Raw genomic sequence first — 142,196 nt, forward strand, 5'->3', positions numbered from 1 at the left:
GCCTCTTGTGTTGGCGGGAGTTCGGGCGGGGGGCCCTGCCTGCAGCCTCCCCTTGCAGGCCTGGGGGTCCGTTCCGAGCAGGGCCGCCCACGAGGAGCGGTGGGCTGGGCTGCAGCAGGCGCCCCCGGGTCCCCAGTTGTTGAAGCCGCAGCTGTGTGCTTGTCTGAGCGTCGGCCATGCTTGTTCGTGCACGTGCAACGCGGAGGCAAGGGATCTGTCGTCACACCTGGCAAGTGTGCGGGTGTGCCAGCTCCTCACCTGCCACCTGCCTCACTGCTCCGGGAGCGGAAGGGCCTCTGAGGTGGGGCCGCTGCCTCCCCGACCGTCTAGGAAGCAGCTGACCTTTCCGGGAGCGGAAGGGCTTCTGAGGTGGGGCCGCTGCCTCCCCGACCATCTAGGAAGCAGCTGACCTTTCCGGGAGCAGAAGGGCCTCTGAGGTGGGGCCGCTGCCTCCCCGACCGTCTAGGAAGCAGCTGACCTTTCCAGGTTTCCCGAAAGGTGGAGACTGGGGGACAAGCAGACCCCTGGACCCGAGGGCCACCGCCCCCAGATCCGTGGGGCCCGGGGTCAGCGTGTGGATGTGCAGGGGGCCCGGGCCAGCCCTGGTGCGGAGGTGCTGCGTTGGGGGTCTTTTGAACGAACACCCACAGGAGGTGAGGCTTGGAGGGGGCTCCGGGCCACCCGCCCTCCGTGGCGGGCCTGGCTGTGCATGGATGCGGGGTCAGGCCTGCCCTCCAGGTCGCGTGGCCCCAGGCAGCACCCCTCAGTCTCCTCACGGTGAATCGGGGCATCTCCTCCCATCAAGCCCCCGACCCCGTCCCGGCTCCCGGCGCCCTGCGCCCCCGCCCCTCGGAGGTTCTGGGGGGCCTCTACGTACAAAGGGCGCCCCTTCGGCAGCCCTAGCACCCTATCCCTGCAAGCGCAGCCTCAGGTCCTCAAGTTGCTCTAAGACGTTTGCTGGGAAGGTGCAGACAGTCGTTTTCTTCGGACTCACGGGTCTCGGGGCTCAGAACCATCACCTCGGGTTTCCAGCCGTGAAAACTGCAGCTGGGGTGGCTGAGGGAGGCCACGGCCGGGGGTCAGTGAGCCGTGGAGGTGGCTCTGCCCAACTCAGACGGGGCCTTGGCGCTGCAGAAGGCCCACGCGTCTTCCAGGTGAGAAGACAGTCTCTGATGCGCACATCCTGAGATCAGCCCGCCCTGGAGAGCACCTCATGCTGGAACAGGTGCATTAGGAGGAGCCCACGGTCTAGGCAGGAAGGCCCCGCCACACCTGGGGCAGGTCAGGGAGGGGTGCACCCGCTCAGGGCCCCTTCACTCCCCCGGCGGGAGGCGCTCACACTCGGAGACACGGCCGAGTGGCCGGACGTGTTCTGTGACAGTGACCTCCCGCCTATGTGCTGGCCCGCAGGGTCGCATCCCCACCGGGGAAGTGGGCCCCGCGTGCTTGGGTTGGCAGATCCCGCTGAAATGACCCTAGGGGACCAGCGAGCTCTGTCATCATCCCAAGTGTCTGCAGAGGTGACCCTGGCCTGTGTGCGGAGACCTATTTTCAAAGCTTTCTTAAAAGCTTACTTGAGCTCTTGACCCAAACACCTTATAATTGAAGCACGTAATCCCCTTCCACGATGACATCTCGGACCTCTTACAGACGGCAGACTAGCACTGTGGGGTTTCACATTTTAGCATAAATTGGTTTTCCGTGAGGGGGGCTGTAAGGCACCTCAGGATTGCTTGGCCACAGAACTGCTAATTCATCCCGGGTGCCAGGGTCTCAGCCCAGCGCCCCTGCAGCCAGGGCCACGTCCAGAAGTGGCTGTCACCCCCCCACCACTGCCTGGTCACGCCCCACCCCCTTCTCTGCATGGGCCATGGCTGCTCCCTTCTCTGTGTCCCCAGCAGACCATGAGCTGCCCGAGGGCAGGCGCAGGCCTTGTGGTCCCGCCAGCCCCGGTCCCTCTTTCGGGGCTCCCGTACATCCATGTGATAAATTGATTAATGGGTTAGCAGAGCCCAGACCCCAGGCACATGCTGACGTTTGCATCTCCTAGATCACCTCTTTTCAAAGTGCAGGTCGTCACCCCATTAGTGGGTCGTGAAATTAATTTAGTGGCTCACGATCAGCGTTTTAAAGAAAGAGGAAGAAACAGAATAAAAACATCCAGGAGCATCTGTGTCTTGAGGGCAAAAGCTGCTTCGTGAAACGCACACAGGGTCACAGGTGAGGTCACACGGGTACCAGGACAGGTTGCAGTGAAGAGCTGGGGACCCGGCATCCCGGAGGTACTCAGGGCGGCGGGGGGGACCTGGCGTCTGTGGCTCCCGCGATCCCTGTTCCGAGGGCTGCCTGTGACGTCGGTCGGCGCCGGGCAAGTGGAGCAGGTGGACATCACAGGCCCTCCCCAAGGTCGCAAACAGCATCCCCTCCTTGGCCCTCTCGCGGCCCCTTAGAGCAGAGCTGACCGGGCAGGCAGAGGGGAAGGAAAAGGCCAGGCCCCAGGTAGGCGTGAGGCCCCCGCGAGCGGAGCGCCGTCCTGCCCACCCTCGGCTTCTGTCCAGATGTGAGCAGCTGGGGCGGCGCCCGGGCTTTTGTGGCACTCAGGACAGTCGGATACACGCTCCATCTGCCACGTACAGTGCTTCTGTGTTAAAGATGGTCCACGTAGCTGCTATAATGAATACCTCCTGGACCAGAACAAACCACCTGGGTGAATCCGTCTCTCAGATGCACAATTAAGTCCTACGTTTTAATTCTGTGCTGCCTGGACACAGCACCGTGGGGGGCAAGGAGCCCCCTTGGGGGGTGTCTGTACAATCTACTCCAGGACCTTGGATGTCATGGAAATTCATGACAAGAGAAGCACTTTCCCAGGAGCTGCCTCTGATCACCTTTGCCCCAGGAAGTCCGAATTCTGCCCAGGCCCAGGTGTCCTGGACCTGGGAGTGCACAGCAGCGAGGTGCGGACGGGCCCCCGGGGGGCTCCCTTAGGCCCCGGAGGGACGGAGGAGTGCCCAGCTCCGCCTGAAGCCTGGAGGCCTGCGGCTCATCACCCCTGCCTCCCGCATCTTGTCGTGAACTGGCCGTGCTTGGGCCGGGCAGCCCGGCACTTAGGCCAGCGTGCGCTGCGCACACTGACCCACTGACCCACGTCCAGGCCCAGGCGGCTCTTACTATCGCTCCTCCGTGCCGAGTGTCCATCCTCCACGTGGCTGGTCCAGGATTGAAGAGCCAGCCCGGTACGGGGCAGGGGTGGGGAGGGAGCAGTGCCCCTTCTGGTCGTCGGTCCTCACCGTCCCAGGGCCGGCCGGCCTCACCCGGGCTGCCCCCGCAGACCCAGTGCCGCCCCACCCAGGAAGCTTGGAGCTTCCGGAGGGAGGAGTCCTAGGTCCGACCTGGAGGCCTCTGCGTTCCCGGATTCAAAATGTACTACCCGAGGGCCTCGTGTGTGTCCAGTGTGGGCCCCTCCCACCGAGATTCCTGAGAAAGGCTGTCCGGGGCCTTCTGTCCAAGGAGCTCACCCAGCACGTGGCCCAGGCCTCCACGCTTCAGCCAGGGTCCTTGTGCCACGTGCCCACCCAGGGCTGGACACACAGAAGGAGAAGCCTCGGGGGCCCCGAGCTTGGACCCCTCACGCTGGGGCTCACGTTCTCGAAGGGCAGTCAGGGGCACTTTGCAGGTGCTTGTACCAGGCTCCCAGGTGTAAAGAACAGAATACACGCTTCCCACTTCTGCCCGCTGGAAACCCCTGGAGGTGGGGGGGACGTGCGGGGAATGAACGGAAGAGGAGGCGACAGCGAAGCCAAATGGGAGAGGCAGCTGCACTCGGCAGGTCACGGGGAGCTGAACCCCAGAGGAGCGGCAGGGTCACGCTCAGACCCCAGGACTCAGGAGTCGGGGCGCAGGCCCCCTGCGTGTGGAGTGGAGGTGGAGCTGACAGGGGGCCGGTGGAAAGGCTGCAGGAGGGCTCCCAGGTCCTCCCTACCCGGACCGTGGCTGTGGCCCCCTGTGTGCCCCGCAGGAGCCCGGAGCCCCCAGAGGCTCACGCCGGGGAGGAATCACACCTTCACAACTCTGGACCCCATAAGGCCAACGCCAAGTGCAGGGGAACTTCCTGAAAACCCGGAGACGGAGAGAAACCCAAGTCCCGAGATGTGAGACCCACCCACTCCCAGAGGGTGCGGTCAGGACACGGGGGGTTCTTTACCGAGAAACTTAGGCTCTGAGCTTCCCACGGCTGCTGTAGCAAGTGACCACACACTGGGTGACTTCCAGGAACAAAAATCACCCCCTCGCAGTGTGGAGGCCAGAGGTCCAGAGGGGTCAGTGCGGCCGTGCTCCCTCTGCATCCTCGGGGAGGGTCCTTCCTGACTCTTCCAGCCTCTGGGGTTTGCCTGCCGTCCTGGGGCCTCCTGGACTGTGGCCATGTCCCACCAGGCTCGGCCTCCGGCTTCCTCCCCGGGCATCTGAACTTCCCTCTTTCCTCTTACAGAGATGCCAGCATCTCATTTAGGGCCCGCCCTACATGAGGGATGATTTCATCTCAAGGTCCTTAACTAATTACATCTTCAAAGACCCAATTCCGAAGAAGGTCATATTCTGAGGTTTCGGGTGGACAAGAGTTTGGGGGGAGGGTATCCCGCTAGCCTACCAACCACGCCTGATGCAGAACCTGGGCGCTGTGAGCTGGGGTCTGAGGCCCCTCTGGGAAGCCCCCCATCCCCCCGCCGGGCTTCTAGCATCAGGATCCTCGTCTGGTGGGAAGAGAGAGATGACAAACAAACACAAACCTAAGGAAAGGGGTTAGGAGCTTAGAGGGGACAGACAGCAGAGGCAGCAGAGAGGAGGTGGTGCAGACACGGAGATGCACGGCGAGCCCGCCAGGCTCGCTGCCCAAGGTCACCTTCACCCCCAGCTCCCACCCAGAGTCGGGGCTGCTTGTCTCAAGGCAGTAGCTTCCTTGAAGGAAGACTTATTTCAAGAGCTGTAAGAAGACAAGAACGCGCTTCTGGAAATTACACACGTGCACACACACGTGATGTGTGTATATGTTTTCGCAGACTTAATATGTACCTGTATGAGTGTGTGTGTGTGTGTGACAGAATTTGTTAAAACTCCAGCAAACGTTTGGGATATAAAATTGAGGAAATCTCAAAAAGCCAGGAGCAGAACTTAAAAAAAGAAGTAGGAAGAGTAGGAAAGGAAAAGAAGAAACAGATTAGAAGACCGATTCAGGAGGTCTAAAGAATATACGATCCAAAAATAGAGACCAATGAAGAAGGAATTATCAAAGACATATTTTCTAAAGAAATTCCCAGGACTCAAAGCCCGGGTTTCCTGTGTGCCAGGACTCACCGCGGGCCAGAAATGAAGGAAGAAAGACCCATCCTGAGGCGTATCAGCATGAAATTTCAGGCCACTGGAGATGAAAACAACATTGTAAAAACTCAGAGGGAAAAAATAGGTCACGTACAAAGCCTCAGACATCAGAGTGTATCTGGCTTCTCAGCGGAAGCGCTCCAAGCCAGAAAGCAGCCGAGTTGGGATGCGTTGGAATTCCACGCCGCGGCCCAGCAGCCCGTGGGGGTAGGGGTCCTCCAGCCTGAAGTCAGTAACTGGGACGGCCCTCCCGGGGTCAGGCAGCCGTGGCCCTGCTCCCCACTCTGGGCGCCCCATCCTCAGGAGGCTGTGCGTGCAGTGGTCCAGCCCCCGGCACGGCCCCCGCTGGCAGGACGGGCTCCTCGAGGGAGGGGCACTGGATGGACATGCTCCCCGAAAGTTGTGGGCAACCCCCAAATGCAGAGGAGTCAGGCAGTGGGATGCCCTGAGCTTCCCCAGGAACACAAAAAGGGAAATCATCCAGGATGCTCCAGGGAATGTCTGGGAGCCTCGGGTCTGACGCAGCCCTGCAGGTGTATCGAGATCTCACGCCCTGTCACCTGTTGGGCACCGCGGCTGCCCTCGGGGAGGTCAGGCCCCTCGCGCGATGGACACACACGCTTCCTCGCAGAGCTCACGTCGGTCGTCGACACCACTTCCCAGGGAGCTGACCTAGCCGGAAGTCAGGACCTGTCTGCGGCCAGCTCCCCAGGCGCCGGCCCTTGGAGTTCAGGGGACCAGGCATCACCAGCAGCGTGTGAGGCGGGACCCAGGGGCCGTACGAGGTGTGAGTCCATCCTGAGCGGCTTCCGAGGGACTCTCGAGGCACCGGGATGGGCTTGGGCGTGGAGTTCAGGTCACTGTCTGAGGCCGGGCGGGGCGGCAGGTGAGATGTTGAGGTCTCGGCAGGAGCGGTGGGACCCTGACGTGCCTGCAGTGCCAGGGAGGGGACACGGCTGCACACGGCGGGTGCAGGGGGGTGAGGAGAGGCGGGGCTCAGGACGACTGGTGACCCCGGCCTGACCCCTCCTGGCCCACACGCAGCAGGCCAGGGCCGCACCCAGGTCGGAAGGGCCAGGACTCGCTGAGGACAAAGCGGGGCCGCGTGGCGGCCCCCCAGCAACCGCGTGGAAGCAGTTTGTGTGGGTCCCCCAGCAGCGGGGGTAGGGGCCGTGGTCCTGGAGGGGAGCTCAGAGGTGTCCTGGCGGGTGAGATCCGCTGCTGCGTGGCCGACGCCGCGTGGCCAATGAGGGGAGGAGGCGGCTTAGGTCCGGCGGGGCCCGCTGTGCGCCCTTTGCCCCCTTCCCAGCCTCGCCAGGGAGCCCGTGCTTTGTCTTTCTCCCAGAGCTTGGCCCGGCCGGCTCTGCGTTCCCCTCGGCTCCGCAGGGTGCCCCCTGAGCCTGCCAGGCTCCCTCCCAGGCCTGCGGCCACCCAGGAGCTCCTGCAGCCTTTCTGATGCTCTGCGGTGTCTGAGGTGCCACGCCCCCACTTTGCTGTCCCTCGTGGGAGTCCTTCTGTCTTTCTCTGGGAACGTGGCTCCTTCCATGGCCAAGGTGGCAGGGCCTCCTCCCCCAGGGCAAGGACTTTGGGGAGGCTTTGGTGCGGTTGTCACTCCCCCTGACCGGCGTCCTCCAGGCCTCACTCCCGTCACAGCCGAAGGCCTTCTCTCCTCCACCATCTGGCCGTCCGTCCGCTTTGGGCTCAGGCCAGCACCCGCCCTGGGCCCCGGGAACCGTGGGCTCCGTCCCCCGTGTGGAGGAACACACGCTCAGTCCATTTCATGACCCGGGGCTTCGGGGGTCCCCAGCCTCCCTGCCGGGTGTGAGTTCCCACAGACAGGACTATCGCGACACCAGGTGTGGGGAAGGCCAGGGTTGCCTGGGGACACTTGGGGGGTGCTTGTCCTCTCTGCTCCCAAACGAATGAGCCATCCCGGCAAGCAGAAAGGTTCATTACAGACCCTTACCGCTTCCTGCTCTGAAAACCAAAGGAAGGAAACTGGTCCTGAGCTGGGATGAGGTGGTGTGTGCCCTTCTCATCCGAGGCCACGGTCGGCCGCCTTCTGCCCGGTCTCTCCTGTTTCCTGTGGGAGGAGGAGATGGTCAGTCCTGAGGATCTGCTGGGATCTCCCACCCTGAGAGGGCCCACGGGGTCCGTGCTTCCGGCCCCTGCCCAGGCCTTTCCCCTCCTACAGATGATGCCCAGTGGGACCCTGGCCAGGAGGCTGCAGGAATGGCGCAGGGTGAGGCCACAGCCTCCTGTCATCCGCGAAGCTCTCCGCCCGGCGGGGAGCAACAGGGCCTCAGCCCAGTCCGTCTCTCCAGGAAGACTCCTTGACCTATGTGGTCCCTCCCGGTTCTGGATGCCGGCTCTGCGCTGGGTATCGGGCTCGGGGCCACGTCTGCCCCTTGAGGGGATGGGAGGGACAGAGGAGGAGCTGGCCGAACCGTGAGGTCTGGGGCTCAGTCGCCCCCCAGGCAGAGCTGGGAGGCTGCCGTCTATCTTCTGGAATCTGATCGGATGGTGTTTATGGCGGGTTTTGCCGGAGCCCACACGGTGCTCGGAGGTTGAACTGGGGGCAGAGAGCAGGGCCCTGGGGCCTGGGGGTGAGCTCGGCAGGAGGGCTGGGGAGAGGAAAAGCCTGGAAGGAGCACTGTGGGTGGGAGGACCGCCCCCTCTCACCACTGAGGGGGCTGAGATGGGTGGGCCCCAGCCAGGCCAGCCCCTCCGTCTATCTTCCAAGGACCACCCGGGAGGGGCCTGGATGCTCTGTGCCCACGTCGTGCTCCCAAGGGCGAGAGGCTTTTGTGCAGGAGGTTCCAGGATAAACGTGGAGGAACCAGCGGACGGTGGGTCCTCCTCCAGGAGAACCTCGGTACCTGCCACTCGCCAGTTCTCTCTTCCTCACAAGCAATGAAAAATACCCTGTCGTGACTCTGATCCCCGTCTGCAATCCGTATTGTGTGCTTTAGAATCACTGCTATTCATCATGGCAATAATAGCTGGACATTTTAATAGATTCTGTGTGTAAACACAGACGGAGATGGTCCGGCACCAACGCATCGCGAGCACTGACATTCTTCATTTTCTCGGCAGAAGTGAGCCCAGAAACAAAAAACGGGTTTGACGAAACCCACAATATTCCCATGGGCGCTTTCTGCCAGTTTCATTATAGGAGGCGTGACACGCGGATGGCCGTTTACAGTAATTATGCTGCGTGAGTCTCGATTTTCCTTAAAGCAGTTGTCCTTTGAATCATTTTAAATCCGTAAATGGCAAGGGTTGAAACAGGAGGAGAGGGGTCCAGTGGAGAAAGCCAGTGGGCACTGGACGGGCCACCATGGTGGGGTCGGGTGTTCCTGACACCGCAGAGGTGACAGGCAGCCTACCAAGAGGACCAGGTCAGGGTCAGGGTCAGGGTCAGCAGAGTTCTGACCTGCTTTTGCGTACCTAGGGGTGGCCTTCCCCTTGGCCCTGCACGGGCAGCCGGGTCACGTGATCAGTACATCAGTACATCAGTACTGCCAGCTCCCCCTTCCCTCCGCTCCCCCCCGCCCCGCTGTCCTCCATCCTTTTTGGCTCCATGTTGGATGCCGGGATGCACGGATGAAGCACTCGTGGCCTCCAGATCTCACGCCTGAAGAATCCCTGGAGGGGCCGCTTTGGGGGCTGCAAGAATGGCTATTACTTAACACGTGAGGTCAGGTAGTTGCTGACCAGATGGAAGAGAATGCTTTCTGCAGGACCTCGGTGAGAGGGGGATGCTGGCCAGGTACCCAAGTCCTACAGCTCAGCCTGATGGGGGAGCCTGGGATGCAAGTTTTCCAAATAGTCCCAGATCTCAGCAGTCCTAAGGGAAGCCTGGGGCCCCACCTTCGGTGGGGTATGTGTCCCCGTAGGGGGACCCTCAGAGAACAGTGCTGTTGATCAGGACAGCCGTTCTAGAGCGAGCAGACATTGCTACCACCATGCTGTCCATTTCAGCCAGCCCGCCACGCCGGCCAGGGCTGGCCGGGGCCTGCCACCTCCCCCCGGCCCTGTGCCACGGCCGGGAGCGCCCCTGTGGTCCTGCAGGCATGCAGTGCGTTCTCAGCGTGTCAACGTGAGCCTACATTAAGGATGCGCGAAGTTCAGAGTCATCCCCGGTTTCCAGCAGAGCTGTTTGAGTTGATACTCTGTTGATTCCACGTTTCATGAACTAATTGGGCAGAACGACAGGCAAAGCTGCTGAGAACACGGTTTTGCCCTGTTGGTTTACTACGTCCTTGTAATCTTACACGTGACATTTCATTACCTAGTGATTTATTTTTTCATGAAAGACAAAGGTAAATCTGATGCTGCTTTACTGTGAAAAGGCAGATCGTATATTTGAGATGGAAGTTAAGTCAGCACGAGCATGGCAGAACTCGCCAGGGCAGTGATGTGCTTCCTAACCCAGCGTGGCTCTGGCTCTGATTCGGAACAACGGGCCCCTGGCATCTGCTCCACCCACCCCAGCCTGCCCCTCACGCCCCAGGGTCTGGACACCCAAACCTCTCTCTGTGGTTGTGTCTTGCGCTCGGCCCTCTCGCTGCGGTCCGGTGTGACCCACGGTCCCCAGCCCAGCCCCTCCGCCCACAGAGCAACTCTGATGGCTTCTGGGCGCCGCAGAGGGTGTGAAATACGGCATTTGGCGTAGACATTTGTTAAAGATCAGTCTTGAAGAATGAAATAGAGGGATTTGTGTCTCAATCTACATCCCTTTAAATGCCAACTGCCCATTAAACTGAGATGTACCCGGTGATGTAAGTGTCGGGATGGTACCAAGGCCGGCATTGTCGTCTCTGCGGTTCTGCCCCTGGGTCCCCTCCTCCCCCAACCAGAACGTCGTCTCAGGCTCACCTGGACCCGTGTGGGATCGCACCTCCCCACACTGCCCTGTTGTGTCAAGCCCTGTTCTCTGGGCCCCCGGACAGGGCCGCCCCCTGCCCCGCCCCTGCCGCCTGCAGGGGCGGCAGGTGTAATGCACACCTGGGAGGCTGGCCTTGAGGGAGTCACTTTCACCTCTCAGAGCCTCAGTTTCCTCATCTGTGGAAGGGGTAAGCGTGACCCCAGGCTGACGTCACAGGTCCTTGGGGTTTGGGGAAAGGGCAGTAGTGGATGAGAAGCATTTCTAAACCCCAGGGGAGTCTCTGTAGGTGAAAGGTTGGTGACTTTCCTCCTGTGGCACCTTCCAGAATATGTGCGCATGTTCCCAATGGCTGCATCCGAATGAAGCCACACCCTCGTTCCCTCCTGAAACCCTTCGGTGCCTTGTAGCAGGGACGCCCAGGCCCCGGGGGTGTCTCTCCACTCTGCGTGTCCGGGCTGCACCTGGCCGTGTGCGGTCATGGCCGTGTGCGGTCATGGCCATGAGGCTTCAGGGTTTCATAGGACAGATGGGCGTGTGATAGACGAGGAACAGACAAGTGGAGACCTGCATTTTCCCTCTCCCCCATGACCTTTGCCTTCCACGCCACGAGGATGGCATGCTCCCCGGACCTTTGGAGGAGAGAGGAAGAGTCTGGTCCTCGTGCCAAGTCTGTGGAGAAGTGGCCGTGGCTTTCTGGATTACTAGGGTGACAGACTCATCACACTGGCTGAACAGCCTCTGCCCAGCTTCCAATTTCAAAAGATTTTGAAACTAAGGACAACTGGCAATAGCATCATGACTTGGAGAGAAGAGAAGTGTGCACTGAGGTCAGGTAAGACCCCGCTGGGTGCTTTGCCAGAGTGGACGGTAGAAACCTTAGGATGCCCCTGCTTTTTTATCCTGCGAGCCCCTGCTCTAAGACCTCCTGTGATGTACAAAGAGCCCAGGGCCTCCTCCTGGTGCCTGGACCTAACCTTCGGACCTAGAGACCCCTGCAGTGGTCAGAAAACAATCAGGCAGAGGTGGAGCCTCCCAGCACCGTGGTTCCCCCTTCCCTCTGTGAATACACGGCTCTAGCAGGACCAGGAAAAGACGCCAGCGCAGAGGTGAGCTCCACTGGAAGGGGCAGAGTTAGCAGGAAGAGCCTCTCACCTGGGGCAGGAGAAGCCAGATGACGGGCTCACCAAGGCCATGTTGTCCCCCCTCAGTCTTCCGTTCTCAAAACTCTGCAGCTCAGACAGAAAACCTGACCTCCCTGGTGGGATCAGACCCCACTGAGAGCTGCCTTTTGGGTCCCATGAAGATCGAGGGTCTCTGCACATCACCCCAAACCTCTGGGCCAGCCTGGGTCAGGCGGAGCCTCCCACAGCCCCTGGAACTGAGAGGAAGGGTGCAGACTCCCTCCCCCTGAGCCTGCTGGCTCGTTCCTGGCCGGGATTGGCCTCTGCCTGTTTAAAAGGGAATAAGAAAAGCATCACAGCCAAAATATAAGCAGGAGCCTCTGAAGGGATGCGCGCTGTCTATGGAGAGGAGCACTTTCTGCAGACCGAAAGGCAGGGTTAGCTCTGGAAATAACCCCTGCAGTAAACGTGAGGCTTCTGGTCAGTGTCTGCTTGTGGGCATCAAAGAGCTAAAAGAGGCTGTGACCTCTGTGACCCCAGAGCAAGAAGCCTGAAGGAAGGGCAGCCTGGGATGAAATGCAGGCAAACGTCCAAAGGTTTGCAGGGCCAAATAGAGGCTGAACTCCATGGGACCCAAAACATCAGAGTGGATTGAGATGTGTACAGAAGCTGCAGATAATGGACATGTCACTGCAGAGAATCAACACAAGGATGTGAACCAACCTTAAACCGAGAGGCAGTTCATAGGAGACCCAGAAAATGAAGCCAAAGAGAGAGATGTTATAAGTACAGAAGACAGGACAGAAATCCAACCTGGGAAAGTGGATGCCGCTGCGGGGAGCCACGTGGTGAGAACAAAGAATAACCACGTTAAGGTGAAAAGAGAGAGTTGCCGAGAAGCTGTCCTGAGCCAGGGGAAACCCCCAATTAAAGCAGAATGAGAGCATCTGGGACCCAAGCACCCATGGCAATATCTGTGAATCGGAAGAGTGAAGGAAAACTCTCTAATCATCCAGGTTGTACTGGAGAAAAAAATTAAGGCAGGAGGACAAGTCCATAGACCTCTGAAGGCATAGACAAGCCACCTCTGAACCCAGGAGACCCAGAACCAGAGTGAAGGACAGACCATCTCCAGGGATTTGTCAAAAAATGCTTTTACTTGTAAGTTCAGTCCTATTTCTGGTTGTTGTTCTGGACACAGGGAGTAAACAGGATGGCTTTAAATTTGCAAGGATTTAGAAAGTGTACCACCCACATACCTTTCCTGAAAGAGTCAATGAAAGATGCCCTGGAGCCAATCAAAGAAATACGAATGGGTGGCTGGTGACCTCGGAAAGGTCATAGATCATATGTAAGATCAGTGGTGACTAGATACCAATTAACTACATGGGGCTTAGATATAAATTATTCCTGTAACTGTGGTTATGCAGTTGAACACAAAATTGGCGACACTGTTATTTAATGTACTCTGTATGTTGTGAAGACTATTTTTGTATAATCTGATTTGTAACTTCTGGTTAAATTGACAACAGCTGCAGGGGGCAGCTGCAGACGAAGAAAAGAGTCACTTAATGTCTCTTCATGGAAAGAAAGAACTTACATCACTAGGGAAATGGCTTAATCATTAAAAGTGCATTTGATTAACATAAAGGCCACCACTAATAGAAACAAGAACATGATTTCTCCTAAACTACAGTGGAAGAAAAAGCAAGTAAAACTGTGTGTAAGGAAATGAACCATGAAAGGAGCAGAACCAGAAATCAGTGTGGAACATGCTGATCAAGGCAGAAATGCAGCCTCAGTGGTGACAATAAATGTAAGTGGGTTAGCCTTCTCTTCTAAAAGGCAGAGACTATCAAATCAGGTTTTTTAAATAGTCAAATATGTGTTGCCTTCTAAGGGCACTGCTACAAACAAACCAAAAAGTTTAAAAGCAAATAATAAACAAAGTTACTAGGCAAGTGAAATGGAAAGGAAATCAGTAGGTAAAGTGATTAAATTGGAACAATATGGTGGCATATATTGATACATTTAAGGTGTGTATATAGTTATTGACACATACTGATCCATGACAGTTCAAACTAGTAGAAGTATCACAGAAACCTTTATGTACTGATTAACATAAGTTTACAGGAAGCAAACCCAAGTACAAATAAACAAAGTGATCAGAAACACAATTTTTAGTTGGAATTTAAACAGCTCTTAAATCTGTGTTAAGGTCCAATAAACACCACTGATAATAACAATAAAAAGAACCAGGGCATAGATCTTTTGAAAAATGAAATTACCAAGGTTGAATTTGCAGCAACATAGTGAACATTATAACATACAAATAGGCTGCTTCTAACTTTCTATTATTTATGAAATTTACAAAAATATCCATAATCCAGGTTACTGACCAACCTAAGAGGAAGCATGTGCCAACTTTCTTTTCCAACCACAATGTGATATATTTAAAACTATACCCAAAATAATGACCTTAACCCTAGCAACCAGAACCTTCCTGTAATTTGTTGGTTGAAGGATGAAATAAAACATGCAGACCGACCCACGAGTCACATGCAGGTGTGAGGTCAGTCTTTCCAGCTCCGCTCCCGGGCAAAACAATTGTGATCTGCTTAACTCAGAACACGTGACCTTGCTCTCTGTGCCTCCGTCTCCACATCTATAAAATGGGCAGAATGCTATTCCCTGCTTCCTAGGGCTGCTGTAAGGTTGACGGAGTTAGAACGTTAACACCATCACGCAGGCCAGCACTTACTGGACGCTACAGTGTACGCATCTGACTGACCGTTAAATCTCATTTAAAATGTGACGAGAATAAGAGAGTGCACCTGTGGGTACAGGGAAGGATGGACTCGTCGGTATACTTGTGTCTTAAATAACTTTATTTTTAACTCAGAAAGAACGAAAATGAAGAAACCAAGCTATGGAAAAAGCCACCTTCAAAAAGATTGGAGAAAACCTGTAAAGATGAAAAAGAAATATTAATGATTTTTTTAAAGGCATGGAATTAATCGTTGCATCGCTGGCAAAACTATAAAAATGCATTTTTACTTCTGTCGTGTGTAGATTTTTTTTTTATGTTAGAAAATAGTTCTGAAAGGAAGAAGGGAGAATCAGCCTGCGTTGGGGCCTCAAATTATTCAAGAGTGCATGCATAGCTAGCCCACTGATCACTACATATGGAAATTTGATTAAAGATATGATTTTCTGGGGAAGGGGGATTACCAAAAATAAAGGCATAGAAAAATGTTAATATTCTCCAGTAAAAGTTCCAGACGGAGATGTTTTAACTGGCATGTTCTTGAAAGCATTCAGTGGCGGTGTCTCTTCCCCGCCAACTGGGAAATGTGGAAAATTACCCAGTTCATTTTAGGAACTAGTGAAACCCTGATACTGGAAAGGTCCCCCGAATTAGAAAAATACCCAGAAAGTCATTTTGTTCAATAAAGACTTTTGAGTCTGTGCTGTGGGCTGGGAGCCCTTCCAGGCACAGAAATCCTTCAGCAAAGCACCCCGAGGCCCTCCAGGACCTGGCATTGTTTTCAGGATGCTGCCCCCTGGTGGGAGTAGTGATTGGGACATAGGTCACCCGCACCTGCCTAAAATGACAGCAGACTGATTTCTGCAGTCCTTTAAAAGAACCAGAAAAAAGGCCACCACACAGTAGCTTTAGGTAAGAAATGGAAATATACTTTAATATTTCAGAATCAGGTAGAACGAAAAGCCCTGTACGGAGATCAAATAAAATGTGTGTTCAGATTCAGAAGATGCAGAAAAAGGCACCAGACAGACCCTGTATTTATTCCGCAGAAAACTATCAAGAGAACGATGGCCACAGACCTCCAGGCTAACCTGGACGAGAAGGTGGGCTCTCCCTGGAACCCAGTGTTCCCCCCGAAACCAAAGCTGCCCTTGCACTGAAGATGGACCCTCGCGAGGCTAGCCTGCAGCCACCCGGGAACTTGTTACTTTTTGGAAGTCCTGGCGAATGAACTCACACAACTCTTTGATATGAGAAAATGCAGTCATTATTACTTACAGAAGGTAAATGAACAGGTGTTTCCAAAACTCTGGAGAATCACCTGAAATGCCTTGAAAACTAATTAGAGAATTTATTAAATTGGACCAGTTATGAACATGGAAGTTTCTCTACTTGTGTTCAACTGTAAGCTTTCATAGACACAAACAAGCTCTGGTCTAGATCAGAGGTCGGACGACTACCGCCTGCTCGCCAAATCTGGCCCCCCACCTATTTTTTAAATAAAGTTTTATTGGCACACAGCTTTGCTTATTCACTCACATATTGTCTAGGCATGCATGCACACTGCAATGGCAGAGTTGAGTCTTTGCAGAAAGACTTTTATGGCCCGCAAAGCTGAAAATATACACTACCCGGCCCTTGGTAGCGCAAGTTTGCCAACCCCAGACTAGATTAATAAAGGCTTTCAGCCCTGAGGGCCAGGGCACGGAGTCAGCAGTAGCTGGAACACAAGTGTCAGTTAGGAGGTGAAAACGGGAGGTGAAATTCGTAGGCAGCTTTAAGGAAGAAACATGCCCGCTGGCACAGGAAAGAGAGACTGGACAAAAGCCTGTGTGTTCTCACCTCCAAGCAAGTATGTGTAATGATTTCATTACAATAAATAAGTGAAATAAAAGTAAGAAAGAGAGAGGGGAGAGCTCTGTTAGTAGCAGAAGAAAACATAAAATAATTTGGAATAACTTTGGTAAGAAAAGGCACCTATGAAGATAATGGCAAAACCTCCCCATGGGAGACTTAAGAAGACTTGAATAAATTAATAGAAAGACGTCACATACTTTGATAAGGCGAGGGATTGTCTAAATGTTATGAGGTGGTCTCTTCTTTCAGATTTGATGCTTAGATTTAATACAGTTTCAATCAAATCTCCAGTGAGTTTTTTCTGGAACATTACTAAATGCTTTCACATTTTATATTGGGTGGGACTCATCCGCGGTGTGTGGGAAGGCTTTGGGACATGCCGCAGTGTCCGCCTCCTGCTGGGGATGGACAAGGGGGTAAAGGGAGCTTGGTGAGCAGCTCAGCCCTGGGCGATGCAGCCAGTGCTTGGTTCTGCCCTTCATCCCCCTCCCGAGTTAACAGCGGACCCTGTCTGGCCAAGTGCCCAGGATACAGTTAAAACCCGAGAAGACGTTGGCTCTTCTGCTGCTCTTTCTGACCCATGAACCAGACCATGTGGTCCTGAGAAGAACCTGGGTGTTGGTGAGCACGGACTGGGGGTACAGTGTGGAAGGGGCAGCCCCCAACAGCAGATGCTGGGAAAACCAGCTTCATACTTGGGAGAAATTCAACTTGCATCCTTACCTCACACCATGTTCCAAATTAAATTCCCTAGGGATTACAGACTAAACTATGACACATGAAACCATGAGATGGTTAAGGACACGTCCAGGTAGACATCTGAGTTCAGGGGGAGGAAGGATGCTGAAACGGTCCATGAGCCTGAAAATAGTAAGAATCGGTGACGATCGCAGACACTCGCCCAGGCTGTTCTGAGCACGTGCACAGGTCGACCTGCTCAGGCTGACGGCCACCGTGGGCCATGCTCTGTTACCACCCCATTTTACAGATGAGAACACTGAGGCCTTCTGCAGGCCACCCAGCGACCGAGAGACTCACGCTAGGCCCGCCTTCAAGGGGCAGCCCTGCCTCGCCTTGATATCCCAAACTTCTGAAAGTCCAGCTCACCTTCCGAGAACAGAGGCAGATGGCAAGGTGGGCGTCAGGGGACCCGCCTGGCAAGAGCTGGTTTCTAACCCTGGGGCTGGGGGCAGCAGGCAGACGAAAAGGCACACAGCCCAGGGGTGGAAAGTTCCTGAAACATGAAGTGGGGACAAGGAGTGGCGAGAGATTCTCCGTCGGGGGTCAACAGCTGAAACACGAATGGGCGCTGCCCCTCGGGACTCGCCGTGGTTGGTGTTCGTTTCTTTACCTTCGTGTTGAGGCCTCGTGAAGGGCGCTGGTTGTAAGCATGTGAATTTGCCAGTCTTTCTGGGACATGCTGGGCAGTGTGTCATCAAGAGAATCCGAAATGCATGTTTCAGACCCTTTGGAAAACAGTCTGGCATTTGCTCAAAAAGTGAGACACGGAGCTACCGTGTGACTCAGGATCCCTCTCCTGGGGGAATTCCCGGGGTGGGATGGGGGCGTCACTGCTGACGAGTGTGGTTTGGGGGGATAGAAATGTTCTACGTTGACTGTGGTGGTGGTTGCACAGCTCTGAATAGAGCAAAACCACTGACTTGACCCTGTAGCGGGGCACGTGGTCTGGGCTGTGAGCTCTCCCTCCGTGAAGCCGCTATTAGCAGGTGGATGTGGATGGATATTTGAACAAGAAAGGGTTTGTCCTCGGCCCGGTCTTGGGACTCCTCTGACTGACAGGGGCCTGGCGGGGCCACTGCCCCCTCTGCCGACGTGTGGCACCGTGAAGAGCCTGCCTGGGCCCAGCAGGTGACCTGCCCAGCCCCTGAAAGTGGACACAGGAGGCAGCGCAGGGAAGGGGTTTGACCCTGAGCTTCCCGGGCACACGGGGCCTCCCTCGCCGCTGTGGACGGCCAGGTGTCGGGGAGAGCGTGTCTGCTGACACCTCTGAGGACACACCTCCACCCACCCCACCCCAGCCCCGTCATTGCCAGACATCGCCTGTGAACTTGGGACGGTGGGTCGGCCGCGAGCTGCGGTGGCCGAGGCCGTCATCCTGCGATGCCGGCCGGGCTCTAGCTGCTGGGATTGGCGGAGCGGGTGGGTGGGACGTCAGAGGCCGACTCTGCCAGGAGACAAAGCAGACAGGGATCCGGGGCCGGCCCGCACCACCCACACTCCCTTTAGAAAAGCCGCCTGGCAAGCTGGCCGTTCCCAGCGCAGTTGAGCCCGTGGGGAGGTCGAGGGCAGCCCCCTGCAGAGCTGGAGGGGGCCTGGGCTGAGGCTGGCCCGCCGGGGAGACGTGACCCTGGCAGCGTCAAGGTCATGAGTGGAGCTGGACTGGACCAAGTGCGACCCGTGAGGGGCACGGGCTGGTCTCAGCCGCTTCCCTCCCCCAGGACTCAGGCACCCACCCGCCTTCGGGGCAGATGGAGCTGGAGGCCCCTGTGTGGGGCTGGGGCCCGGGAGCCTGGCTCGGGGCGGATGAATTTTCTGTGCTGCTGCGCACTTGGTGACGGAGAGCCTTGGCCATCTCACAGCTCAGCAGTCACATCCAGCACCGCGTGGCCGGGGTCTCGGCCCAGGTCCCACAGGGCAGAAACCCAAGTGTGGGCCGGGCTGCGTCTCACCTGAGGCTCCGGGAAAGAGCCCCGCCCAGGTTCACTCGGTTGATGGCGGAATTCAGGTCCCTGGTGCTATAGGGCTGAGGCCGGTTTCCTCTCGGCTGTCCCTAGAGGTCACCTCACTCCTCGCCAGGCCGCGCCCTGACCCTGGGAAGTGGGTGGGTTCTAAGGGTGGCCTGTGGCCTCCGTCCCCGGTGTCACCTCGTGGCTGTGCTGCATTTCATTAGCGCCGCTCCCCTGGTGGGGCCCCCCTTACGTTCTTGCACTGGCGCCACCTCTGTGTTCTGCTTTCATTTGTAGGAAGTGGAGTAAGAACTTACAGGTACTTAGGAGACGCCGTGAATGCAGAGTCCTTCCAGGTCTGGGGAGTCGTCTGTCTCTGCATCCTTTATCTCATCTCGCCTGCCCGTCCTCACGTGGCGTGTGGTTTATTTCCATAATCCCGCTGGCTGCCCTGTGCGGTGTGGGCATGCTGCTCGGCCAGGGGACAGACCCACGGCTGCTCGAGGGGGGCCCTGGGCTGTGGAGGGGTGTTTTCCTGAGAGAAGGAGGCCCGGGCTGCAGCGGGCCTTTGCAGTACCTGATGGATGTCCTCAGTAAACCTCCACATTCTCGGTGAAATCCTATTACCAGCATCATCACTTTATTTAGGACGAGGACACCAGTATCCCTTTATTTGTTCAGAGGCCGTATAAACCCAGAGGAGCCTAGACAAAGTACCGTCAGGCCCCAGTTCTGCAGACATGCGGGCGCCATGCAGAAAAAGATGCCGTGGTCCTGGGTGAGGCTGTCGGACGGCAGCCGTGCTCTGCTCACAGCCTCTACTCCTGTGAAAAGGGGGAAACTGTGCCCCTGGGTGCTCCCGTTTCAGGCTCCCATTTAGTGGATGTGGAAACGGAGGCTGTGGCAGCCAAGCCCCTTTCCTGAAGCCACAGGACAGGAAGAGCCCAGCTGAGATTCAAACCCAGACCTGTCTCAATGTGGTCCTTCCTAAGACCCCAAATCTCACCAGTGACAGACCCCAGGCTGTAGGGAGGGGGCAATGGTGGGGCAGGAAACGCACACTGGGGTGGCCCCAGGGAGGCAGCTGCTGCCAGGGTCCTGAACCACAGCCCTCTGCCCCCTCTGAGACCTGAGTCAGAACGACCCTCCACAGGCCTCCAGGGCCGGGCAGGGAGTTGTCCGGCAGGTATACACGTGCACACACATGTACACATACACACGCACACAATTCCACACACCTGCACACACATCGACATAAATGCACATACACTCACATGCACACATCTCCACACACGTGCACACACTTGCGTCGACGTTCTTGTTCAAATGCCCATGGAGGCTGTTGTCGGTTTTGTTGAGACCCTCGCATCACTGGGCATTTAATCTACCCCCGGCATCTCTGAGGCCTTTGTAACTCTTTTTTTCAATATGGCTTCTCATCACAGAAAAGGGGGGAACGAGACCCTTGGAGATGGTGAAGCCTCTGATGAAGGGTGTGCTGGGCGGTCACTCACCACAGGACCATCCAGTAAACAGGGTCCGGATCATTGCCTTAATGGCTACGTGCTGATCACCCTTCAGAGCCAAGGGTGAATATTTCATCACAGGGACAGCTTGGCCCCTGATCTGCCCCTGTTCGGAATTCGAGGCTCAGGGGCGATTTTGCTTTGGTGGCGTGAACTCTCAGTCACCCCTCCTCCTTTTACAGGGGCCTTATAACCGGAACCACCCCTTGTATCAGGATTGGACCTGGATCCTAGCGTTCCTGACCCCAAACCAGAGGCTCCAGGATGCTTCCTTCCCTCCCGGAGGAGGAAACAACACAGCTTGTCCATAATGAGGCAGCTCAACAGAAATGGAAACTGCGGTCCACGAGGACCAGCCCCCCTCAGAACCCCACCACTGGGACGCAGCCTGGGGCAGACTTTCTAGAAACTTCTCTCAGAAGACAGACTCCAAGAACGAGTCATAGGCCAAAGAAAATAAATAAATGGTTCTAAAGATAGACATGACTTTCCCACATCAGAATCAAGAAACAGTTTTTTTTATTAGAAAGAGAAGCTAGACCATTTAGCTACACAATAAATCTGTATTATTACAGCTATCAGCTTGCCTAAAGTAAGGACACTCCAGTCTGCTTGTCTATAAAAGCTAAATAGAACAGCACAAACCTTCCCCCAGAGGGCCCCGGCAGCTCCCGCCCATCCTCCGCAGCTCTCTGCCTCGTGGCACAGAAGGGCTGCGCTGTCTGTGCCGTCGCACATCACTTGATGCCCTGGTTAGAGCAGTCTGCTGCCTGGCCCCCGGTCCCTCACGCGCAGGTGCTGCATCCTAGCGGTGACTGAGTGGCGGATGCTTTCACGGTGAGGACAGGTGAGATGCCTGGAGCAGCCCGGCCGCACCCAGAGCTGGTATCTCATCTTCGGGCTCCCTGCTCAGGTCCACAAGGGCTAAGAAGCAGCTTACGGCAGGTGCGGGCTGCGGGGCTTGGGGTGGTTCTGGCCGTCCCCGGGTTTAGCCTAAGCTCTTGCTCTCAGGTCTTCTCCCTCTCGTTCTGCTGGGACCCCCATGTCGGCGCTGAGCCCGTCTGACTTGCTGCGCCCTTGTCCCTTTATCCCCTGAGGTTCAGTCACCCTATGGTCTGCGGCAGCAGCCTCGCCCCGCGTGAGCGGGCACTGAATCCGCTCCTGTCCTCCGACCCGCAGGGCCCGCTTTGCGAGGGGGAGATCAGTGAGCACCCAGACGTGCTGACCCTTTACAGTTGGCTCCAGACGGCCCTCCCAGCCTTTGCTGGCTCTCCGTCAGCCCAGCGAGGGCTGCGGTCTGTCTCCTCAGGCCCTGGGAGATGAGTGGCTTCGGGGGATCGAAGCCAGGTGGAGACTTTGTTAGCCAGGGACCCCAGGGGGAGAGACCCACTCCGGCCGGAGCTGAGGCTGCCGGACAGATGTGGTCCCCCGAGCCCTCACCAAGGGCTGCGGTGTGAGGATGGAAGGAGGGGGCTCCCGGGGTCAGACCCCGCGCGTCCCTGTTGGCTGTGCTGCCCCGGGGCTTCCAGACTCGGGCCGTGGCAGGGCCGCGAAGATAGTGGTGCACAGAGGTGCCCATCTGCTCTGCCTGGTGCGAGGGCCAGGGTCACCACTTCACGCTGCTTCCTAAGCACAAGGGGACATGTCCTGAGGCCACAGGGCAGGGACGGAACTGCCCCTCTGGCTGAGAGGGCCCTCAGCACCCCACCCAGGCTTCCCCTGTCCGCCTGCCCCATTCCATCCCCTCCCCGGCTTCTCTCCTACGTGGCACCGTCGTGGCCTGGCCCTTCAGAACTGGCCCAGCAAGGTCCCGCCAGGCACTGTTCGCAGCCCTCAGCCCTGCAGATTCCCCAGAGCGTCATGGGCCGGGCATGTTCCATGTCATCAGGGCTGTGCTCCCTGTTTGGGGGCAGTTCACGTGACCTTGCTGTGCTGTGGGCTCCAGGAGACGAGACCCTCCACTCCTTGCCTACTAAGGACCCCTAAGTATCAGGAGGTGGCGTAGTTGTCATTCTTCTTGGCGTTAAGCAGCCCCTAGATGGGGGCAGAGGAGTGATGGAGATTGGGTGGGGGGCAGAGGCCCTTAGAAGCAGCCGCAGTGACAAGACACAGGTGCGTCCGGGGCAGCTGGGCTGGTGCTTGAGGGGCGGGGGAGGGACTGGGGCCCTGCTCTCTCACGCTGGGCATCCTCAGACCAGGCCTTGGCCCTCGTGCTGCCCGCCCCCACTTTGTCCCCGGCCCCGCCGTTCGAGGTGCTGCATCTCTCTGTCCCACCTGCGCGCTAGACGCCAGTGCGCGTTTTCACAGGGCCTTGGGTCTCCAGGTGGCCGGTCGTCTCCTCCCTCACAGCAGGGCAGAGGGGGACGTGTCTGAGCAGCCAGGGTCCCTCTGCGGACAATCGTGTGCCCTCCCTCCTCGGGCGTCTGGGACATCCCAGGCTCAGGAGTCAGTTAACCACACTCCTCGGGTGTGAACTGGCCGGATAAGGTCAGGAAATGGTCCCAGAAACTCAATCACATGGCTGGGCATGGATGGGATGATGCACAGCCTTTCCAGAAGCTTCTCCCCGGTTGTTTTTACTCTCTCCGTGGTAGCAGCCTTCATGGTCAAGCTCTCTCACGCAGGCCATGGTCATCTCGCTGCCCCGCAGTTTCTACGTCTCCGCTGTCCGTTAGAACCTTTTGTTCGGGGCTTTCAGCCCAGAACATTGTGCTCTTTAAACAGAAGACTCAGCCTGCCCCCAAAGGCAAACGGAAACTTTTAGAGGAAGAGGGAGTATCACTCAGGGGACTCACAGGGCTGGAAGGTTTCCTTTTGTTTTATAAACGATGCTTTATAGCGTCCAAATACCAAGAAAAACCTCCTCGTCACCTCCTTGCCCGGCGGGAAGGACTGCCCTGGACGGGAACTCCGGCCGTGTCCACAGCTCAGTCCTCAGACCAAACACTCCCGGGACTCTCGCCACTAACTGAGAGGCTCTGTCCACTGAGCCCGGTGACCGCAGGGGACACGGGCAGTGCTGGGCCGGCTCCTGTGTCAGTTTGTCCAGCGTGCAAGGCGAGGTGACCCTGAGACCAGCTCTGGCCACCTCGGGGGCGGAGTCCCAGAGAAATAGCCGCAGACCCCGAGGACGCAGCCCATGACCTTGGGGTGTTGGACGGCCATGCGCAGAGCTGGAGCCCGCCGAGTGCCGGCTGCTTTCCAGGCCCGGGGACACCAGGGGGTCACACAGAGGCTGCGACCCCAGGACACTCTGGATCTCCGCACACCAGGAGAGCAGCGGCACTGACCACCGGGATTCAGGAAGCTGGGTGCAGCTCCCAGAAAGCCCCTCGAGGGGGAGAGCAGAGTTGAGGACAGCTCCCTGGCAGCAAACGTGGGGTGTTGGAGCCTCGTCAGTCACCTGGGACCGGCCGCTTTGCCTCCCTGGGCCTCTGTTCCCACTGGGGTAGAAGGTCCTAAAGCCGTGCGGTCAAAGGGTGTCTGGGCGATGTTGCGTACGGAGCCATGGTCAGCAGGACGGGCTCAGAGCGGGCGTCACTGCCCAGTTCAGAGGGGAGGGAGGTGACCCCGGCCCTGAAGGAGCCCACGGGGGTTTGGGGAGACCCCCAGTGCAGTGACAGATCTGACCCATGAGAAATGTGTAACCAGGACGAGCAGGTGCCCTCCAGGAGGCCAGCTCTGGCAAAGCTCAGGGCCCTCCAAGCAGCCGGGGCCCACATCGAGTTTCTTGACCAAGCTCAGCTCGGGGTTGGGGTCGCAGGGTTGCTTAGTGGGACTGTCCGGGGGCCAGTGGAGCAGGGAAACCCCTACACGGGAGCCTTCACCAGGGAGGGGGAGGACGTGGCCACAAGGACACCACCTGCTGACCTGGGGCAGCGTCCTGGACCCTCAGATGCACAGATGGGGAAGGGACCCCAGGTTGGATGCTCTCTCCAGAGACAGGGATCCAGCAGGGCCCTCATGACACAGCCCGAGCATCCGGCCAGGTGGCTGTCATGGTCCCGCCAGGCCCGGGGTCCTGGTCACTGGCCCTGCGTGTCCCTGAGCAGGTGGGAGGTAAGGGCCACGTGGATGAGACATGACTCACTTCTCATGGGTCATCCCTGGGGCTCAGGATCCCGGGTGGGGTGGGGGGCAGCCTGCAGGAGAGCAGGGGCTGCTTCCTGGGTGTCCCCGGGGTCTGACCGATTGTCTTGAGAAGACGCTCCCTGGGGAAGGGCGCCGGAGACCAGTGGGCCGCTTCCCAGCATGGGAACGTCCTGCCGCCTGCAGCGACCAGCCCAGCGCTGGTTTTCCAGTTAGCTGTGAGGACCAGCACAGGGCCCTGAGCGGGGACCCCTGTGAGGCCCGAGGTGGGCCTCAGCCCACCCAGCTGGAAACGCTTCTCTGAGGCCAGAAGGGCTCTGCTGGCTTCTGCAAAGCCTGTGTGGCTCTGCTGGAGCTCGTCCTGGCCATTCTGACTACTTTTCTGGGCTGCAAACCCGACTTCCAGGCCTCTTCTCTGGTCCCGAGGCCTGGGGACGAGCTGGCAGCCAGCACTCGGCTGTTGGCTGGGTCGGGACTTGGGTCCCATCCGAGCACAGCCGCTGCGGACATCAGGCTGCCTCCTGTCTGTTCCTGAAGGCCAGGCAGGCGCTGGGGGCAGCCAGCCCCGGGGTCTGACAGCAGAGGCCTCAGAGAGTGTCTGAGCTCTGGCCGGGGGTGTCCGGTGACAGCCCACCCTCTCCGGGCAGCTCTGGGCCTGCCTCCCTCCCCACTTAGCCTGGGCCTGGTAGGAGAAGGCAGCAGACATCCAGGGCTCGGAAGTTAGCTGGACGGGCCTCTGTGTCCCTCCAGACCCGCTGGGCTCAGGGGTTCTGTCTCTAGGCGGACCTGACTGGGAGAACTGGCCAGAGCAGACAGGGACCTGTATCCAGCCCTCCCCCCCCACCCACCAGGGGCAGGAAGCGCCAGAGGCCAGGGTGCCTGCAGGAAAGTGGAGACCCCCCCCCAAGGATGGGGGACCTACAGGGGCAAACACCTGTGACTGTAAGAAATGACTAGAACGTAAGTGCCTGCATTGCTTCAAGCCGTGAGGGCTTCCTAACGAGACATCAGCCGTGCTTACTCCCCCCACACGAAAACCTCCGTGTGTGTGAGGCACCATGAATGAAAGCTAAGGGTGGACCGAGCTGGGAGACAGGCCTGCAGTAAACGTGCCCGGGACTCTCCCTGGCCTGTGCACATGGGCGCAGCTGAGATTATACACGCGGTCTTGTTCGGATCAGTAAGAAATACAAGACCTGAGCAGGTGAACTGACAAGACGGGCCGGTGCGAGTGGCCGGGGACCGCGTTGGCAAGATTATTCTACTCCTCTGGTCGTCAGGAGAAGTGAAGATGAGCCCTCAGCCAGATCCTGCTTCTCTTCTGTCGAATGAAGGCGGACGTGAAGCCTCTGTCGTCTCAGCTTGCAGACGACGAGAAGCAGCCCCCAGGCGGGGCGCGGGGGGCACCGAGACAGCCCGAGTCCCTGGGAGTCCATCCAGTGGGGGCCCCGTGAGCACGTGTGCAGCCCAGGAATTGCCGATCACACAGACCAGGCTGCCGACCTGCTCTCACAAACAGTGCAGACGTTCACGCGGAACCCAGCCCTCATCGTACACGTGGATATGTTCTAAAGGGTGGGAAGGAAATACACTAAATTTAACCAAATAGCTTCTGATATGGAAACGTGGATGGATTTTTATTTTCTTTTTATACTCATGTGTTTCCCCGTTTCTCTACAAATAAGAATTTATACAATTTTGTAGGTAGAAAAAGTAGAATCAGTGCATCCTTTCTTGGTTAACCCCTCAGGTGCCGGTGAGTGACTGTGCTGGACGGTCTCCGTCGTGGACGTGGCTGGACGGGTCGGGGAGGGGGTGGCTGCCACGTGCTATGGTCAGCAGGGCGATGGGCCTGGACGGACAGGCCTACAAGGTCCGAGTGAGGCGGGGGTCACCACCACTCCTGGACTCCTGGGTCGAGCATGCCATATGCAAGGAGGCCTTTGCAAACTCGGGAAGGCTGGGGCTGGACGTGTCCACTGGGGTCAGGGTCAGGGTCCCTGGGCCGAGATCAGGTAGCTGGCCAGATGTGGAGAGAGATCTGCAGCTAGGACCCTGCGGTGGTCGGAACGGTGACCCCCCTCCAAAGATACCTCGTGCCCTGGCTCTGCTCCCCGTGCCCTCCCGCTTCTGGGATGGGCTTCAGGCAGCGGAGACGGACTGAGGGCTGAGCCCACGCACGCCCACAACCGCACGTGGAGGTTCTCTCGGGCCCCTGTCACCTCCGGACGTGTGCTCGCGGCCTTGGGGTCCCACAGCAGCCCTGCTTCCACAGCCCCGTGGGGGCGCTAGTCCTGCCGAGAGAGTGGGCGCCTGCCAACCTGGAGCCTCAGGCAGCCTTGAGTCCCTTGGGGCTGGGGGCAGAGAGCTCTGACCCTCCCTGGACACCCTCAGCTCTGGTGCAGCTCTGCCATCAACCTGCTAGGTGTCCTTGGGCCTGAAACACCTAAGTCCAGTTAACACCCCCTCACCACTGATGCGTTCGGGGCGCCCGCGTGTGCGGGCTCCACACAGAGCTGGGGAGGAGACAGCACGGTCCGGCGGGGCCTCAGGGAAACCTGAGGTTCTCAGAGCTGCTCCTTGGAACCCTGTGCCGGCCTCGGGGTTCCGGGACCATGGGCTTGGGGGGGGGGGGCGAGCTGAGTCCTGCCCGGCAGGTGCCCAGGACCACGGGCTTGGAGGAGGGGGGGCCAAGCTGAGTCCTGTCCGGCAGGTGCCCAGGACCACGGGCCTGGAGGGGGGGTGCCGAGCTGAGTCCTGCCCGGCAGGTGCCCTTCCTCATGGCTGCTGGCTGCTGTCTGGGAGCTGCAGGTGGAGAGCAGGGTCCCTGCAGGGGCTCTGAGTGCAGTGCCGAGGCGCTGTCAGAGCTGGGGTGGGATGTGCAGCCCAGCCACCTGGGGAGGGGCCTTGTCTGTCCTGGAGGACGGCAGGCCGGAGGCAGTCAGTCCACATTCCCCCCGAGCCGGCCACCGACGGAAGACAGTGAAGATGTGAGCAGCGCTTGCCCGGCTCGCGGCCCCCGGCGGCTAATTGCAGCGCAGGACAGGACGGACGGGCAGCGTGAGGCCCTCGGGGCGGGGCCTGGGGAGCGGCCCGTGTGAGCCGGACAGCCTGCACACAGGCCGCCGGCTGAGGACTCGGGAGGAGCCAGGAGGCCGTGGTGTGGTCCGCGTGACAGGGACAGGGGCCTGCGACGTGGGCGGGGCCTGGTGGGAGTGTGACCGGGGCTGCAGGCAGGTGGCAAAGGGCCGGGGCTCAGGCCGGATGGGGTAGACGCGGGACCAGCCCGGAGGCGGACGAGCAGCTGCAGGGAGAGGGGAGGGGCTTTCTGGGGGAGGTCTCCCCCAGCACATCTGGAGAGGCCCCTCCCGGGCCATCACACCCGCTGCGCCCCATTCCCATGGCAGGTGTGGGACCCCCAGGACACCGTCCACTCCCTGCAGAGCTGGGCCTGCTGGGAGTCGGTACAGGGAGGGCAGCCCCATGCGCCTGACCCAGGTCCGGGGTCCTAAAAGGCAGTGGCCACCTGCATACTGTCTGTGGGACCCCAGGCCTCGGGGTCCCTGCCTCAAATTGGGGCCACCCTAGGGGATGAGGGAGCCAGTGGTCCAGCGGGGACATGGGACGGGAGGCTGCTGGACACGGGTCCCACCACCTGAGGCTGTGATGCTCTGTGGAAACCACACTCCCTGCTTTCCTGTCTCCGTCACTCTATAGGTGATGCCTCCGCTGCCCCGGAGCAGAGGCTGGAACCCTCACATCACCTCACGGCTGTGAGCTGGCCTGTTGTGTCGCATCTCCTGGGACCCTGGGGTGTTGGGCGTGGGTGCTTCGGGCCTCACCAACCAGCATGAACACCCCAGCTCTGCAGCCTCCCGGGGCTCTGTAGGGGTGAGACACACGTGTGTCCATCACTCTGCTCCGTGCAGTTATGCAGTACCTGCTGTGTACAGGGCACAGTGCGAGACACGGTTAGGGAAACAGTTGGATGCAGCTCAGACCCGAGGCCCTGGCCAGCACGGGGCGGAGGACACGCAGCTCACACTGGCCGCTGACGGAGCTCCAGTGCCCCCATCATGGCCAAGGGCGGGGTCCCACCCAGAGCCCAGAGGAAGCGGGTGCCCCCGAGCTGCCCTCTGTGACAGGCGTAGGGTTCTCCTCCAGCCCTGGGGCCCGAGATCTAGTTTTTGTCCTTGAGGAGGTCTGCTGGCATCTTTTAAGTGTGCTGTCCGGGCGAGGCCAGCCTCGTGGACGATCTCTGGGCTCCCGCCATGCCCGACGGGAACCCTTGGTGTCTGCGGAGGCTGACGGCTCTCTTCTCTGCCCCTCAGGTCTCCTGACAAACGCAGCCCCACAGGGGCCCCAGGAGTGACTTTGGCTCCCTGGAGAGGCCACAATCCTCGGTCGGTCGTGGATGCCACCCACCCTCTGCCACCCGCCCACCCTCCGCTTCTCTAGCCTGTCAAGGACAGCCTGCTTCCTCGGCCGCCTGAGCTGAGTCTGTCCGGCCTCCCCGAGGAGTCAGTCCTGGGACATACAGCAGGGCTGCGCCACCGGGCGTCCCTGGAACCTGGCCTGGCCTCCCTCCCGGCCGCAGACGAGGAGGCGGAGGCAGCTGCAGCCCAGCCAGCCCGAGAGAGGAGGACAGCGCCGGGCCCGGGGAGGACTGAGTCTCGGGCGCAGAAGTGGCCTCTCCTTGTGCCCCAGACTGTCTGAATCGCTTTTATTTTCTTATCCTTTCAGTATATTCAATAGACCAAAGAGCAAAATCTATTTTAACGCGGACTCGTACTTACCATCAGAGTCCCTGGGTTCGACTGGGGGGCACGGGGGCAGAGACACGCTGGAGAGGCACAGCCCACGAACGCTGCGGGGCCCCCGAGCAGCCGGAGGATGCGGCCGGAGGACACACGGCCGGCGACGTCCCCGCGTGGACCCCGCGGGTGCGCCTGGCCGGGAGCACAGCTCGCTGTGCACACCTGCTCCTCTGTACTTAGATGGACTTCCTCGTACTAAAATCCCTTTCTGTTTTAACCAGTTAAACACGCCTCTCTGCAGCTCCATTCTGATAGTGGGATAATCCAGGATTCGCCGAGAGCATGTCGGGTCTCCCATGACTGCTGTCTCATCCGATCACCATTTAGCTCCAGAAAGCAAATTAAAGAAAGCGAAAGTAACACTTGTTTGAAAGAGATCATTAAATGTATTTTGCAAAGCCGGAAGTTATATATTTAACAGTTTTTATATGTTGTATATTTGTAGAAAATCCTATATAACAATTCATGTGGTAGCCCTGGCCGTCGTGCAACGTGGGCCGGGGCTGGGGCTTCCCGAAGTCTCTGGGGTGGGCGGGGGGGACCGGCATCCCGGACGTGGGGGCGCCCGGCACCGCCGAGGGGCAGGACTCTGCGGGCAGCGAGCTGAGGACCAGGGGTGTGGCGCAGACATGCCGGCCGGTGCTAGCGGAGAGGCCCGTTGCCTTTTGCTGGGTTTGGGTTGGGTGGTCCCTGCCCCCTGGGGCTCTGTTGTGGGAGTGGCCAGTCCTTTGATCACGCTTCTTCCAACGGATTTTGTTTCCCTTTTTCTTACCCCTCTCCCGTTCATGCAACTTGAGGGCAGTGTGGCCGGCCTCGTCTTCTCAAGCGGACACCCTTATCTTTCTCAGTCTTCATGTCAGAGGGTGGAGACAGCGGGGGATGGGGGAGCCCCCGTCTTCCCACTTCCCTCCTGCAAGGCGGGGTCACCAGGCCCCACGAATAAGGGACAGGTACGGTTTACCTTCCCCTGTCCACCCTGTGCCAGGTCCCTTTATTTTCCTGAGTTTCAGCTTAAGTATGCTACCTAAGAGTCCAATTAACAGGAGTATTATGCTAGGTCTATGCTACTAAAAAAAAAAAAGGAAAAAAAAAAACTATATAGAAGCTGCTCTAGCCACCCATAGACTAAAGACAGGAGAGAAAATCCATTTATTTAAGACCCATTTCAATGTCCATGAGTATATAATTTACCTTCAGTCACCACAGATTTATGGGTACGTGTATCCTGGGGTAAAAGGACTGGCCGAGGTTGGGGTTTGGCATCACAGAGGAGGCGGCCTGCGCGGCGTGCTGTCCCGAGCTGGCCAGCCCCAAGCTCCGCGGCCCGGGCTCACCCCGGGGGCAGCGAGGGAGGCCCCGGGAGGGTCGCCCGGCGCAGCGCCAGCAGCCCCACCACCACCACCCTCGCCTGTTTCTTTGGACAGTGCGTGTAGACACCTTCCGAGGGCAGAGGTTGAGAGATTTGATATGTTACAGCATTTTTCCCCTTGTTTTACAGTATTCAGTTTTGTGTCGATTCAGCTAAATTATGAAAATAAAGAAAAACTCCTTTGATAAGCATGGCTTTTGTTCGCTGGCCGCGGTGTCCTGGGACAGGGCTGTCGCCGGCGTGGCTGGTGGAGACAGAGCCCAGGGCACAGGTGGTGACAGGGCCTGTTCCCGGGAGGCAGGCCCACCGTGATGGTGCACAGTCAGGAGCCCTCCAGGCTTTCCCGGACCCCCAAGGATACTCCCTGAAGCCCAGCCCCCGGCGCATAGACAGCATCTGGCCCGTAACTACTAGCCCCTGGGAAGCCGTGTGCTCCTGGCCAAGCCAGTGGGAAGTTGACAGCCACGTCCATTCAGCCCTCCCCCAGGGTCCGTGAGCCAGGCCCTTCCCGCACATGCCCCCAGTTCCAGGAGCAGAGCCCCACTCAAGGGCTCCAGAAGGAGACCCTCGTCTGAAGGACCTCTTTCCCCGGGAAATCCGCTCGGACCCCCAGAGAGCACTGTTGGGCGTGTTCAGGGTCCATCCCCTACAGGCATGTGTGCATTGGGGGCGGCCTTGCCTGTCTGCTTCCAACTGCTCTTGATAAGATGTCAGCCCTGGGACCTGTGGCCTGGGGGCCGGGCCGCGGGCCATTCGAGTTCTGTGCTTGATTTAAGGAGACCTCACTGGCCTTTGGAGCTGTTACAGGGAGTAAGGAGAGCCCCGCCCACTGGCACAGAGCCGGGCTTGTCCTGGGAGGTAGGAAAGGGACAGAGTGCAGGCCTAGCTGCTGCCACAGGGACCCCAGGTGGGCCCTTCCCCTCTCGAGGAGGCCTGGGTACCCTTGCCAGAAAGGGCCTTCCCCGGGGGGGGATACCTCAGGGAGCGGCTTGGGGGCTTTGCCATGGAGCCCAAACAGGGCAGGGCAGCTTGATGGGGAGAGGGGCCCACCCTCGCCTCCGCCCTCTGTCCACATGGAGAAACGAGCTGGAAGGGGCCGGGGTTCACGTGCAGGAGGTGAAGCAGCCCACCGGAGAGCCGCACGCACAGCCGCTACTCCGGAGACTTCTGGGCAAAACAGGGGGAAAAGCAAAATCATGAAGCTAGGGAAAAGAAAAGAGCTTCTGGGCCACCAGGGCTCGTAGAAGCGGACACGGGTCTCCAACCGGATCCAAGGGTGTGTACCGGTCAGGATGGGCCAGGTGGCGCTGCAGGAACAAACAGTCCGCCTGTCCAAGCCCAACGTGCCCCTGAGCAGGGCTCTGCCCTCCTGCCCCAAGCCCGTGTGCCTGCTGGGGACGTCTCCGTGATCGGGGGACACGCAAGCACCCCGAGCCGCCTGCAGAGGCTTCTGCGGGAAGCGGCGTCTGCCTGCACCTCCTCTGCTCCCAGCCACGCCCGACGTCCCAAGTCTGGGGAGAGTCTGACTCCGCCATGGAAGCCGCGCGTCTGCTGTTCGCTGACCTGAGCTGCTGGCCTCAGTCTCCTGACCCACCGAATTCGAGAGGCATCGGTGCTGCCCACCTCCAGGCTGGGGAAGAGACGTGAGGTCCACCTCCCCGTGTGGGGGATGGACGGTCACGCACTCCCTCCACGGCCCATCCCCGCCCTGCCGTGACCTGAGGCTGAGATGGGCGCGGTCGCTGCCCCCAGGAAGGGGAGGATTCAGACCGTCCTCCCCGACTGCCGCCGGCTGGCCGCTCCCGCAGCCCCTACAGGGCAGCCTTGCCCGAGGGCAGCGTTCCTTCGGCATACGGCCTGGCCCTGGGGGTGGCCGACCCGCTGTGTGATGGGAAGGGCGGGAATCTGGCGTCAGTCCCGTCTGAGCTGCCAGCAAACCTGAGATAAGCCTATTCTCTGGGCCTCAGTTTCCCCGTTGGCGGAATAGAGGGAATTGGGCCGAGTTCACCAGGTTTCCTGAAGATCAAGGGAGACCGTTCTCGTTCGGCACGAGACTCTCCTGGCGCGCGGGGCGGCGTCCTTAGAGAACGGGAGGCGTGTTTATTTAGGGGCGGCTCTGTGATTAGTGCCACCGGTGCACTGCTCCATCTCTCAGAACCCGGTCCTGAGGCCACCTTTAACGGCTAGTCTCCATGGCCACCTGTTGGCCGGCATCCTGGCTCTGCCTCTTCGAGGGTGTTAATGTGAACCCAGGCTGCAGGCAATGGCTGTGGGGCAGGTGCAGCTCTGGGTCAGGGTCCCAGCAGGGCTTCCTCGTGGGTCCCACTGTCACCGTTGCTACAGTGACCAGGCGAAGCCTCCGTGGTCAGTTCCGGGACTGGCCAGACGGGATGTGTGTACAAGCCTGTGTAGGTAGTGTGTGCATGTGTGCGTACACGTGCCTGTTGTTTTCACGGTCACCTTCATGTTCTGGGCACTTTCGAAGTCAGGGGTCCGAGGAGGAGCCTCCAGGAGCCCCAGGTCATGCCCAGAGGCGTCGTGTCGGTCCAGAGGGCACCTGGGGTGGGTCGACCCCAGGGGACGCTGCAGCTCCGAAGTTGCTGAGCCCTGTCCTGCTGATGCCCCACGTGCCACAGCAACTTGTCCCGTTGGCCTTTGGGAGGGGACCCCTTTGCCATCCTTGTCCTGAGCTGACCATCGCCCAGAGAGGCTGGCGCCCACAGAAAGTGTGCTTCTCTGGAAACCCCCTCGTGGAACGTGAGGACCGGAAGGTTCCCGAAGATTCCGAGGGTGCTGGGCTCAGCGAGGAGCGGCGGTGGCCTCCGCCCGGCCTGCCGACCTGACTGATGGTGGGCACCGTGCCCCCAGCAGGGCCAGTGACAGCGTCCTGCGTGTGTGGAGAGGACCCACTTCAGGGCTGAGAAAGGCTCCCGGCACACTGGCCCTGCTCCCTTAGTGGTCTGGGTCAGCCCAGCCCAGGGAAAGTCCATAGTGGGGTGCAGGAGGAGCCCCTGTCTGCTTCCGCAGAGGGTGGGCAGGTGAGCCCTGGGGGAAGGGCTACAGAAGGCAGACGGGGAGGGGGGGAGGAAGTGGGCGTGGGACTGGACGGGCGTCTGGGCTGCTCAGCGCAGGCGCAGGACCTCAGGACAGCTGGGGACAGCAGTCGCCCCCGCAGACACGTGCCCGCCTGTGCCCACCCGGACCTGCTGGCCGCCCCCACACACGCTAAGATGAAGGTTCCCAGGCGCCCACTCCCCGGGTGCTGCTCACGCCCTCCACCCTGCCCCCAGGGGCCACTGCCACGTGGACACGGGGCTCAGCTGCTCCCAGACAAGGGGCGGCGTGCAGGCCTGTGCCCACCCGGCACTCTCCTCTCCCCACCCGGACCTGCTGGCCACCCCCACACACGCTAAGGTGAAGGTTCCCAGGCGCCCACTCCCCGGGTGCTGCTCACGCCCTCCACCCTGCCCCCGGGGGCCACTGCCACGTGGACACAGGGCTCAGCTGCTCCCAGACGAGGGGCGGCGTGCAGGCCTTTGCGGGAACTGCGGTGATGGCTGTGAATCAGCACTGCCCCGTGCTCCCCGCTGCTCCCAGGGGGTGAGTGATCAGAGCCCACGGTCTGTCTCCAGAGGTCTGTGTGTCTTTCTGTCTCTCAGCCGCCCCCCAGGCCTCAAAGGCAGGGCCTGATCGCCCAGCACACGAGCCGCCACCTCTCCACTCTGGCTGGGGTCCCAGCCTGGGGCACTGGGTGTCCCTTCTGCACATGGGTGTGGTCTCCCCAGTCTCGTTGTCCTGAAGGACGCGTGTGCCGCCTTTCCGGCTGGCTGTCTAGTTTCCTGGTCGTATATATATTTTTCCATTTAGTCGTTGGCATCTTTGGGGCCACGCTGCATCTGAGATATCTTCTATTTCTTCCTTCTGTGCCCAGGGTCATGGAATTGCTTCAAAATAATACTAATTTTCCGCTTTTACAGAGGTCACCTCATTTATTCCTTCCACCAGGGCTGCAGGGATGAAATCTGTCTCTTTCCTTAGTGGGGTGGCGGGCAGGGGGCCCTTGCAGCTGGGGCAGCACCCAATGGACCTGCATGTGATGTCGCCCTTCATCCCTGGGGCAATAGGAGCCTGAAAGTCGCCCATCTCGGCCAGCTGCGCCACCCAGTCCCGTCGTAAAGGTGGGAAGTGAGCGTGGGAAGCGGCATAGGTGCCGTCCGAGGACGTGTCCCCACCGTACAGTCCACCGGCTCTGCAGAGGGTGAGCGTTAAGGAAAAGTTACTCTGACGCGTAGGAAAACGGTCAGGAAGATTTCACGGAGGACTAGGGCAACAGGGGAGGTCAGGCTCCCCTCCCAACACAGCAGACGGCTGGGGATTTACAGCCAAGGAGCAGAGTGGACGGAGACCAGGACCGGAGCTGCCGGGGGCAGGGGGTTCTTGCTGTAGGCACGTCGGCGAAGGTAGGGGTACCTCTAGGCTGACTCAGTAGGACTCTAGCTAAGATGGGGCCCATCGAGAAGGCACACGGGATCCCAAGGCCAGGTCTGGCTGAACGCAGGACTCCGGGGGCCTGATAAAATTTGGTCAAGGGGAGCGTTTCGGTCATGCGCTGTCGCTAAGCGTAGAAATGGTGCCTTCCACACAAACCTCACAGCTCGACCCTCCCGTCTGAGCCCAGCCTCACTTCTGGGAAGACCGAGGAAGGAAAAGCTCCCGTTGCCAGGGAGACACCGAGACTCACGCTGAGCCCGTGGTCGCCGCCAGGGTTCTGACGCTCCTTGGAGAGGGGAGAGGAGAGTCATTCTCGGAGGCTCCTTTGGGAGCTGGGTCTCACGCTGCCCGGGCTTCGGCAGGGTCAGCCCTCAGTCAGAGGTTGGCCGTAAACCCTGGAACAAAGCCCTCCCCTCCCTGTCCGGGGAGTGCAGCTGCACTGCCCTGAGTGACGGGCTGTGGCCCAGCGGACATGTCCAGGCCCAGGCCCCCGTATTCCAAGGATGGGCCCTGCTGCCTCTGCAGTTCTGGGGCGCCATTGCCGGGGCTCCCCAGGACCTTTCCCGAGGGATAAGGCCTCACCAAGCCCGGCAGACAGGCGGCCTGGACTCCCTCCTGAGAGAGTTGGACGGGCTTTCCATGTCCACGTGCAGAGTCCTGGACCCACGTGCCTGCCCAGTCTCGCCCCAGAAAAGCCACGTCAGCTAACACGCTCAGGCACACGGCCCACTGGGAGACAGTCTGACGGGGCCGAGGCGGGAGGGGCCACGTCGGGGCCAAAAGCCCAGGGCCCGGGGCTCCTGCTGACACAGACAGTGGCGGGAGCCCCGTCAGCCCTTTGCAGCCTCCCTTCAGCCCCATGGCTGGAGGCAGGAGGCAGAGAAGCCTCAGGGCTTAGGAGTCGGGAGCGTGAACGTGGGACACAAGTCCCCAGAATCCACGTGGTCCGGGAGTAGCTTCCATGTGCGGTGCGCGTTGGGAGGATGCTGGTGTCCCTACCGGGAAAGTCCCCTGATGCTCAGGGGCCCCGCGACTCACCCTCCCTGAGCAGGTGCCCTGGGTCCTCCAGATGCCTCCAGGGTCTCTGGGCCCCTGCACGCAGGAGGACGAGAGCAACCCCAGGGGACCCAGGGCCAGAGGGCGGACGCCGCCCGCGGGGAGAGCTGGTCCCGGCGGCAGGACCGTTAACGTGCGTGGCTGCCAGCTCGATGGGCTCTCCCCCGCCCAGTTTCTCAAGGGCTGTTGTCAGTTCCTGGTGCCGAGCTCCCCGTCATGAACTGCGATGATGACAGATCCATTAAGGAAATCGTTGGTCACGTTATCAGTTTAATGCCTGAATCGGAGCCGATCTCACCCCCGAGGCTGGAGGCCGACTGTCGTGAGTCGCCCAGAGGGAATGAGCTTCTGACTTTCGAATCATTAAACTTAGGTTTCTGCTTGGGGTTCATAAAATTCCCCTTTAATTAGGACTGTGAGAGCCCTTCAGTCATCGGGGGGGTGAGTTGAGGCCGGAGGCGGCCCATCCCTTTGGGGAAGTAGCCTGTGTAATGGGTGTGGGAGGGTTCATGGGGGGGGGGTCGTGGGGGGTGTCAGCCAGGCTCAGATGCCCTGAGGCTCCACCACGTGGGGATGGTGTGAGGTCCTGAGGAAGCTCCCAGAGCCCGGCAGTAGGGCCTCTCCTCCCTTTGCTGGTCAGTGCTGTTCTCCAGGCCCTTCCAGTGAGGCTCCAGGGAAACACCTGCTGGGGAAGCAATACAGATGCAACCGTGCCGGAGCAGCGGGTGGAGGCTGTGCTGACGCTAAATTGGGGTGTATGCTAGCAGGGTGGAGGCTGTGCTGACGCTAAATTGGGGTGTATGTCAGCAGGGTGGAGGCTGTGCTGACGCTAAATTGGGGTGTATGTCAGCAGGGTGGAGGCTGTGCTGACGCTAAATTGGGGTGTATGCTAGCAGGGTGGAGGCTGTGCTGACACTAAATTGGGGTGTATGTCAGCAGGGTCCTACTCTGTCAGATTGTCAGGGAAGTTTTTGTTTTCAAAATCAGCTTTCCAGCGGTTGTTTGATCCTCGGAGGTGTCTGCGCGTGTCTGTGCACGTGTGAACGTCTGTGTGTGTGTGTGTGTGTCTGTGGCAGTGTCCATGATGTGTGCCATTATCCTGGTGTCTGTGTCAGGCCCCATCTGTTGTCCACAGGAGGAGGGGTCCTGGGCCCAGACCCTGAGCTTGGCCTGTCTTCGGGGAGGAGGGGTTCCCTGGGGGCTCAGTGACATAATTGTTCTCCTGGCCTGGCACGGTGGGTGGCAGAGACAAGCCCAGCGTCCCTCTGCAGGGACACACCTTCCACTCGGCCACTCAGGGCCCTCCTGAGATGTGTCCCCCAAACATGAGTCCCATGGACCAGAGACAAAGAGAGGGGCACCCAGGAGCCCGGACCCCAGAAACGTCTGGCAACGGAATCAGCCCCAGAGCACGGACGGCAGCGTCCGACGTGGACTTCCAGAGAAACTGCGGTTTTTCAAAAAAGGAAAAGAAAATGTGAGAAGGGGGAAAGATGCTGTAGGGAACAGGCACAGGGGAGCCAAACGCAGTGGCCATCACTCCCCAAGGGGCCATCCCTGCGCCCAGACGCTCCCCTGGGTGCCGTCTCTGGTGGGCCTGCCCCTTCTCACCAGCATGCCCCGCACTCCCCTCCCCACGACAGGAATCCCTCACTCACCGCTCGCCTGAGCTTTCACGGCAGCCCACCCAGAGTGGCTGAGCCCTGGCGCTGGAGGACAGCGGGGAACAGAGCAGATGAAATGTCGGTCCTGCTGGGTCCAGACTCTGCTGCAGGGTAGGGGGAGGCCCGGGGACGGCAGCCCCCCACCAAGCAGATAGGTAAATGTCTCCATCAGGGTCAGCGCGGGGAGGGGAGGGGGGCCCGCTGCTCGATGAGGGGGTCAGGGCCCATCACGACGTAAGTTGTCCTCATCTGATTGAGACAAAGCTTGAACCCAGAGTAACCTTCTTTTAGGATTGGTTGAAATTTGAAGTTTGGGTCTCTGCTTTGCTTTCCTTCCCACTCAGGCTTTTTGAGAAGCCGGTCTAGACCTGCCCTCTGCTTCTCTGAGGCTCACGGCACGGCCTCCAGACCGGGCCCCGAGTGGTGCCCTGTCCGACGGTGACGTGCCAGGCGGCACTGGATGTGACTTCTTTGGGGCACGGACCCTGGTCGCTTCCCCACCCCCGCAGAGCACAGGCAGGACACGTGGCGGACCTTCCATGGCCACCCCCCAGGATCACCACCACGCCCTGTGCTGTGAACACCCAGCACATCTGCCAGAAACAAGATGCGCAATCAAAGCACCGGCTCCTGGGCTCTGTTCAACCCTTTCCTTCTTAGTGAAGTGACTGGCAACCTGCCTGCACGAGGAATTCTAAGAGAAGACCATCCTCCCAGCCACCAAGAGACGGGCCCAAGCAGGTCACCAGCTGGGTGGTGGGCCTGTGAGCATCAGGGCGGCCACAGACCCCCCGAGCCCCCAGGGCCGAGGACCCACTCCCTGGTGCAGGCATGCAGAGCACAGAGACTAGGTGGGTCAACCTGCATCCTGTGGGTTCAGAGCCACACCGGAGCATCTGAAGAAGAAGCAGGAGAGGCGTGGAGACAGCATCAAGGCCAGCACACGGCCGCAGCCGAGCCTCAGGACACGGAGCCCCCGTGAAGGGGGGCTGCCTACAGCCCCACACGTGTCAGCTTCCGTCCCGCTTCCCCTCACGTGTCTCAGACTGACGCCCGCTTTAAACTCTGCCTTTGCTCTCCTGGTCAGATTCCATTTTTGGCTTTTCAGGCAATAAGATTCTTCCCATCTTGAAACGTGGACTCCCCAAGGGTCCTCCTCCCCCGCCCTCTGCCCAGCCCAAGGGTCACGTGCGTCTCCCCAGTGTCCTGGACATAAAGACCCCCGGGAAGGGGCTGCATCTTTTCTTGCATCTCCAGAGCCTGGTGACCATCAACTCTCACCACACCTGTTAAGTGAATGTTCAAATGTTGGTGGAATAAACTGAGTGTCTGCATACAGGGCCTTGGGGGCTCTCAGTGTGAATGTGAGGGTGGCCTGCTGGGATGCTTCCGAAGGTCCTATTTGAAAGGGGAGGGGACAGTCAGCTGAGGCTCCAAGGGAGGGTACAGCAGTCCCTGGCCAGGCCCTGGGTGAAGGAGAGGTAGCCCTGTGAGCAGCGTGGATTGACTCCTCTGTACTTCAGTTTCCCAGCCAGCTTGTGTGTTCTGGAAGGTTCCATGGCACACGCATCACAGCCGTTAGCATCAAGAGTGGAGCCGTACGGCAAGCCCTGCCCTGGACACATGCAGATGAACAATCAACCAGGCACACTAGGGGACAGAGAGTGACCCCGGACCATGAGCTGAGCCCTAAAGGAAGGAGACTTTGGGGATGGGACTCATGGGGCCACCATGGTGGATCGTTGCCGTGACAGCCACCGTGGCTCACACCCCCATGTCCCCACACTGATGCTGAGCTTGGTCATGTGACACCTTTCGGCCAATCAAACAACAGCAAATGTGATGCAGGCAAACGTTTAAGAGGCACTGGCTTCTTAGAATTTCCCCACTCTTAATGCTGTCACATCCTATTACCATGTGACCCAGTCTAGGTGATGCCACAGGAGGACGAAATAACACATGAGGCCATCCAAGCCCAGCTGACAACCATCGTGAGCCCAGCCGAGATCAGCAGAGGAAACACCCGACAGACCATGTGCTGGACACACGAGGGCCATGGATAAACAAGACTGTGTAAACCAGGCAGCGGTGGGTTACTTGGGAAGTTCTGGGGGAGAAAAGTCAACCATTCCGACTTAAAATTCTATGTCTAGCAGAGGTACGCTTTGAAGACGATGGCAAAATAAAGATACTTGAAGAAAAATTAAAACTGAGAGAATGCACTGCTAAAAGACTCTTACTCCAGGAAATACTAAGGGATGAGACAGGAAAGAAAGTACCCCAGGTGGAAGCTTGGAGGTTCAGGAAGGAGCAAGGACTGCGGGACGTGGGATGCTGGTAATGGTAGGATGGCGAGGTTCAGCAACTCTTCCCAAGAAAACAACTACACAGCCCGAATTCAGTTCCCCAGCACAGCCCTTTGAAAGCACTGAATAAAGGCAGGAAGAAATGACGAAGAATTTACTTTTGAAAGAACGCTGCTGATCAGGTAAGAGCTGCATTTTTGTGGCTTTCTTCCTGGGGCTACTCCCAAAACGCCAGGTTTGGTGATAGAAAACACAGCTTTGGTGCGTGAGGCAGCAGGTGACATAGCTCGGGGCAGCAGGGCAGCAGGGAATGTAAGGAGGACCTTCGTGAGCAAAGGGCACCAATGGGTCCAGATCCAAAGCTGAGCGTCAGGTTTGCCCGAGCCCCTGGCTGACCGCTAAGCAGCACAGGACCGTGGGGCAGAAACTGGAGACATTATTTGTGATGATGTGTTTAGGAAGGCCGTGACTTTGACCGAGGACATTCCCCTACCTGCGCGGTCCAGGCCGCCGAGAGAGGAGCGTCTCCGGCTTGAGGTGTCAGAAGAAAGAACACGGGGTGGTCGAGGAAGACAGACACCAGAGACCCAGAAAGTGGGCTAGCCCGCAAACCTGAGAATGAACTCTGCCCAAATCCTCAGGTGAGCACTAGACCACATGGGTGTAGGATGCACACATGGAGTCAGGAGAAAATAAGCACAGCTGGAAACCAGAACAACACAAAACAAAGCCCTGAGCTGAAACCTCAGCTGCTCCACACTTCGGGGAAGACAGATTTCTCAGTTTCTGAGGGCAGGCAAAGTAATTGCCAACCGTAACAAGAACCGACAACCCTCGGAGAAACAGCAGACATTTCAGGGTGCCCACAACGTACTACTTACAACGCGCTTTCCACCAAGATTTATCAGGCATGCAAAGGAGCAGGAATGCGTGATGTGTACTCAGGAAAGAACTCAGACGTAGAAACCAGTCGGAGCCAGCCCTGCCGTTGGATTTAGCAAGACTTCCAAGTAGCTCTTATAAAGATGTCCAAATAGTTAAAAGACTGTGGTATTCAGGAGTAAATAGATAGAGAATTTCAGCAAGAAATTAAGACAACAGAAGAGCAGTTCTACAGGAGGAAAGTACAACATCAGGAAATAAATTGAAAAATTGACCAGATGGGCTCAACAGAAGACTGCAGCCAGCAGAGGAGAAAGCTGGTGAGTCTGAAGAGAGACCAGTAAAAGGACTCAACCTGAAAAACGGACAGGGGCTTCCCTGGTGGCGCAGTGGTTGAGAGTCCTCCTGCCGAGGTTCGTGCCCCGGTCCGGGAAGATCTCACATGCCGCGGAGCGGCTGGGCCCGTGAGCCATGGCCGCTGAGCCTGCGCGTCTGGAGCCTGTGCTCCGCAACGGGAGAGGCCACAACAGTGAGAGGCCTGTGTGCCGCAAAAAAAAAAAAAAAAAGGACAGAAATGATGGAAGAAAGTCGTAAAAGCTTCAGAGACCTTTGGGGACAATATGAGCCTGCCCAGTATCGGTGGAAATTAGGTCCCTGGAATGAGAGGAGAGAAAATGTGGAGTAGAAACAGCATTTGTGGGAACAATGGCCAAGGCCCCCCATCTGGTGAAAACATCAACATACAGATCCATCAGATCAACAACCCAAAGCGGGATAGACACAGGAAACTACAACAAGGCACGCGGTATTCAAACCTCCGAAAGACAAAGACAAAGAGACATCCTTGAAAACAGTAAGAGAAAATGGTGCATTTCATGGAGGGTACAGTGATGGGACTCATGGCTGATGTCCCAACAGAAACCAGTGAGGCCATCGACAGGGGAGCGGATAAAGGAATTGTGGTCCATATATACAATGGAATACTACTCAGCCATGAAAAAGAACGAACTAATGCCATTTGCGGCATCGTGGGTGCACCTAGAGACGATCATACTAAGTGAGGTAAGTCAGACACAGACAACTATCATAGGCTCTCGCTTATAGGTGCAATATAAAAAGTGATACAAATGAACTTATTTACAAAACAGAAATAGATCCACAGACATAGAAAACAAACTTATGGTTACCAAAGGGGAAAAGGGGGGAGGAATACATTAGGAGTTTGGGATTAATATATACACACTACTATTTATAAAATAGATAACCTACAAGGACCTACTATATAGCACAGGGAACTATACTCAATATTTTATAATAACCTATAAGGGAAAATAATCTGAAAAACTCCCCCCATATATATATATATATATATATATATATATATATATATACAATTGACTCAATTTGCTGTATACTTGAAACTAACACAACACTGTAAACCAACTATACTTCAATTTACAAAAAAAAAAAAACAGAGACACCAGACACTGCAGAGACAATCTGAACTGTCCAAGGGAAAAAATGTCTGCCAACTAAAGATTCTATTTCCAGAAAAACTATTCCTCAAAATAGAATGTGACGTCAAGACATTTCCAGTAAAACAAAGCTGAGAAAATTCCCTGCCAGTAGTGGTACTGCAGTGCAAGAAATGCTAAAGTATTCTATAAATAAAAACAAATATGCCTGTGTACACAATCTCATAATTTCTTTAGAATACGTATTATTGGGTTTAAAATGTACAGAGGTTTTATTTGTCTCTGTATAAAGGCATATAGCCCAAAGATTGTGGTACAAACAGAAAATATGACGAGGTTCCTATTTTTTTTTCAGAAATCACTTAATATTAACCTTAAATTGAGTGTGATAACATAATGTAATCCATAGTGAGACCTCCAGAAAATAATGCAGTTTTACCTAGAAAGCTGAAAGTGCAATTGAAGTGGTATGCTAAAAATATGTGATGACCCCGGAGTAGGCAGGCAAGAGGGGCTATAGAAACAAACATGAGATTAGAGCATGGAAAAGAAAGAGCGAGGTGGCCCCCAAATCCAAGCACCTCAACAGTTATATTAAATACAAATAGAAGAAACTCCAATCAAAAGTCAAGAGTTGGCAGATGGGATAAAATAGCAAGAACAAAATATGTGCTTTACCCAGACAAACCCTAACACAAAGACACACACAGTAAAAGAATGGACAACATATACCATGCGGACAATAGGCATGAGAAATTGAGAGGGGATGTGTTGGTAATAGTAGTCGAGATGGACTTTCTGACAAGGAATAGTACCACAAAAATGAACATTTAATAATAACAAAGTGTCAATATAGCAGGAAAATATAGCAATATAGAAGGAAAATAAAAGAATAATAGATGGATATGTGCCTGAAAATAAATGCAAAGTACATGAAACAAAATGGACAGCACTGAAAGGAAAATCAGAGACCATAACCATTAGAAATGAAGATTCCATTACTCTGCCATCAGTAACTGATAAAACAGAGACAAAATCAGTAAGTCCATGGAGGACCCAGACAAGATCAGCCAATACCTAATTACATTTCTAGAATATTCCACCAACCAAGAGTGGACCCCTCGTAGTGCTGGAACCCGTGGTAGGGCTGCGTGCTTATATTTTCTTAAATTGCTAAACTCTATTGAAAAGTGGCCATACCTATCTGATCAGTCTTTATTAATTTTAGCCATACTATAGAATTAATTTTGCACCCACTCTTTTCAAGACACATGGAAGATGAACCAAGACAGACCAAGTGCTGGACAAAAAGCAAATCTCAAAAAGTTTCAAGGAATGAAAATCATATAATATACGTTCTCTGACCACAACTGAATTAAATTAGAAATCAACCAGAAAATGATATCTGGAAAATTCCCGAATATTTGCAAATACCTTCTAAACAATCCATGAGGCAAGAAGAAAAGAAAAAAAAAAAGAAATTTAAATTTTACAGATATAATTAAATTAACTTAAATATTTTGACTTGAATGAGAAAACACATTATGGTGAAAATCTCTTCAATGTAGCTAGTGCAGTGCTTTAGAAGCTTATATTGGAAGGGAAAACGGTCTGAAGTGATTGACCTAAGCTTTCTCCTTAAGACACTAGAAAAAGGAGCTGAGTAAACTCAATGTAAATAGGAGGAAGGAAATAACACATATAAGAGCAGATATCAGTGAAGTAAGAAGTGAATAAGTAATAAAAGCAATGAAACCAAGAGCTTGATTTTAAAAAAAGCGGCTTTACAGGATTACGATTGAGGTGTAATTAACCACACATATTTAAAGCACACTATTGTCAAACACATCAGAATTCTGCCATGTACACACACCCTTGAAACCATCACCAGTGTCAGTCTGCTCTGGCTGCTGTAATAACATACCACGGACAGAGTGGCTTTGATAAGGGGGTTTTATTTCTCACAGTCCTGGAGGCTGGAAAGTCCAAGATCAAGGTGCTGGTTGATTGGGTTCCTGGGGAAGGCTGTCCTCTAGGGTTACAGGTGGTCACCTGCCCCTCACTGTGAACTCATGGGGTGGGGAGAGGGAAGGAGGGAGTGAGGGAGGGAAAGAGAGAGAGACAGGTAGAGAGAGACAGGGAGACAGGGAAAGAGCACTCTGGTGTCTCTTCCTAAGGGCGCCAATCCCAGAGGACAAGGGCCCCACCCTCATGACCTCATCCAACACTAAATACCTCCCAAAGTACCATCACATTGGAGGTTGGGACTTCAACATAGGAATTTTGAGGGGGCACAATTCAGCTCCTAATACCCACAGTCAAGATAAAGAAGATGCCCACCAGCCCAAAGCAGCCTCTGGTCCCTCCTTGCCTACCCAGTCTGTTTTCTGCTCCATTGATCTGTGCTCTTGTCTTTCTCATTTTCTTCCTCCTGCTCTGGGTTTACTCTCCTCCTGTTCTCTGCCTTATTAACATGAAAGTCTGCATGTCTCATTTTAGGTTTTCTTCTTTTCTAACATAAACATTTAAAGCTGTAAATCTCCCTCCAAGCATTGGTTCTGCTGCATCGCACACACTTGGGTCTGTTGTATTTTCATTATCATCCTGTTCAAAGTATTTCTCTAATTTGCTTGGTTATTTCTTTTCGATCCATGGATTGTTCAGAAATGTGTTATTTATCTTCTAAATATTTGGGGATTTTCTAGATATTTTAGTGTTACTGATGTCTAAGTTGCACTGTGGCCAAAGAAAGTATTCTGTATGATTGCAACCCTTTTAAATTTATTAAGCCTTGTTTTATGGCCCATTGTATGATCTATCATGGTGAATGTACTATATTAATTCGAATAAATGTATATCTGGTAAATGTTGCATTTGTCTTGTAAATATCAACTGTTTATAAATACCACATATCTAAACATATATGTTTTAATTTCAGTTGTCTAGCTCTACCACAAATCTTATTAGAATTTTGATGAGATGTGTACTGAATTTATGGAATAATGTGGGAAAATGGACATTTTTCAGGTATTGAGACTTTACGTGAATGAACATAACAGATCTCTTCATTTATTTAGATCTTCTGATTGTCTTTTACTATCATTGCATTATTTTCTGCTTGACGGATTTTTATGTATTAAGGCTTCATTCTTTTTGTTTTTACACTTATTATTTTGAATAATATGTCTGTTGATAACCACAAAATTGTCTGGCAATAGTGTCAAAATTTTCCTTTTTAATCTTTATATATTTTACTACTTATCTTGTCTTACTCTGCCAAATCAAAGTATCCTTAACTTGTCCCAGATTTTAAAGAGAGTGTGTCCGGAAGCTTTATACTGAAGTATGATGTCTGTGGTCATTTTTCATAGATAACCTATATCAACTTAAGGAAGTACTCTCCTATTCATAGTTTTTTAAGAGCTTTTATCAATAATGGAGTTAAATTTTTTTAAATGCACTTTCTTGCCTCTATTCGAATAATTGTATGTTTTTTAAGTGGTGAATTATACACCACTTAAATTATAATGCATCCTTTTACTTCTAAGAAAACCCAATTTGATCATGAATAATTTTTAATGGATTACTGCCTTTGAATTGTTAATATTTTTGATGGATTTTTAGATCTATGCTCATGAATTATATTGACCTACACTTTTCTTTTCTTATAGTGTCCTTGACTGGCTTGGGATCAAGATTATACTCATCTCATAAAATAAGTCTTTTCATTTTTTATTGTGTGGAAAATTTTTATGAAATTGGAATGATCTGTTCATTGACTATTTGGTAGAAGTCACCCATAAAACTATCCGTACCTCTTTTAAAATTGAAAATATAACGTGGGTGGCCTTTATAATACTGATCCAGTAGGTCTATTTAGACTTGCTATTTCTTTTGGGGTCATTTTTTTGGAAGTTATGCTTTTCCAGGCACTTTTCAAGTTTACTTAAATTTGTACATTTATCAGGACAAATTTGTTTATAGAGTTCTCTCATCTTTGATGTCTTTGCTATGAAATGCATCGTGCATTCAATGATGCATGTGAACAGTTCCAACAATAGTAACACACGAAACACACATCCTTCCAGCATCTCTGTGAAGAGTCAGAGCCTCACCAGCCCTGTTGAAGCCCTCACAACTTCACCCTCTACCACCCTCTCCCCAGACTAATCATCTACTTGACTTTGTGAAAATCATCTTCTCACATTTTTGAGAGTTGATAGTCTAAGAATGCATCCTTATATTCTATCATTGGGTTTACAGTGGGAGTAATAGACACAAAACAAGCTTTATGAGGTCAGAGTACTGTGGCCACCACCTAGGGAAGGCACCCACAGAAAACAGGCTCAAGAGAGTGTGTGGGGAAGCCTGGTTTCAGCATCTTGGAGAGTTTACAGGAGCCTCCTGCAGAATTCCCTGAGCAGGTCATGCGTGAGGTGGGGACCCAAGGGCTCGCCCTGGCTGGGGCCCCTTCAGGGACTGTCGTGCGGACTGGGAGCTGGGCTGCTCTCTCTGCACGTCCTCCTCCAGTTCCTGGGATTATAGCAGCTCCATCTGTGCGGTGGGATGCACACCCTCAGCTGGCCCAGGATCCCGGCATGGAGAGGAGCACACAGCCAAGGTAAGGCACAGAGAAGAACCCCGGCCAGCACCCCAGGTGCACAGAGCTTGGATCAAACAGCTGATGCAGTGGGGGTGAGGCCCCGGGTTAACCTCCACACGCATCGGTGGGGATGCACTCCAATCTGGGCGGGGTAACCTCTGCGTCCTGTGGACGGCTGTCCACAGAGGGGCCTCCACCAGCCTCCTGAGGGTGGTGGTCCTGTCCCCTGCATCACATCTCCAGTGTCCTGAGCCCCCTTGGTGGGCCCCTGCTCTCAGCTGGGTGGGCACAACCTCCCGAGCTTCTTGAGAAGGAGTTCAAGGGAAGCAGTGTTCTTGGACCCTGCCTATCCAAAGCGGTTTTTATTTTATTCTACCTGCTTTACTTTGTTGTTGAATATTAAAACATATTGAAGGGTCTGGCCGGGTAAAGAATTTTGGTTGGCAGCCATTTTCCTTCTGACTTGAAGGAAGCACATCACTGTGTTCCGGATTCCTCTGTTGCTACTGAGAAACCCCAAGCCTTGTTGATTCTCCATCCTTTTAGCCAAATTGTTCTACAAGCAGGATTCTAGCATCGTCTCTATTCTGTTGTGCAGTTTCACAATGCGGAGCCTTGGTGTGCCTCTATTTTCATTCCTGTTCTAGATGTTTACAGGGCTTTTTTAACCCATCAGCCCTTTATTTCTGAGAAATTTTCTTGACTTTTTTTGATGATTGAATCTCTTCTATTTAATTTTTTTTAGTTCTCTCTTCTACAACATCTATTATTTGGGTGTTGGACCTTCTGAACTGGTCTTCTAATTTTATTTCTCTGTTTTTCATCCCTTCACCTTTAGCTCTGCTAACTTTTTGTAAGATTGTCTCACTATGAGATTGTTTCAATTGTATCTTGCAGACTTTCTATAGAGTTTTTCATTTTGATCGCCATGTTTTTAATTTCCAGTCGCTACTTTGTTATTGTTCTTTGAATTTCCTGTTGTGTTATAGATAACATCTTGTTCTTTTTTATGATTGCAATATTTTCCTTATTTCTCTGGGGTATTCAATGACTTTTTGGAAAGTTTCTGCTCTCTGAAAAGCCCTTGTTCCCTCCAAGTGGCACTGCTCTGTCTGTAGCTCTGGCCTCTATCTCCCCCGTTGGAAACTGTCCCTATACTTGACAATCCTGAGCCAATGGCTCACGGTGGAGTGTGTTTACAAGCCTTCTATGGGTCCACTCACTTTGACTTTTGCTATGAGGACATTTGGATGGGTCCTCTTGTGGGAACTCCTCACCTTGGAGACACAAGTTGTCTTTAGGTGTTTTCTTTTTGGTTGGCCCGACTCCCCAGAAAACTACTTGTTTCTCGCCTAAAAGGTGAGGTTTGCCTGCCAGGTTATGTCTTAGTCTTTTGCATATGGTACCCATATCTCAGTTTTGCCAAATGTAGAAAATACATCTCCAGACTCCAGCAGGGGTAGAGGAGGGGATGTGAGGTCGGGGAGAAAAGCTAGAAGCACACTCACTCTCCAACAGCAGTTGAAGCTCTTGCTGCCGGGTCCTGGGCATCTTTCTTCCCTCCCTCCCTCCTTCCCTCCTTCCCTCCCTCCCTCCCTCCTTCCCTCCCTCCCTCCCTCCTTTCCTCGCTCCCTCCCTCATTCCTTTTGAATTCTCTAGGATAAATCAGTTTTGTTCTCCATATTCCTGCTTGCTGCTTGGAATTCAGATTTCTCAGACTCACTCTATTAGCTATTTTTCATTGGTTTGTTTCTCAGCTTCAAAATTTTTATTCCTCCCCCCTCCCATCTTTTTAGAACTTCTGAAAAGATTTTCAGGTGAAAAAAAATTCTCTCTTTTATTAATGGAGTTTTGGGGAACTTGCAAAATCTTAATCTAGAAATTTTCTTATCTTTGGAGATAATATGACCATGATAGATTTATAGTTACAGCCTCTTTTACATCCCTAATATTGGTTTATTTGTCCTCGAAGTGCAATGAACTTTTAGTTTTTGGAAGTTTTTTCTAGACAAATTTCTTGGAGGTTGTCAATTTTAATCATTTTTATTTCCCCACCAAAGTCTAACTTTTAGTTTTGGGGGTATTCACTAGTTTTAGTTTGGTTTCAATTTTATTAATTTCTACTCTTTTCTTTTTATTACCTTCATTCTAATCTTTTGGTATTTACATTATTCTTTTTGTTTTCCTTATTTTTCCTAACTTCTTAAGTTACCTGCCAAGCCCTTTATTTTCAGTCATTCTTCTTCCCAAATGAAAGTATTTAAGGATGTAAACTTTTCTCTAGTTTTGCATCAGCTGTGTCCAACATGTTTGGATGCATAGAATTTTTTTATTATTTAGAAATAACTGTAGTATAGTTAAGATTACTATTTATGCTTTAAACCCCAACTAATTTTAAAGTTTTTTAATATACAGGTTTTCTAATTGAAAGTTTTATTGAGATAATTGGAGATTCACATGCAGGTATAAGAAATAATATAGAGAGAATCCCATGTACATTTCACCCTGTTTTCCCCGATTCAAACATCACATAAAATTATAGTACGGTATTACACCAAGTGGCACCGTTCACCGATCTTATTCAGATTTGCCCCGTTTTTACTTGGACTCGTGTGTGTGTGTGTGTGTGTGTGTGTGTGTGTGTGTGTGTGGTGCGTGCATTAAGCCCTGTACAATGTTATCCCCATGAACCCAACAGCAGTTAGGATACCAAACAGTTCCCACACCCGTCGCCCTCTCACCTCCCCACCCCCACTCTCCGGCAAACACTAATCCATCTTCCATTCCTAAAACTTTGTCATTTAAAAATGTTATATAAGGAGAATCACTCACCATGTAGCCTTGGGCATTGTGTCTCTGCCCCACATAATTCCCCGAAGCTGCATATGCAGGGGCACAGTTAGTTTACCTCATTGCTGACTCCTATCCCATGGTGTGGGTGGGCCAGTTTGCTTAACCATTCTAAAGGTATGGGTTTTTAAATTATTTTCTTGTCATTGATTTGCAATATAATTATGTTCACAAAGTATATTTTGTTTCGTGGTAAAACTGGTTTTGGTATTGAAACGCGTTGAGATTTGACTTATAGTCTAATCCAGGTCAATGTCCATAAATCTTCTGCGTATACTCAGAAAGTCGATCCTGCCGTTCTGAGGTGTAGACCTCTACAGTCTGTATTTTCATGTGACCTATTTGTTAATTGTGTTGTTTCAGTCTTTCATATACTTATAAATAGTTTTGCTCTCTTGATTCCCTTTGAAAGCTCTATTACAATCTTCCAGATTGGTGGTGGATTTGTCTGTTTCCGCTTGCAGTTTTATTAACTTTGGCATGCTAAGATTTGGAGCTATGCTATGTGCATACGTATCTGGACTTTTGAATGTTCCCCTGATGAATCTGGCTTTTCATCGTCTAGTCACCCTCCTTGTCTCCAGTAACTCATACTCCACGTTTAACATTAGCTGCTCCAAGACGCTGTCGTTTCATCTGCTTCCAAGGCTTTGCCCCTTCCTTTGCTTGCAAAGTGTCTCTTTATGTTGTAGGCTTGTCTCTTGTGTTTGTCCTATGACTGCTTTTCTTAAATCCTTCATTTCCTATACTTAATTATATTGGAATATTTTCACGTGTGTACAGCTTGGTGTTGTGCTGTTTTTTCTTTCTTATCTGAATTTATTTACTTTTTTCTCCTCTCTTTTCTTTCTCCTGAAAGCAGGCTGTGGGTGTACCTTTCATGTAGGAAGAGTCAGCTCTACACCCCAAGGCACCAGGAGAAGGAGAGTTTGCCGGAATGTGGAAGGAGTTTCCTGGAATGTGGGTAATGCCGGCCACGTGGAGGGAACAGCGACCTTCTGTCAAAGGACACAGCAGCTCCAAGGGACCTGGGGGAGCGCACGGAGGAAGAAAACCCCCGAGTCCATTCTCCTCGCTCTCTTGTTGAGTCTCCCTATTGACCAAATTCAACTTGAAGCCAGTGGACTTGGGAGCTGGACGGGCAAGGTAAGTTAGCAACACTTCTGGCTTCACAAGTATTCTTATTTATTTTGGTAGTCAACTTTATACACTTTAATAGAATCATACTTCAATTATTTGATTGACGAGCATTAAACCACGTCTGTTGACCTGTACTGAGAAGGATAAGATCCTTGTTTACCCAACGCCCGGCATACTTCCCCACCCACCTGCTCTTTAGTTCGTTATGTCATTATTTCCACGTGTTATAGTCTATAATATTTATTGCTCGCTCCATAACCATCATTTCTACCCTTGGTTCAGCCTGAGTATTAAATTTATGAGGTTCCATAATGAGCTCCCTGCTAGTTCACTTGTTACAGCTTTTTTATTAAGCTCGGAGCTGACTGGCTTTCGTCCTCTAGGAAATTCTACAAGAAGGTGACGGGTGTTCTCACATATGAGAAAAGATCTGTCTTTTTGTTCTGTACTCAAGTTTACCTGGGTATAAAACTATTGAGTGGCATTTTCTTCCCGTAAACCTTTATAAACATCCCTCTACGCTCTTCCGACATTGAAGGTTCCGACAGAAGATTCCTGAGATGGACCAACATCTCCCCCTAATATTGGAGTAAGTTTGGGGGCAAGAGGTTGATTCTCACAATATTATTTCTTTATCTTTCAAGTCCAGGAATTTCACCTCCTCTTCTTTAGAGCAAACAATCATATACATGCAGAAATCTTTTTCTTTTATGGCTGTCACATTCTTTCTTGTATTTGAAAACTTAACCAAATTTTTCATTTTGTTCAAAGTTTCCACGTGCCCTCACCCCCGCCTGTGGCTGTCCGTCCTCACGATGCTTCCAATGGGGACTTTCCTGTGACAGCCTTGTTGCCCTCTGGCATTCCCTTCCAAGTCTAGCAATTTATTTTCATCTCTTTTTTTCTGTTTTATCATTGCCTCATGGTTCTCTTGTGTCTTGGCTCTAAGCTCCTGGTTCACTACAACTTATTCTAAATGAGGACCTTTAGGTCTGTGAGATATTATTTTTTTCTGGATACTATTTTTTTATTAACGGCTCCCTGGTCAACTTTTTCTGTTGTATATTTTTAATCTCCTCCTCTACATCATTCCGATTTTTTCCTCTTACGCTTATTTTTGTTTCAATGAGAAGGGCTCACTCCTGATCAGGTATTGGTAGAGAGACAAGGTGAGGAATGCACTTGTGTGCCCCTGGCTGGTACCTCATCTTCTCCCTCTGACTCAGAGTTAAGCTCTGTGCGATGCAGGGTGTGCGTGTGCGCGCGCGCATGCAGGTATGCGTGTGGCCTATTGTCTGACGTTGGTCTACACTAAGCTTCCACCCAGGAGGTCGGTGGTTCCAAAGCTGTTTCCAAAGCTGATTCCTTTCTTCAATCATGTGTTGGACTAACCGTCTCCTGCAAAGATGGCAGACTGTGCTTTTCCTTGTTCTCCCCAATTGTTTGACCCTCTGCGGTGTCAGGAGTTTTAAGGACGCCTGTGTAACCAGCCCAGGCACCTCTTTGTCCCATGTCAGGGGGGCAGGTGACCCGCAGAGAGTGCTTGGGTAAAGGTGTGCGCTGTGTGGCTTCCCCTAAGTCTGCAGAAGTGGGGGGCCTGGCCTGGCTTGCTACGCCTCCCAGAAATTAGATTTTATAGTAATGAGAGCAGGAGTTCCCACTTCTACCCCTCCTCCTTGTTTTCCTCTGCATCATGAGAGAAGTCAGCCCACTGTTATGGTGACTCACAGCCAGGTGGTTTTGTGTCTCAGGGGACTGGCCCTGAGCAGAACCTCCCAGAACTTGCCCGAGAGGTGAGAGCTCAGCGCTGCTCTGTCCACCGTATCTTCAGCTCCGAGGAAGCAGCCCGATTGCAGGGACCGGAGCCCACTCCCCACTGAGGCTGACATTTCTGTCAGGTAGCAAAGGCGTGTGGGGACCAGAGCAGATGAGGGGTGGGGAGGGCCTCCCGGGGGAGGTGAGGGTGTTTTTGCAAAGACCTGAGGGGCTTAGGAAGGAGACCTGGGGGATACGGGGTGAGAAGCGCAGACACGACATGGAGGCCTGCGTGAGGGGGAGCCCTCTGTGCCCCCGAGTACAGCTGGGGATGGAATGGAGGGATGCGGGGATCATGGGATGCGGGGGTCGAGGCCAGGGAGCCACAGAGCCGCATCCCAAAAGCATCTGGCTTTTCCTCCGAATCAGGGCAGGGCTCTCAGCAGAGAAGCAGCAGCTCTGACTTGGGGTCCACAGGCCCACTGGCCACTGTGGGATGTCAGATGTGGGGAGACCAGGGCAGAAGCAGGGCACTGGGCGTTGGGGTCCAGGGTGGGACGGCACAGCCGAGCGGGGGAGCGGGGGCTGATGCACGTGTGGGGAAGGCCCCGAAGACGGTCCCCTGAGCCAGGCCCTTGCCCTCACTGACCCGTGACCCGACGCCAGCCCCCACCAGCGATGAAGGGCCCAGGAAAGGCGAAGGACAGGGAGCTGGTCTCCAAGGCAGGACAGCGTGGATGCGTCTCTCTGGCGAGGTGCCCTCTTACCATGCGGCGGAGGCTGGTGTAGAATCATGAAGTGGGCCACTTGCCTTTGCTTTCTTGTAACCTTGGACATTGCAAAACCCTCCGAGCAGCTTTCTTGAAATCTACCTGAACATCAGCCTGAGTGACGCTCCTGCCCCACTGGGTCTCCCTCCTCTCACCCCGGAGCCGTTGCCACTGGACGGGCAGGGTGAGCACCGCGACACAAGCTGATGCAGGGCGTCCCGGGCTTCCCTCCTTACCCACGAGATGCCAGAGGGGGCCGGTCTCACCAGAGGAGAGGGAGAGAGGAAGGGATGGAGGAAGGGCCCTGGCCGCTGTGGGCGGTGTGGCCGACTGGACCCTCATCTTGTTTAATCCGAGTAGCAGCCTCCCAGGCAGCTCCCTGTTTGCACAGGAGACACAGAGAGAGCTGCCGACCCGTGAAGGCCGTGCAGCTGGCTGGGCGCCATGGGTGTCACCCGGTCAGGGGACTGTGGGGAGGTTCCAGCAGAGGCTGGAACCCATGCCTTCCCCTCCTGGCAAAACTCTACCTGGGCCTCTCTGGGTATATCAGTCAGGAGTCATCAGAGGAACGGAACCAATGGGATACAGAGCAATAAACAGCAGAGGATATTCATTGTAGGAATCAGCTCCCATGGTGATGGAGGCTGAGAGGCCCTGAGAGGTGCCTCTTGCAGGCTGGGGCCCCAAGACGGCCAGTGGGCAGCTCCCGCCCTAGTCTGAAGGCCTGAGAAGGGGAGGGTTGGTCCCAGTGTGGATCTCAAAGCCCTGGAAGCAGGAGCTCCGATGTCCCCGATGTCTCTGGGCAGGAGAAGATGGATGTCTCAGTCGCAGAGAGAGAGTCTGCCCCTCCTCTCCTTTCTGTGCCATCCCGGCCTCGAGGGAGTGGATGACGCCCTCACCCCCAACACACACACACACACACACACACACACACACACACACACACACACGGGGGAGGGGACCTGCTTTACTCCGTCCACTGGTTCAAATGCCCATCTCGGCCAGAGCCACCCACGCAGTCACACCCAGATGAGCATTTGGTCAGCTGTCAGGGCCCCCATGGCTGGTTGAGCTGACACATAAAACTAACCGTGAATGCGACAAGGTGGCTGGGGACAGACTTGAGGGGAAGAGAGGGGAAGAGAAAGGTAGAGAAGAAGACGGAAAGGATGGACCATTTTTGGAACCACTGTGGAGACAGTTTCCTAAGAATCAGGCTGAGCTTGAAAGGGACAGACGGTGCAGATGTATCAGTTCCCTAGAGCTGTGTAACAAACACCCCAGCCTGGGCGGCTTGAACATCAGATCTTTACTTCCTCACATCCTGGAGGCTGGAAGTCCAAGGTCAGGGTGTGGGCAGGGCTGGTTCCTCCTGAGGCCTCTCTCCTTGGCTTGTAGACACTGTCTTCTCCCCGTGTCCTCACGTGGTTTTTCCTCTGTGTGTGTCTGCATCCTGGTCTCTTCGTATAAGGACCCCAGTCACGCTGGATCAGGGGCCACCTGTGTAAGCTCATTTTACCATCATCACCTCTTTAAAGGCCTATCTCCACATACAGTCACATTCTGAGGTCCTGGGGGTGGGGACTTCAACACATGAAACTCCGGGGGACACAGTTCAGCCCCATAGCACGTCAGTGTGAAGGGCAGGCCCAAGTACAGAGACTGCTGCCTTGAGGTGTCTGGGGGACGCAGGAGCCAAGTCCCCTCACTAAACCTTGAGCTAAAATCTGGCTGCAAATCTTCAGACGCTGGACCTTGACCCTGACCTGTGGCTTCACAGTCTAACTCACGGGGCAGGGCTGTCCCTGGAGGCACGAGGCCCCTAGAAGGCAGAGTCGCCCCCCGACAGTGTGGCTGGGACAGAGCAGGACGCGGACCCCGTGGAACCTGGGGTGGAGTCTCCTCGTCCCCTGGCCGTGGCACTGGGGGTGGGCCCTCCAAGGAATGTCAGCTCCATGCATGGGGCTGTCTGTCCATCTGCTCTCTGTGTGGCTTTATCGTTTTCCAAAATGAAAATGGTTTTGTCTCTCTGATAATAGCAATCCTAGCAAACCCATCTGGCAGTGATTTCTTCAATCCCCCTCTGCCCACGAAGCAACGCTGTGAAGACCCAAGGCCCAGAGAGGTGGCGATGTTCACCCAGCGTCGTTCGGGGACACGCAGTCGCTGCCTGTCCCACTGGCTGCAGAGTCCAAGCTTTCAACACAATTCTACACGCCTTACGCTTTCTCTTTCTTAACATTATTGCAAAATAATTTAATTATTCAAACAGTAAATGTTTAGAAATGTAAGCGATCTCTAAAATACAGACAAGAAAATGAAGACCGACCTAGTCCAGCCCCACCGGGAGCCAGGCTGACCTTTCCAAGGGCAGTGGAGGCTGCGTCCGGCGTGTGAGCCTGGAGACCCCCAGGCAGCCCTGCTCCCCTCGGGGACCCTCGCTGCAGGGGCTCAGCACAGCGTCTCACTGCTCTTTACAGCCTCGAGGGACAAGCCAGAGGCACTTAACAGCAAAATGAATCCATAGCTCGTGGTGAAAAGGAATTAAACACAAATCTGGGAAAAGCAGGGATTAATCCTGAGACCGCCGTGCTGCATGGGAGACACAGGGCACTGAAAGAACACATGCCTATGCTTCTGTTTTTATAAAGTTCCCAAAAAAGGCAAAACCACACTTGTGTTCCAGGGCTGTAGACACAGGCAGTGAAACCATAAAGAAAAACAAGGAAGTTATGTCCATGACACTAAGGAGACTGGTTGACTCGAGATCAGGAAGGCGGCCAGCCCAGAGAGGGGAGGGGGCACTTGTGATGGGGGCTTCCCCAGGGCTGTCACAGCTCTGCTTCCCGGGGATGGGGACGGAGGGTGAGTTAGAACGCTGACCCACCCTCCACATCGGCTCTGCGACCCTGGGTGAGTTCATGATCTCCTGGCTGACCATCCCCATTGGTAAAGTGGGCAGTTCAGGGTTGTCGTGACAACCAGAGGAGATGCTGGATTCGGAAGTGGACGACTGTGATCTGGTGTGGATTGAACTATGTCCTCCAGAAAGACGCACTGAAGTTCTGACCCCCCGCCCATGAATGCAGCCTTCGTTGGTCTTTGCAGCTGTGGTCAAGTGAAGACCTGGTCGTGTTGGAGTAGGGCGGGCACTGCGTGCAGTGACTGGGGTCCTCATGGGAGACGTGGAGAAACAGACTCAGGGAGAGGCTGTGCATACGGAAGCAGGGACGGATGGTGCAGGCCACAAGCCCAGGGGTGGAAGCTCCTCGCCTGGAGCCCCTTGAGGAAGCAGGGCCCTGCCCACACCTTGAGACCTCTGGCCTCCAGAGCCTCGAGCCGATTCATTCCCGTGGTCAGAAGCCACCCGGTGTGTGAGCATTTGCCCAGCAGCCCTTGGAGACTAACACCCCCTCGTCTTTCTGTATTTGCTCTTCGTGGGCAAACCTTTGTCTTGCTGTCTTCTGGAAGCTCATCCCCAGCTCTGTCCAGGCTGCACACCACAAACTGGCACTCGCCAGCCACCTCTACAAGGATCAGATCCTGAGCTGCTGCACCTGCTGACCTTCAACCCCGCCCCCGGAAAGGAGCTCAGGGGGGAGATCAGGAAGGAGGCCCTCTGTGCTCTGGGAAAAACCGTCAGAGCAGGTCTTCAGATAGATATTTTCAGGAGACGATTTTATGAGCCCAATTCTTGCATCTCCTCATATCTAGAAAAGCACTAAAATCCTTCATGGTGAGGCCTGCTCCTTGTGGCTAGCGGGAACCTTCATGAGACGAGCAGAAACATTCTGCAAAAGCGTGTGCTGGGTTGCAGGTACTCCCCCGTCACCAAAATCGCTTATATACTGACCTCCCCTCCCCTCTTTGGAGCAGTCCCTCAGAGCTATCTGAGACTGTCTCCCTGGCTGTAGTCCTCATTTTGCCCCAAATAAAACTTAACTCACAACTCCCACGGTGTGCATTTTTTTTTCGGTCGACGAAGCACCTGGTAGGCGCTTAATCAACGTTTGCTGGGTGAATGCGTGAACACTATATGCGCGGTGTTTTATACACTGTTTTCCTCAGTCACCGCGGTAGGACCAAGCCCTGTTGCACGTCCATAAATAGAAACGCGTCCTGTTATTTCAAATGTGGGCCCCGGAGTCCCTCCAGGGACGGCAGCCCCTCTGCAGTCACACTGATCCAGCCCACTTTCTGCTTTGTGTTGTGAGGATTGATGCTGCCGCGAACATATTCATGTAAAACTCCTGCAACTCACTTAATAATTCGTTACCCTAAACGTTAGGAAATCGTTAGGTGAGGGGTAGAAAAGCTCTGTGCGTTTTCACATTTGCTGCACGTGGCAGGATCACACCCTGCAAATCGGAAGCCTTCAGAAGCCCACTGACCGGGGAGAGGGCCGCCCACACCAGGAATTAGCTTCTCTTTAATCTCTGCCAATTTGCTAAACACAAAAAGGTATCAATGGCTTTGTTGTTTGGATTTGCATTCTGTGATGACTATTGAGTTTGAATATCTTTTCACATGTTTATTGGCCATTTAGGTAAATAAGTCCTTAACATTCCTGAAGCCTTCAAAAATGCCCGGCTGAATCCTCCGTCAGGGGCTCTAGGACTGGGGCCCTGGGCAGGAGGAGGGCAGGGAGGCGCCCCCCAGCAGGGCCAGTCACCCTGCTTCAGAGGGCGTCCAGCCGCCCCCAAGGATGTCCATGCGGCACTCCACTCCCTCCGTGCGCCCCAAGCAGCCTCCCCCTGGGCTCCGCGGTCCTGTGGATGGATGACAGCAGCTTGGCAAGGCCTCAGCTCAGAGAGATTCGCACGTTAACAGGGAACTCTGCTCCAGGCTAGAGATTTGAAAACCCAGCCTGGGCTCTGGGGGTTCAGCTCTTTAAGCGCCTTTAGAAGCTAAATCGACAGTAAACACACGCATGGTGGCCAGTGCTTTCCAGCACGCCTGCCTGGTCTGCTCCACGGTGGAGGGCGGAGTGCACCGGTGAAGGAGTGGTCCCTGGGCAAGGAAGTCATAGTCGCGTCCTGCCCATGGAGGTGCCCAGCGTCAGGGGCACCCGTCCCCCGAGTCCTAGAGGTGAGCCGTGTGTGGGACCAGGGCCCCAGCCAGCTTCCGCCCAGCAGAACCACTCCCCGCTCTGGCCTCTGCAAAGCCTCCCTTGGAAGGACCCCCCCATCCTAAACTGTCCCCAAGGTCAACTCTGCCCCAGGTAGCTCTCCTAAACTTAATCTGCTACCCTTTGTTCTCCATTCCACCAGCTAAATCATCCTACCTTTCACATTTTATTTTCTGATTAGTTGCATGGAGCTCATTAAATGGAAGATAGAACTTTTCATAAAATATGTAGCCAGGTGTGGGCTTCCCTGGTGGCGCAGTGGTTGAGAGTCCGCCTGCCGATGCAGGGGACACGGGTTCGTGCCCCGGTCCGGGAAGATCCCACATGCCGCGGAGCGGCTGGGCCCGTGAGCCATGACCGCTGAGCCTGCGCGTCCGGAGCCTGTGCTCCGCAACGGGAGAGGTCACAGCAGTGAGAGACCTGCGTGCCGCAAAAAAAAAAAAAAAAAAAATGTAGCTGGTTCTTGGATGATTAACTCCAAAATTTAAAAAATAATAGTCAGGCGATGAAATGCATTGTCTGCTCGTAAAACTCATCTGGTATCTGAGGATGGTGGCTTTACAGTTGCAGGGCCCGGTGCAGGGTCCGGTCTGGCCCTGGAGGTGGCCTCACCTGTCCGGTTGAGCCTGAGGCCATCCCGGAGGACCTGCTCCTGGAGAAGACTGCCTGGTGGCCCCTGTGGGTGAGGGGTCGTGACCCTCTGTGGTGGACCCAGCTCCGTGGGGACCTTGCAGGTTCTAGGGGTTCTCCCCGACCTGTCCCATCAATACGTCCTGGGGACCCCCTGTTAGACCATCATTCCCAGCCATAGACCACAGTGAGGGCCAAGGAGGTAGCTTTCCAACCAACAGGGGGTTGATAAGGTAGAGCTCCCCAGACCCCCGCCCAGAAACCCCCACTTCCCAGCTCTGCTGGGCCGCGGGTCTGCATGCGCGGCAGCCCTCTGGGCGACATCCACGCAGGGGCCCGGGGCCTGAGACCGTCGGAGGAGATGGGGCCCGATGTGCTGGTTTACCGTAAATTAAGGTCTTAGGAAAGCAACCGGAAAAGAGCATGATGGGAGACACAGGAAGAGGAGGGACAGGCGCAAGGAGGGGGCCGGGCGGGCCTGGGCCTTGCGGCCCCTCCCCCACTGATGACCTCGGTCCACCTGGGCGGTCTGCAGATCAGAAAAGAGTCCCCAAGTGGCTAATGGTGCCCTGTTTCCTGATCTCAGGAAATGCACGCTGAAGAACGGAAGGGCAGAGAGGCCCGTGGACGTGGGGGAGGTGCAGGCTGGGGCTCATGTCCTAACCTGGGGCGGGGTGGGCGGGGATGCCCTGCACTGACTTCTGCTGTCGGGGCAGCTCTTCTATAAACTTGAAATTATTTCAAAGTCAACAATAAACTCTACCTGGCAGGCACACCTGGTGCTGGGCAGGGGTGGGTGTGTGGCATCCACTTGACTCCCAGGGTTGGGGTTCTCGGGGGGCAGGGCGGAAGCCCCTCGACTCTTCCAACACCCCCTCTCTGACTGAGACCTTCCCTCCTGGCGCTCAGTCTGCAGCCGCCGTCTCCTCCGCCTGGCCCTCCTGCCTGTTATGTACCCGCCGCCCACAAAGCCGCACACTGGGGCCCTGACCCCCAGGGTGACAATTAAGGTGAAACGGGGTCGTGGGGTCGGGCTCTGGTCCTATAGGGTGGTGTCCGTATAAGAGAGACCAGAGCTCGCTCTTTGCCAGGAAAAGGCACAGCGAGAAGCCTGCCATCTGCAAGCCAGGAGGACCGTCCTCCCCAGACACCAGCCCCGCCGACACCTTGATTTTGGCGTCTGGCCTCCAGGACTGAGAAGCAGGTGTCTGAGCTTGAAGCCGCCTGTGCTGTGCTGTTTGGTACACGGTGGCCTGCGCTGATCAAGGGACAGAAGCCACGAGCCGCAGACTCCGTCCTGGCCTCACTCTGAACCAGGACGCCCCACGCTGCAGACACAGACGTGAGCGGCCTCTGGGGCTGAGGATCCCCCGAAGGTGTCTGCAGAATCGGGTGTGTGAGCTCCCAGCATCTATCATGTTCCCAGGCCTCCCGGCGCAAAGGGGTGAGGCCAGACCCCCGCGCCTCCTGGTGACTTCCTACTGCCCCACTCAGCCAGGACAAGTGGACACCCCCAGACCAGCTGCCGGGGGCCCGCCCCTGAACCCCAAACCCAGTGTCACCTCCCCCAGACCTGCTCTGCCCTCTGCAGCCCCACTTCCGTGAATGACGCCCGTCCACCCAGGAGCCCAGGCTCGACGCTGAGTCAGCCTGAATTTCCCAGCTGGACGAGTCGTGTGTGTCTGCCTTCCCGAAATTGTTCTCAGGGACGGGCAGGGTCCTGCCTTCTTTCATCTCTCCTGGATTCAGGGGGGTCCCAGGCACTGTGGTCGGGGGAGAAATTTGCAAAGTCACGGGAAGCGTAGCCAGGCAATGGGGTTAGCCCAGGATCTGGGTGGGGGGTTGGGCTGCGGGGAAGGGTTGGGCCAGTTGGCCCACGGGTTGGGGGAAGGTGTTGGTCCGGAAGGACCCCCTCCCGGGGGGCAGAGTCCAGCTGGAGAGGAAGGGGCTGAGCCAGCAGGAGGGCAGCCTGGGGCAGGGCAGCCCCTCTGCCCACATGTGTGGAGGGCGCAGGGGATCCCCTGCAGGGACCAGCAGTTCCTTTACCAGGAGTCACACATTTGTCCCTAAACAGCAGCTCTCGCCACAAATTCCAGGCTTGCGCTTCCCCCAGCAGATGCGTGGCCGGGGTGTCGAGGCCTCAGTCGAACCCATGGGCGCTCACCCATCAGGGTTAGTTCCTGCAGGAGGGAGCGGCCAGCTGGTCACGTGATCCAACCTCTAGATCTGGGGGAGCGGTAGAACCGGGGAAGCCCATCAGGTCAGCGACCCCTGCCCCCAGGACCCCCGGCCCCACGCGGGGCAGCCTCGTCGGCGTCCAGCCAGTGCCCCTCCTGTTGCAGGCTCTTGGGCAGGGCTGTGCCTTCGACTCCTGGCCCCTGAAGCCTGGCCGGGCTCTGCAGGAGCTGGGATTTCAGGAGGCCTCCAGCCCCGGGAGGCAGGGCTGGGCAGCTGGACGCTTGAGCCCAGAAGGGACGGAGGAGCCTGCTAGCCAGTGCTGAGGAAGCTCTGCTGGGCTTGGGGCTTCTGTCCGACTGCGGGGCCGGCAGGAGGAGGGTGGCGCTGGTGGCAGCGCCCGGCCGTCCAGCTTGGTCACCTGTGGCCCAGAGCCGGTCTCAGCTAATTATTTACAAGGACAGGAGACGCGCTCTCGGAAGAAAAGTACCAGATAAGGATTTTCCGTAATTGCACGTTGGCTGGCCTGGCCTCTCCTACAGAGCTGAAGGTGAGCTGCTTAGAGAGAGCTCTCCAGGCGCAGGCAGGAGAGCAGAGGGTTCCCAGGTGGAGTGTGCCTCCAGGAGGGGCATCCGTCCGCTCTGTCACCCACCTCTGAGGTCCATTTCACAGCCTGAGTGGCTGGTGTAAATTAGCTATGCTTAGTAGCTTCCCAGCTCCAGCGGGCGCCTGACCTGCAGGACGGAGGGGACGGGAGCCGGCAAATGGAGGCTGAGGAGGGCTGCCAGCAGGCCTGGGGGCAAGTGACCCCAAGGCTCAGCCTGGGTCCGGGGAAGCCACAGGCCAGCCCCACCGGGCAGAATGTGGCGCAGGCTGCAAGATGCTCGAGGCCCCCCCGTGTCGGGGGCAGGGGCCTCCCAAAGGCCCCCCTCCTGTAACGTGGGTCCAGGTATGCAGGCGGCCCCAGGAGCCGGGAGCTGGTGGGCGTGGGGTCTCTGTGCTCGGACACAGATGAGGGGACACATCTGGGGCCACTGAGGCGGATGGGGACCTCCCACCGCATCCTCAGAATGCAGGTGCACGCCCCCGTGGGGGTCGTGCTGGCCCCCGCCCTGGCCTTTGCCGGCTCAGGTGGGGTCTGTGAGGCGGCCCAGACCACTGCTGGGCGGTCAGGTGGGGTGCAGTGCTTCCTGCAGGGACACTGCTTCTGGAGTTGGTCTGAGGACACAGTGGCGAGCGGCCTTCTTTTTTTATTTTATTTATTTATTTATTTATTTGCGGTACGCGGGCCTCTCACTGCTATGACCTCTCCCGCTGCGGAGCACAGGCTCCGGATGCGCAGGCTCAGCGGCCATGACTCACGGGCCCAGCCGCTCCGCGGCATGTGGGATCTTCCCGGACCGGGGCACGAACCCGTGTCCCCTGCATCAGCAGGCAGACTCTCAACCACTGCGCCACCAGGGAAGCCCTGCGAGCGTCCTTCTTAGGACAGCAGGTGGGCGTCCTGCCAACACCTGTGACCACTGCCTGTCCGAGCTGCACAGGTACCTGAGCCGAGCTCAGGCAGAGGCAGCAGCCGTTCAAAGGCCCTGCAGCAGAGACTGGGCACTCGGGAACAGAGGCCTGGGTGTCAGGGGTGGGGACGCTGGGCGGGAAGTGCTGGGAGGGGCGGGCAACAGGTAACTTACCCTCCCCCACGATGTTAGCGTGCAGTTAGGGGGCTCCTGACACCATCCTGGCAGGGGCGTCGTGCTGGGCCTGGGAGGAGGCCAGGTGAAGGAGCTAGGCAGCATTTAGGAGAAATGGCAGAGGTCCTGGTGGGCTGGGGGTGGTGGTGGAGGATCTCGAGTGGACCCTGGTTTTCTGCACCCTGAGGTGGGCCAGGCTTCCAGCGGGAGGCCAGGCTTCACTTGTTATCCCGGAGCCCCGGGTGGTCAGGGTTGGGGTGTGTGTGGGGTGCTGAGCTGCAGTTCCCTGGGATTTGCAGACAGGATGGAACGTACAGCCGTCTCTGTGGATGGGATCGACCTCACGAGGCAGCCTCATTCCAGACACAGACATGGTGGAGAGGGGCCCGCAGGGTCTCTGAAGACATGCTTCTCTGATTGCTCTAGCTGACACCCTGTGGGTGGGCTCCGTGTCCCCCACTTCCCGGTCCAGGACAGCTGGTGAGACCTCCAGCCCCCGAGCGGACCCTCTGTCACAAACCCCCATGTCACCCTTGCTGGGTGGCAGCCTCGCCCCAGGGTCCTATTCACGGTCCCTCCCTTGGTCATTTCTCTTTAAAAGGGACGCCTGCATGTGGGTTCTGTGATCCCCACGGGTCCCGGAGACCCCAGGTGACCAGTCCGCCCTCTCCTGGCATGGGGAGCTCTGGGCAGGTTTTCCAAGGTGGGGAGGCACTGGCGTGTGAGGAGGGATTCGCCCCTGGGCAGGAAGGGGACAGAGTCCTAGGTGGGTGGGACGTTGTGATCAAAGGGCACTGAAACCAGGAAACCACAGGATGCGCTACCCCAGGGAGTGACATGGGAGCTGAGAACAGAGGACAGTGCAGCCCGGACCTCGTGGTCAACAGCTCAGAGCTGACAGCGGGGGAAGCTAGGATCTGTGACAGGGTTTGTAACAGAGATGGGGTGGGAGAGCTCTGATGTTTCAGAGACGTGGTCCGGCTGCAGGGGGACAGGCTGGAAGGGGCTAGACGGGGCGGGGAAGCCAGAGGGGGCTGGTGAGGGCCAGAGGCTAGCGTCAGGGCCGCCACGACGGGGGTGGGGAGGTCTGCAGACCGTGGTGCTGTTCTATCAGAACTCCGCGTTAATTTTCAAACGTAGACTTCATTTTCCACACCTGTTTTAGATTTGCAGAAAAGCTGTGAAGGTAGCTCAGAGAGTTCCCATTCCCGCCACCCCCAGGGTCTCATCCACCTTCGTGTACTTGCTACAACGAATAAAGCAGTGTCGATATATTAGCTGTATAATTATGAGATGAAGTCCACACATCACTCAAAATGCCTCAGCTTTTAGCTAAATTCCTCGGGGTTTATCCAATGCCCTTTTTCTGCCCAGGACCCTGTCCAGGACCCCACGTGACATGTAGTCGTCCGGTCTCCTTGGGCTTCTCCTCCGGCTGTGACAGTCTCTCCAACTTTCCTTGCCTCTGTGACCTTGACCGTCTGGGAGGCGGGGCAGGTGTTTTGCAGAAGGCCCCTCTGTTGGAACTTGTCTGGTATTTCCCTTGTTGCCGTTACGGTTATTTTGGAAGGAGACGTACCAAGGGTGCGTGCTGTCACCATGATGGATCACCGTGGTGCCGGCCTCGTCACCTGGCTGAGGTGTGCTGTCAGGCTATCTGCTGTATGGTCCTGTTTCCCCCCCCCTCCCTCTGTCCTCCTTGGAGGGAATCCACAGCCCAGGGGCGGGGGTCATGCCCCAGCTTCTAGGGGCAGAGTGTCTACAAACACTATTTGCGATGGCTTTGCACAGATTGGTCTCTTTTCTCCTTTTTATATATCTATTCAATCATTAACTTATATCACTATGAATTCACGGAGATTTATTTCAGACTTCGGGTGTAGTCCTAGACCACTGCTTCATGATGCCCAAATGGTTCCAACTTTGACCTTGGGGGCTCTCGCAGGTGCCCTGTGTCCCCTGACCTGTTCTCACCATGCGGCCCCTCCCTCCCTCCCTCCCTCCTTCCTTTCTTCCTTCCTCCCTTCCTTCTCTCCTCCTTTAAGGAGTGTCCCCTTTGTTTCTCCTTCACCCTCACTCCCTCTGAGATCTCATGAACTGCTGGCCGGGTGGCTTCCCTTGGCCCCTTTTCCATGGAAGCCCCGAAACCCTCAGTTTTTACCTCCCTGTCCTGTGAGGTTTGCTGAAGCGACACTTACCTTTCCAGTTGTCCCAGCTGTTGAATTCTGTTTTCCCAGCCTCTCCTCCGGGCGGGCACATAGCTTGGGAATCAGCCTGTGCCTTGAGGGGACCTTGTGTGTAGAATTTCGGGCTCGCTTCCCTCCCAGCTCTTGCTTCTGGGATTTTTGGAGTCTCGGGTCCTGGCCTCTCGACAGCCCCGAATCCCCGCTTTCTCTTCCCGGCCCAGGGAGACCCGTTTACGGTCTGCTCCACATGCTGGCACGCCAGCTGCCCCGAGGAGGGAGATCGGGGACAAATTCAGGGTCACCCAACGTGTGTCCCTTTTTGGGGGGACTCTTAGCTCCTCAAATTCTGGCTGCCTTGTTCGCTCTTTGATGTCCTTTAACAGCCTTTTTTTTTTTTTTTTAACTTCATCAAGCTGTTATAGTTGCCCTCGGTGGGAGGGTCGGTCTAATAGAAGCTACTCCAGCACAGCTCGGCGTTCAAGTCAGGCTTCTAGCTTGTTATGTGTCTCGTTTACCGCATCCCCAGAGTCTAGAACAGTACCTGGTAAACAGGAGAAGGCTGGTAAATACTTGTTTAGTGTTCGGTGAGCAAAGAGAGCCCTCGACAGGTGACAATAGTTGAAGCAGGGGACACCGAATGTGCAGGCGACAGCTCTGCTGAGTGCGAGGATGTGAAGGATCACCCGAGGGAGATACGCAGGTAATTAAAACGTTTCCTGGAGCTTGAGAGAGAGGCTGGAAGAGGCAGCACTGGAAGTGCCAGCATCCCCCTACCTGTGTGGACCCCAGACAGAAGACCTCTCTCAGGTAGATCTGAGCAACGTCGTGCCCAGAGAGGGTGGGTAGTGCCGGATGTGGAGGAATCATACTTTAGCGGGGGGACCGGGCGGGCGGGGGGGACCTTCCCTAGGTCCTCCAGTACTTCTGCAAGGTCCCCTCTTGTCTCTCCCCTTCCCTGAAGGCCTATGTGAGGCCACCTCTCTTTTCAGCCAGAAGGACACCACAGTTTGGCTCTGTTATTCACTTCTTGCAAACGTTCCCCTAGAAAGGTATTCTTATGGAAACAAATTCTGGTTTGGGAGACGCGTTTCTCCAGATGATGCCTCAGAGCCTGCGTGTCTCCTATGCAGGGATGGGGTTCCTCCCATTCAGCGCATCTGCTCTTCAGCTGGGGTTGTAGCTGGCAGGAACCATCACCTGCAGACCCTGCTCCCAGCCCCGTGCATCAGAATCACCGGGGGCGCTTATGAAATATGGACTCACCTCGTCTGCAACCCAGACTCAGGACCAGAACCTCCGCATTAGGAATGGGGAGGGGGACCGCGTGGGCATCGTGTTCTAAAATCTTCCCAGGAGGTTCTGAGGCTTAGCTCTGTTGGCTGATGAAGTTGGTGTATTCTGAGAACTGACCATCATGTTGTTGTGTTTGTTTATTTTATCCCTTTAAGTTATGTATTGTATCTGTTTAACTCTATTGTACCTAATATCCATTTATCTATTTTAATCTATCATCTATCTCTCATTCTTTCTATTAATTACCTCTTTTAATAGAGTTCCTGTCTGAGTATCTGGCCCTGCTCTTCGAGCTCCAGTGCCCCTGGGGCCACTAGGACAGGGACAGATGGGGCAGCCGAGAGTCTCAGGGGAGGGGGGCAGCGACCTTGAGCAGGTTGGCGGGGGGGGTCTGGTGGCTTGGTAGTTCTGTGTTCTGGAAGCACACCTACACCAGGGTTGCAAGCCTTGACAAAGGGACGCTTTGCACTGAAGGGAAGCCCTCTTTATAAGGAGAGTATGACCTCTCTAAGCTGAGCTGAGATGCTTGGACACCCCTCTGCCATCTGGGGAGAGATTTGGTCCATCGCTTTCCCCTGGCTGTCGTAACACAGCACCCAAATCCAGGAGGCTTAAGCAGCAGAAACCGCACAGTTTGGAAGTCAGAAGTCGGAGATCAAGGTGTTGGCAGGGCTGGCTTCTTCTGAGCCTGTGAGGGAAAGATCTGTTCCAGCATCTTCTGGGGCTTTGCTGCCATCTCTGGCGTCCTTGGCCTGTAGACGCAGCTCCCGATCTCTGCCTCCATCTTCACAGTCCTTCTCCCTGTGTGTCTGTCTCTGTGCCCACATTCCGCCTTTGTATGTGGTCACCAGTCATATTGGATGAGGGGGTCCACCCTGTCCCTGTGTGACCTCATCTTAACTGAACTAACTGCATCTTCAATGACCCTATTTCCAAATAAGGTCACATTCTTAGGTCAAGGGGGTTAGACCTTGAACATATGAATTTGGGGGATACAATTCAACCCATGACATTTGAAATCAGGGAAAAACTCTCAGGAGGTATCTGCAGTCCCGAGAGTCTCAGGAAGGACTGTCTTTGATTCGGTGGGTTCCCCAGGGATAAAGTGGATGTCCTGGTCAAATTATGCACCAGGGGATGTGGTTTTCCAGGGGGGACTGTGAGTTTATGTGTGAGGGGTTCTCGGTGGGACTCGGTGGGGAGGATTGGGTGAACTGGGGTTCTGGGCTCCAGGGGCCAAGCTGGAGGAATCCATTGTCTCTGACGGAGAGAAGCCCCCTCCGCTCTCTCTGACCTCAGGGAGTTGGAGTCTGTCTTCACGGGGCCAAATGAGGAAGACGGCGTGTCTCTCCTCCGTGTCCCGGGCCGGTCAGTGTCCATGGGGCAGGGTTACCAGGGGCAGTCGGCCTGGTCACTGAGCCCACGAGTGGAAGCCTGAGCAGCTGCGTATTAATGGGGTAAAACACACTGAACTCTGTGCCTGCCAAGAGCATCCGACCTATTGTCGCCTTAGACGAGCTCCATGATGTCAGGCAAGTGGTTCTTCTTCTCTTCAGGAAACACGGTGACACATTCAGGGGATTCTGATTATGGGTAATTAGCTGTGACGGAGCCGCCTGGAGATGCCAACTTCCTGTGCATCACACAGAAATGCAGACGCAGCCTCCACCCCTGCGCTGGCCTTGCCCACTGTCTGTGGGTCTCTCGGTCCGCAGCAGGGCCCATGAGTCTGTCCATCCACGTTTCAGTCTTTGTGTCTGTCTGCCCTGCAGGTGGAGTCACGTGTCCAAGGGGAAGGGAAGACCGTGGTCCCTGGAGAGCACTGTCTGGCCTGATGGGAGGTCCCTGGGGACCCCGATTTAGGCTTCTGTGTCCCCCACCCTTGCTGCCCCTGTGAACCCTCCACCTTGTGCTTTGAAGACTACATAAAAGCCCGTGCACCACTGCCTGGCGGCTGCCACGCCACTTCCTTAAACTCCTGGTGGATTGGCACTGAGCAGGGTCCCGGGATTGGGACCCTAGCCTGCGAGTGCCTCTCAGTGGAAGCACAGTGCAGGGTCCCAGGACCGCTCGGCTGGCTGACCGTCATTCCAAGGCCATGTGGGCAGTGCCGCCCAGCACTGGGTCTGGAGGAAGCTCCGGACACAGTCAGTGAGGGCAGCATTATGATTGCCCAGTGATGACCGGGGAAAAGGTGCTCCTTTCACGGCTCTTGCCTAAGAAAAGCCATCACTCCAGGCTGGGAGCCGTGCTTTCCCAGGGCTGGTGGGAGGGGCTTTGTCAGGCCACGCCCACTGCCTGCAAAGATAGGACGTCACATGGCCTGCTTGCTGAATCCGCAGCAACTGGTAGGGGCAGCGGTGGAGCTGGGTGGGGGCGTGCGAGTCCAGAGGCTCCCAGGAGATCCTGGCCCCCTGGGGAGCCGGGCACTACCCCCCGGCTCCGTCAGCCCCAGGCCCATGTCCCCAGGCCACACCACGTTTTCCACCCACTGCTGTCCAGACACATGGTCTGTCAGGAAAGACCTCTGGCCGACCAGATTCCTGGCCCCGAATTCTGAATTTGGCCACGAAGAAGGGGCCAGGGTCCGTGGGAGCCAAGCTGAGTGTCACGTAGGCTGTGCGGTGACCAGGCTCTGCCGGATACCTGCCCAATCCCGAGGCTCTGAGGTCTGGCCCTGGGCCTCGGCCAGGCACTCATGTCTACTGCCTTGACCGCTGTGTTAATTTCACTACGTGTGTGGGTTTCCACTCTTGTCACAGAAGAGCTGCAACTGGGACTCAGGGCTTGGGACTCAGGGCTTGGGACTCTTCCTTTCGGGTTCCCACCCGAGAATTTCCCAAGGGGCCTTCAGCGCAGCTCCTGTCCTCTGTCCTCCTGCCCGAGACCTGCAGCCTTTGGCTGTAGGTGGTCACTGGGCTGTAAGTGTGCGCTCATCCCTCCCCACGGGCAGAACTGTTCACTTACACTAAGTTCAAGAACACGGAGTCTCCCCTTGTGACAGAGGACAGCTATCGGTCACCTGAGGGGAGGTTGGGCCGGGAAGAGGGATGGGCCTCACAGACACCTGCTCTCCTGCGATGCTTGGGGTGGACACTGGTGTCTGGGGTAGTTTACTCTGCGGAAGTGGTACCTGAGGGCAACGTGAAACCCGTGTAGATAAGCACTAATACACAGAAGTGGGATACTTCGTCCCCTCGCCCCAGCGGGCTGTCCTGCAGGTACAGAGAGCCCTGGGTGAGGCCACCTGGTGGCCGGCTCTCCCCACCCCCACTCCTCTGTGCAGTCCTACCGGCCATCACACCTGTTCCCCCCCTCAGGTGAGCCCCGCCTCCTGCTGGGTGTCAGAGGCACTGCGGCAGGGCGGGGTGTGATGAGCCCTGGGGCGGGCGGGTCAGCTCCCGATGGGGCTGGAATGCAGGATGTGGGGCAGGGCGTGGAAGTGCTTAGCCAGGGCTTGCCTTTAACAGACTTACATTGTGGTGTTCGAAAGGATTTGTTCTCGTGGGAAGATGGGCTGCAGGGCCCAGAGAGGGAGTAGGGGGTGAGTGGGGCCCAGAGCGGCGCCCAGACAAGAGCCAGCAGGGGCGTGAGGAAGAGAGGGGTTCTGACTGGTTTCGGAGGAAGTGTCCACAGGGCTTCTGGGAGGATTGGATGCAGGTCAGGGGAAGAGGGGACCAAGAATGATCCCAGGCAGAGGCCACAGCACCAGTAACTGAGCTGGAGAGATGGGAGGAATGCATCTGGGGTGCCAGGAGGATTGGGGGTCTGTGCCCCCTTGTCTGGAAGGTCGCTGGACATGCACATGGAGAGGTATTATCAGGGGATAATGTATCATCAGGGATGCAGGTCGGTGTCACCCCTTAGCACTGACGGCCTGGCCCTCCAGGTCACAGGGGACCCCCTGAGCAGGGCAGAAGTGGGGAGTGTGACCATGGAGCCTGCACTGCCCGTGGGACAGGAAGCATCTCTTCCGAGCGTCCCTAATACCATTAGGGAAAGCAACGGGCTCTTTTCACTCCTGCGGGCCCTGGTAATCGTTTCTTCACAGCTGCCAGCCACAGTCGGTGGCTGTGTTATGTCTGTGTGGAGGACTCTACTTGGGATTCGGGGGAGAGCACCGGGCGGATTAGGGGTTCTGGGTCCAGGCTGCCAGCGGGAGAAAAGAGCCATCTCAGTCTGCGTTCCGAGGTCAGAGGACCGTGGGGAGACCGTGGGGAGATCGGCTTGGAATACTTATCGGAGTCTCTGCAGCAGGGGTTGGAGCCCAGGGGCGGCTGCGGGGGACAAAGTGGAGAAGGGCCACCGCCACTGGGAGGGGCCCCCAGCCAGTGCTGGACGTCACCCCGTGGGTGCCCCGGGGATGGAGAGCCGTGGGGAGGGGCCCCGACTTGACAGATGCAGGGAAACTGAGATGGGCAAGTGGGGCCCTGCCTGTGAGGAGAAGCCGTTGATGTAAGGGAGGGGAATGGCTGGTGTCCGTCGTGACTGGGGCGGAAGAGCCATGGAGCAGAGCTGCAGACCCAGAGCTGCCGGCAGGAGCGGGCTGCCCCCGCCAGAACCGGGGGTCTGCCCACCCCTCCCCTAAACAGCCAGACTGAAAGGCTGATGCAAGCTCGGCTGTGGGCAGTGCAGCAGCTGCTAAGAGAGGAGAGACCTTACGCCCGAGGAGCTGCAGGACCAGGGATGCATCCCGACGGGGCCAAGAGACGCGTGCAACGGGTCCCGTGGTGAAGCGTCGGGAGGAAACCCGACTTAGGAAAGGAGACTTTGTGGCACTGAAGACACTCCTGCAATGCGGGGTTTAACAGGGACCGGGATGCAAGGCTACCGTGGTGCCAGGAAGACCCCTGGACACTTGGAAGAGTCAACATGGAATTCCAGGGAGGCTGAGGCATCCTCACGGACCCTGCTGGAGTCGGGAATTGGGGGCCAGCCTGGGGCGACCTGGGCCAAGCCTTGCCCTGGGGGAAGGAGGATTACCCTGCTCTGTGGATCCCAGGCCTCGGAGGACAGCTGAGCAAAGCTAGGACCCAAACCAGGTCTGCGCCCCTCCAGGCCACCCAGCGCCTCTGCACACGTGTGTTTCTTTTCATCCTGAATCCCCCTTTTGGGGCTCTGCCTGTGCTGCCCCGCCTCCCCACTGCTGCCCCCACCCAGGATGGCCTGGCTGCCCTCAGGAAGGGAAGGGGTCGAGGGCAGGAGGGTTCCTGCCTGGAGCAGGCGGGAGCTGGGCAATACGGGGCAGGGTCTTCCCTCGCCTACCCACGCCTGCTGCCAGCTGGCGGGGCGGGCTTCTCCGGCTGCCACCGCCCCCCTCAGCAGTGCCCGGACCTCGCCTTCCCTTGCTCCCTCCGAGCCCACCGGCCCAGGGCCAGGTAGGGGCTCCCTGTAGAACTGTCTGGCACGGGCCCAGGGGCCCTGCATTGAGGACCCTGGGGACAGAAGCCCTCACACAAGTGTCCCTGGGCTTTCATCTACAGCTCGGGTGGCCCCTAGCCCAGAGTCACTCACAGCTCAATGAGGGACACAGCCCTTCCCCTGGGCTGACAGCTCAGTATCTCGGCACACCAGGAGCTGGGCACTGAGGGGCTGACTGTCAGGGTGGGCACCCACTGTGCCCTTTGGATGCTTCTGGAGGAATCGAGGAGGCTGGATGGCGTCTCCAAGGTGCTCAGCTGTGGGGCAGCCCAGTGGGACCGAGGGGCCTTCTCTCACCCTGTCCCCTTAGGAGGGTCGGACCACCCCCGATCCATGGCTGGTAACCAGGCAACTGTCCCCATCTGTCCCAGACAGGTCAGCGAAGCCCTGGGCCAGGACAGCCAGGAATAGACTCTGTGCGGGGAGACGGCAGCTTCTCCTCCCCCCAGGGTCGGGAGAGTGTGACCACCAGTCAGACCACACTCTTTCTGGACAAACGACCCAACAGATCCCCACTGGGCACCTTCAGAAACCCCGTGGTCTACAGCAAGCTGAGGGGCCCCGACAGACCACTTCCCCTGGGTAACACAGCCTTGACTGAGCACCTAGACAGACCTGCAAAGTGTCCCAACACCAGGGCCCGGCTGGCCCTCGTCCAGCAGGAAGAGACCGTTCACCAGGGGGGTGACCAATGCTGGCCCTCGCGTGACAAATGGGCTCATTAACGAGATGGATGGCCGTGGTCCACCGTCTCCACCCAGGCAGGGGCCAAGTGCACTTGAAGCTCCGGACCAGCTGCAGACGGGCCTCCGGGAGGCTGGAGGGGGGCGCTGTCGGGGGACGGGGAGCTGCCTGGGTCCCTGGACGGGGGGCACCAGGCCCTGTGGGGCGGCCGGGAGCTGTGAAGGAGCTCAGGGCAGTGGTTGGGCAGGTGTGGCAGGGGACAAGGCGGGGGCTCGGGGACAAAGAGAAATGCTGCAAGGTCCTCAGCGAGTCAGCGCTTCTGGATTAAAATCCAGCTCGGCTGGACCCGCAACTCCCTCCCGCTTCCCGGTTCCTCCAGCCCCAGCTCGGCCCTGGCCACTTCCCTCTGCTGGATCCCCACTTGGTTGTCCTTAAATCTTCCCCGCGACCAGTCTGGGTGGGAGCCTGTCTGGACACCTGCACCCTGGGGGCCTCCACACGCCACAGTCCTGCCCGGAGAGCAAATGCAGGCGGGAAGGCGAGAGGAGGGGCGGGCTGCCCAGGAGCCCCCGTCCCGTACTCCCCTCTACCCCCACCCCAAGCCATCTCCTCCTGGAAGCTTCCCTCACCTGCATGTATCAGCTCACGCGGCTCATTCCCTCACCTGGTCCTGTGAGGGCCTCACGGCCATGCCCCCAACTCAGGTCAGAAACTCAGCTTCCCAGGAGTTAAAGGCACCTGGAGTGGGTGTCAGTGGGATGCCCAGACCATGCCTGCGCCTCTGAGGGTCCCGGTGACCAGTGAGGGCCGTCTGCCTTCTGAGCCTGTGTCCTGGAGCCGGGCAGCCCGCAGTCTCGGAGCACAGGACCAGGCTTGCAGCCCCGCCTGGCCAGGGCAGGTGGAGGGGACCAGCAGGGCCTGCTGAGATGCGCCACGCTCCAGCTCCAGCTTGAGTGGGGGGCCGTGAACTCCTGGGACTCAGTTTCCCCATTCAGAGTCGGAGGAGAGGCCGGCTGGGGGCACGTCTGCCTCAGGGTGCTCCAGGTGCCTTGTCCTTCCCGGAGGGACCCTTGCTGGGACCCAGAATCCCCACCTCCACTCCTGCAGGGCCAGGCCTGCGTCGGTCAGGACCCCAAGCGCGGCCTGGGCTGCAGGGCCACTGGCCCCAAGCCAAGCCGGCCCCGTCCTCCTCCACCAAGACCCGGGTTTAGGCTTGCTGGGCCCCGCGCTGGAGCCCGTCACAGACCCTTCTGATCAGACTCTAAACCGAGGATAAGCCGGGATTCAGCTCCTCAGGCGTGTTAATAAAGCACGTTTCCAGGGCGGCCTCTTGGAGACCATTAGAAGATTAGCTTTTCTTCGAGACGTCCATTAACATCCATCCAAGCTCTCGGCCGAAGCTTCAAGCCGGGAAGAGGTGCCTTGTTGAATCAGAGCAGGAAAATAAACCCTCGGGCGCCCTGAATGGGCCGGGGAGTTCTTGGACAGGCTGGCAGGAACCGGATTCTGCAAACCCTTGAGAGCAGCAGGCAGACCCACCTGCCCACTCAAGGGTTTCTTGTTCACCTTTGCCCCTGCTTTGCTCTGATTTCTGTCTTTTGAGTCTTGGTGGCCTCCGAAAGCTGGGTGAGACTGATCGTCACCGTAACCCCAGGCAGCCCGTTGGCCAGCCGGACTGCCCTCCATCCCAGGTGGGACTGGATGGCCTCACTGGGTATGGAGGCCTTGTGGGCATCTTCCCAGGTCGGGGAGGCCTCTCGCCTGGTGCCTGCACCCGGAGAGTGGAACAGGCTGTGGTGAGAGCGTCTGTGTCAGCAAATGGGGCCGGGGCTTCCCTTAGGGACACGATCAGGCGCATTTAGCTGTGTTGGTTGAATGCGGGGGCTGGGAGGGTTGAGGGCGCAGTTTGCTCCTGCCGCCTGCAGCCCCGGGGCCACCAGGGCAGAGCTGGGAGGTCGGGGTCTGAGGGCCTGTTAGGTAAGCGGCCAAAGTGGGGGGCTGCCATCGACGTGCGGATGGACCCGCTGCTGGGCCACCTGAGGCCTCGGCCTCTGCTCTCAGCGAGGCTGGGAAGCAGATCTAGCCTCATCTAACCATTGATTCAGTGCTGAGCGCCTTCCGAGTCCAGGGGTGGAGAGAAGAACATTCTGGGAGCTGGAATCACACGGGGAGGGCGGTGAGACCTGCTGCGGGGAGGGCCTAGGCCGGCCCCGTGGACATGGCCCGGCCCTGCTTCAGCTGGAGTCTGGAGCCCGGGTGAGCCTGTGTCGGCCGTCTTCCTCGGGGAGCAGAGGGGCGAGGCGATGGCTAACACGGGTCCCTCTGGAATCGGGAGTCACGATGTGTGGGCAGCAGGGAGCAGCAGGGGTTTGGTTCTGTTCATTCCCGTCCAGGACAGGTTTACTCAGGCCTGGAGGTGGTGGGCACAGCTGTGGTTGTCCCCAGATGGCGAGGCTTCAGGGGTCCGGCTCAGGCCTCACAGAGGTTTGGACAAGGCCGGTCTCAGGTCCGGCCCAGGTTCCCCTCACTTTCTCTTCTGCTTTCCAGCTCTCCTCTGGGAATTCGTCATCGCACCACAAGATGAGAGGGACACGATATTGGCTGAGGCTCTAGCGCTCGCTGGAGCACGGGTGGGCGCGAGTTCGTCTCTGCCGGCGGCCTCTCCCCTGGGACCCGTGGGCCCAGGTGACCGGGGAGTCCCAGGCGCTTAGCGGGAAAGCCCAGGACCGGAACCCGAAGCCCCCATGACCTCAGACTCCAAACGCACGATGGCCAGAACTTCCACGGGTCCGGCATGGCGTGGGGTGGGGTCTCTACCCAGCACCAGCCCAGGAGCGCTTCCTCAGCTGGGTCTCCAGAGGTGTTCTCGGTTTCTCTTCCCCCGCCGTGGCTCTAATCTCATCTCTGCCTTTGGAGAAACCTTCTCCAGTCCGACCTTCCTCTCACTGGATGGACTTTACTCCACCTTCTTCATCTCTTACGGCTTCAATGCCAATTTGTAACCGTGTGCATTTCTTGTACACACACGAGAGGGTGAACAGCACACATCTGTACACGTAAGAATTAGAATAAGGCTGCTGTGTGAGGTGAAGGCGGGGCACGCCCCACGCCCCTCCTGGCTCCCAAGCCCCCCTCACCCAGAGGAAGCAGTCTCCTGACTTCAACGATGCCCATCTCTTAGGTTTGCAGTTATGCCACCTGCAAATACGACCCTAAGTGACGACCTCGGACATTTCTCCAGCTTGAACTTTGTAACATGGAGCCACACTGTTTATTTTCTAAAGGGAATGGCTTCTTTCCCTCAACATCTAGTTTTTAGGGCGTTTATTTTCTGAAGGGAATGGCTTCTTTCCCTCAACATCCAGTTTTTAGGGCGTGTAGCTGTAATTCACACACTTTCAGGGCCGTAGGTGACTCTGTCACATTTCAGGAGTGTTCTGCAGTCCTTCTTAGTACTCCATCCGACTTTTGTTCATCGCGGCAAGGGAGCTCCCAGTCGCATCTTCAAATACCCTTTGCCATTTTGGTCTTCGTTTCTGCAAGATCATTTGAACCTCCAGCTCCCTGGTCGATCGGTCCGTCCTTCCCGTTTGCACCACGTTCTGCGTGATCCATTTTGGTGCCATGTTGATGAAAGCATAAGGGTGTAAAATGCTAGAGCTTTCTGGGAATTTCCACTGCCAAGCCTGGTCCTCACCCTGACCCTGGGATCCTGGAATCCGAACCTGCTGCCCTAACTGCACGTGACTTTGGGAGGTTTCGGGATGGGGGTGAACGCATGGTATATTAGGAGGGACACAAAAATACGCAGACCCTGGAGGATTGATTCGTCAGTCCCACAGGGAGCTACGTTATGTCCCACCTACGACATACCTGCAGCCTGGAGCAGACCTTCCTGATGTCGGAGCAGCAGGGGTGCCTGTCCATGCTGGCTTTCACTGCCTCTTATCCTCCTCAGGCAAAGCCACTCGTTCATGCAAAGACTTTCAATTCAAACGTCTGGTCAAATTTAAGTCTTTTTACGACAAACGCTGACAGTGTTGGTTTTCCCCACGACAGCACCCGTATCGGTTCAGCATCACAAATCCACTACGCTTTCCATAGTTTTCTCTTCCTGCCTGCAACACTAACTTGATGTACCGTCAGGTTTTCCTCTTTCAGTTTGTTTCCAAACTATCGGGGACTTTTCCCTTTTGAGATAGTTTTGTTGTCATATAACTTATGTGACTTTTATCATATAACTTATGTAGATTATCATATAATTTATGTGACTTATCGTTTGCTGTTGGTTCTGCAGTTATATGCTCAGCACCGGCTCTCACGCTGAAGCTTCTCCTGTGACGTCCTGGAAGGACTGGGGGAGATAGAGAGGCTGCTTGAGTCCTCACCTGTTCCTGAGGCTTGTCTGTGGTCGTGATACTTGAAGGCCAGTTAGCATAGCAAACCTCTGCTTGCATTTTGTTTCTTTGAGTATCTTAAATCTGATTTTCCATTTTCTTGTGCTGTCAAGGGTCCTGGTGACGATCCCGTCCTTGTCTCAGGTGCACGGTCACCAGGTGTCCTGGTCTGTGCATATCGTGCACTAAACACAATCTGTACGACACCCCTGCCTTCGTCTCAGAAGCTGCCCTGATTGGATGATAATGAGATCAGCACCCTACTTACCAATAGCTTTCTCTTTGTCCACGTCGCCCCCAGTAGATTTCCTTTCATCCTTAAAGACCGCTATTTACTAGAACATTGCTCAGGAATGCTTTCTGATTGTCCCAGAATCACAGCGCACCCTTCCCACAGCGTTCTGTGTTTCAGGAAAGATTCCTTCCATGGGGATGGTTGACACCTGTTCTGTTCCACTGCTTCCCTCCCCAACTTGGGGGGATTCCATTCACACATTTCTTTATTATTATTTTTTTCAATTTTATTTATTTATTTTTGGCTGCATTGGGTCTTCGTTGCTGCGTGCAGGCTTTCTCTTGTTGCGGCGAGTGGGGCTACTCTTCCTAACGGTGCGCATGTGCAGGCCTCTCATTGTGGTGTCCTCTCCCGTCGCGGAGCACGGGCTCTAGGCGCGCGGGCTTCAGTAGTTGTGGTTCGCGGGCTCCAGAGCAGTAGCTGCGGCACACGGGCCCAGTTGCTCCGCAGCATATGGGATCCTCCCGGACCGGGGCTCGAACCCGTGTCCCCTGCATTGGCAGGCAGACTCCCAACCACTGCACCACCAGGGAAGACCAATTCACACATTTCTTGAACCTTCTTTGCTTCTATTCTGTGACTGTATAACTGTCCTTAGAACCGTTACTTTTTAGTTCACTTCTCCATTTTCCCCCTTTCTTTCTTGCACTGACCTGACTGCAGTATCAGTGGGGTCTGTTCACTCTTGTGTACGTACCCCCTGGATTCTCCTTTCTGAGGTGACGTTGCTTTTACTTTAACCATTTGTTTCTAAACTCTTTCGGTCCTTTCCACCCCCTGCCTGCTTAGCCAGCTCATTCCTGAGCTTTTCTATTTTTTCCTTACTGCATTCTTTCCCGGGCCAGTCATTTTCTTAATTTCGTTGGGCGTCTCTGTTACATTAGGTTCCAGTCTGCACGTGCTCAGAGGCCAGTCTCCAGCGGGGGCTCCGCACTGGCCACTCCGTCAGCTCACTTTCAGTCTTGATTCTCACGGAGGTGTCTTTTTGTGGATTTTCACAATCCTTTTCTCTTGCTCATTTGAGGTGAGCTCAAGGTTCCTGTGTTTTAGGGGAGGTGTCCCAGTATAGGGGGGCAGGGTGGGGACCCCAGCCTCACGCTAACAGATTCTTCCCCTGTTATTATTGGAAAAGGGCGTCTCACTGGAGGAGGTTTAGGATGGTGCTGAACGGGTGGGTTTCCAGCCCACTGCCCAGCCCTGCTTGGCTCGGTCATCCTAGTTCCGGAACTCCGGGCCGCCCCTGTGTAAAGCTGGGCTGATAAATGTGAATTTCCCCTGGGGGGAGCACAGGATTGAATGGCTTCATTCCCAAAGCCAAAGCCAGTGTCCGGCACATAGAAAGTGCGGCGTCAACACTGTCATCCCTCCTAGAGTCCTCCTGTTTCCTGGGCTTGAATCCTGACCACCCGGGCGCACCCCTTGGAGCCTCGGGGGACACTGCGGTCCCCACATCTCAGTGGGTTCTCACTGCCCACACTGGTGGTTTTCTGCTTGGCTCCCAGTGGGGATCATCCGTGCAACGTCTTGCTTTGCCCACAGACACAGGTGTGTATGGGTGTCTCAGTGCAGGTGGAGACCCCGCCCCAGATTGTCAGATGGGGGTGGCCTCTGCGGGTGGGGGCAGAGGGCAAGGGAGGGGCGGGGTCACCGTGACCCTGTGAGCGGCGATGGCCTGCACCCCAGCGTGTGTGCGGGAGCCCAGCTCCTGGTGCGGCGACGGGGCTCCCCGTGGTCAGTTTGCACTCTGCCTCCAGGCTCTGCCCTCCCACACCCACGGGTCCGAGATGGGCTTCTGACTTTGCTGACCTGCCTCTTGTAGGCTCCTTCCGGGAGGAAGACCGAGGACGTGCCTTTTGGAGTCATGTAGACCCGGGCTCGAATCCCGGCTGGTCGCATGGCTGAGAGTCCAGAGCCCTTGGACAGGCTGCTCCTGTCTGAGTCTGTGTTTCTACCTGTGAAATGGGTTGATACCATCCTTCAGGGGTCCTGTGAGGTGAGATGGGGCCATAGAAGTACTGTGCTTGATGCATACCCTGGCTTCCCCTCCTCCTGGGCAGGAAGCACTCCTTGGAGCAACCCGGGGTCCTGGAGGTGGGGCCCGTGCACAGGACCTGCAGGGTCTCCCTTGCTCCACAGACCTAGCTCTGAGGGTCCCAGAAAGGCAATGGGTTCTGAGTTGTAAGATGTCCTTAGAGAAATACGGGACTGAAACCTCTGCGTACGAGGAAACGTCCAGCTGGGAATTAGGACCCCAGACTCCTCTTTTTCAGATGGTTTTGCACTGTCTGTCCTGCAGGTGTGGCGGTCCCCTCCCAGTGTGGACAGCGCCACCAGGGGCCATGCAGGCCTGTTGGGGACAGCTCTGAGGGCTGCATCTGGGCCTCACCAGGAGGACACTCCCCAAACCCCCCTCACACCAATAATCTCATGTTGATGGACAAAATTAGTCTCCGAATTCTAATGAGACTGTGCTCCCAGAGACAGACAGCTCATCTGAAGATTAAATGAGATAAATTGCCACTTTTGCTGGTCCGTTTAGAAACTCATTTGCATTCTGTCAGCTTCCATTACGAAGGGGCCCTGCAGTTACTGAAGGGAGCATGGGTGGGAGCAGAGGCCCTCTGGCCGGCCTGCGGGTGGTATGCTGCGGGGGATGGGGGTTCTCTGCAGGGCCCCTGCCACCTCCCGGCTGGCTCTCCTCCCCTCCAGCCTCAGACACCCCCCACCCTCTCCACCCGCCCCTCAAAGCTCTGTGCAGAGTTGGGTGCAGCCTCCTTGCCCCCTGCCTTGCTGTCCTGGAGGGGAAGTCCAGGAGACCAGTCTTCTCACTGAAGGGTTTTCCTCTGTGTAGCTGGGCAGAGGGGCAAAGTCCCCAGCCCGGGCTGTCACTCTTAGGCTCTGTCTATGGTCAGGAGACAAATCACCACAAACTCTGTGGCCTGTCACAAGGGCAGTTTAGCATTTCTCACAACGCTGGAGGCTGCCCAGGCTGTTCTCTGTTGGTCGGACCTCGTGGAACTCAGTCGTTCCTGGCACTCATTCTACCCGCAGCTGGGCCTTCCTGGAAAGTCCAGGAAGGGTCCCGCCGTGTGCACTGGCCGGGAGTGGGGAGCGCAGGAGGGTGGGGTGGGACCGTCAGAGCCCACGGAGACAGTATGAGCTGAGCTGCGCGCACCAGTCTTTCCACGAGGCATCCCCGGCCGGTGCCTAAAGTCATCTGGCTTAGAATCCACACCTCCTTTCCCAGTAAGCCCCACCCTCCCTGCCGCCCTGAAGCTTGCACCGGGGGTGTAACGCGGGCAAATCGTGAAGTCAGTCACCAAAGCCGACAGCTGACACTGGCACTAACTGTAATTAAAAATTAGCATAGAAATGTGCTTTTAGGAGATTGAAATTATTGGTAGGTCCCGACCCATATGTGTCACCCAAGTGATGGAGGACAAATACACCTCGCATTAAATAAAGTACATCTAGTGGGCTTTTGAGAGAGAAAAGATGCAAATGCATTGATTTTCCCTTCTCCTTGATTACAGATGTGTCTTCTGCATAGACAAATACCCGCTGGGACTGTCAGCCGTCAGACTCGGCTCCTCTGTCCCCCGAGCCAGAGCCTTCATCAATTTCCATTCAGGTCCGCGACCCCGAATAACAGCTTTGTACGGTAAGCACTTTCTATACTCTGTAAATTGCATTACATATTAGAAATATTATCTCCATGCAGCAAACTGTCGGTTAATGATTAGTTGAGTGGGTGAAACGCACGTCAGGGAGAGGGTACAGATTTCACGGAGCAATTACACACGGCATAGTGTTTGCATCCCTGGCGGTGCTTACATTGTGGGACACGTCGGGGCTGCTGTCGGCAAAGCAACATGAAGACAGATGTGTCACTAGGGGCACAGGGCAGCCTCGGACCGCAGAGCTTCTCACCCCCCTCACCCAAAATCAGGGGAGGGGCGGGGAGACAGAGGGGTTGGCTTAGATACTGCAGTCCTGGAGGGCCTCTCTGAGGAGGTGATTTTTGGGAAAAGTCCTGAAGGAGAGGCAAGAGCAAGTCACGTGGCTAGATGAGAGCGAAGAGCTCAGGACAAAGGGCACAGACGTACAGAGCGCTGAGGCTTTGGGGAACGTGCTCTTTCGCATGGATGACAAGAAGTCCGGGGTGGCTGGAGGGAGGTGGGGGGAGGGGGCAGTGACAGGTGCAGGCAGGTCCTGGGGCCGCACCGTGATGACGTCCGGTGTCCTGGCGGGGCACACCTGGTCTGACTGGCTTCTATGCAGAGAGTAGACAGGGGTTCCCTGCAGAAATCAGGTGGGCTACAGGGCAGGCTGGAGGAGACAGCTTGAGGAGGGCTGGATCCGGACGTGCCTTGAGGTCATTCAAATGGGCAGGATTTGGAGGTCAGAGACGGGCTGCAGGAGAAAGAAGAAACAAATATCATGCTCAGCTCTGGGTCCAGCAACCAGCTGTCAGAGGGGATTGGAGGCAGGCCCCATGGGAGCTGGGACAGGGCAAGGAGCCACCTGTGGGGCATGGGGAAGAGTGAGGTGCAGACGCCGAGTCTCCAGGTAGGGGTGGGTAGGGGCTGTGGACCAGAGTGAGGACAGGTGTGGACCAGGTGATGACTAGGGTCCGTAATAGGGTGTGGAGTAGGGTAGGAATATGGGTCCTGGGTTGCTTTCTGCTCCCACGGTTTCCTCCTCATTCACTGGAGAGATTTTTCCAACTGCCTAGCTGTGCAATGTCAGTTCTGAAGGTTTTGACACTGCCAGGCTGACCCCGAGCCCGTGAGGAGTTACCTCTGCTCCACGTGGCAACTCTCTCTCTCGGTTTGTCCTCCTCTGGTCCGCATCCAGCTCTGCGCCCCCCGCCGGCCCTGCTCTGGGGGTCCTGTTCCCACTGTCGGGCAGGTGTCCTGAGGCGTCGCAGAAGCTGCTTCCCTTGCTGGCCCCGCGCAGCCCTGCCCTCTCCCCCCTCGCGTGCTGTCTCTCCAGGAGCAGTTGACCCTCCTCTGTGCCCTGCAGACCGTCGGCCCTGCCCACTGGGTCCCCAGCCCCAGCGTAGCCAGTGCTTGGCCCAGTCTCGCTGAAGGAAGGAAGATGCTGGGGGATGCAGAGGTTAAGGCCTGCGGACGGGCTGCCTGGGGGCCAAGCCCTGACCTCGCGGCCGGGCACCCCGCAGGGAGGGAGCACAGACGCCAGGATCACCCAGGAGCCCCTTGGGCAAGTCGGGAGTAACTCGGGATTCTTTTTGAAGAGCTGCTGGAGGATGTCCTGAGTTTCGGACTCCCGAGCCCAAGTTTCTACACCATCTGCAGCAGCGGTTTCCACCCAGCGAGACCCAGGCTTGCTCGGAGCCGAAACCCCGCGAGACTGATGGAGAAAGCTTGGGCCTCACGATCAAAGAACGGGCCGGGGCCGGGGCACCCGAGGAAGGTTCGCTGGGGCTCTGTTGACCCTCTTTCCCCCCCACCGCAGACGTTCCTTCCCCAGAAGGGCCCGCTGGCCGCGGCCGCGCTTGCCTGAGGTTTGGGGGCCGGAGGCCGGCATCTGGAGGCGGAAGCGTCTCCCAGCCCAGCGGGTTCAGCCGCTGGTTGGTGGTGGTGGTGTCGCAGTGAATTATTTAATGTGGAATGAAATCCTGTCCTCTGAGTGCCTTTAAGAGCACAGAGGAGTTAGAAGGTACATTCGTTTTGCTTAATACCTGTCTTCGTTTTTCCTGGAAGAGTCCTGGGAGAGCCGGGCCTCTGCTCCACGCGCGGCCTCCCCTCGTCTGCCCCTCCCCAAGCTGGATGCCCCACCCCCCGAGGCCATTTACGAGGCACCTGCCGCCTCTCCACTCTAGCCCATCCTCAGGCAACTCCGTCCTCATCCTGTGGCCAAAACCCACTGGTCCTCGGCCCTCCCCACCCTGGACTTCCCTGCAGACCTCAAAGCTGGGAGGAGGGCCCTGGGAGGCAGCCCCTCTGTCCCCCACCTGTCTCTCCCTGCCCCTGCCCTGGCCACGGCCGCGCCCCAATACACCTGGCACCTCCCCCCAGGTGAGGGCTCTGCACACAGCCGGGCAACCCCTCTGGCTAGAGCTGTTCTGTCAAAGGGGCGCCCGGTAAGAGTTCGAGGTGAGGGAGCAGGTCCCAGGGCCCCCCGCTGCTTGTCAGGAGTGCAGGGGGCCTGCACAGAGTCACAGCATTGCCGCCTGGCACCCGGAGGTCAAAGGATGCGACCCCGGCTAGTGACACAGAGCCCTGGGTCGGGTGGCCCTGCCAGGTGGTGATGGCGTCAGTTCAGATGAACGTGAGAGGAAAAGTGACCCCCACTGGAGCCCAGCATGTACCTGACAGCCCCTTCCACCTGTCAAGCGTGGGTCCCTCTGAGGCTCTGCAGAGGCTGGGTCTGCCACGCGAGGTTGGGGAGCTGAGGGCTGAGCAGGGGGATGGGGTGCCTCCTGCCGAGGCCGCCGTGGGTCAGCCAGGCCCAGGGACCAGCCGCGGGAGGCCATCCTTCTACCCCCCACCCTCCCCGCCAGCCCCCAGGCCCCCCAGGCGTGGCCCAGCACAGCAGGTGTACCACCCGAGTGGGAGCCGCAGGGCGGCTGGAACCCAGGCCCAGGGTGTGGTGGAGGGTACGCGTCCTGGCGCCGCACGAGGGAGCCGTGGAGGGTGGGGCCCTGCCCTGCATGACATCAGGACCAAGCTGGATGCGCCCAGGAGACCGGAGCTGTCGGCTGGCCGGGGTGACGGCGATGAAGGCTTTCCATTCCCGAGACGTCCCTGAATAAACCCACTTCCTGACTCGCTGAACTAAGCTACTCCTCCACCAGTAATTCCAGCCTTGCTTTATGCCAGATACCAGGCCGGTGCACAAGTGCAGACCTGAATAAAATGGAGTCTGGACGCTCTGGGACACAGATGCTTGTGTCTGCTGTGGCAGACAGAGGAACAGGTGGTGAAGACCACGTGACAAACGTTTTAACTGGGGAGACAGACAGAGACCATGGCTGGGGCACTCAGGGCCGACTAACTCAGAACACGCTTTGTCGATTACGGCATTCATTTTCCTCTTCTTGTGTCCACAGCACCTGGAGGAAGGCCTGGCACAGAGTAGGTGCCCAATAGCAAGGTATCCCCAGGCCACGAGCTCTGTTCGGGTGGGCTCCTCCCACCCAAGCCCCTCCCCTCCTCACACGTGCCCTTGGCTTTCTTCCAGGCCAGTGGAGATTCTCCTGCCCCATCCCGGGGGGCGGTAATTGACTGTCTGTCGGGGGCAGCGTGTCCAGTTATGGGTCTGAGAGGGGTCGTGGGGGCTTCCCCTTACAGCAACGGGTGGACTCACATACCCTGTCCTTCTAGAAACATAGAAAAGCTGGATATAGAAATTAAACATCCTTGTCAACGCACAGCTAAGCTCTAGAGAGAGTGGAGAAGGTCTCAGGAACAAGACCAAGAGGCTGCAGACAGGAACCCGGGGGTCCCGCGGCTGCTGTGAGGGCTGAAGGGTCGTTGGTCCATCTTGGCCCCCAAGAGGACTGGCTAGAGTCTTCAAGGATGTGCGCCTGGGATGGGGGTAGGCAGCCCTGAACGAAGACCCCTCCCAAAGAAATGAGGAGTGGTCCTCCAAGGCTCTAAAGGCGGTGAAGGATGAGGGGAACAAGGATTAGCCTGAGGGCTCTGTCCTCAGCTGGGTTTGCATTAACTCGACCTGCATAGTTTGCAATCCTAAAAATGACAAGGAAAGAGATTCAGGTACTTCTCCTAGTGGAGCAGATTCTCAGACGAAGCCCTGCTGAGCAGCTCACATCCCAAAGGACAAGATACTCGGGGTGCTCCATGAGTGCTATGGGGACGGGAGACGCAGACCCCCAGCGCCTGGGACAACTGGGGGGTGAAATGCTGACCACAGAGCCCATTTATTTTTGAATGTTTAATCAATAAAAAGGGAGATCAGAAACCTCAGCACAGATCAGAAAACTATTAAGAATGCCAAGAATATCTGAAAAGTAAAAAAAAAAAAAGGTAACCTTAAGAAGTAAAAAAAAAAATCATTATTTTTTCAAAGAGAGACAATTGGCAAAAATGGAAGGGAGAACTGAATGAGTTCCCAGAGAGTCAGGAAAGAACTTGAAGGACAAACACCCAAACCCATAAACACCATAGTTTAATTGTAGTTCCAGAAAAAGAGACCAGAGGAAGCTGGGGAGAGGCAGCAGTCACAGAGAGAATGGCTGAGCCTTCTCTAAGATTGATGACAGACATGAATCCTCATATGGAAGACTTATTATGAATACAGGAGTATAACACTAAGAGCTTCACACTGAGAACGACCCTGAAAAGCAACCTGAAAGATGCCCGATCAAAGGTAAGAATTTAAAAGTAGCCGGAGAGAAAAGACCTGCCACCTCCAAAGATCACCGACTGTGCTAATAACAGGACCCTCGGCAGGAACAGCAGAGGCAAGAAAAAATAGTAGAATAATATCTCCGAAGGACGGAAGAAAAATTATGAGTCAATACTTTTACATCTAATGTTCAAGAGAAAAGGAAGCAAACAATGTTTTTCAGACCAAAAATGGGGGCTTTACCACCAAAACCCTGGAAAAGGATTTCCCGAAGCAGAGATGCCCCAGCTTGCGCTGTAAAGGGCCAGGTCGTAAGCATCTTAGGCTCATCGGCCACGTGCAGCCTCCGTCACGTGTTGTTGTTAGTACGACCCTTTAAAAATCCATTTTTAGGGGGTGGGTCATACAAAAAAAAATCTAAACAGGCTGTAGGCTGTATCTGGCCCATAGACTGAAGTTTTCTGTTCTAAAACAATGGGCTTTAAACAAAAAGACAATTCAAATTATCGTTGATTTGGGGGGGAAAAAAAGAGAATTTCCAATGACTGGGTAACAGATGATTTTACAAATTCAGGTAGGTTTCAAATTCTTTCCTTTCAACTAAGCTCAGACTCTCACATAACTTATTAAAACGTAAAGTAATTCTAGTAACGGTTTATTTTTAATGATAATCATATGTTGATTTTAATGCTTAAGTCATAATCATTTAAAATAATGTCTGGGGACTTCCCTGGTGGCGCACTGGTTGAGTCTGCCTGCCGATGCAGGGGACACGGGTTCGTGCCCCGGTCTGGGAAGATCCCACGTGCCGCGGAGCGGCTGGGCCCGTGAGCCATGGCCGCTGAGCCTGCGCGTCCGGAGCCTGTGCTCGGCAACGGGAGAGGCCACAACAGTGAGAGGCCCGCGTACCGCAAAAGAAAAGTCTGATGCCAGATCCCTCTTGTGGGCGTGGCATGACCAGGTTACTGTGGAAGGAAACCCAGGGTGAGTTTGCATGCCCTGGGACAGCCGGGACAGCCGTGTCCTTACCGTCCATCACAGTTGACGGGCTGCGCAGGCAGCTGTATCTCACGGATACTCAGGTGGAGGCAGTCCACCTTCAAGGCATCCTCACTCCCGCACCTGCGACTCACACGGGCCTTGGGCTGGACCACAGCTGGGACTGCAGCCTGAAGCCTCCACATTCTCCCAAACACCTGCTTTTCTCTGGATTTTCGGTATCAGCCGTCTTCGTGGTAGGAGATAGTACATATCCCCTTTGTGTCCAGCCTCAGAGTCACAGAGCCCCAGGCCGGCAGATTTTCCAGGGAAGGGAGCCTGGACCCCTTGTCGACATCACACAGGGAGTCCAGCATCACGGCGGGGGACACGTGGGTAGCACAGACAGTGTGCTCACTGGCACACGGCTCAATGTCCAACTTCAATGAAATGATGTACATCGAATGAAAACATTCCCTTCATTCTCACCTCATTTATAGGAGCACGTTCTCAGTGCTTTAGATTAAAGTTTTAAAATTAAAAGTAGGAATAAAATTGAATGCCGCTTCATTCCAGCAATTAGACCCTCTAAGGGGGTGTGATTTAAATGTGTGGATGAGATGCACTTAAAACACCTTTTTATGTTTGCTAAGCATTTGTCAAAGTGTATACTACGTTCATGTGCTGTTAATCTAGTGCCGCGAAAATAATTGTAACAATAACTCAACCTAGAAGAAATTTTAGCATTTAAAGCCCAGCGGCACCTGGATATTAAAAACTATCGATTTATGTACATATTTATCCATGTTATAATAGGAAATTATGATAGGATGATCAAAAACCCTGAAAGCATAAAATGTTAGGTTACAATTTAATGGAGGGCTGGAGTGAGTGTATGAAAGGAAGGTAAAAGTTAAGTGCTTCCGTTTCAACTTAAACCCAGCACTTACTGAAGTCTTTAAAAATTAGATGCCTCGTATCCACTGCTGTATATTCAGATTCCGTTGCAAAAATGTGAAGTAATAACCTAATAGTTTTAACATCTGAAATACCATGAAAATCACATTTGTGCAACTATTTACAATTTCATCAGATGAGCACCACGTACACAACAGCAGGTCATCCGGAACCTGTTTGCTCTCTGAAACCCTCCAGACCCACTCACCAGCCCCAGACTCTACTCTTGTCCTGAAGGTAACCACAGTCTTGAATTAGTTCTTAAAATTGAGTCATTTACCCCCTAAATACCAGCCCTGAGCGCTGTCACACAGGGCATACGATTGTGCAGTACGGGTTGTTTTGTGTTAAGCTTCTTTCTCTCACAGCTACGTTTGCGGTATGCGCCGGTGCGTGTGCCGTGAATAGATGTGGATTAAGGCGCCACGTACCACATTCAATCATTTTAGTCTCCAATGTTTGTGGTTTTTGTATTTGTGGCCAAGAAAGTTTTCTCCAAATCATGAAGCTTTTCTTCCCTATTATGTTCTAGGAGGTTGATTCTTTTGTTTATCAATCCACCTGGATCCAATTTTATGTATGGTGCGATCAAGGGTTCAAGTTCGATTGTTTGTTTTGCCTCCCAAATACTCAATTGTTCCAACATCATTTGATTTGATTTTTGTTTTTTTATTTTATTTTTTTATTGAAGTAGAGTTGATTTACAATGTTGTGTTCATTTCTACTGTACAACAAAGTAATTCAGTTATACATATATATTCTTTTTTAAAATACTCTTTTCCATTCTAATTTATCACTGGATATTGAATACAGTTCCCCGTGCTATAGAGTAGGACCTTGTTCTTCATCCATCATATATATAATACTTTGCATCTACGAATCCCAGCCTCCCACTCCATCCCTCTCCCAACCTCCTCCCCCTTGGCAACCACAAGTCTGTTCTCTGTCTGTGAGTCTGTTTCTGTTTCACAGGTAAGTTCACTTGTGTTGTATTTGAGCTTCCACATATGAGTGACGTCATATGGTATTTGTCTTTCTCTTTCTGACTGACTTCACTTAGTGTGATCGTCTCTAGTTGCTTTTGTTGAAGGCATCCTCTCCCCACTGCTTCCTGGGAGTCTGTCATGAATCAATTTCCATGTATGCAGGGTCTACTTTTGGGTCCCATGCAACTTCTATCCGACTATTCTTGCACCAATACCGCGCTCTTAATCACTGGAGCTTGTATTCAACAACAAGTCTTGATAGCCAATGGAGAAGTCTGGCCACTTTGCTCTTTTTCCAGATCGTCTTATTTATTATGGACTCTGAATTTTTGTGTACATTTTAGAATAATCTTTCAGCTTCTACAAAACTAAACCTGTTTTCTGTCTGATGCCCTTGTTCTTTGTTCTTATTTTTGTCTGCCACACTTTTTCTGCCTTTTGTGGTTTTAATTGCACATTTTATATAATCTCCTTTCTTGCAGTACGCGGGCCTCTCACTGTGTGGCCTCTCCCGTCGCGGAGCACAGGCTCCGGACGCGCAGGCTCAGCGGCCGTGGCTCACGGGCCCAGCCGCTCCGCGGCACGTGGGATCTTCCCGGACCGGGGCACGAACCCGTGTCCCCTGCATCGGCAGGCGGACCCTCAACCACTGCGCCACCAGGGAAGCCCAATATGATCTCCTTTCTTAGTGTATCAGTTGTATTTCTTTTTTAACTTTGTTTTAAACTTATTGCCTAGAGTTTGCAGCTTACATTTACAACCAATCCGAATACACATTCAATTAATACTGTACCACTAAACAGGTAGTTTAAGTGCCTCATAATCACCAGACAGTCCTAATTCCTCCCTCTTGTCACTTGTATTATCCTGACGTTCATTTTATTTAGATATCAGCATAGATAGATGTTCGTAAGATACATAATCAAATACATTGGCATTATTATTTTTAACTGTCATTTGTTAGATCAATTAAGAATAAGAAGATAAATGTTTATTTTACCTGCACTTAGTCCTCTCTGATGCTCTTGCTTTCTTTAAACAGTTTCTGAACTACATCATTTCCTGTCTCTACAGAACTTGTTTTCACATTTCTCACGAGGCACGTATATTGACACAAACTCCCTCAAACTTTGTTTATCGGAGAAAGGCTTTATTTTTCCTTCACTTCTGAAGGATAATTACTCAGGTTTCAGAATTTTAAGGTTTTTTTTCTCTCTCTCAACGCTTTGAATATTTCATGCCATTCCCTTTTTTTGTTGTTGTTTTTTGTTTGAGAGGAAGTCTTCATTCACAGGTGACATGATCATTTATGGAGGATATCCATTGCAGCATACAAAGCTCTACTAGAACGAATAAATGAGTCTAGCAAGGTTGCAGGACACACAGCAAGTGTAAAAAAATCAGTGATGTCTTGCCATTCCCTTCTTATTTGCATGGTTTCCAAGGAGAAGTCAGATGTAATTCTCAGTTGAACTGGGAACCAGTGGGTGGCCTGGCCGCCCCATCCCCCATCAGGCTCTGATGAGTTACAGGGCGCTGGACAAGCCCACCCCCCATCTTATGGCTACAGGAGGTGAAAGCACTAATCAAAGTGCCAATCCAAGGTCACGTGCCGGAAGCCCTTCACCTGTGCCTAAGGTAGACGGGTCCCTACAGCGTAGCCTCAGGGAATCCCAGCATCTCCACAAGGAGGGACCAGCATGGAGCCGGTTTACAGATGTGGGCACTGGGCACAGAGACGGGGAGCGAGGTCAGAGCTTTGACTTTGACCCCCTCGCCCAACCTGGAGAACGCAGAGCGGGTTTGTACACTAGGGTCAGAGATCAATCATTCCGCCCACCCTGGAGTACATGCATGCAAAGTCACCTGGAGGATGTGCAGGGCGCCAGGGGCCCCCAGTTTGGAAGCAGGAACACACGTGAGACACGGATGTGTTCATGGTCACATCGTCCACGTGATGAAGCTCCGGCCAAGAATGCAGGTGAGGTGAACGGACTGAACCTGGCAGTCACATCCTTCCTGTGTCCTTGGGGAAGGCAGGTGTCCCTGCCTTGTGGGGACCCCAAGCCTGCTCAGAGGGGAGCCGGCCTCTTCCCTCTCTGGTCTCTTGGGGTCCCCACATCTTTCTTGCTCCCTGGGCAGGTGGCCTTGGGGGTCTCTGCTGGCCGCCACTCACGGTCTCAGTCCACAGGAACCTGTCCAGAGCAAGAGGCTGGGATCCGTCTGTTCACCACCAAGTCCCATGGCCCTTGTTGCTAATTCCTTAATAAAAGAGCGCTGTTATGAAATCTGACAACATTAGGCGAGAGTTTTAAATGCTGTACTTTAGGCTTTTCACGGGGAATAGTTAATGACAGGCGGGCTCATTGGAATAGAGATTTCATCTAATATCAGTTTCTGGAAAGTCAGTTGCAGGGTGATTTCTGCCGATTAAACTAACTCTATTTGGAGGTCACCTCCTGTAGCTGGATTGAGAGAGACAGATACACAATAGCAAAAGCAACCAACGAGCTATTAATTCCACTCCGCAAACAAGGATATTACTTTAAAAGAGAAGGTTGTTTTCTTTCTCAGCACCCTCCTGCACCCCCATGCCTTTGTTGAAGGACGTATTGGCCAATTATCAGAACCCGCACATCGTTCCAAGAACTTTTCCTAGGGATTATTCAAAACGAGGCAAGGAAGTGAATTCCTTTGCTGCTGCCCCGTTTCCTGTCTCCTCGCTGTGCTTTAGACACGGGCAAGAGAGACTTGGGATGTGGGATGCCTCAGGCGCCTCCAGAGAAAGCAAAGCCTGGACTGACTGCTCCTCTCTGCTCCTTGCTTCTGAGTTTTATTTATTTTTTCTTTCCTTGTTTCCTGTTTTCAGTGACCTGGGACTTGATTGGTTTGGGGAGTGAGCAAGTGAAGGGTTAGTGGCCCTGCCAGGCGCCCCCCCAGGGCAGCACCCGAGGTCACAGGGAGGGTACCTGCTCACCCAGCACTGTGCTCAGGTGCCCTGACCCTGCGTGGTTCCTCGTGAGCTCGGGGTGACTTGGGGCTGGAGGAGGGGACAAGCTGTCCCCAGCATGGTGTATGTGCAGGGACCAGGGAGGGAAGTGTCAATATACGTGCCCTGTGAGAAATGTGAAAACAAGTTCTGTAGAGAGACAGGAAATGATATAGTGCAGAAACTCTGTTTCAAAGAAAGAACATTAGAGAGGACTAAGTGAAGGTAAAGTAAACGTTTATTTTCTTATTCTTAGTTGATCTAACAAAGTACCTGCCTTCTGCTCGGGCTCACACGTGTTGGCCCCTTCGTGCGGTCCACTCCCGTGTCCTCGGAAGGCCTGTGGGGTTGGGGGCTCAGAGCCCAGTGTGTGTAGAAGGGTCTCATGGCTGGAAGGAAGCCCTGGGTGGACCGGGGCTGGTGGGGCGGGTTGGCCAAGGTCCAGGGCTCAGCCTGGGAGGCGCCTGAACCCCTGTTCTGCTTCCCACTCATGGCCCCCTCCCCGGCTCCATCCAGTGGGGCACCAGCCAGGCTCTGAGCATCTGAGCTCTCCATCAGCCCGACGGGGCTTTGCCTGTGGGAGTTTTCCATCTCTGGGGACCTGGCCGCCTCTATCCCCAAACCACAGCATCCCTCACGTCACCTCTTCCTGCCCAGGAGCCACAAACTCCCAGGGCCCTGTCGGTCCATTCCCCAAATTCCTCCTGCGGACAAAGTAGTGGGAGGAGCTCACTTAGGTTTAATCCCGCAAGGACTAGGTGGTCCATGTGCTCCTTGCGGGCTCAACTCTGCGGTGCTTCCGGGGGCAGACATCACAGGAGGGGGTGGGACCCTTCTCCGAGGCCGGCTGAGCACGTGCAAAGTTGTCTGCTTCAGCTCCTCCCCAAAGGCCATGTTGCTGCCTGTCACAGGGTTACACGGCTCTGAGACCCACAGAGGAAGGTCATACATATACACACACACACACACACGCACACACACACACAAGGCTACGTGCGGTTTGGGGGACACTTCTGGTGCCTCTTCTGGTCTCGGCCATCCCCATCCCACCCAGCTCTGTTGGTCTGTTTCTGTGCTTCCCGCTCTGCTCCTCTGTCTGTCCCCTCACTCCAGGGCCACGCAGATCGCGGCAGAGGCTTCACGGTTCCTTTGATGTCACCAGAGCTAGCCAGCCCTCCTTCCCATATGTCTTTCCAGGTGCTTCTGCTTGTATATTCCCATATGATGTTTAAACATCCCTGGCTAATCCCGGAGAAAGCAACCCATTAGTATTTTGTGTGTGTGTGATTGTACTGAATTTATAAAGGAACTTTGTGGCACTGAGTTTATTTCCGTCTGCGCAGATTTACTTTGTTTTTTCCACGAATGTCTTGAAGTTGTTCTCACACGGGTCTCGCGTGTCCCCTGTTACATTTAATGATGGGCATTTCATCTCTTTCGCCTCCTTGTAAATGAGCCTGGGCCACCACGGTGCCCCCGGCTGGCTGCTGGGCTTTCTCACGCCCTCCGCCCCGCTGGGCTTTAGGACCAGATTTCTTCAAGAGGTTCCTCCCTCTTGCATCCTCCTGGTGTCCGGCTGCATCCCCTCTCAACAGGGAAAACGCTTCTGGACGTGGTCTAGGACTTAGGTACAGCAGACTCGCACCCCCCTGCTCCTGGCTTCGTGCTCTGTGAGCTGAGGTCACAGAACTGTGCTCTCCACACGCGCTTTCCGCCTGCCACCTGGCACGCACGTGGGGCTCACGGGGCATCAGGCTTGACATGGGTCCAGTGAGGGGGTCCAGCCAAGAAGCACAGTCACTGAGGTGCTGCAGGAGGCTGGTGTCCTGTGGTCAGCGTTGGCACCAGCGCCACCCACCACTGGAAAGACAAGGGGAGAGGGGCTGGTGCCCTGAGGGCTGGAAGGAGCCTTGGGGGCTCCCCACGGTGATGTCCCAGGGCCCCCGGCACGTGTGTGACCCTGCTCAAGCAAACTCCTCGCACCTCCAGACCAGGGGGCCTCCGTCTTCACCCTCTGATGACAAAGGTCGCGCCTGGGAGCAGCTGCAGACACACAGGCTTCTGCTTCTCCCTCCCCTGTCACAGCAAGTGCTCCCCTGGCCCCCGAGCAGCCCCACAGGTGGGTCTGGCTTTCCCAGGGGAGGTGAGTGTTTGCCAAGGTCACACGGCCTCTGCTGCAGGTGCCCAGTGACGGGCGCCTGGTGCCTTGGCTCTATCTCCAGGGACCGAGCCCCTAGGGGACAGGGGTCCTGATGGTCAGCAAGGGGAAGACCGCTGCCTGCCGCCCCCGTGGGTGGAGGAGGGTGTGCCATGGGCGGATTTGCACCCCCGTCTGACTCCCCTCGGGTGGTGAAAGTGTGACTGGGAGAAAGTGGTTATTACGTCACTGAACCGGTGATGCGCGTGATTCACCCGCTTCCTCGCTGGTACGTCCTGTCGTATGTTCTCAACAGTTTGCCTCCTTCTCAGACGTCAACGCAGCCAGAAAATCCAATTCCAGCCCATTTCCCTTGCAGCCCTCCCCTCGGCAGCCCCCTCCTTCCTGGGAGACTGATGGTGCTGGGGGTCCCATCTGTCACCACCCCACGCTTGTCCCTGCCGGCTGGTGGCTGCACTTTTCCATTCCTCTGGGGCTTTGGAGAGGCCTAAGCGTTTGGCTCCCTTTCCGCTGGGTCCTGCTCTGAGCCGTCTTCCCTCCCCTCCAGCCCCCGTTCTGCCCCTGTCCCCGCTGTCCCAGCCACCCAGCTCACCCGCCATTTCTGAAGGTGCCCGGAGCAGAGCCCTGGGGAACATCTGTCCACTCCCCAAGGGCACATCACTCAGGTCACTTCCGCTGGAAGGTCAGGTCTGAGCAGGGGTCGGGGAAAGGGCTGGACAGGCTGGGAGCAGGTCACGGGGGTCCTAACAGCTGGAGCTGCTCCTTCCTCCTCTTGTCACCAGCAAAGCCTCTCTGGGGGATGTCACCTCCCTGGTGGCAGAGACACTAAGTAGTGCAATGTCCCATTTGAAGCCATCTGGTTTGGGCAATGCAAACTCTCTGGGGCCAATTCTTAGGCTTTGAGATGTGTTTCCCTCTGCTCTCCTCATGAGGTGATGACTGGGTGTTTGGGGACACCCCACGGTGCAATGGGACTTGTGTGGTCTTGCGGCTTCTGGCCATTGAACCCCAAAGGATTGGCCTGGCACGTGTCCTGCTGGCTGTTTGGCAGGTAGTGGCGTCGGTGGACCCTCTCTTACCCACCATCCTCGTCACTGTCCTCGCTGACCCCTGTCCCCAGCCCTGGATTCTGGCCTGTGTAGGGTTCGGGCCCTCTGCACCCTCCCAAGGAGGAGAGTACCTGGGCTCTCATAAGACTGGGGGCTTATGAACAACAGAAACTTATTTCCCACAGCTCTGGAGGCTGGAAACCCCAGATCAAGGTGCCAGAATGGTGGGTGTCTGGGAAGAACCCACCTCCTGGTTCACAGCCAGCGTCTTCCTGCCGTGTCCTCAGGTGGTGGAAGGGGAGAGAGAGCTCTCTGGGGTCTCTGTAATAAGGACGCTAATCCCTTCCACGGGCGCCCCACACTCCTGACCTCATCACCTCCCAATACCATCACACTGGGGTTAGGATTTCAACATATACCTTTGGGAGGGACTCAAGCATTCAGACCACAGCTCTGCAGTTGACCAAATTTGAATGAACGAACAAACGCAGGAGTGGAAAAGGGAGTGGGTTCTGAAGGGACAAACTCAAATCTGATAGAGACTGAATCTCCGTCCCTCCCTGGAGGCCGCGAGGGGGCGGCTGCCGAGTGTCCCTGCAGAGGGGGGCCTGGCATACGCACACCCAGATTCACCTGTCCAGGTCTCAGTGGCGCCGGGCCAGTTCTTGCCCCTCCAGGATGAGACAGGAGCACTTGCCCAGATCTCAGTGGCGCTGGGCCAGTTCTTGCCCCTCCAGGATGAGACAGGAGCACTTGCCCTCCACGAGCCACCTTCCCTCCGAGCTGCAGTGCCACTGAATCAGGGCACTTAGCGCTGCAGGTGACACCAGCCCTACAGATGCTGATCTCGGCCTCCAGGCCTTTCAGTCACCTGAACAGAGCCCAGAATCCCTGCCAGCTATACCGCTTCTGTGCACACCAGTTAATTATGCAAAATTAAGGTTTTTTTCCTTAAATAAAAGTAGATAATCTCTAAATGCATTTTCTCTCCATTTTCTGCATCCTGTCTGTGCAGGAAAGGCTCTGAAAGAAAACGTCTTCTGAATGCTGCCCTGAGCTGAGCTTTCTCCCCCCCAGGAATGTGGTCCCTCCACAGAGCTATCACCAGGGCTGGGGTGGTCCTGCCTGACACAGCCCGGTCCCACTGCAGAGATGCTCTGAGTCACATGCCCCCATCTCCAGTGGGACTTCCACAGGGGAGCCCCATCCAGGGTTGCAGGAACTGGGAGTTTAAAGCTGCTTTTAAGACTTGAAGGATGTGAAATTGTAGATTAGAACCACACAGAGTAACAGCATTGGCAGTGACGGTGCTCGACGGCCTGACTCTGACCCTTGGTGGTTTTCTCCCTGCTCACGCCTGCCGGCTCTCATCAAACAGTGGTGATGACGGCTGCAGACACGAGTCGCGGGGGCAGCCTTGCCTGCTGTCCCAGGAGGGGGAGGTGAGCCCCCTCCTTACCCCACCGGCAGGTAAGGAAGCTGCTGCCTGGTCCTGGGCCCCGTGTCCTCACCTGCCACCTGGCCCAGGCCCGAGTCACTGCTGGCTCACCTTTAAAATAGGACTTAGGAGTCACTCCTGGGGACACTTAGGGGTTTGTCTAGAAACAATGTGGGGGGGGATCGTGGTGCGTGTAAGGACGGGGACTGAGGGTGGCCTGGCTCAGTGGTGCCTGCCTGGGTCACTGTGCTCCCGGACTGCGGTCACAGTGGTTGGCTGTTGGGCCCAAGCTCATATGGTGGCCCATCCGCGTTTCCCCACAAATGGTCCTAGGTTCTTGGGAATCCTGTTCTCGGGGCGGGCGGATTTTAGCTGAGACGATAGGATTAAAGAGAAGGTGTGATAGCTAACTAGACCTGGTTGTTGCATTTCTGCAACAAAGTGTGAGTGACACACACCAAACACACAGTAAACACAATAGACACAAGCTTGGCGCATCAGAGCTTCTGCCTTTTGGAAACGAACGGAAGCGCTGAGGAAAGCACCCTGCGTTTAGGGTGCTGAGGGACCCCTGTGCACCCGAGGGCCCAGGCTGGGGCTCAGCCCTCTGCCAGCGGCGGCCTGCGTCCGGCTGCCCCGAGGGCATCTTGGGCCTGCAGGGCAGGCTCTGGGCGGGATGGGGTTTTGCTGGGGGCAGGCACCTGAAAGAGGAGGAAAGGACGGCACAGGATGCAGGGGCCCAGGCAGGCAGGCCTCCCCACCCCCGCGGTGTCTGCAGGGCTGGGCGGTCATCTTGTGGGACCACAGAGGGGCGGCCCTGGGGCTCGGGCCAACAGGACTGGCCCCTCCTAGCTCTGAGTGGGGATCAGTCCATACTTTCCTAAAATGCAGAGAACCCAAGCCCCTGCCTTCTCTTCTACCACGGGCCCTCGGCAGGTCTTACTGTCTTCAGTCCAGCCCGGCTGTAGCATCCTCCAGCCCCGAGGCCCCTAGCTGTCTGCTCTGCTCAGGTCTGTGCAGTGGCACCTGCGGGCGGCCCTTGGGCAGAGCAGGTGCAGCCCAAGCGGGTCCCCGAGCCTTGGCTGTGCGGAGAAGGGCCCCCCAGGGATGCTTCCTGCCCCGTGGCCCTCTCACCAGGACGGGCAGGCTCCATGAGGGACCAGCAGGGAAGCCTGGGGTTCCCACCCTCCCCTAACCCTGTCCACCTCCCACCCTCATTTTGGGGCCACCATCTCAGGGAGCTGCTCAGTGAGGAGATGACTCTGGAGGGCCCCCTCCCATGACTGTTTCTGATTTGGGGCTGTGGAATAGCCCCGGGGGGAGGCCCCCAGGTGGGAGAGTCCGCCCCTCCCTGGGAGCCTCGTCTGATGAGAGCAGGTGGGTCCCTGATGGACTGGGTCCTGCTCTCGTGACTAAACGTCTCTGGGCGCAGGGTGGGGGGACTTCTGGACTCACAACGCTTAGTGTCCCCCCATGCCTGAGGGTCACTTGGGCTGGACGCCGGGAGCGGTCCTGGTCTGCGTCCCTGGGGACTTAGCATAGAGGGGTGGGGGACTCGCTTCCCTGGCCCTGGACCCCTCGTGTCAGCTGGGCTTGCACCAGCAGGAATGAGAAAGGCCTGACCACTGCGGGCCTTCGTTCTAGTGGAGGGCAGGGATGGGAAACTGGAAATACAGGTCCCAGGGAACAGGGGCCTGGAGCAGACATGCCTCTGGGTGGGGACAGAGGAGGCCCCTCTCACTCAGCGCCCCTCGTCCAGGCCAAGTCTGCCTCTCACGGTCTCCCCCATGTCACTGCGGAAGGCACAGCCTCTGCCAGGCCGGGCCAGCCTGCTGGGTGCCAACTCCAGAGGGGTTCACAGCAGCCCCAGGAAAACCGGCCTCTGCCCAGGAAGGGGCTTGGGACCCTGGGGCCAGAACTTCTGCAAACAGGCCAGTGGAGCACAGATTCTGTCCCTTCCGCCTAAACCCGAGTGCGTGTAAGGACGGGGCATGTCACATGGGGGCATGTGACACAGAAGGACGGGTCCCCGGCCCTGAGGAGGCGGCGCGGGAAGAGGGCCGCCAGGACCGTCCGGCCACACCGGCCCTCGCAGGGCAGGAGGCTGACCCTCTGGGACCTCACAGCTCACGAGCGTCTGAAACGCCCACAGTGAGATATGCGGGAGGTGAAACACACACCAGACTTCAGACCGAGTGTGAAAACAGTGAGCTGTCCCGATTCTTCCCCCCTGCTGACATGTTGATGTGACAGTGCACACTGCATTAGCTTAAAATGACATCAATAACGTCTGCTTCACCTGTTTCTGTTTTAATTTTGCTTAACTTGGCGCCTAGAACATTGAGAATCACAGGAGTGTCTGAACGTGTGGCCCTCACTACAGCTCTGGGGGATAGGGCGGCTCTGAGGGGCCCATGGGGGGCGCAGCAGGGCTTGGGGAATACGGGAGACCCCCCACTCCCTCCCTTCCTCCAGAACTGGGGGCCAGGCACACACCTGGGCACACTCACTGGGGCAACAAACCATCAGACAGAGATACAGAGGAAGTGACCTTGTGGGAATTCCGGGGGGAGGCTGTCCTCCTCGCCCCCAGGCAGTGTCGGGGTTTGGATTTGAAGGACGACTGGGCAGGTGGATGTCGGGGGACATCCAGGGGGGTTCCCCAGTAGGAACAAGAGAAAAGCAAAACAAAATCCAGGCAAAGCATGGAGATGCAGGGTTGCCATGGTGGGACCGAGTGGGGAGCACCCCCTTAGAATCGGGGACCCTCACCTGCTGTCGGCCAAATCCATGCCCACCGACCTCCCCCTACAAGTTTCTGCTGAGCCTGGCTTCCCCCTGCGGGGAAAGCCTCTTCCTGTTGGTGCTGGTATGCTCGCGGATCCCGAGATGGAGGTGTCCTCTCTCCTGTAACAGACTTTTGCATAACATCTCCCCCCATTCACGTCCGGATTTGTTCTTTTTTTTTTTTTTTGATTTAATTAATTATTCTTTTTTTTGAATTTTATTTTATTTTTATACAGCAGGTTCTTGTTAATTATCTGTTTTATACATATTAGTGTATATATGTCAATCCCAATCTCCCACTCTCTCTCCACCCCCGTGGAGGAGAGATGGGACTGAGGGATGCAGGGTGGGAGTGGCCTGGGGGGCTCCCGCCCCAGGGCAGGGGGAACAGGAGTGGGTATGAAGCCCCAGGGACCTCGTTAGCAAACGAGGTGATCTCACAGCCTTGGGCCCACCGGCGATTTGTATTTTTTTTATTTTATCAAGCTTTATAACGAGATAATTGACGAATAAAACTGCAATAGATTCAGCGCGTGCAAAGTGACGCTCTGATCTACCTGCGCGCTGTCGTGAAGGGACCCCCACGATCGAGTTCATGACCCTCTCGTGGTTGCTCCTGTGTGTGGGGGGAGAACATTTAAGATCCATGCGGTCAAGTCCGTGCACAGAAACATGAACCATCGTCCCCAGGCTGCACTAGGGCCCAGAACTCGCCTTATAACTGGGAGCTGGTGCCCTGACCCTGCCCCTGCCGGCCGAGGCTCCTCTCTGCTCCTCTGAGTCAGCAGGTAGTTTTTTCTCAGTGCAGCGGGTACGAGGGGGACGGGGCGGGAGCTGGGCCTTGGGCCCTTGACGCGCTCCTGGGCGCCAGCCTTCCTGGGGGTGACCAGCCGGTGCTGCCCGTCCCCTCGTCTCAGGGACACAGGCTCCCTCGGTCTGGTCGGGGGGGACGGGAGTCAGGACTGGCCCTGAGCATCTAGGGGCTCCTGGACTCGCCCACCCCGTCTCCGAGTCACTAGGGGAGGGAGTTTAACAGAGTATTCATATACTGAAAAGCAGTGGCTGATAAATATTAAACTGCAGCTTTTCACAAATACACCAATTATCTCCCAGAAAGCGGGAATCAGTGTGCAGAGCCGTGCGTGACAGAATGTCACTCCGCTGATTGAATTTCCTGATGACTCAAATATTCCCAGTTCCGAAATTTAGTCAGAAGATGGAGAGGTTACCATGACCACAGCTCTTCCCCTGAGGTTGGGGTGGGAGGAGCTGGCCCTTGGAGACCCCGAGGGGTTCAGCTGTGTGCCTCCCGGGGGACAGGCCGGGCAGGGGCCACACTGCGTCCAGGTTCACCCTTCCTGGCCCGTCCTGCATATGGACGCTGGGTGGCCTCTCCCCACCAGACTCCAGCCACACTGCCCATCCTGGACACGATCTGGGAGGGAGAGGTCGTCTCAGTGACCCCAGGCCTGTGGACCAGCTGTCCTGCAGCCTTGGTGTCCTGAGCCTTCCTCGACGTTTGTGACCCCCACTCACCTCTCCATACAAAGTGTGTCTGATTCCCCAAGAGGTGTTTGCAAGTTACTGAAGAAGAAGTAGCTCCTTCCTTCCCTGAAGGCCAGGGCGCCTTGGACAAAGCTCCATTTACCAAGGGTCTCCTTCCCCTCCCCTCCCTCTCTCCCCCTCCCTCCCCTCCCCTCCCCTCCCCTCCCCTCCCCTCCCCTCCCTCTCTCCCCTCCCTCCCCTCCCCTCCCCTCCCCTCCCTTCCCCTCCCCTCCCCTCCCCCTCCCTCCCCTCCCCTCCCTCTCTCCCCCTCCCTCCCCTCCCCCTCCCCCTCCCCTCCCCTCCCCTCCCCTCCCCCTCCCCCTCCCCTCCCCTCCCCCTCCCCCTCCCCTCCCCTCCCCTCCCTCTCTCCCCCTCCCTCCCCTCCCCTCCCTCTCTCCCCCTCCCTCCCCTCCCCTCCCCTCCCCTCCCCCTCCCCTCCCCTCCCCCTCCCTCTCTCCCCCTCCCTCCCCTCCCCTCCCCTCCCCCTCCCCCTCCCCTCCCCTCCCCTCCCCCTCCCTCCCCTCCCCCTCCCCTCCCCTCCCCCTCCCCCTACTATCCCTAAGCATCTGCGGGCCTTGCTGCACCAGGCCTGTGGCTCGCATGCCTGGTTTCCCACCCACCAACCACCAGAGCTGGATTACGCGCTGTCCGGGCACCCAGGGCCTACCCACGCGTGGAGGCTGCCCTCCCAGGAAGGACGAGTCCAGGGCACAGGCTGGGCCCCTCCCCGTCCTGTCTCCTGGGGTCATTCCTCAGTCTTCTAATCTACGTCTTCAAACCGACCACTCTGGTGCCTCGTGCCTCCAAGACGCTGAGCCGACGTGCATCTCTTCCACCTTCAAGACCAAACCAACAGACGAGCACCTTCCTCTGTGTACAGCCCGTCCGCACACCAGCCCCTCCTCTTCCCATACGGCCGAGCCCCTCGCCGCGTTGTCTCTGTCTCTCCCACCCCAGCACCAGCCCAGTCGCTCCCGGGACCTGCTGGGCCACCGTCGCCCGTCACTCTCATCTCCAGCCCCCATGACGCTGGCTTCTTGCGTGCCTACTGGGGCCAGGCAGCCCCCTCCCCGGTCCCCCCAACCAGGCTGGGCACCGGGTGGGGCAGGACACACAGTGAGCGCGTGGGTCAGGAACTGTAGAGCAGAGGCGGGTGGGTTGGGGCAAAATAGCGCGTTTGATGCGTAAGGATGTGTGTCTGTTTTGCGAATCCTCACATCTCTGCTCTCGGCCAAGGTGAGCCCGTCTCTGCAAGGATTTCGCTCATCCATGTTTGTGGAGCACCTGCAGCACCCCACCCCCCGTGTCTTGGGGCCGGGCGCCCTCAGCAGCCCTGCAGCCTTGCCTGTCTGGCCTCGTGGGCTAGGTTCTCATCCATTGTTACTAAGGCCTGAGACGCGCTGTGAGCTGTCACCAGGCCACAGGGAGAGCGCGGTTATTATCATGCCACGGGGACATCTTCCTTCCCTCCGTGCCCTGGTCCATCTGTCATCCAGATGGCTCCGTGGAGAACACCGCAGTGAAACGCAGCTCATCCGGGGAACGCGGCCTCTGGGCACATTAACACACTCCGAGGGTGTGTGTGGTCACTGTACCCCAGATGCGCCCGTCTGAGACCCGGGGACATGGCAGGTGCTCAGGGCTGACCTCTGCTCCTGGCCGGTCAAGCGCTGTCTGTCTGGAGGGGTGGCAGGGGGACGGCAGGGGGATGGCACGGCTGTCCGTGGGCCACACGTGCTCCCTGCACTAGCCCTTCACCTGGGCTTGTTGCCCCGGGGAGACTCCGAGACACGCGTGGAGGTGGCGGAAGACCTGGGGTCAGAAGACCACAGTCTTTCAGTCTGGACCCCCATGTCTGCTTCCCAGGACGGGACTCGTGGGGTGAAAGGGCCCCTCCGTTTCCACCTGGGAGTCGGCACGGGCCTGTGCACACCCCACCCTGGGGTGGCTGAGCCCGGTCTCATCTGAAGTTTCACCTGGAGGGCGGGCCTGTTTCCAAGCTCCCTGCCAGCTATAGGCCTGGGGCTCCCTCTGGCCCTGGACACCCAGCCGACCCCAGGCGTGAGCCTAGCAGAAGCCCCCGTCCTGTTGTGACCTCGGCTCGGGGGTGACGTCCACGTCTAAAGAGGTCCTGGGGTCCCTCCCACCCTCCAGGGCGGGTTACAGGTGGGTGTGGGCTCACTGGGGGCGCAGCCATCCGTAAAGACCTGACCAACCGCCAGCCGCCGGAAGCACGTGGGTCCCTGCATCCAAGCCTCCCCAAGGCCCGCGGGACGGAGGGCGCAGCCCATGCTCCCGGGGAGGGCGCGCGGAGCGGGCGGCCGAGAAGCACGGCGGGCCGGGACCTGGGTGTGCATCGCGCCCGTGGGGGCCCCCGTAAGAGGCGGCTCACACGTTCGGGGAGGGCAGCGGTGATAGACGTGGCCAGCAGCACCGCCGGGCAGGAGGGGCCCCCGTGCTGGGGGGAGGGTGGCCAAGGGGCCCCGGCGGGGGAGCCTGGGGGCCGCTCGGGCGGGGACAGCAGGGTCTGTAGGAGGCACAGGGCAGAGCGGGGGCAGGAGGCTCTGTGTGACGGGGGCCCCGGGGGTGACGTGCCAGGGGCGCTGGCAGGGGGTGTGGACCGGGTGTGGGGAACGTGGACGGGGGGAGAATTACAGGCAGACGAGCAAAGAGAAGAGACGCTGACGTTCAGGCCCCGAAGCTGGGCGGGAGTCGAGCCAGGCGGGGATGGGGAGACCCAGATGCCCACCCCCCCACACCCAAAGGCAGCCCTGTGCCCCCCTGGCCTCACCGGCTCCCAGGTCCCCAGGGCTCGGCCCCGAGCGGCTGTGGCCAGCAGGGTTTTCTGTGCAATCTGGTCCATTTGTTCTGGCGAGCAGCGCCCACCCCAGGGTCGGGCCAGCTAACCCACTAAGCCCCTTCTCACTGACTCACTGGGCTGGAGGGAGTGCCCGCAGGTGCAGCACCAGAGGCTCTGACCCCACCACACGCTCTGGAGCCAGTCCCGGGAAGGCGCTGGGGCATCCACTTCTTCCCAGGGAGTTTTGTGCGCAGGCCGCAGAGGAGGCTGGATCGCATCAGCGGCAGAGCTGAGCGAGCAGGCAGCCACGCCGGGTACTAGCTCACGGCCAGGAGGGCACACTGGCCTTCCTGGGCCCCAGGGCCATCGTGCTGTGGAGTCTGTGCTGTCCAGGGAGGCCCGAGGCGCAGGTGCGGGCTTGTCCCCACCAGCCGGCTGGGGAGTTGAGTTCTGTGCCCAGTGCAGAAAGGTGACCCTGAGCGGCCTCTCCAGGAAGGTGCCCAGAACTTCAGAAGGGCTACCGGGCGCTGGCCTCCACAAGTATTGGGCAGCAAAGAACACGGGGACCCCAAAGAAAGGAAGAGGGACAAATAGTTAGAGGTCTGAGAAAGTGGCTGGGATGTGGCGGGGGAAGCCATTGAGAGACACAGAGAGAGAAGCAGGGAGGGAGGGAAGGGAGAGGAAGAGACAGAGAGGGAGACAGAGACAGAGACAGAGACAGAGAGAGACAGAAGCGAGAACAGCAGCCCCGTGGTGGAGCCAGAGGTGAAGGCGGAGGCAGCTCCTGGGTCGGTGGCTAAACATGTGAGTGGGTGGAAGGGTGTTTACTGTAGCAGGAGAGACAGAAGCAGAGCCGGTTAGGGGCAGAGGTGGAGAGAGAATCTTAGACATGGGACGCTGGAGATGCGGATGACACTTCCAAAGCAGACACACTTGCCGGATGCTGGGCTCAGGGAGAGAGGTGGGCTGGGTGAAAAGCCACAGGAGACCGTGAGGGGGGGAAGGGCTGCGGGACCCCCCTGTGTGAGTCAAGGGGAGGGGGCCCAAGAGCCCCAGGGCGAGGGGAGCAGGGCGGAGGGGCCCCCTGGTCTTGGGGGGTGTCCAGCTAGACCTGCCGCAGGCCGCCCGTCCCCACACTCGCTCCCAGTCTCATAGGCCCAGCCTCGGGCGCACCCTGGAGGGAGGGGGCTACTATTCCCTTGGGGCCTCTTGCTCCCAGACGGAGAAAGGGAGGAGGAGAGGACGTTTCTGAGGCCCTGCTGCCACGCATCTACCGTCACGTACCCGCCGCCTCTCATTTCACACTCAAGCATCCCAAGGGGTCCCGCGGGAGTGATGGGAGTGGCGGAGGGAGGTGACGGCCACGTCTCCCCGACTGGGTAGAAGGGCCCTGTGCCGGCCTAAGGGGGGCAGGTGGGCATGAAGTCGGCCATCGGAGTCGGCTGTGGCCACGGGCCTGCTCAGCTGGTGGGCAGTGAGCGTAGGGCAACGGGGTAGGGACGTCGGCGTCACCAAAGGGGCTTCTTTGAGTTGCAGACGACACACCAGCCGGGCCCAGCACAGCTGTGTCTGCCGTGGGCTGACCACCGGCGCCGGCGCCCACGTGGCCTGTGTTCTTGGCTCTCGTGGCCGTGGCTGCAGCTGTTTTGTTCTCTCACTGACGCCGCCCCACCCCAGCCTCGTTCACTGGATTAACTTTGAGAATGGACAGTGGTGACAGCCTGAAAAGAGCAGCTATTGACCCCAACCTCAGGCGAGGGGCCGATTTACCTCCTGGCGGGGGGGGCCCACCCGACCTTGCTTCCCAGTGAATCAATGGAAACCTCCCTGTCAATAGATCTTAATGTCCTTTCAGCAGAAATCAATGTCTCCTTGCCATTGTTATGGCGGCCGGGACGCCGGAGGGAGAGGGCATCCAGGGCCTCCGTGGGGTGGGCTTCCCCTCAAAGCTTCACAGGCCCCTGACCGAAGACCCCTCAGATGGACCTGGCAGCCCCTGACCACGCATGGCCCCCCAGACCTCCCACCTCCCTTCCCCGGGGGAAGAGACCCCAGCCTGCATCACCCCAGCCAGGCAGCGCCCTCCAGCCAGTCGGGCAGGTGTCCTGTGGCTTCTTTGAAACACAGAGGAGAGGAGCTCGGGAATTAGACCAAGCGCGCAAGGTGCGTGGGGAGGAAAGCAGGACGTGGTCTCTCCTCCGGGACTCGTGCCCGCTGGGCCTGCAGAGCCCGCCCCAGGCCAGTTCCGGCCACCGGAGGGCACCCAGGACCACACGGGGCCACTGCTCATGACCTCTTGGCGAGCCTCGAGGCCCACAGCCCTCCTGGGGAGTGTGGGGGGGAGAGGGCAGAACTGCGTGGAGCTTGGCCCCTGTTGTGCATGGAGGGCATGCCGAGCCCTGAGCGCGTACGGCAAAGGGCCCTGGCGTTGCTGGGCGCCTGGGCTTGTCCCCCAAAAGCACCCCTACCACCTTCCCTCCCCAGCTCCTGTCCCAGCCAGGGTCCAGATCTCCTGAGCTGACAGCTTCCTTTAGGCATTTCCTGAAGGAAAAGCCCTCCTCCAGCGCCGCCCCTGAAGCCCAAAGCATCCATGTCGCGCAGAGGTTTGCCCAGCAGGAACCAGACCCTCTAGGGCAGGTGGGGACGAGGCTGGCAGCTGTGGGGTCTCACCAAGCGCCCGTCTTCCCATCACGGCTGCGGCAGAGTGGGGGTGGGTCTCCTTGCACCCAGCAGAGCCCGGCCCTGCGGTGGCGGGCACCTGGGCCAGGTCCTGGGTCAGCCCAGAGAGAACCACACCGAGCTCCTCGAAAGGACCCAGCTGTCCGTGGCCAGTCGAGAAATGGGGCTCAGCCCGCGGCAGCTGCCCGCTCCCAACCACGGCCCGGTGGTCCTGCCTGCGCTGCCCGCTCCCCTCGGGGCACCAGGAAGACAAGGGGGCCCTGGCCCAGCCGAGGGGGCCCCTGGGTGTTGGGCTCCCTGCCTCTCACCCCAGGAGACAACGCGCCGTGTGTTCTGGCAGAGGGCGGGGTCTCTGTCCTCTGCTCAGGAGGAGCGACTCGCGGCGTCCTCAGGACTGAGCGCCTTGGTGGGTGCGTGTGAGTCTGCGCGCCTGCCCGGGGTTAAGCGTCACCTCCCTCCCTGGGTCTGAACTGAGGGTAAAGCAGACATCAGGTGAAGACGAGGGAAAGCGTCTGAGAGAAGCAACGTCTGCAGGAACCTGGGCCCACGGACAGCAAAGGGGAGCTGGCGGGGTCAGACCGTTCGAGGCCTCAGCAGTCTTGCTGGGGAGGTTGGACTTGATCCAATGGTGAAGTGGAGCCCACCAGGGGCTGCGTGGGGTGTGAGATGAGTACATCTTTATGAAAGACCCGTCTGGTGAGGGGGGACTCTGCCAGGCCAGGACTGGGGTGGACACACTAGGGGGAAATCGCAGGGGTTCAGGTGAGACGAGGCCACGGAGGGAGGGAGGTGGATGCCCGTCCTGTTCCGGGGCAGCAGGCCGGCACGTGGGCCATTGACCCGACGAGGGAGGGGAGGCCGTGGGAAGGTCGGCACGGTGCCGGGCACGCAGTGGGGCTCTTGGTGGGGCCGTTCCCTGAAATGCAGAGCAGATCATTACTGCCAGGGGGAAGGGGGGCTGTGGGCACCCGAGGCCTGTAGACTGTGAGACGCGGAAGGGGCTGTGACCGCCCCTCCAGGTGACTGTACGTGGAGATGGGGCTGCAGGGAAGCAGCTCAGGTAGGAGGAGGTCCTAAGGGTGGGGCCGCATCCAACAGGACACGGGGGAGACTTTATAAGGAGAGATGCCAGAGCCGTCTCCCTGCGAGGTGAGGACACAGAGGGAAGGCTCGCCTGGAAACTGGCCATTGGGCACCCTGACCTCGGACCCCCAGCCTCCAGGACTATTACAGAATGAGTGTCTGTTGGGTCAGCCGCCAGCCTGTGGCATTTTCTACAGCAGCCGGAAATGACCCAGACAGACACTGTGAGTGGTGGTGGCCACCGACGTGCACACGGGACCCCAGCCCCGGGGCCATGACAGCAGAGGGTGTATATGGGCGGGAGGGTTCCGCTGACAGCAGGACCCACCCTGGAAACGGAAGCAGGCAGGATGGCCTCCTGGGCCACAGCTCAGCCTGGCGTCCCTGTCACTCCCGTGCTTTCTCCCCGGGGAGCCTGTGTTGAGCCTCAGGGACGGGTCTGGTTTGTGCCGAGACCCTCATGGCATTGGGCGAGGCTTCAGCAGCTCCACGTGGGCACGGCAGGCCCCAACAGCCTGGTCCTGAGACCCCCGGGGGCCCGTGGTTCTCCCCTTCACTACCCTGAATCCCCCGGCTTCTGCCCCCCAGTCTGCACCCACCCTGATCCTATCCTGGACCCTCTGCAGCGGGAGGAGGCAGCCTCATGGAAAGACCGAAGCCCCCTTCTCGTGGCAGTGACCACAGCCCCGTCAGCCTCTGCAAGTGACTTAGAAACCGCGCTGAGTGTATGAGGCGCGCACTTCTGACTGGGCTGAGTTCTATAAAATCACAGGGTTTTAATACCGTAACACATCATCCAAATTACAGGCTTGGTGGCCATGGAGTGTATGCACTCCCATGGCGGAGCCCACGGAAGGCACAGAGCCAGCTGGCCGTGACCTCCTTGAAGCCAGCGCCGCTGGGCTGGCGTCTTCCCATGCCCCTGCCCCCCGTGGCCGGTCCCAACCCCACACCAGCCCCGCCAGAGCTTCCCCTCCGCTGCCGCCCACGTGGGAGGGGTCCCTTCCAGCTCAGACCGTCTGAAAGAAGAGGCTGTTCTGGCTGAATTGGGGCACAATTTCCCTCCTTGGACACTGCTGGCGATAGAGACGGGCCAGGCGCAGATTCGACCCAGAAGCGGAAAGGGGGCAGCAGGTGCACTTTGTGCTAGGGTGGCAGGGACGGGCAGGGGCACTCAGCCTCCTGGGAGCCTTGCAGAGCGCGACCCCCTGGAGCTCCGGCCCAGATGGGAACCGTGGGCCCAGCGTGGCCGGGTGGGCTTTGTGGGGTTGGGGAGGAGAAGGGCGCGAGGCCCAGGTTCACCATTGGGCGTGGCGGGCCTCTGTCTGGTGGCCCTGCAGGCGCTGGACAGACCCGAGTCCTGGAGCGCGTCATCTGTAGGGACCGTGACAGTCACAGAGGCTGCAGGGATCGGGGGCCATCCATCTCCATGTAACACCAGTTACCTGTGTGATTGCCACGATCATTGTAAGTTCATGATTCATGGAGCTTGTAACGATTATTTTTGTAATAGAAGTTAGGGGATGTTTTGGTAATGGATCAATTTGAAAGAAATTGAAATACAGTTTTCTGTTTTTGTTTTTTTTGCGGTACGCGGGCCTCTCACTGTTGCAGCCTCTCCCGTTGCGGAGCACAGGCTCTGGACGCGCAGGCCCAGCGGCCATGGCTCACGGGCCCAGACGCTCCGCGGCATGTGGGATCCTCCCAGACCGGGACACCAACCCGTGTCCCCTGCATCGGCAGGCGGACTCTCAACCACTGCGCCACCAGGGAAGCCCTGAAATACAGTTTTTAAGCGGGTGACTTTGCTGAAGGAAGAAACGAAGCACGTGTGCGCGGGTGTGTGTGAACGGGACGCCCCCATCCAAGAGCCTATGAGTAACTGTGGACACGAGACTCTGTATGAATTGGCTTCCAGACCCTAGAGAGAACTGACTGCTATGACATTGACGGTCAGCCACTGGTCCCCAAAGTGCCCCCAAGGACCGAAGTGTTCAAGGACCACAGACAAAGGAAAAATGAGCACAGGACAAAAGCCCACTCTGAGTGCGGTTTGGCCACCACCTGACAGTGAGCACTGTGGGGACAGCAGAGAAACTTCCAGAAGGTTCCAGCGCACATGCCTTGGGAGGTGCCTCGGCTCAGATGTATAAGCGTCTGTGCACGTGAGCAGCAGTGCTGAGGACGCGGGGCCCTCTCTGCCTCACCCCACCGTCTGCTCACCAGGCCTCCCTGCTCCCTGCCCCTCAGCTTTTGCTGTCCCTCCACATGGCCCCCTTGGGCTGACTCCCATCCCCCTGACGGCACCTTCTCTCCAGGGCGGCTCAGGCTGTCCAGCCCCTGCGAGACTGAGTTCCTCCAGGATGCCATGAGGCCCTCTTTCTTCCCATCGCCCATACCCTCTCTGGGTGATTTCACGTGTACCTGCAGCCTCAGGTGTGGAACGTATACAGATGCTCCCCCCACCCCAGCCTCCAGATTCCACCTGCCCCGAGCTCCACGCCTTCCCAGTCCCACCTCATGGCCGTCCCAAGGCACCCAGCTCAACGCACCCAAACCCCGCTCCTGACCCCTCCCCTCTCTCAGGGAATGGCACTGGCGTCACCCTGTAGACCTAGCCAGGAGCCTGGGAGCCACGCCCGCCTCCTCCCAAGCGCTCACACGCTCCTTATCAGTTTGGCCAGTTCTGTGTCCACCCATCTCTGAAGTTGGGGGTTGCCCTTAACCAGCTCCTTGCTCTGCCCACTGCAGCCTCCCTAGCCACCTCCCTCATGGGACGCTGGGGACGCCCAGTGAAAGCCAGAAATGCTGTCACCTCGCCTGTCTGTCCACGTGCCTTTCAACCCAAGTCCTCTTGTCGGGGAGCCTCTTCTGGTCTCACAGACGAGGTCAGATCCCCTGCGATGGAGCCGCTCATAGTTGTGCATCTCTCCTGCACACATCACAACTGCAATTTTCCATCTGTTTGTGTGGTTATTTGAATAAGTCTATTTATCCCACTATATTGTAAACTCCATGAGAATAGAGATTGTATCCGTTTTTTTACATCATTGATTCCTTATTGCCTGGCGTGGAACCTGCCTTTAGTAGGCGTCAATCCTTCCTTCCTTCCATGCACCCATGCAGCCATCCATCCATCCAGCCCTCCTTATCTCTACCCGTCTGTCCATCCATCCACACATACCTCTCTCTCCCTCCATCTCTGCTTCTCCCTCCTTCTCTCCCTCCCTCCATTGCCCATGCATCCATCCACCCACCCACCCATCCACCCACATACCCATTACTCTCTCCCTCTCTCATTCCTCTCTCCTTCTCCACGTCCTCCATCATGCATCCGTCATCCACCATCCATCCAGGTAACACAGGTATTGAGCGCTGTGTCCCAGTCACAGGTGTTTCACACACATTAACTCAACTGATACTCCCAACAAACTAAAAAGGGAGGAATAACTCTTGCTATTAACCTTGTGTTACAGAACAAAACACTGAGGCTTGGGAAAGTGAAGAACTTGACCAACCAGTAAACCTCAGAGCCCCAAATCTGGATGAATCATCTGCAGAGCCCCCTCCCTCCCCACGAAGCCGTATTTGAATTTATCACCTACGTTGACTCATCCTGACTTCCCTCCCCTGAAAGTCACATCCCCAGAGTCTGTCCGGACCTCTGCCCCTATTTCTCAGACCTGGTGGGGAGGCCTGGCCACGCAGTAGCTGAGCTGCTGTGGTTGGGGACGGCAGGGCATCGTGACCTTGCTGGTGGTTCTCTGCAGGGCTTCTGTGCATCACCCAGCCTTTCTGAGCCCCAGCCGGTGGGACTGTTGTACGTTGAGGATTGTGTATCAAGGGGAGTCAGGGGACCAGTGGGGGTTCTCATGTCGTCTGTCTCCTGGGGCCCACAAGCACATCAGTTGTGGTGTTTGGCGTGAAGCGTGGTCCCCTCCTTCAGGGTGTTCAGTCTAGTGGGGGAGTAGACTATAAACAGGTGGGAGAATCAGAGCAGCACAGCAGGGGAGTGGGGTGCGGTGGAGGAGCGACCACACCAGCTCCATGCATGGGAAAGCACTTGATCTTGAAGAGGTGGGATGTTTTCCTGGGTTGTGGGTAGGACTGGGGTTGTGGGTGGGAAAAGGTAAGGAATGTATGTTCTTTGATCACCTGCTTTGTGCCAGGTGTTTAAAACCTACTGTCTCATTTAATCCTTCCAAGAATTCTGCTGGAAATGTTTCACAAATGAGCCCGTGGACCAAGGGTGCACAGCTAGTAGCTGCTGGAGTTGGAATCCAAAACCCCAGTCTCTCCACCACATTACGATGCATGTATCATGGGGTGAAAACGACCCCTGGCCACAGAAGTGGGAAGGCTTAAATACGTCGGCACGAAAGCGCCTGTGTTTTAAAGGAACTTGATTTTGAAGTTGGAGGGGGAGAATCATTTGTTGCTGAATTAGATGATCGGCTAAAGAATGTGGACGTCAGCTTGAGGGCAACGGGGAGCAGGGGCACATTTTAGGAATCGGGCTGGTGGGAACATGTGTGCTCTAGAAAGGTAACCTGGGGGCGGTGGTGAGGCTGAGGGAGGAAGATCACACCGTCGCGTGGCAACAGATGCGTTTGTCGCCAGGGGATGCATGGAACCAGGGGACCATGGGGAGAACAAAGCCAAGCAAGGAAGTAATAATTGATATAATTATATTAAAATATAGCCACTGCATTAGAAATAAGGGCACACAAAGGCATGGTACGAGTTTTGAAAATCCTCAGCTCCCCAAAAAGAAAAGAAACAGATTCCGATGTGTCTCCTAATCCTTTCCCACCCTGCCCCAGACAGCAGACGTAGTCCCAGGAAACAGAGTGTCCGTGGCATCCCAAGAATGGAGAGAAGCTACCAAGAAGTGCAGAGCCTTCTGGAGAGAAGTTAAGACAAAAACTATTGAGAATAGAACTGCTCACCCATCAGCATCGGATCCCAGTGGAGGCAGAAGGGCCACTGAGGACTCACTATTTTCTAAGTGTCGGTGCTGAACTAAAGGAGGGATTTCCTTACAGAGACGGAATCAATACCAAGTTGCTGGAGGAGTGAGGCCTGGGGGTTTAGTTAGAAATCTCATAGAAGGAAGGTTGCATCTAGGACTCCCATAGATGGGTAGGTTCCCATCTGAGGACCACCCTCCACCTGCCCCTGGTCTACCCGTGTGGGACAAAGAAATATCAACACAAACCCACAGGGACGCAATGGTCCATCTCCCAGAAGGTAAAACAAACAGGCTTCAGGTAAGCCGGGGTCCAGGAAAGTCATCCCACACTACACGAGAACAAAATTGTCAGAGAGACCTGCCCTTTCAGGAAGACGAAGATGCGAAAGAAATGGTCTGGCACCTGCACAAATTTATCAGCAAAGAGGAAGAAGGAGGAGAAAGAGAAGGAAGTTGGCAACATGAGAAAAGAAATAAAATAGAAACACTTATAAAAACCAACTGGAAGAAAGAATAACCTGCACAAGGAAACTTTCTGTGAATTAGTTAAAGGCTTAATTAGGTAGATCCGTTTCCACAGGACGAGAGCTCGAGATGAGATGATTAAAAAATTATAAAGCAATAATGAAGATTTCCGAGCTCTGGAGAAAAATTGAGGCAGAAGCGCCACAATTACCAACCAGAATATTCATTAGAGCCACAAGGAACAGAAGAGACATGAATGGAAATGAAGCTGTGGACGCGGGAGGTTGTCGGGCTCTATCTGGAGAGAACGAAAAGGCACAGTTAGGTGGAGCATTAAGAGACTGGGGAGAAGATATAACCATCCCTGGAACAGACAAAGGCAAATCCGAAATAACTGATGTGACAAAAATGCCTTTGAAGATGTAACAGAAGAAAAATCTTCCCCTGAAGTGCAGAACTGCTCATCCAGCAGAAATGAACACAGGCTACGGCGTGTTGACCCACAATGGCTGACGGCAGGACGCACCCTGGTGGCCTCATTGCCCCCCGGGGATGAGAGAGAACCTTCAGGCATCTCGGGGGAAGAGCATTAGCTCCAAGGAGAGGGCGAGGCTGCTCCGTCCTTCTCAAGGCACCTTCAGGCAAAGGGCAGTGCATGCACGTCCACAAGTTCTTGGCAGGAAAAGTAAAACTTCCCTAAACGGTAAAGCCTGCGGCAGATGTTCTAAAACACACATTGGCCCCTGCGTCCTGCTTGGAGAACTACTTTGTGCTGAAGTCTCACGAGCAAGCGGTGGTAGCTGAAGACCCCATAAGGGATGGATGAGCTGAGAGACTGCGGCTCAGGCTCTGGGGTCTCACCCTCTGCAGGGCTGGGCATGTCCCTGGGCCCCTCAGGTGCTCGCAAGAGTCTCGTGAGGGTCGGGACGGGGTGCGCACACGTTGGGTGTACTGAGGTCATGACAACATCACAAGACATGAGAGGGACACGGGTGGGGGTTGGTGGGAAACAGGACGCCATCAGTTTAAAGCCAGATTTCTTTACATAGGAAGACAAATAGATGAAAAAATATTTTGTGTACTCAAGATGAATGAAATCCTACATGACCCAAAGTTCAGGAAGTTATGAGCCTCTCTGGGGGAAGCATTTGGTTGCATGATCCATCCAATTGCCTGTTGGGCCACAAGCAAATGACAAGAACAAGTCGATGGAGGAAGACTTGGTAAAAAGCCCAGTTGTGTTGGTTGTGCACTGATTAAAACACGTTTAAGTGTAGAGTGAAGATGAAACAACCTTGGCAATGACGGACCTTAAAAAAGTAACGCAAGTAAAAGTAATATAACTACATAAACCGGGGGAGGCGCTGGGAGCGAGGGGAAGGGGTGTGTGTGCTGATTTCCTCATCATTCATGGCAGATCAGGTCAGCAGGGAGCATCTGAAACCCAGATACACACTCACACACTCACGCACACGCAAATATAAAATCTCTCAAGTCTGTCATTGTTTCATGTGTTTTCTTTCGAAGAAAGATGTTTAGAAACTGACATTTCTGTGGTTAGTTCCATAGATCAGCAATTCCCTCTGTTTTCACTTTGAATTATTTTTTCATGTTAAATATAATTAAAATTAAATTACCTAATTAAAAAAATATGTATAGAACGACCCGCTCCCCCCGCTCCTTCCCTCCTGTTTGTCTCCCACCCACCTGCCTCTATCTGCCTGGGGGACATTTCCCTCATGTGAAGACAGGCTTTTTCCAGTTGATGAGATTTGGGGGAATATTTTGCTTTCCATATTAAAATATTTTTTTCAAGGCATGTACATCATTTTCACAAAAATAATCAAAGCTCGACCGCACAGACTTCCCTGTTGGCGCGCACAGTGGTTAAGAATCCGCCTGCCAATGCAAGGGACACGGGTTCAAGCCCTGGTCCGGGAAGATCCCACGTGCTGCGGAGCAACTAAGCCCGTGAGCCACAACTACTGAGCCTGTGCTCTAGAGCCCACGAGTCACAACTACTGAGCCCGTGTGCCACAACTACTGAAGCCCGTGTGCCTAGAGCTCGTGCTCCGCAACAAGAGAAGCCACTGCAATGAGAAGCCCGCTCACCGAAACCAAGAGTAGCCCCCGCTCGCCGCAACTAGAGAAAGCCCACGTGCAGCAACAAAGGCCCAGTGCCGCCAATAAAACCCAAAAAAACAAATCTCGACCCCAGAGAACAAGCAGATGGTTTTTCATAGCTTCACGGACGCCCCAAACTTGGCTTAGTCTACGTCCCAAGACAAACAGGGCTGCAGGGCGGGGCATGGTCCCTGGAGGCTGCCCAAGGCCCAGCTTCCTGGAGAAACGGCTGCTGCAGGTGGGCCAGTCTGGAGCCTGGAAGGAGGGGATGGGCCTATCTTCTCCCTCCATCAGTTGCCCTGCCAGGTCGTTGGCAGGAGTCTGGCCGTGGACCACTCAGAGCCGAGACCCCGGGACAGGAGTCTGTGCTGCTCCTGGAGGGAGATGGGCGCCAGTGGGTCCTCTGCACAGCGGACACCAGGGCTCTCTGGAAGCAGCAGGAATGCTCCCGGGCTTGGCCAAGTGTGGTGTGATGGCCCTTTCTGGCCCACAGAATCCCGAAGAGACTGCCTCAGGGGTTAAGGCAGAGGCACCCGAGGCCAGGCTGACGGCACTGTGGATTTTGTGAAAGTCCATGAGTGATCTGAGCCGTGATGGGCTGCACTGCTCCCGGCTGCAGCCCCCCTGACGGCCCTGGGGGACCCTGGGGGATGGAGGCATTAGTAGGGCCTGCAGCTCCTCCAGCTCTGGGGGTCCCTGACTTTGGACTGTCTTTCCTGAAAGTAACTGTCTGGCCCATGTGTGTGTGTGTGTGTGTGCGTGCGCGTGCATGTGTGTGTGTGTGAGTGTGTGCACGTGTCTGTCTACACTCTTGTGTTTGTGTGTATTTGACACTGGGCTGTGTGTATCTGGGGTTTATTGAAACTCTGGCTTTTACTGAGTCACGCTAACTGACCGTTCTCTCTCTCTCCACACACACCTGCTCCAGTCTCAGCTTTACCTCCGTCTGACTTGTCAATCTACCATTTACCAATCAAGGCTAGAAAGTCCTCGGTGACCAGCCGGCTGTGAGGTGGTGACTTTGCTGGCTGTGTTTCTTCCTGCAGGAACTGATGGTTGTGTGATGTTGATTGGATCTGCTATGATTTCATCTTGTGTCTGTCTCCTGTCCTCTAAGGATGGGGGCGTGAGGTCTGCACCCCTCTCCTCCCAGCACTGAGACCACAGCCTTCTCGTCCACGTGCATAGGGGGTGGTTGGACCCCTCCTCATGGGACATGCTGGAGCATGGTGGATGGGAAGAGGGAACAGTTCTAACACCTCCAGAGGAAGACACTGCTATCTGCTTTACAAATGGGTCCAACAATATTAAGATTAGAATCACGAGAAAAACAAAGTTATAAATCACAAAATAAGATAATAAAATGCAATCAATATTGAAATAGTGGCAGTGAATGGGCACTTCTGATGCAGTCTGTGTTTTAAGATACAGGGGGAAAATGCCCTCATAAAATTCTAATAAATCACTTTGGTTTAATCACTAGAATATAAGTGAAATTTATAGTGCCATCTGTGAGGCATTCTTAGTTCCTCATCTCCGACAGTTCAGGAAAAAATGGCATTCTTTCAAGCTTGTTTAATTAACTTATTTTAAAATTAATAGTTTATTAATTTTCTATTTTTAAATATTTCCTTAAAGCATTAATCTACTTTCTCTATTTCTTTTCTCCTAACTTCAGAGGTGATTTTTTGTCTCTATTTTCTTTCATGGACTCAGATAAAGTCTTTTTTCTGGAAGGATCTGCAGATGACCCTCTCCCCCTTTGCCGAGGTCAGTCCTGGCCACTCAGGTCTCCGTTCTAAACCATCAGTGGTGAGAAGAACCGACCTCTGTCTGTCTCTCTGCACCCGGGCTTGTGGGCCCCCAGTGGCTGAGTCCTCCCAGCCTTTTGAGGGAGATGCTGCTAGGAGGCCATTTTATAGACAGTAAGAGGGGGTCCGAAGACAGGCGCTTCCTTAGTGATTGGAAGCCAGCCCCAAACCCAGCAGGTCCAACTTCAAACCTGGAGCCACCAGGAGTTTCTACGTCACCAGGCACAAAGAGCCCACTTTACAGAGATGGAAGCAGGAACTCAGACAACCACCATGGCTATTTTCTAGAAGCCACTGGAGAAATAAGTGTCATGCAAAGGTCATCAGAACACGACCTGGACTCTCACTGCAGTTAAATTAAACCCAAAGTGTGAGCCTGGCATGGTCCAGCCCCACTGCCCCCCCGGCTGAAGGGCTTGGGCGACTATGAAGGGACACTTCCTGCTCCCTGAGCCCCCCAGGGTTCTCCGACTCATCCCAGGCCACTTGGCTTGTTCTGGCCAACAGGTTATGAGGCATAGAGGATGAGGTCCTTTCTGGGCCGGAGTGTTTCAGAGCTGCTTTGCAGAGAAGCGATGGGGAGACCTTGTCTCAGGCTGGGAATGCGGGGCCCAGGTGTGCAGGCAGGAGCCTGGGAGGACTGAGCCTGTGAAAGTGTGGGAGGCGGCACGTGAACCCCTAACCTGTGGCTCAGCAGGGGCAGGCCACGGCGGCAGTCACAGACAAAGCCAGGGTCTCCGCAGGGCAAGTGTCCTCTAGCTCCCTCCATCCTGCTGTGGAATCGAACCCATGAGCTTCGGTACCGGTGCCACGAGGTTACAGCACAAAGCTTCTACGTCATGGTCGAGCAGACAGCTGCCCTGGAGACACTCGTGTGAGCAAGAAATCCCTCTGGTGGCGGACAGACTCAGAGCTGAGTCCGGCGAGGGAGGCCCTCCCCTGGACGGGGCACCTGTGACCTGCGGCTGCACAATAGGAGGTGGCCAAGTGCTGAACCTTGTGTGCTGAGGGACTGGCTGGTTCCTGGGGGAGTCTCCAGACCCTCGGAATTTCCCAGGTGATGGTGGGAGTGTCCTTGTCACTTGTGAGCCTCGTGGATGACACCTGGTTTCGGTGAACAAGGTACTGATGGAGGCCCTGGGACCTTGTAGTGTCCTTGTCACTTGTGAGCCTCGTGGATGACACCTGGTTTCAGTGAACAAGGTACTGATGGAGGCCCTGGGACCTTGTCAGGATGGGGGCTGCTCTCCAGGGATACCATCCAGGTGATGAGAAGATTGGAGCTTTAACTCAACCTCCAGGGAGGGTAGGGGAAGGGAGGTGGGGTTCAGGATCAGGCATCTGAGTGAGGGTGGTCTCGCTGGGGTCTGCAGACTGGTGGTAGCACTGGTGGCTGGCCTCAGAAGTGTGTGCAGAATGTTGGTTGGAGCTGGAACACACAGGTGCCCAGATGCCACCTCCGTGGTCACGTTACATTATTTAAAGCTCCATCTTTCTGGCAGCCTTGCCCAAGCTTACCTGCTGGCCTGAAGAATCAGGGTGATGTGCTGTGACCCGTGCATGGAGAGGACCACCTGGTTGGGCACTGCAGGGGCCGCTAGGAGCCAAAGGGTGCGCCCCACCCACACCCAGCAAAGCCCCTGAAGGTCTTGGTCCCCCAACCGCAGGAAATGAATTCTACCCACAATGCAGGTGACCTTGGAGGCAGACTCTTCTCCATTTGAGCTGTTGGATGAGACCATGGTCTGGACAACCCCTGGACAGAAGGCTTGTGAGCCTTGAAATGGAGACCCCATCTCGGCTGTGCCCAGACTCCTGACCTATAGGATCTGTGAGTGTGAGTGTGTGTGTGTGTGCGTGTGCGTGTGTGTGTGGTTTCAAGCTACTAAGTTTGTGGTGATTTTTTTGCAGCAGAAGAGAGCTAATACGACACTTGAGTGTATCAGCCACCAAGGCTCTGGTAGATCTGTGTCTAGAACTGGCAGATCCCATCCTGATGAACAGAACGACACGACCCTATGCTACCTGGACTCAGATCTCAGTTCCACCATTTTCTGGCTGTGTGATCGTGAACTACGTCATCACCCTCTCTGGGCTGCAGTGTTGTCATCCGTGCAACGGGGTGTATTAGTCAGGGGAACACCAGCTGCTGTGGCAGACAGACCCCCACACCCAGGAGCAGAGCTCAGTAGAGGAGAATTTCCTGTTTATGAGAAGTCCAGAGTTGATGCTTCTGACCGTGAGCTTGTCTGTTCCAAGGGGACAGAGACAAGCCCATGCTGCCGGGAGGCTCCGCCGCACGCAGCACGTGGTCTCCAGGATGAAGGCTTTGTAGCAGGAGGGGGCACGGGAGGTTTGGGTGGCCCAGCGCCTCTGCCCACACCCCATCGTCAGGCCAGCTACCCAACCTCACCGTCCCCAAGGCTGGAGCTCAGGGCGTCCACTGTGAACTCAGCTCACGGAGCAGCTGCAGGCGCTGGAAGCGGAGGCATCTTCCTCCCAGGGTTGTGGCGAGGATCCTGTAGCCTGGAATATGGGAAGCCCCAGGATCAGCTGTCTTCTTCTCCCCGCCCCTCCACCCGGCGTCTCCAGACATGTGTGCCCTCTGGGCCTGGGGAGCCCTCCTGAAGCCCATGCCACCCGGTGGCAGAGTCAGCAGGGGCCCCGGTGAATTGATAAACTCACTCTAACATGCGTGCGGGAGAACAAAGACCTAAAAATAGTGAGACAGTTTGGAAAAGAAGAGGAAAGAGTGGGAGGGTTGTCCCACAAGATCGCACGGCCAGGCTCAATTAATCACCGCAAAGAGCAGGGCAGCGTTTCCAAGGTTCCTGGAGACGCCCCACGGGGTCGGCCAGGTGTCATGAACTCACTTTTCCCCTGCACCTGAGGATGGGCCATTCCCGATGGGATGAACGGTCATTGGAACCGAGTTCTGTCATGTTCTGTGACAGACTCGGCTAGGGAGGGGAGCGATGGACGTGTCACTTCTGAACTAATTTTTACAAACAGAATCAGGCCCAGAATGCAGTGGGGGAAGGGATCCTTGTGGGTCCCTAGCGTGGGAAACCGTCTCTTTTCAGGAGAGCAGAACAAAGCCCGGCCCCTTCTTAGACCTGAGACAGACGGACGCCAGTGACAGGCGTGATTCTAAAGCCAACAAGAAGGTCATGTACGTGGATGGTTGGGGGGGGAGGGGGCTGCGCCTGGTGAGGGATTTCTTGAATTTATTTTCCCAAAATGTACTCATCAGTGGAGAATGTGAGAAACCATTGACTCATGTGAACTGACTCAAATACAACAAAATTAAGGGTTTCTATTTAGGAAAGGATAGCATAGACCAAGCTAGCAGACAGACAAGCAGGAGAAGCTTCTGCAAAGTCTAAAATTGACCAGGGCACTTCCCTGCTGGCGTAGTGGTGGGGAGTCTGCCTGCCGATGCAGGGGACGCGGGTTCGTGCCCCGGTCCGGGAGGATCCCACATGCCGCGGAGCGACTGGGCCCGTGAGCCATGGCCTCTGAGCCTGCGCGTCCGGAGCCTGTGCTTCGCAACAGGAGAGGCCACAACAGTGAGAGGCCCGCGTACTGCAAAAAAAAAGAAAGAAAGAAAGAAAGAAAAAAGAATGACCAGGGATTATATCTCACTTACACTAGAAACTTCTGCAGATTAACAGGAAAAATGATAGAAAACCCAACGGGAAGTGATCAAAAAATGACGAGGACCCAGTTCACAGGCAGGAGGCCAGGTGGCTGCAGGGGGACGCCGGGAGGCTCGTCTCTCCACTGTCAGAGGACCGGTGGCACCGGGTGCCACTGGGGCCGCCAATGGCTGGACAGCAGCACATGGAGGCAAGAACGGGGAGGCTGGGCCCCGGCTCAGCTGCCCCACTGCCCCCTGCCCCGGGCACCTGGGGGAAGCCACCCCGCTCAGCATCCCCTCGCTCCGGCCCGCAGAAGGCTCGCGCAGGACCACAGCAAACGCTGCTGGTGCTCAGAGTGGATTGGACACTCCGTGGTCTGTCCCCGGGGAGCAGGGGGCCATGCAGGAACCCAGTGCATCCATGAGAAGTGGCCACAGACGTGGAGGCCCAGAGGCATCGCCCTGGACAAGAGGAGAAAGAAGTAGAAACCACCACGTGTACGGACCCAGCCGTCCAGGAAACTGCACTTGGCACCTCCCATGTCCTGGACACCTACGCTCGGGGGGTAAAAAATAACATGCGAGGGTCTCCCCAGGATGGCCCCTGGAGACCTGGCCACAAGACGAACGAAGAGGAGCTGGAATCAGAGAAAACACAGTAGATGCAAAAGGGAAGGAGGACAGACGGCGGGGGGGGTGGGTGCTGCACAGACACAGACACGCCTCCCGTGAAGGGGGTGCGCCCGGGACACAGGGTGTGGGGCTGCTTCCACGCTCGTCCCTCGTCCAGGCTCAGCCTTCTCAGGAAACACACCTGCCCAGCCTGCTGGACCTACAGGGGTCCCGGTCCCTTCTCACCAGGCAGGATGCTCTCCCTCTTGGTTGGCGGCAGGCCTGCTTCTCCCGTCTCTTCCCAGCTGACTGGACCGTCCACCCCAAGGACGGGGGAGGTGAGCCTCGGCTGCCCCCACTCCCCTCCTTAGGCTGCTACGGGGCATGGCCGACTTTCAGAGGCCTGGAACGAAGGGATGAGTGGGCTGGCAGGTGTGGGCCCGGCTGCTGGGGCGGGGGGCGGGGTCCCCGCTGGGCCGAGGCGGGAGGGTCCGGGGGCAGGCGGGATGCTTAGCCCAGGCTGTTTGCGCCCCGAGGTTGGATGGGACTTGGAGGCAGTCTGAACTGGGCTTGTGGTTCTCTGGGGCCCCTTCTCCTGGCGCAGACCCCCTCCCTTGACATTCCTGGGGCTCAGAAGAGCTGCTCGCAGGGCCGGCTTGCAGACCCCCCAGGATCCCTGCTCCTCTGTGTCAAGGACATTAAAGGAGCTCCTTCCGTGTCTTTCCCCAGAGATGGGAGGTGGTCGGGACAGTGCACCCGGTCCCTTTGTCACCTTAGTGGGAGGGCGCTGGTCCGTCAGAAGGTGTGAGGCCCGAGCTGGGAGAGCCGAGTCCCACCGTGAATCTGACACCACAGGCCCTGCTTCGCCAGTGACACTCCAGATCCATGCCGTCCAAGGGGAACTGGGTACCAGCCAACTGTATAATTTACAATTTTCTGCTGGTCACACTCAATGAGGAAAAACAGGTGAAATATTTATATTTTAATCATCTCTTTCATTTAATCCAATTATCCAGTTATTATCATTTCAACTCCAATTATCCAGTTATTATCATTTCAACTTGTATCCAGTTTAAAAACTGATGCACGAGCTAGTCCAGCTTCCCTGCAGTGTCTTTGAAACCCAGGCTGCGTTTCACACTTGGAGCTGCACGCGCCTCTATTTGGACTGTCCTGGGCTCTGCGGCTGTAGCCCCACGTGCTGCTCCCCCTGCAGAGGTGTGGGCTCAGGGGCCCTGGCCGGGATGCTCTGGGGGTCTCCAGAGAGAGCGGAGCCAGCCAGCAGCCCCGGCAGCCAGCCCCCCTCCGGTTGCCAGCACTGGGCTCTGTTTCTGAGCTTAGGGGTAATTGTCCCCGGAAGACACCTGTGAGGTGTGGGTGCCCCATTAGGAAGCAGGTGGGTTTGTCCTGACACCCAGGAGACCAGCCCCACCCCTAAGAAGCCCCGTGCAGGACAGAGAAAGCAGAGCTGGGGTGTGTGGGCTGTCCTGGAAAGGAGGGAAGACTTGCTGAGAACCAATTCACATAAAACATCAACTGCGTTTCATTCCGCTGACATCAAAGCCAGGGATTCCCTTGCATTAAGGAAAGGCTTAATTAAACATTAGAAGACATTAATGTGTTAATTCACCTGATACCAGACTATACCCACTGTGTGCCCCACATGGGGTATGCAGACCCAGATGAGACAGGTGCCTGCCTGCCCTTGGGAAGGTCACATTCTAGTCGGGCTGTGTGTGCAGGGGAATAATTAAAGACTACGTGAGGTGGGAGTTGAGGATAAAGTAGGAGTTTACAAAAGGAATTTTGGGGGATAAGTCTTTCCAGGAAGCAGGATCAACCTGCGACTTCAAGGGCATTGAAAGGACAGAGCATTTTGGATAAGTTGACATGGAGCATACCTGGGGGGCGGGGCGTGCAGGAAGGGCTGGAGGGAGAAGGCGGGGCCCAGGGCTGCAGACCCCGCCCCCGGGGAGCGCCAGACACGCGGGCTGCGGCCGGGATGCTGGCCCGTCCCCTGCGCTGAGCTTCCCTGAAGCGCGCAGGAGGCAGCTGTGCACATTTTATGCTCTTGGCACCGGAGCGACGGAGAAAGCTCTTCTGCTTCAGCCAGACTCGTCAAAATGCAGATTTCCCTGCGACCTCTTTATTGCTTTTAAGCACCTGTTGTCTAAAAATAATCTCAGCCCTCCGCTCCCTGCGGGCCGATTGCCTCGGGTTTGTCTGTTCGGGAATCGGCGCCCATCCAAGTGTCCGAGCGCCAGCGCGTGAAGATGTGTCGCCCCGCCAGAGTCCTCGGGTTGTCAGAGTCCCAGTTCTGCGTCTCACGTGTCACAGAAGCAAATGGAGTTTCCTCCTGCTCCAGGGCCAGCGGGGAAGCCACAGGCTTGGTTCCGCAGGCATCCGGGGGCCCAGTGTCGCCTCACAAGTGCCGGGGTCGGGGCCTCGGGATGTGAATTAGCAACAGGGCCGGAGGGGAGCCCGGCGGCTTTCCGCCCACAGCTGAGGAGGGGGATCAGATGTCGCCTCCCGAGTGGTCCTTCCTGGAAGGTTCCAGAGACGGATGGGCCTCTGCTCAGGGCACATGGTCTGCGCCATCGCCGGCACGTCCCTCGGCCCATGGAAGTGGATAGCGGGCGGAGGGTGGGGGAAGGTCACCAGTGGCTCCTCCTGGAAATCAGGCCTTCTCTCTTGGTTCCAAACCAAATAAGGCCGAGGAGAGAGCAAATACATACAGTAAGCCCCCTACCTACGGACCTTCAAGGTGCAAACTTCCAAAGATGCGAACGTGCTTACCTTCAGCGTCAGGCGTGAGTGGCATTGCAGCTCGCCCTCCGTCTCCCATGGCTGTCGATCCTTCAGCTCTACCATCTCCCACCTCCTCTCCCTCCTCCAGGCAGTAACTCTTCTTGCAATGCCAGCCCCTGGATGCCACCTGCTGTACTGGACTGCTGTACTTTTCAAGGGACTGCATGGTAAGATTAAAAATGTGTTTGTTTGCTTTTTATGTATTGTTTGTGTGAAAGTATTACAGACCTATGACGGTACAGCACCATACAGCCAGCTGTATTAGTTGGGTACCTAGGCTAACGCTGTTGGACTTACGAACACATTGGACTTAGGAAGGCTCTCTCAGAATGGAACTCGTTTGTATGCAGGGGACTCACTGTGTCGTTTTTGGAAACACTCTCTGTGCTGACTGCTTCTAGGTGTCGCCTTGCCTGGACGAAGAGGATGCTCAGATAGCTGATAAACAGGACCCTGGGTGTGTCTGTACGGGTGTAGACGGAGTAAACAGATTGCTGTCCCCAGCGTAGGGGGCCTTATCCATCACCTGAGGGCCTGCCTAGAAGGAAAGAAGGGGGCAGGAAGGATCCCCCTTTCCCTCTGCACTGCTGAGCTGGGCCCTCTCACCTCTTCTTCCCCTGCCCTGACCTGGAACTTAGCCCACTGGCTGCCCTGGTTCTCAGGCCTTCAGACTCGGCCTCTGATTCCACACTGGCTGCTCTGGCCTCCAGCTTCCAGATTGCAGACTGTGGGCCTTCTCAGCCTCCATAATCACGGAAGCCGATTCCTGTAACAGGAAATCTCTTTCCGTTACTCTGCAGAACACTGACCACTACAACATCCAAATCCAGGGTGCTAGATTTAGCAAATAAAATTGCAGGAGGCTCAGGGAAATGTGCATTTCCTGTACACAATGGGTGTATTTGTAGTGTCAGTATGTCCCATGTAATATTTGGGACCTACTTCTACTAAAACGTACTTTTTGTTTACTTAGAATTCAAATATGGCTGGATGTACTGTATTTTATCCAACTGTCTATCCCCAGTACAGCTAGGATTGCAATGGGGTGGCATGAGGGAGGTTTCTGGGGGGAACGAGCTGCTCTGTGCCCTGACCGTGGGTAACTACATACATGTGCTCTCACACGTACAGCCGAGGCCCTGTCAAGGGGCCAGTGCGGTTCTCTGTGCCGTCAGGACTGCGTGGGGTGTGGGTACACAGAGAGGCAGACGGAGCGCGGGGCGGGGGTGTCAGAATTTGGAGGGTTTGGACGTGGTTGGGAGTGGAGTTTGGAAGAGCCAGGTGGGGAGGGAACACGCTTTGGTGAGAATTTAGTATGTCTGACTGTTTGGACCAGCACGGCCCTCGGCATCTAAGCGCTCAACGATCTGTATTGAAATAGTCACGATTTGAACCCTCAGGAGTATTCAGCTTCCACATTCACCCTCGCAGGAGTCCTTTGTCTAAAGCCTGATCTGATCACATCAGCTTCATGCTCAAAAGTCTTTGCCACCTGATTCCTAATAACCTTGAAATTGGCTTGACGTCTTCGCCAGTCTTTTATCACTACCATGATCTGGCCTCTTCTGAGAGGCCGCTACTCTGCTTCCCAGACATCTAGTCCTTCCTTCCTTCCATATGGCCATGCACTCCTCTAAAGGGCTACATTCCCAGCCTACTTTGCAGTTAGGCACAGCCAGGGGACTGGGTTCTGGCCAATGAGGTGGCAGCAGAAATGTAGTATGGGATTCTGGAAAGTCCCTTTCTTCCAGGAAAGCAGATATGATGGTTGGAGCAGCAGCAGCTGCATTGGTCCTTGAGGCAAACATGATAAGGATCCAAAGACAGGAAGACCAAGGCGCCTGAGGCGTTGATGATTCCACATCCACCAGACCTGCCCAGGGCCACCTATTCATGTTCATGAGAGGGAAGTAACCTTCCATATTGTATAAGCCCCCGTTCCTTTATTCCTTCTCCTTTCCTGGAACATAGGGTCAACCCTAAACCTAAATAGTACAGTCACTTTGTAACTTTTCATTCTCATCAGTTACATTTCTTGCCCATCGCTCCTGGGAAAGGCCCTGCACTGTTTCCTTGTGGTCCTTTGCTTTCTTCTGGGCTCACCCTCTCAGGAAACCCTTCTTTCTTTCTCCATCTCACCAGGCTCAGTTCAATCCTACCCCACCCCATCCCCAATAACCCCCCTACATGAAAGCAATGCTGCATTCCTTTGTGCTTCTCAAGGCCACGTCCGTGGGCATCGTACACTGCTCCTCCCACCCGGCCAAGTTTCTGCCCTGTTTGTCCCCCATTCTCTCATTCATTCAAACAAATGTAGTCCTTCCGGGGCTGGAGAGATGCCATCAACCATAACACCACTGTCATTTGTACCACTAACCTCACAGGGCTTGAAGCTCCTTGAGGAGACAGGGAAAGCCTGTGCCTGGGGGTACCCCTGCCCCAGGGGTAGCTAGGAATGAAAAGGGTCAGACACACCTTGGGCCTGATGCTGGGTCGGGGAGAAAGGTCAGGGCTAAGGGCCTGCGAAGGGGCCGGGACTCCCCTGAAGGTCGTCTCCTCGGCGCACCGTCCAGCCACGGGCTACGCGTGCCTCTCAGCCCGGTTGCCAGTGCGTTTTGAGTGACCTTCCAGAAACCAATCGGCTGCCATAATGGAAATGCCCCTTTGTTGGAAGTCATTTCCCTGCAGGTTGCATATAACATTGAATGTGTGTTTGAGATGGAAGAACAGGGTGTTGTTTATCTGCTTCTAATATCCGAGAGGGGTCAACTGCTACCACCGGATCCATAATTTCAGGCAAAATTTCCATTACAGGACCATGCCCCCTGGATAACGGGGCCAGGGCACACTTACGTCACACGAGTGTCTGGACTTCCTTCCCGGTAGCAGGAGGGAGTCAGTAGCCCCAGGGCCCTGGCTTCTTGCTGCCGCAAATTAAACCGTTCCCGTGGCCAGGAACTGGCATTTTCTTTGGTCCGGATGTGGCCTTTTATTTGTAAACGAGCGTCCCCACCTGGGTCCTCAGTGCACCCATGTCCCAGAGCTGACCCCGGACTGCAGCTGCGAGCTGGCGCCCCATCCGTCCATGTCTCTCCACAGACTCAGGGTCAGTTTGAGGGTAAATGAGAGCGGGATCGGGGGTTCAGAAGTTTGAGCCCTGCTCTGGGGCCCAGGGAGCAGATTCCCGCACCCACTCTTCATTTAGTCACTTGACAAACAATCGTCTGGCCTCCACAGTGCCCGACTCCTACCTTCCGGATGGCGACCTTCCCCGCTCCGGAGGAAAGGGCTCTGCTCCCGTCCCTGTGACCTCCATGCTCTCATCCAAACACCCAGCTTCCTGTCCTCTTGGTGCCCTTGTCCCCGTCTGGCTTCCACGAGGCGGCTGCCCTCCTGTCCCCCGTCTCCTTCCCCTCCTGAATCTCATCTGGGGGGTTCCCTGGGGAGGCTCTGGGCGTCACGCCCACCCTCCTCCACTGGACACCGGGTGGCCTCCTCCCCCATGGTCCTCAGTCCGGGGCTCCGGCCGGGCGGCCTTTCAGATCCAGGTGGCCTTGCGACTTCTCCCGAGCTGTCCAATGGGCGCTCACCCTGGACCTTGCCCCCGCCCCCTAACCTTCCACGTCACGTGGGATTTAGAAGCGCCCACCAGGCCCAGTGACCTCAGCCCCTCTTGTTAGAATTGACACAGCGCACGTCTACACGTGCTGAAAACCCCACGGACGACGCTGCGGTTTTCCTTTCAACCCTTGTACCTACTTTGTAAACAGATCCTGCGTTTCCTAGATAGTCACCCCCGCCTCCTGCCACGTCCATTCTCGTGTCTCAGGTCTCCTTTGGGAATCAAGTCCCTTCCATCTGAAGAAGTTCCTTTAGCTTTTCTTTTAGAGCACGTGCCAGCAGTGTTTTTATTTCCCTTTCAGCTGAGAATGCCCTTGTTTCATCTCCGATCCAGAGAGAGAAAGAGAGAGAGATTGGATTCCTGCTCCTGGGATGAGAGCTCCTCTGATCAGTGAGAATTTCCACCCCCTGCCCCCGAGGTCTGCCTCCCAAGGGCACGGAGGGGCCCCCTGTGCCGCCACAGAGGTCCCACGCGGGGTGGGGGGTCTGGGGAAGGGAACGGAAGGGAGAAAACAGCAAAGAGGCAGTTCGTCTGCCCTCCTCTCCTCGGGCAGGAAGGGGAGTTTGTCTTGGCCACACATTTTTCTATCCGGGGCTCACATCTGTACTGGGCGGCCTTGGAGTCCAGACCGGGTGATGTGGAGAGAAAAGGAATGAGAGCCTCACCGCCGAACTGGTGGCCTTCACATCTGGGTCTCTTTCCCGATGCACCTGTGACTACGTGCGTTCCTGAGTCATCAGGCAGCTTCCCCTGCCTCTCTCCATTCAGCTGGGTGACGGGGTAGAGCGTGCTGGCTTCAGACCCCCCACACCAGGACATCCCAAATGCTTAGTTCGGATGCCCTCAAATCCAACATCTTCCCCTTCCTGTGACTTATGCTCCCAAGACCTTTAAAGGAAGCAGATTTTCCCGTCCCTACATCACACACATTGGTCTGTATCTTCTATCAGCTTTCCAGCCTCACCTCATGTGCTCCAACGTTCCTCTCCCTGGATTTAACCCTCACGCGGGAAAGTGGGAGTTAGCGTCGCTCTCCTCCAAGGCGGGAGCTGTTCTCCCACCCCCACGTGCTCTGAGTGACCCCCCTGTTTTGCTGGATCCATCCTTGTGGTTCAATCGTTCTCAAGCTCCCTACGATTCCACCGGGAGGTTAGACCACATCTTAGGACCATCGGGCACATGGTGGGCGTTTGGGGGTTTTCCTGTTTCTGGTGACTGTGGACATCCTTACACATGTGAATACTCACATTTCTGCTGAACAGATCTCTAGGCGTGGAATCTGGAGTCGCCGGGTGGCCCTAATTTAGCCTCAGTGGCTTAACCTTTGTTTAACGTCTTTGTCCCAGTTTGTAATCTCATCAGCCCTGTAGGAAAGGTCTGTTTGCTACTCGGACTCACTCAGCCTTTTCTCTGGTCCACATTCAGCACCTGCTGGATGTGTCCTGTGGTTGAGAACTTTCCACGTGGTCATGAGCCATTAAGCCCCACTTCTGCCTAATGCCAGGTGCCTATGCACGTCCAGAGCTGGCCGAGCCATCCTCTCTTCCTGGCCTCAGCTGCCCACTCCTCTCTCCAGCCTCTGTGCCTTTGTTACTTTATTTACCTGACTGTATCATATGTCATAACACCTGTCAGGTGAGTTGCCAGTGCTGGCCGCTCTTTTATTAGGATTGACTCAGCTGTCTGTGCAGATTTCATGTACATTTTGGAATGATTTTGAATGATTTTGTTGAATTTCATCCCCAGTTAATCCACGTGACATTTTGAACAGGACCCTGTTGAATGTCTTTTATACCCTTTAATAAAATTTTTAAAAATCTTCAGAAAGATCTTGTGTGTTCTTTGTTGGACGAACAAAGTCTTTGTTAGACTAGTTTACCTAAAATGTATGGTTGTTGTTTTGGTAAATTATACTTCTGTTTTGGATCAACATTTTAGTTGGGTGATGCTGGCACTGAGGTCCACAGCTGAGTGATGCTAAGTTGACTTTGCATCTGAGAAACAAACCTGCCAAATCTTTTGAACAGTTTTATGATTTCACCTCTGTTTCTGCTGGGATTTCTGTGTGTGTGTGCTAGTCATCTCTCGATAGTGATGACTTTATTTCACACACGTGTATGTCCATGGCCAGAGTCTCTGATGCCACAATTTGTGGTGACGTTAATGAGCAAATTTCATCTTTAGTCTGATTTTACTGGAAATCCATTTAAAATTTCTTTTAAGTATGGTGTGCACTGTAGGTTTTTATTATATAGTCTTAATCAAGAGAATTTCCTTTAGTTACTAATATTCTGAAAGTTTTTTTAAAAACCTAAACAGTGCTTTGGGTTTTGTTTTGTTTTGTTTTACTCTAAACATTTTTCCTGGTAGTCATGTAAATTTTATCTTTCAGTCCATTGGATTGGGAAATCTCATGGTTGGATTTTCTAGTCTTGAAACACGATCACATTCAAGGAAAAATCGTACTTAATCATATTGGATAAATTTTTCCAACACGCATGTGAGTTTGAGTAACAATTTGTTTAGGACTTTTGCATCTATGGTCAAAAATAAAACAGGCCTAAAATTTTATTATGTCACAATGCAATTGTCCAATTTTGGAATCAAGTTTATACTAAGCACCAAAGTTAGCTCATCAGCTTATTTTCCTGGAAAAGATGAAGATGACCTTGACTGTGAAGTTAACACTGACTGACACTCCAGGCCTGGAGCTTCCCATTGGGGGCAATTTAATGGTCCCCGTCCTAGTCAAGGCTTCCTTCTTCCCTGGTTAAAGTTTTATGAATACACATATACCATGTACCTGCATTCACCAATGGCTGCGTTAGTACTGTCTCTGTTGTAACTAACTCTGCTGTAGTTACTGTTTTTATTATTAATATGGCTTTAAAGGCCAATAGCAGAACCATGGTTTTTTTTACCTTAAATGCTCCAGCCATATCACTGAAGAAGGACCTTTGTCATCACCACGATCCTATCACACCACAGGTAGTCCACAGTCAGCTTGCACTGACCTGCAGCCTCTGACTTACAGAGCCTGGCAAGGGACTCACACTTCCCGGTGACTGACCACTGGACGACAGAGCTAAAAATCGTGTGTCACCAGGGGTGCGATCAGGCTTCCTAGGGCCAGTTTCCTGAACACACACCTGCACACAGGTACATGCACTCACCTGCACACACACACACACATATACACAGGTTCACATACACCTGAACACAGGCACATACACTCACCTATACACAGGTTCATACACACCTGAAAACAGGTACACACACCTGTACACAGATACACACACACACCTGCACACAGATTCATGCTCACCTGCACACATATTCACACACTCACTTGCACACATATTCACACACACACACACCTGCACAAGGCATCTCCCTTACAGACACACACACACACACACACACACACACTAATGTCCTGTGTCCACAGAAGCTGTCCAGGGAGACATGGGAATAGGCCTGGGCTCCTCGTGTCCCGCAGAGAGCCCCTGACCCCCTGACGCAGAGTGTCCCCGGCCCGACCTTGCAGGTCTCTCTGGCTCTGCACTACTCCCAACCCTCCCTCTGTGGAAGGGGTAGGAGGATGCAGAATTGTAAATAGCCCATCATTTATTGTTCCTTTTTCCTGTCGCGACCCTTCATCCCAGCTGGGCTGCTCCAAGCTCCTGCTGAGAGGTGACACTTCAGCTCCCTCCCCCCGGGGATGCTGCCCCCCAGGAGCATTGCTGAGGAGCCGGCTGTGCTGCCTGTCACCTGCCTCCCTCCCACCCCAAGCAAGCCGGGCTGGGGGTGACACGACCCCAGAGAGGGGCCTCTGCCCTCCTGTCCCCACTCCTCTTCATCCACCAGCTGTCACAAGGGAAGGGCGGGCGGAGGAGATGCTCAGCTCAGACCCACTTCCCGAGATCCAGCCTTGGGACCCTAGAGCTGCTTTGCTTGTTTTAAACATTTCATTTGAAAATAACTCAGCATTTAATTATGTCAGATTAAAGATACACACTTTGCAAATTTATGGCATCGTTATCAATGCTACAGAAACCACACTCAGAATCAAACCCGCATTGGCATTCTCCGCCTGGGGATTTACGTACAGACACCGAGAGGTTATTTGAACAGCTCAGCCTGGAAATGGAGCTGTGGTCTCGGGCACCAGCTGGCATGGCTGGGTGTGTGTGCCAGGAGCCCAGCATGTGTCTCCTCCTCGCTCCCTGGGCAGGGTCCCCACTGCGGCACCTCCCCTGCTGGTACCTGTGACTCATTCTCGCTGCCTCCCGGGGCGGAGAGGGACTCGGGGGTGGGGGGTCCACGCGCCTTCCCTGCCAGTCCCCCCTTCTCCTCCCCTTCATCCTCTTGTTCTAAATTCAGATTTTATTGTTTAGAGCAGTTTTAGGTTCAAGGCAAAATTGAGTGGAAAGTTCAGATTCCTTGTGTCCCCCTCCCTGCTGTCAACCCCCCTCCAGATAGGACAGTTTTCACAACCGGAGATCCTGCATCGACACTCCCTCATCGCCCAGAGCTCGTGGTTTTCATCGAGGTTCACTCTTGGTGTTGTCGGTCTGTGGGTTTGGACAAACACATAATGATAGGTGTCCACCACTAAAATATCCTACAGGGTAGTTTCACTGCCCTAAACGCTCCCCTTGGTCTTCGGTGCTGGTCCAGGAGTGAGCTGGGGGTCCTGGGAGGAGAGGGAGGTCCTCTTTCCTCTGAATCCTCCTCACACCTACCAGGCCCTGGGCCCTCGCCCTCTGTGTTGAGAACGCTGGTCCCACGTCCAGGCACGGATGGGTTTGGGTCCAGCCCCGCCATCTCCTGTTGCACAAGCTCAAGCCAGCAGCTGACCGTCTCTGAGTTCGGGGTCTTCATCTGGAGAGTGGGGCAGGGATGGGAACTGTGGTCCAGATGAGGGGAGATGGGATGGAGCGACTCCTGTGGGAGGGTCCAGGCCCAGGGCCAGGAACACAGCACCTGCTCAGTGCTGTTCACCGAATCTCCCTAACCCTCCCCAAACCGACCGCTGAGTCACGTGCTGCTTCAGTAAACCATTGCTTTTATAAGTTCCTAAAAGGTAAGGTTTTATAAGGTATTGTAAGGGAAGGGATTCTACCTTATGTTTATGGGCAGCCCTCTAGCAAAACGTGTCTGTCATTTGTTTCCCATCTTCCATCATCCACCCGTCCATCCATCCACCACCCATCCATCATCAGTCCGTCCTTCCTTCCATCAGCTCACCACTCACTCCTCAAGTGCTGGCTATACTGAAGAGAAGCCTGCCTGTCTGGGCAGCCCTTGTACAGATCAGAGGAATCTGCCGTGTATGCAAGGCCTTTCCTTCCCTGTCCAGGCACGTGTTCTAATGAGTAAGGGACTCTCCAGCCTCCACTAAGACCGAGCTAGGACTCTGTTCAGGACGGCGGTGCTCAGCAGTGGCTTCTCCTGGGATGTATGTGAAGGATGCTGACACCCAGGCCACCAGGACATCCTCATTTAGTTGGTCGCGATGTGGCTGATGTCAGGACTGCCACAGCCCTCAGCGTGTCACATAGCCAGCGGGGACGGCCACTGACTCAGGGAGTACGACGGGGACTTGACCCTGGGAACACCCAGCAGCAGGTCCAGCGGGCACCTGAGTGTCCACTCAGCATAGCAAACTCGGCCCCCAGAAATTTGCTTCTTGTTCACAGCCTGCCTAGATTTAAGGTCCCGTGTTGGGGAAGCACAGAGGGAAGTGAGTCAATAATTGCTGGGTGAACGAATATATAAGATAGACATGCTTTCTACCCGCTTTGCCCTGCCTGAGCCTCGGGGGCTGTTGTCAATGGCACAATCAACGGTGCTGTCAGTCTGCATAAGCAGTGCGGCGCCGGACCGACGTGAGCCAGGCCTGCCGGCCGCTAGACTCAGGGGGCCGTGACTCCGGGAAGTGACCCGTCCCGGCCAGCCTGCCAGCCCCGAGGCCTCATTTCCATGTGCCGATCCCACAGGCAAACAGTTGGATTGTATTCGTTGAGGGTAATTTTTCACACTTCACGGTAGCTGCTCAGCTTACCTCCAGATTCTGGTGACTCTATGAGGAATTTGCACAATAAAACAATGGGAAAACTACAATAACCAGTGAAGTCAAACCAAAAATCTCATTCAATCCAGCTCTCTGAGCAGAGCGGGCTAATGGGCCCTGGTCAGGTTCCCCCCTCCGACACTCCCAACTGCAATTTGCTCCCCGTCGAGGCCGTGGACTGTCAGCGTCTCAGCTTTCTTTTACAGACTGCGCCATGTTGGATCGGCCTTCCATCCGCTCATCTGGGGCCTGGTTTCAATGCCAGGCATATTTCTGAGCCTCGAGGCTGCATGCCCTGTGTCCTGGGGGCTCTGATCCGGGGTAGGGGGCTGCAGACCCGGGAGGGAGGCCGTGGGGTGACGCCACAAACCCTGAGTTGTCAGGCTGGCAATGCAGCCGTGGCCATGGCCGTGGGGAGTTTTGAGACAGGAGAAAAGGCTCTGGGGGTCTGGCAGTCTTCTTGGGTGAGGGGTGGCCTCCGTTGGTAGGATGCAGAGAGAAGGAGAGAAAGAAAAGTGCATGTTTTGCTCTCAAAAGCAGAGGCTGAGGGCGCACCTGCTTGTAGAGACCCCCACTTGCTGGCTATGGCGGGCTCAATGGCGGCCCCCAAAGATACGCACACGTCCTAACCTTCGAGAACGCTGAATGGGATGTCTTTTGGAAAAAGAGTCTTTGCAGGTGTAACTAAGCACCTCAGGGTGAGATCACCCTGGATTTAGGGTGGGCCCTAAATCCAATGAGGTGTGTCTTTGTAAGAGAGGAAAAAGGAAGATTTTGAGTCTCAGACACGTGGATGCCGGGGGCCACGTGAAGACAAGCAGAGACTGGGGTGGTGCAGCCACAAGGTAGGGACCCCTGGAGCCACTAGCAGCCATGAGAGAAGCAAGGAAGGGTCCTCGCGCAGAGCCAGGAGGGAGCACGGCCCTGCTGGCATCTTGATTTCAAACTCTGGACCCCTGACCATGAGACAGTGAACCCCTGAGGGCCCCCAGTTCACAGTCGCTTGTGTGGGATCCAGACGAGCTCAGACACTAAGCCTGCTTCTTCCCAGGCACTGGCTCTGTCATCCCAGCTCAGCCTGAGCCATCCCCGTGTCCCTGAGCTAAGCTGGGACCTAGGATCGTCAAAGCCCAAGGCCACGTCAGAAGTGGGTTCTTAGGCTCTCGTTTGTAGGGAATTCCACTTATCAAGCCTAGAGAGCTAGGTGGGTCCCGTTTTATCGATGGGATGATGTGTCCCAGGTCACAGGCACCTGGACGGTGTGGAGCCAGCAGTGAGGTGGAGCTGAGGAGTGCTGGAGCTCCCATGAGCACAGGGGCAGCAAGGGGGACATGGAAGCAGAGGAGGCCTTTGGCGGGGGGCAGGCCTGAGCTGTGACTGTCAGGGAAGGACAGGGTGACAGGAGGGAGAGACAAGGCAGCTTTGGGGTGGGAGCAGACTTCTATCCCGGTGGGGACACTCTGAAGGGTGTCCCCATGGAACAGTGGGTCAGGATGGGGGAGGGTGTGGATTGTGGACCTGTACGTTCAAGTTCATTACCAGGCAGAGCCAGACTGAGGGTATCATGGGAAACCTTCAAATAGCTTTTTAAATATGTGTTCAACATTTACTAATTGGGTATGGGAGCAACCATTAATCTAATAATAACCATGATATAATTTTCTCTTTTGTTGGACGTCAAGGACTTTTCTTTTTAATTTCGCACGGCCAAAAGTGCCAATATTTTCCCATTTTTGTGGTTCTTTGATTCCACCGTTTCCATGACTCCGCATGGGCGGTCACCGTCCGTCGCAGGAGCACAGACTCACGTACGCCCTGAAAACCAACTCATTGGTATTTAAAAGTTCTCTCTTCTTGTCCAGTTCTCATATCAGCAAACTTTTTTGTCATTTTAGGGACAGTTTATGATCCTTCATTTTCACTTCTGATTTTCTATGTCAAGCAGCTACTTAGAAGGCAAATTGATGGCCCTTGTATGGACATAGAGAAGAGCTCTTTCTCTTGGTAAAACCATGAAGCCATGAAAGTTCCTCAAGTGCCCATGGGCTCCCACACTCCCCAGGGCACAGGGCATGGGGTCAGTTCCTACCAAATGAAGGGAATCAAAAGGACAGGGCATTTTGGTCCAAGCTCGTTGCGCTCTGGTGTCCTTTTGCAGTCTCTCCTGTGCACTTGCCTTGAGCTGAGCTGGAATGGAAGGGCTCTGAGACCGTGGGTTGTGAAAGAGAAGCAGTCGGGTCCCTGCATCACCAACCAGAGAAGCCCTGCGCAGGAGTGTAAGCTGGCTTTCCTTGGGGCTGGAGGGCTGGGGTGTGGCCAGTCACCAAATTTCTTGAGAGGAAAGAACAGGTAGTGGTGTCAGTGGTTTTGTACTCCCACCTTGGGGCACTGTCTGCGTCCTGCCCCTTGTAAACGTCAGAGTGGAAACCTGAGTGAACGGCCAACTTCTTCGGAATCAGTGCTCATTGGACCTATATGACTTATGGTACCATCTAATCAGGAGTAACAACCAATCCTCACAAGCAGTGCAAATGTAGGAAGCGCTGGACTGGTGGGGTGACTCTACCATCTCAGCAGGTAGCTTCCAACTCTGGGCCCAGAGTGACTGCTCCATCTCCTGCCATCACATCTGCATTTCAGTTGACTGGAAGGAGGAACAGGGCAAGGAAGTGCATGCCCATTATTTTGAATATCCTTGCCCCAAAGTGGTGCACATCCCTTCTGCTCATGTACAATTACCAAAACTTAGTCACATGGCCACACCTAGCTCACCTCTTACTAGGCAGCCATGTGCCCAGGTAAATTTGGGAGTGTCTACCACGTGAAGGGGAAGTGGGGGGCTGGAGGTTGGTGGAGACCAGGCAGCCACTGCTGTGGGCTCCCTCTCCACCAGCCCTGGCCAGCTGGCTCTGGTTCTGACCAGGCTCACGCTGGTTGCCCTGGAGAGCAACAGGGCAGGGTGAAGACCTGAGTGAATTTGTTTGCACTTCTCAATATGGGCATTATGGTAGTTCTATCTGTAGTTTTTCAAGGAACCTCCATACTGTTCTGCATAGTGGCTGTATCAATTTACATTCCCACCAACAGTGCCAGAGGGTTCCCTTTTCTCCACACCCTCTCCAGCATTTATTGTTTCTAGATTTTTTAATGTTGGCCATTCTGACCGGTGTGAGATGATATCTCATTGTAGTTTTGATTTGCATTCCTCTAATGATTAATGTTGAGCATTCTTTCATGTGTTTGTTGGCAGTCTGTGTATCTTCTTTGGAGAAATGTCTATTTAGGTCTTTTACCATATGACCCGGCAATCCCACTACTGGGCATATACCCTGAGAAAACCATAATTCAAAAAGAGTCATGTACCAAAATGTTCACTGCAGCTCTATTTACAATAGCCAGGAGATGGAAACAACCTAAGTGTCCATCATCGGATGAATGGATAAAGAAGATGTGGCACATATATACAATAGAATATTACTCAGCCATAAAAACAAACAAAATTGAGTTATTTGTAGTGAGGTGGATGGACCTAGAGTCTGTCATACAGAGTGAAGTAAGTCAGAAAGAGAAAGACAAATACGGTGTGCTAACACATATATGTGGAATCTAAGGAAAAAAAAAAAAAGGTCCTGAAGAACCTAGGGGTAAGACGGGAATAAAGACACAGACCTACTAGAGAATGGACTTGAGGATATGGGTGGGGGAAGGGTGAGCTGTGACAAAGTGAGCGAGTGGCATGGACATATATACACTACCAAACGTAAAATAGATAGCTAGTGGGAAGCAGCCGCATAGCACAGGGATATCGGCTCGGTGCTTTGTGACCACCTTGGGGGGGATAGGGAGGGTGGGAGGGAGGGAGACACAAGAGGGAAGAGATATGGGAACATATGAATATGTATAACTGATTCACTTTGTTATAAAGCAGAAACTAACACACCATTGTAAAGCAATCATACTCCAATAAAGGTGTCCAAAAAAAATGGAACAATATTACTAATAAAATGCAGGTATACGTCAAAAAAAAATTGGGGGGCATTACTTCCTGGGAGCCAGCCTGTAACTGGTCGGGGAGACGCGGAGTGGGTTTGACCTGGTCTCCTCCTGCTGCCCCTGAGCCTAACCCAGGCTACATCCATCCCAGGCCACGGGTCCAGGTTTGCGTGACAGAGCATGTAGTCACCTTCACTATGTCCCCTCCCTGGTGCTGGAGCAGTGACCGTGAGAGATGCCCACAGATGTCGGTGGCGAGCACGCTGGCCCCGAGGAGGAGCTCAGCCTCGTTTACTAAGTGGCGCCAGGTACCAGTTTCCCCTCTGCTCCGCAGCTCAGAGTGCTTTGTTTTGCAGAGTCTGGGTCTCCCTCCCAGCAGAGCTGGAGACAGGTGTCGTGGTGACCGAGTACTGAAAAAGCTGATGCTATAAAGAACGCTCGTGGCCTCGGCCTCATGCTCTGCAGATAGCGGAGTGTGTGGATAGGGCCAGCCCCCCCTGCCCCTCCCCAGGGGCCCAGCTGGGAGCAACTCCAGCTCCGAGACAGCTCTGGGCAGGGGGCAGCGGTGGGAGCCCCCCCTCCGCTAACAGTCATCCCACCGGCCACTCTGCCCCATCCCCAGCCGAGGAAGCTGCCCGCCGGACCCAGCTGCCTGCTCCCACAGCATGTGGGGGCTTCCTAGGCATGGGAAGAGCTGGCGGATGGACGCAGAGCCACCAGCACCCGGCCGGCCTCTCTCCTACCCCCAGGGAAGCACCACTGGGGGACACTCACTTCTGTTTAAAAACAGAACAACAGAAAAGAAATACAGAAAGGTAAAATTTTTAAAGTGAAAGTTTCCCCTTGTCCCAGCTAAAATAAACATTTTAAAGAGTTTGGGGTCTAAGATAATTCGTGGAAAGTGCCTGGGATACATTAAAAATAAACCCTCAGCGCTAAGTATATTTATTGTTTCCTGTTAAGACTACATGAACATCAATGTTCGTATGTGTGTGTGAAGTATTACCAACCACACAGGACCACACTGTTCTGATGCGCGTCATTGGTTTTCGCGTCAGCGATGTATCTTTGCTGTTAACGGTGTCGTGTTACCTGCGTGTGTCTGGCTGACAGAGCCAGCCTCCCGGGATGGCGCCTCCCAGTCCTGGCCCTCACACAAGGTCAAGGGCACTGACCGTTCACAGGGTCAAAGGCCATGGAAGGGGACCAAGGCTTCCCAGTGAGACCCAGGAGGGAGTGCTCCGGAGAGACGGGGCGCTGAGGTCTGCTCCTGTCTCTGCGGGGCCACAGCCTCTGTAGCATTCGGTCCCCATCTATTGGAGATCAGGGCATCCGTCTTCACGCTGCTCTCTGGCCCTGGGCCCCGCCTTGGCCTGCAGCTGCGGAGGGCCCGTGCCTGTCCTGCTGTGTCTCCTTTGCAGTCCATGCTGCCTCTCACGGGCTCATGTCCTAACTGCTGTGTCCCACTCTCTGGGGCTCATCCTCTCTTTCATCCCGAGGGCCATTTCATGGGTACAGCATCAAGGAGAAAGCCTGCAGCCCCCTGCCCCCTCGGGGATGTTGGGAGCGGGACGCAGACGTGGGCGACACAGATGCGGTGACCACACGCACCCTCTGCGCCCATGCCACTCGGTCAGATGCCGTGAGTCTGTGTGCACGGGGACAGGAGCCTTTGGGGCTGCGTCTCCTGTGGGAGGTAGGACTAGATGGAGGACTCAGCCTCCCTGTGCTCCAGGAGGAAACTGCAGGGGACAAGGGAGCTGGTGGATGTCCCTCTACTCCAAACACCATTGAAATCCTCATCTTCAGGTGTAATAGCTGCATGTGAGCTAATCCCGTTTGCGCGGCATTTCCTAACAAAGGACCCCCTGGGACAACGCAGAAGGCGCAGCATTTCCCGGGGACAGAAATCGATGCCATCGATCTGAGGAGACGGCACCACACGCCCCAAGGCCGAGCCTCCCTCCTGTTCTGAGATCCCCTTCCGCTCTGAGTGAGGAAGGACACGCGGCCCCCACCCTGGAGGTGTGGCATCCCCGCTCTGCGGTGAGCGGTCCACTCTCTGGATGCCAAGGGCATGAGGTGAGCTGGGTTCCAGACACCTGGTCTGGGCCTGTAGGAGAGGAGGCGCTCCCTGAGCTGCCCCCAAGCTGGCCTCTGTGAGCTGGGCCCCGGGCAGTGGGACAGGACGGGAGGGAGCCACACCCAGAGGCCCAGGGAACTCCCACTAGGGGCAGCTTCTGTGTAACTGTCTGTCCTTTGACTGCCATGCTCTGTGGTGGCTGAGGACCCCCGAACCAGTTCTGGGTAGTGAAGCCCATGGAGCCCGTCCATCAGTCCATCCATCCATCCATCCACACATCCACACATCCATGCAGACAAACACTCACCCAATGCCTGCCCTGCTCTGCTAGCCACTTCGCCCTGGGGCAGTGACACGTCTCTGCTGTCCGGAAAGCCCTTCACGTCTCCCAGCTCCACTGACGTAATTTTTACAGACAAGGGGATGGAAGCCGAGAAAGAAGTCTGATCCTCCAACTAGTCAGGAGGGCCTGGTTCTGGGTCATTTGGTTTGGAACTCGGGGTTTTGTCCTGGACCATGAAGCCCCATCAATCAGTGATGGAGGAAACGTCTGCCATGAGCCTGGGAATGAGGGGGGCTGAGGAGACCCCTCTTGGCCTCACCCACACAGGTCCCAGAAAGGCCGAGAGGGACAGGGTTCTGGACGGGACCAGAGGAGAGCAGGGGCTTCTGGACATTTCAGGACCTGGGAGGGGCCTGGTGGCGCATGACATGGGAGTGCTGAGGTCAGGACAGGGAGGGGCCAGGAGGGCCATGTAGGATGCCACGTGTGGCCTGGCTGCAGGGGTCCTCAGGGGCTCGGAAACCCCCCACGGGAGCGACTTTCCAGATGGACTTCCTCCTGTGGACACCCCACGGGCTGTTGTGGACGCCACCCATCAGGTTCTCCTTCTAGAAGTAGCTTTAGAACCTAATTTCCAAGTTGCCTCTGTGCTACAAGTGAATGGGGTCTAATGACCTGGGATGCACACATATACACAACCCGGGCCCTAAACCCCACAGGAGGGCAGAATGCCGCTGGAAGCCACGGTCCAGACCAATGCAGCCGGTTGGTTTCAGTTAATTCCACTGATTCCAGAGTCTGCGTGGAGCTCCAGCCAGGGGCGGAGTCACCAGTGCACTCGGGTCCCCTACCCCCGAGAAGGGGGCGGGGGAGGGACAGGCTTGAGGGTGAGCTCAGGGCAATGGATCCAAGGTGGATATAAGGAGGGGTGAGGTTTCGGGGCGAGGGTGGCGAACAGTCCAGGCGCCGTGGACCTGGCACAGGGGAGAGAGGACCAGAGCAACGGGGGCGGGAGAAGTGGGGACACATCTCCGGCACAGACAAGGGCGGAGTGGGACGTGGTGGCGGATGCGATCTTGGGAGAGATGGAGCTCAAGGAATGGGCAGCCGTCGTGGTGGGAGGGATGTCCAGGCAGACGCTGAAATGACCGCTTAGAACAAGAAATGTGTGAAGATTAAGGGCCAGGAAGCAGAATGGCGGGAATTGGGCTCAGTGAGAAGTGGGAAGAGCTCACAGGGAGATACGTCCTCCAGTGCCCTAAAGGGCGTCAACTTAGCTTCAAGCCATCTCCTGTTTGTGGGGCAGTCGGGGAACCTCTGTCACCCCCTCCATCCAGGGAAGATGTGGAGGCTGGCGGAGGACAGAGATTTCCCCCTGGAGGAGACAGACGTGCTCTCTGCTCTCCTCGGCAGTGGAATGTAAAATGGGAGATTGTCATTTTCACACTCTTTCCAAGATGAATGTCCCTACCTAAGACTGCCTGGGCTACAGCGAGTGTGGCCGTCTGCCCAGCAATCAGTGACATCTTGAAAGGTCCTCATAACAGAGACATGGAACCTGCAGCACGTGTGGTCCCACATCCCAGGCAGCAGGACCTGAGAGCAAGCAAACGACCAGCTGTGGCGGTGCTTCCCCACCACGTCAGGGCCAGCGTGGCCAGCGGTCACTGTTCTGGGAGAAAAAGAGACAGCACGGCCGCAGGCGTCACACAGATGGGAGAGGGTCCTCCAGCTCGGTGCAGGGGTTTGTAAATCCCAAAGTACCCGCTGCCAGACTCACGCCCCGGCCGCCTCCTGATACAGCCTGCGAGGCGGGCCCATGCACGTGCACCTGCTCAAGTCAGACAATCAATGGCGTTTGAAAAATTAGCCCCACGGGTCAGGCGAGAGTCTCCTTCAAAGGCCATCACTTCACACTAACTACTTTCAATTTCCTCTCGAGTTATTATATTCATAGACCTGTGGACGCATCTCAGCCAGAACAGATGTGTGGCATCTTCCCCAGCATGAAAGGCAGGAGGGTAAAATCCATCATGGTTTTTGCAGGTGTCCAGCAGCCTTGTCTCCCGAAACCCTGAGGCTGACGGCTGCCTTTGCATCCATTTAGATGCAGACAGCTGAGCTGGTCCAGGACCGGCTGGGAGTAAGAAATACACATCGCCTCTCCAGCCAGGCTCGAGGCAGGCAGAGGGGCTGAATGGGGTCTGGAAGATGCTGTGGGCTTCCTGCCATGTGCTTGGCAGGGCTGGGGCTCCCGAGGGCTCTTCCAGAGCCAACCTGAATGCGGTTGCTGCAGGCAGCTGCCGGGAACCGCTCTGGCCTTCCCAGGACCCTTCATCTGGTCCCTCGTTCAAAAAGGAGTGAGCACCCCTCCTGGACAGGTGACGTGCCCGGGAGGTGCCTGACCCCCACGCAGGGCGCAGCGTCCTTGTACAACGGGGTTTGTAGGACAGCATTCAGACCTGGGGCTGGGGTAGCAGGCGAAGGCAGATCCTCTTGCTGTGACGGGCTCATCTGAAGCCTCTGTCTCTCCAC

This window comes from Grampus griseus (genome assembly GCF_964374135.1).
Source record: "Grampus griseus genome assembly, chromosome: 11".
NCBI lineage: Eukaryota > Metazoa > Chordata > Mammalia > Artiodactyla > Delphinidae > Grampus > Grampus griseus.